The sequence below is a fragment of the Dermacentor variabilis genome, chromosome 9 (genome assembly GCF_050947875.1).
Source record: "Dermacentor variabilis isolate Ectoservices chromosome 9, ASM5094787v1, whole genome shotgun sequence".
NCBI lineage: Eukaryota > Metazoa > Arthropoda > Arachnida > Ixodida > Ixodidae > Dermacentor > Dermacentor variabilis.
In genome coordinates, this window is record NC_134576.1 from 127,352,027 (window position 1) to 127,471,305 (window position 119,279).

Genomic DNA, 119,279 nt, shown 5'->3' on the forward strand with positions numbered 1-119,279 from the left:
GGCCCACTCTACCAGAAATAAGGCTTAAGAGAACTTCTTGCTGGGCAATTTGGTATTGGCTAATTATACATTGTTTTAAAGCGCCAAAAAGAAAAGAATACAGAATTAGCTACGCGCGTACTCGCACATGCAGTCACTTTGGCACGTCAGTCAGGGATCGGTCAGGAATGTGGCGGTGCGAGCGAAGAAAATTCCTGCACCTTCACACAAAGTTCGATCTCACTATTCAAAACGGCGATTACACGAACCTGAAGCCCTACTCGAAGCCCTACTCTCTACTTCCCTGCTGAAGCAGCAGGGAAGTAGATAGCACGAACGTCTTTCGATTTCTCTGTCGAAACCGTAGCGGGCTATAGAAAACGATAGGCATAACTTTAGGAAAGTGGCGGGGTTGATCCGGGTGTGTATGCAGTATACTAGTTGCGAAAGAGAGGAAGTGATGGTGTTGGTACAGACCGTGTAAGGCGTGGAAGCACTAACCGATGGTCTATTAGACTTTCAGAAGGAGTGCTAATAGAAGCACTCGAGGACGGCAGAAAACGATGAGGCGCGACGACATTTATGTAATTTGCAGGCGTAAGGTGGGGTCAACTGGCGCAAGACAGAGGTAACTGAAGATTTCTGGTATAGGCCTTGGTCGTCCTGTGAGCATAATATAGCACGATGATGAAGATGATCATCATCATCGTCATGCTCTAGCAAGCACGCGCGAATAGTGAGCGAGAAATGCTTCCTAATAAAGGGAAAATCAGACATCCACCCGTTCGTAGCATTTGCTACAAAGGAAACCATTGCTACAGGGAAATTGCTACTAACGGGTGGATGTATGATTTTCCCTTCATTAATTGCTTCTCTCCACCTTGCGGGTTTCGGCAGAACTACTACGTCAGAAATGCTTCCTACAGGCACAGGCACTCAAGTTCGTTCAGGAGAAGAGTCAGAAGTCCCGAGCCCAATCACTTACGGCCACGTGGCACAAGCCGGAGTCGTTTTAGTTGCCACAGTGTTTTGCTGCTGCGCACGAGGTTTAGGGTTCAATCCCCAAGCGTGGCGACTGTCGCATTCAAATTGAAGCGTCGTAGAGAAACACGTCTACACGAAGGTCGAGGCGCCCGTCGAAGAACGTTCACGTCCTCCAATCATGGTTATATTGCGCTCAGTTTTACAAACACGATATTAAGGAAGGACAGGACGTGGACGGACGAAGCGCAAACTACCAACTGTTTGATACTGTTAAAGAACGCGCTTATATACAAGGAGATATGGTGCGGGGGGGGGGGGGGGGGCTACATATAAAAAGATATGACAAGGTGACGACATGCGATTATAGTTTGGGTCAGGCATACATCCTTCACATGCACCCGTTCGCCCTGGCAAACTCGACCTCAGCTTTGATAAGCGCGATGGACGGAGTGCTTACGCACGTCTCTTTTTCTTTAGCTATCGCAAGCGCCTCCCATATTTCTCGCTCCGTTTTTGTTTTTGATGTTCCGATGACTGTGGTGCTTTCTATTAGCGGGGAGCATTTGCACTGTTTGCAATGTGCGGCCAAGTTGCTAGGTGCTGTCAGAAGCTGGCACGTGTATTTGTGCTCCCGTAACCTATCGTTTAGACAACGTCCAGTTTGCCCAATGTATACTTTCCCGCAGTCTAGTGAGATACTTTCCCGCAGTCTAGACTGCGGGAAAGTATACATTGGGCAAACTGGACGTTGTCTAAACGATAGGTTACGGGAGCACAAATACACGTGCCAGCTTCTGACAGCACCTAGCAACTTGGCCGCACATTGCAAACAGTGCAAATGCTCCCCGCTAATAGAAAGCACCACAGTCATCGGAACATCAAAAACAAAAACGGAGCGAGAAATATGGGAGGCGCTTGCGATAGCTAAAGAAAAAGAGACGTGCGTAAGCACTCCGTCCATCGCGCTTATCAAAGCTGAGGTCGAGTTTGCCAGGGCGAACGGGTGCATGTGAAGGATGTATGCCTGACCCAAACTATAATCACATGTCGTCACCTTGTCATATCTTTCTATATGTAGCCCCCCCACCCCCCGCACCATATCTCCTTGTATATAAGCGCGTTCTTTAACAGTATCAAACAGTTGGTAGTTTGCGCTTCGTCCGTCCACGTCCTGTCCTTCCTTAATATCGTGTTTGTAAAAGCAATATAACCATGAACGTTCACCAACTAGCCCCCTTCATTGCTTTACTAAACGTCCTCCAAAGCTCACCTGTAAGTCGTCCGGTACTGATGCGCACACAATCGAAATGGCTCTGGGACGGAAGAAAAAGCGAGGAGTATGCCAATAATCGAGTGGTGAATAAAATGTCGTAGCATATCGTTCGCTATGCGGGACGAGCACACTGTACTCGGCTTTACACTGATTTTGCAAGACCATTCGGATGTGTGCGGGCCCGAACTTTGGTTTACAAAGAATTCGTGGGGAATCCACAGTTCAGGCTGATAGAAAGATAGAAAGAGAAAGAGGGAGGTAATGCGAGAAAGGCAAGGACGTTAAACAGGCCGATCTCGGTTGGCTACCCTACGTTGGCGAAGGAGGAGTGAAATACGAGAACAATCAGAACAGTTTAGACCAGGCACAAGCATCCGTTGTTCAGTCTATCACACGCGATGATGTAAGTAAGCGGACCTCAAGAGGTGTCCTCGTAAGAGAGACAGTTGCGGCGTTGCACTTTTGTTTTAATTTTTCCCTACTAGAGTAATATTCCCTGAAGAAACGCAGCAACGATCTTGTGACCTTGAGCCCTTGCAGACGCACTAAGTCACGGCCCCGGGATCTTGTGTTCTATAAAAGTGTCCGTCATTTACTTTTCCTGAATCAGTTCGAAAGACATGCATGCGGGTCTTCATATGATGAGCACTAACGCAATAGGTGCACTAGAGTTGCGCGAGATGAACCCACATTTGAAGTTACGACCCAAAACCGGTATTGCTCGACGTGAAGATATACTTTATACTTGGTCGCCTGAGAATAAATGTTGCTGCTGCGAACGCGTATTCATTCATTGACAATGGGGAAAGGAGGACAGTGGCAATTTTTACACGTGTGGCGTACCAGGTTGGGTAGCCACTTAAGGGAAGAAGGTGATCAGCCATCTGAATCAAAAATATTCAGCAGCTTGCCGCCACCATTGAAACGTGAAGCCTAGCATTACTAAAGCAACGCGGCTGCGTGGGCGGCAGTTGCTGATGGTACCTTAGATGTAGGCCTCTACTGAAATATTGTTAAGCAACAAAATCAGGCAAAGTACGAATTTCAATTGAACTGTTAACACTAAACCAAACTACAGTTTTTGTTGTTGTTGTTGTTATTATTATTATTATTATTATTATTATTATTATTATTATTATTATTATTATTATTATTATTATTATTATTATTATTATTATTATTATTATTATTATTATTATTCATTGCGTGACGTGATTTCGGACGGCTCTTCTAGCAAGCAACAAGCTGCGCTGTACTTAAAAGTGCTTTATTGTTTCGTTGTGTATTCTCAATCATTGCATAATCTCGTCATTACCTGCCTTAGAGCAACCAAAAATAATACACATGTGTCAGTGAATACAAAAAACAAACTGACTTCTCAAGCGTGCGGTAAGAAAAAAGAAAGAACGCGTGATGTCTGCAGACACATTTTAATATCGCGTTATTAATTCAACCAGCTGTCAAGTCTGCCAAAGAGGCAGCGTGATAAACAGCTTTAGACTAATACAATGGCAGTCACACGTCCGCGAAAGTCTCTCTTATACCAAAAGGAAAGAAAATATGGAAAGAAGAGAGCCAGAACAAGCAGACTTGCGGTAACGTTTTCTTTGACGTTTCTTAATTCTTTCCACAAGTTGCATGCAGAAAGCCACGTGTCCACTTTCTTCCTCGATTTCTTTTTAGCTTCCTCTACTCCTCGAATGAATACGAGTTCTCATAACTTTGCTTTCTGTCACAGCGGGGCGCCGCTTCGAAATGCCGTGCTACATTTCTTCCGTCCATTTTCCTTTGTGCACAGTACTAAGCCTAACTCTTACGGAAACCACAATGCAGCCCATGCACTTATGCTCTGTTCTTTTACTTTGCTGCAAAATATTGAGAATACAGGCGGACAGGAAGTCTGAGGAGAAAGCAGCTTTATTCCAACACAGACAAAGCCGGTTCCTTCCATGAACAAAGAGCTTCACGTCACGACAAATATATATATATATATATATATATATATATATATATATATATATATATATATATATATATATATATATATGATAGGCTTCTGCAGAAATGCGTCTGCTTTCTCACCTTGATTTTTTCTTATTGTAACTTTGTAAGCTTTAGACTTTCAGCATCCTTCTGGCGAAGTGCTCACTCTGCATTTTGAATCTGTATACCCCACCTCAACAAATCCATGTAGTACCGCGAACGCTATGGAACGCGTCAGCATTACAAAAAAAGAAAAGAGAGAGAGAGAGAGAAAGAGATCAGAATAGCGGCTCGTCCAATGTTCAATATTGATCGTAATCCGAGCCAACTAAATGGAGAAAGACAAAGAACATCTTGGAAGCTTCGTCAGGGAAAGACTAGTGGCACGCACTAGACGATCCATCCTTCTCGCGCTCCCTCAAACACTAAGCCGGCTTCTCCAATTAGCAGGCACGATCCCCAACGTCCGATACACTGCACCGAATTAGAGAGATTGAGTCTAACGTTCGTGAACATGTGGTAGAGACATTTGCAGTATCTTCCTACTTTGCTCTGGAGTCTCGAACCGTGGGGAAGTTTGGTTTTACGGCTTTACAAGCTTCATTATTGCTTCGTGGCCTCGCGTTTGGTGTTTTTTGGGGCCTCCGGCTAAGTTCTAACTTCCTATTTCATTTTTTTTTTCCTTTTTTTCGCAACTGGCTTTTGTAATGGCAAAGAAGGTTCCTTCGGCGTATGATCGCAGCCTTGCTAGTTCTTGTCTTATACCCAATTTTTGCTGATGTCTGTCGCTGTGAGACAGACAGACAGACAGACACACACACACACACAGACAAGACAGACAGACAAGACAGACACACACACACAAGACAGGCACACAGACAGACAGACAAACACACACAGACAGACAGGCAGATAGACACACACACACACAGACAGACAGACAAGACACACAGACAAGACAGACAGACAGGCACAGACAAGACACACAGACAGAAAGACAGACTAACACACAGACAATCCAGACAAGACAGACAGAAAGACACACACACACACACAGACAAGACAGACAGACAGACAAGAGAGACAGACAGACAGGCACAGACAAGACTGACAGACAGACAAGACAGACAGACTAACAGACAGACAATCCAGACAAGACAAACAAAGACAGACACACACACAAGACAGGCACACAGACAGACAGACAGACACACACACACAGACAAGACAAGACAGACACACAAAAACACAGACAAACAGGCAGATAGACACACACACACACACAGAGAGAGAGAGACAGACAGACAGACAGACAGACAGACAGACAGACAGACAGACAGACAGACAGACGGACAGATAGACAGACAAGACACACAGACAAGACAGACACACAGGCACAGACAAGACACACAGACAAGACAGACAGACAGACTAACAGACAGACAATCCAGACAAGACAAACAGACAAGACAGACAGACAGACAGACAGACAGACAGACAGACAGACAGACAGACAGACAGACGGACAGACGGACAGATAGACAGACAAGACACACAGACAAGACAGACACACAGGCACAGACAAGACACACAGACAAGACAGACAGACAGACAGACAGACAGACAGACAGACAGACAGACAGACAGACAGACTAACAGACAGACAATCCAGACAAGACAAACAGACAAGACAGACACACACACAAGAGAGGCAGACAGACAGACAGACAGACACACACACACACACACACACACACACACAGAGACAAGACAAGACAGACACACACACACACAGACAGACAAGACAAGACAGACAGACACACACAGAGAGACAGACAGACAGACAGACAGACAGACAGACACACAGACAGACAGGAACGCGAGAGACAATGGAGAAATAGATTACTTTAGACACATTCTTCAATGCGCGGTCGTTTGCACTGTATGCGTATTACACTAATTCTAAAAAGTTGCCATGCGGCAAATTAGATGTCTGAATGGAAACGTCCGGGCGCTCATCATAGGAAAAAAAAACAGCAGTGCCGTGTAGAACTTATTATTCATAAGCCAGCGTCTATAACTCACAATTTGATGAATTAACGAAACAACAAGTCGATCAATCAATTATCTTTGTTGATAAAACGGAAAATGTAAAGCAATTTAATGTTATGCTGAGGATTACATTACGAAGTAAGACGATGGAAGGTGGACATCACGGTTCAAGCAAATTTAACGCAAAATTCCATCGCAACAGTTGTTTAAGCAAGACTTTGCATAAAGCATGGGAGTGTCTATAACAAAGAAATGAACTTTGGTTGGAGTTAAATGCTGGAACGGGAGTATGTGTGTCATTGTAAGGCAGTTGTGAACTCTGTAAACTGCCATCTAAAATATTCTCTATATGTTTACTACAATTGACGCGCGGAATACATAGCTTCCATGCTTTCATCACTTCGTTTGATAAAGCACCTGAAATCACACCTTCGGAGCTACTAGGGGCCAATTAGTGCGAATTAAGTACTTTTGCTAGTATTTCTGTAAAATAAAGCAGGGTTATAACATTCAGAGTGCGTTTACTTAACGTTAGCACAACTACTTAAGAACGGAGCTGTCATTCTTACATGCGTTTAGTGTAGCGTTAGCACTACAGCTTTGCATGCAAACATACGAGAGAAAGGGAGAGAGAGAGAGGGAGAAGGGGCACATGTTTTTAAAGTTTCTTTGCGTCATCTTTTGTAAACAACTCAAACGTCTTGATGGTGTACACGTACTTTGAGTGGATGCTACACCTAAGTCAGCGAGGATCAGGGGAGCAATTTACAAAAGCTTTTCCCTCGAAAGGGTTTTTTCGCCAGCTCCTCGCCGCCTTTGCTAATATGTACAGCATCAGGATTGAATGGAATTTTCTGTGACGAACAACTCTAGTGTAAGATGTTTTTCTGCGAATACTGGCCCGAATTCATATACAAAAAAAAAAAAAACGATTGAAAGATCGTTGGGCCGTGAAAGTGACTTTACGGGGCTCCAGTTAACCGTTGCAAGGCAACAACTCTTACAAAGCGCGTGTATTCAGATACAGATGCGCCGTGACAGAGGCAAAAACGAAAGCAAGCAAAGTTTAATACATAACACAACATATTCGCGAATAACATCATTACATCTATGACGCAGCAAATAAAATATAGAAACTAAAAGAAATTTGCAAATAGTACAGCCTGTATCGTCTGTATACAAACTCATGGCCATTTCCTTAGACACAATAGAAGTATAGACGCAACTGTTTAACTTTAACTTCAACCGACTGTATTCTTGTAAGTTTCAAGCGTTACAGTGACGTTGTATGCCAAATTTTGGTATATAGAAGATTTACGCAACGGAGACAACAAACCATATATTAATATTCCTTGCAAGCATAAATTTTCATTATAAATCACCGTGCGCCTTTCAATACAAAACACTGAGAGTTCAACCTTACGTTGTCCCGTCCTTCCTGTCTTATAGATGTGTTTTCTGTGCAACCCATAATCGGAAGTATATAATTTCAATTCAATCGCCGTATATTTAACAACACAGTGGCGGCAGAAACGCGTGTTATGAATGCTGTAGCAGAACTCCGCGCTGTTCGGTGTCTTATGGCGCGCAAATTGCACAAAATGAAGAAACGCATATCCTCTTCGAGTCTCGAATCACATCTCACGCCGAGACTAAGCAGTCTCAAACATTCCACACGTCAAAAAAAAGGTTTCTATAGGCAGGCTAAACATGCTACGCTCTTACGTTCAGGCGCGTAATACCGTTTCTTCTTACGTACCTTACCCCTTTTTGTTTATGAAATTTTGTGCAATATACACATGACCGTGCCTTCAGTGGCTCCTGGGAGGCAGGCTTCCTGAAAGTACAGCTCTGCGGCACTGAAGATTTATGCTCCCTAACCGCCGAAGCATCAATCCCTTTTTACGGCCTTCGTCGGTCGTAGCTTGATGCTTGATGTCTCTACTTCTTGCACCCTTCTTTTTTCTTTCCACCTCCGTGTGGTCTCTTCATTTTTCTTCGGCACTCAGCCCAGTCAGAAATCCTATATAGCTAACGTTCGTGCAGAGAAAGAAACGATAAAAGTAGCGTTCGACTTTTTATTCGCAATGTGATTTCGTAAACTCTACGCTTAAGAGAAAAGAAAGCCTATAGCGAGGCGAAGAAGATTCGCGATATTAAAGTGCAGGCGTAGAAAAAAAAAGAAATCGCGGATACGGTAACTTTCAATACTTCTGTAACAAGTATATACAGCTTTTCTATCGCACTACGTATTCGTTAGTTCCTCGACCATACTGCTTACCGCAGTACAGGGCATTGCCTTGCTGTGACGAAGTACCCCCACCTCTCTCCTTTCATTATCGTATTCTTCTTGTAGCATATTCCTTACACTTCCGTTCACCACCATTTACTCTTCTATAGTTCTTTTTCTTCTAGATCTCTCCTGCTTTTCTTGTACTGTAGTAGTCTTCCTCGTATTTTTCCTCTATGCGCTTCCTCTTCTAAACATCTGATTTCTTCTTCCATGCACCATTCTAGGGTTCTTTCCTTCTTAGTCTTTTTTTCTTCAATAGATTTCGAAACGGCATAAACAGTTGGATACACAAATGCAGGCCGGTTTCGGCAATATACCTTCAGGAGGGCTCGATCGTTGGGCCCATACTGCCAAGAATCGCTGCCCGGTGGTCTCGTGGGATGAAAGCCGACTGCTTGCAGGTGGCCACATCAGACGACGCTATCTTCCACTGCTTGTTTTATTCCACGCTTGAAACCTTGTCTACAACTACAGCTGCAATTACTATTCTTCAAGTCGACTTCTCCTTCTACTCTTCTAGAATACATGATTTTTCAATAAGCTTTTTTTTAGTATTTGTCTTGTATTCTTTCGTTTCGTTGCACCTTCTCTCACTGATGGCGCATATCCACTGTAGGAGATAGACGAAAATTCAGACGATTTTAGGAAAGAATTTATTACCAAGATCCTACTCTTCTATATTAGTAACCTTTCAGCGTTCTTCTGCAACACTTGTAGCCTTAATTTTGTACTATTTTGTAGCCTTCATCATCATCATCATCATCATCATCATATTCTTCTTCTTCTTCTTCTTCTTCTTCTTCTTCTTCTTGGAATTCGAAAACGTTACCCCGTCCCTGGTTTATTCTTTCGATTTTTGTTTTCATTCCGTGCCTCGTACTGTTGCAAAACCCTGGCATTTCGGTCAAGAGACACGGCGGTACCATCTGGTGGAAAGTAGTAACGAAACTGCAATGCTCCTGCTTTAAATTGCTTTCGGCATGGTTTAAGACATCCTCCTCCACGTGACACGGAAACAACATGGCTCAGGCAGCAGCGTCGGTATCCCATTAATTGCAGCCATTTGCCGATTCCTCTTTTCCCCGTTCGCCTCAATTATGAAGAAATGTCCCGTTGCAAGGAACGCGTTAAATGACGCAGCATGCGGTGACATTCCGAGGGGAAAAAAAAGGAAACGACGCCGTCTTAAGTGTAATTGCACTGCATTTACGACAAGCGGCGCCGTTTTTCTTGTGATCGCTTTGTGTTCTGTCTCCGTTGCAATGCTTGGCCGTTTGCGGTAATTTGCAAGGAACGCGTTCTGCAGTGCGTGCGGTGACAATGCGAATCGTCCTCTTGTGATCTCATTACGTTTATAGTACGAATTTCATCATCATCGATGTCTTGGAAGGGCGAGCACAAATTAAGTGGCCCAATTTGCTGAAGGCAACGCCGAAACGAGCCCTCAGTCGCCGACAACAAAAGTAAGAAGCGGGAGCTCAATATATATATATATATATATATATATATATATATATATATATATATATATATATATATATATATATATATATATATATATATATATATATATATACATATATATATATAAAGAACACCAGCACGCGATGTTCTATACTATTTGCAAAACGCAATATTTTCATTTTTCATCGCCGACTTGTTTATCTTTTCATAATAGTCGTGATAGAGGGTCAGGGAATGAAAGTTTAACGACATAGAACAATTCGCCATTCGAAAGACCTAAAGGATTGATGTGCATTACATGAAAGATTATTGCGCACTGGAGCAAAGGCCACAATGAGTAAGAGCGGGCTTCATTGAGCCTGCAGCCAAATATCCGTGGTTTTGTCGTTGTCCTTGCTAAGCAGAGTTGCCTTCTTACTAAATTTGAAGAGAATTCGACTCTCGTACTACATGAAAACTGCAATCAAGACGGGAATAAAAGTTACTCCCTTAACAGAATAAACTATCTAATATTTTTTTTTAAATATCGAAAAGAAATAAGCAGACTATCTTTAAGCAAGTTAACAGGAAAGAGAGAAAGAAACGGCAGTGATGTGTTACGAAAATTGTCATGTAGTTCCTGTGTTTCTTTTTTTTCACCCAAATTTTTGACAGTATGCCGACGCTTTACACTAGCAGATAAATAGCATATCAGCTACTGCAAGGATAATTCTGTCCTCTCTGGCTAAAATCTGCACCACTCGATGGCACCACAAATCGCCACCTGCTCACGTTTATACCCTTGTTAATCCAGCATTACGTGAATGTTAACTACACATAGGTACACCTAACTCTTGTTGATGTGAAAGTCCCAAATCTGGCAATCCTGGCTCCGTAGGCAGCCCACAGAGAGTCGGTTGGTCCCATATGCCATGTTTTAAAGGAACACAAAAGAAAGATATTTTCATCTGCATGAGTAAGTTACCCTTCTACAGTACCTTAAAGAACCAATCTTACCTGGAGAAGAGCCTTGAAAAGTCAGAAAAGAAAGCTAAAACAAGAGACCTGCGGCAAAGCCACCTTGATGTCCCCGCATCAGCATCTCGCCGTGACGGCATCAATTAGGGCGGCGTTGGCTCAGGCCCAGTTATCTATCTTTCTTTCATCACGGACGTTGACCAGCCTGGCACACACTCTCGAGCCCAGGTAAGTACACATGCACTGCGATATAGACTGCGATGGGGTAACAGGGGTAACTGCCACCGAAGTTCAACGGTAAAGAGCATCACGCGCCAGCTTCGGGCTCTCCTCCATTAACCATCAAAAGCCGTAGTGCTACTTCATAATCGCGAGCTGCGTGAGACCATCCTGAATGCGTGTGTCTTCTTTTTAAAGCGAATAACTTTCTTTGCCGCTTTCTCCTGTTTTCGTAATTGGTTGGTGGTCGGAGAATGGCGGTCGCTGGTCGGTGAACGATGGTCGATGGTCGTTGGTCGGACTTGGCGAGGCAAACGTTCGTCTATTTGTTTGCTGGTTCTTTCATTCATTCGTTCGTTCGCTCGCTCGCTGGATGGTTATTTCGTTCGATCGGTCTTTTTTCTTACATTGACAATCATCTTCGATCGTTTCTGTCCAATTACAATTCTTGTATATGCACACTGCGACGTGTTTGCAAAGGTGTCCACAGAGATGTGAAATTTCAACAAAAATTTCGTTGGGCTGGTAAAGACGGTTTGTTTCTTGTCTTCGCTTTATTTCTAAAAAAATATGGGAAATAAACTACGCTTAGCACTGTCCACTACAACTATTTCTAGCAGGGAGATTCTCTACACTATACCGGTAAAAAGTATGAACAGACTCTCAATAAATTGACTGAAGATACAAGATTAAGAAGGTATTCTGCAAGCAACAAGGCAAAAAAACAGATATTTGTCCAGTGAAGCACAATAAGAACAACAGTTTCACTGACTGTCGTATGGGTGCGGTTTATAAAATTCCCCTTAGCTGTGGCCAGTTCTACGTAGGGCAAACGGGGCGGTGTATCAATCAGAGGCTAATGGAACATAAAAGGTCGTTAACCGGTGGGTCGCCTTCTAATCTTTCCCTACATTGCCAAGATTGTAACTGCAGGCCAGGGTTATATGAATGCGCGATATTGTACAGGCACAAGAATGAAGATACGCCTCTTGTAGTAGAGGCGTGACATATCTATAATGGTGGAAGTGCGTGCGCGAGTCAGCCTTCGATTACTTTACACAAGGAAGAGATTAAGTGCCTTAACAGTTATCTCTCACGCAGACCAGCACGTGTACTCAACTGACACGTGATGTCATTCCAGAGCTTGCGCAGCAGAGTTTTGTGTCTTCCTTCTTCTTTCGCCTCAGTGCTTCCTTCAGTTGATAGTTGGAGCTCGTGTTGTCCACTTCTCTACTCTTGTGTCCTGTCTGCACGCCTCACCTCTTTTTTGCATAATGAATCCTTTCCAACTAGCTCAGCTTTCTGTAGTTATTGCGTCGTTCTTTGTATAGGTAGGAAAGCGAAACAAAAGAAATCCACTGCAGGGCAAATTACTGTTGCTTCCGGCGCATTTTCGCCGGTAGATGTCAGAATAATGTCGTTAAAATTACAGTTATGTCTGCTCCAGTTGAAGTCAGTGCCACAAGATGTCGGCACCGCCGGCTCTCTGCGATGAGAGATATCCGTTCAGGCCGAAATGGAGGTAACGTCCACCTTCCAGAAGCACTGGAGTTCAAAGCGTACAGAAGCATTTATTCGTCGACAGCGGAACAAGCGCGAGAGAGTTGATGTCCTGGTGGACCAATAGGAAGGCAGAGATAGAGGCGCTGTTGTCACCAGCACAGGTGACGTTAAAATATATACAGGCAGAACGCCAGACGGAAGAAGACACAGAAAAGCCTAATTAGGGCACGCAGGCTACGTCACTATGCCGTCACTTCGATTCAAGGAGATAGCCATTAGCGATCATCATCGACTTTGTCATCATCATTAACATCATCATCGTCACGCATGTCTCATATTGGTGTCTGGGTACTCCGTAAAATTTACGAGCATTATTTTCGCCTACTGTTGACGAGCCCGAAGACCAACGCACTCGAATCGCACCCATTTATTTCAAACAAACAGATTTGGAAGAAGCGGACTGCAAGCCGTCTCGCGACAACCGCGGCCGTAGGATTCCGCCAGCAGGTGCGCAGGTTCCCTGCGCAATGCAACACATCTCCTTCACCTCGAAGCAGCCGTGTGCGCATCGCTGTGGGGGCAGCCAGGTTGGCAGGCGCCCCGGAACACGCTTCCGCCGCGAGAAACGGGGGCTTTGCTGCAGTGCGCTGTGAACTGGCGGTGCAGTGAGCCACGTGGGGGCGTGGATCGAAAAAGGCTTTAGTGGGACTGAATGCAGGTGCGCAAAGCGGGTTGGAGGCGAGCGAGAACGACATACACTTGCGATTTTCGCGTGGCCTGCGTCCTCTTTTCGGGGGCCGGTTGCTCGTAAATATTCTCGGGAAGAGTTCGGAGGGGAATAAAACGCAAAAAAAATAATAAAAGATGCGGCAGGTGCACTTTTGAGAAAGCCGTAGGCGAAGTGCGGAGGTCAGAGTTTTCGCTTGTTTGTTTGTTTCTTTCTTTGTTTCTTCCTTTGTTTCTTTCTTTCTTTCTTTCTTTTTTTCTTGTTTCCCGTACCTGGCTTGGAATGTGCCGGTTTTCTATTATCTTTTCCAGTTCTCTTGGTGTAATTCTAAATTTGCAGTGCGGAAATCAGACTAGAACAAGCTGAAGGAAGGTTAAGAATAGCACCGCCTTCGATCTAAATTTTATTCTGAAAAGCAACACAAAAGCATACGTGTATACACCGTAGACATGGGTATATAAGGGGAAATAGAGAGAGAAAGAACAGAACAGCCAGGTAAAGCAACGAGGAAATTGATTGTCATTCAGTTTCCATTGGAATGTAAGAAAGAGAGAGATTGTAGTCGACATGACTATAGTACGAAGCTACACAGGAAGTTCGTACGGGTTTGTCGGAAAGAAAGCCACACGGCCAAAGAAAAAATTCATCCTGGTCCAGGGTTCGAGGCCGGAGACCAACGCTTCTTCGGGGCGGTCGCTCTACCATCTGAGCAAAACTTTAGGCTAGCAGATAACATAGTGAGGACGAATTACTCGATGACTCGAAGCACTGAAGCACTCGGGGCACAGAACATTGGAAATCGTTTTTGAGGATGCCCGCAGGCCGGCTTGGTCGATGGGCTTTGAGGCTACAGGAATTTTCATATTCAGTGGTGTACAAGTCTGGCCGCCTGCACCAAGACGCTGACAGTTTGTCGCGTTACCCTGTTGACGACTCTGACTCCTCCAATATTTCCAATGCTTCATGCGTATTCTCTGTATCTCAGCTGCTTCAATTCGCCGACGAGCAACGCCGTGACGCCTACATCAGAGCCCTCATCGACCGTTTGGAACACTCTCCGGCCGATGCTGCTCTACGCCTCTTCGTCCTCCGCGACGGTACTCTGTACCGTCGTAACCTTCATCCGGATGGCTCCGAGTTCCTGCTTGTAGCATCCGTACGACGTTACGTCACCGCTTGTGAACTTTGCCAATGACGCAAGAAGCCTTCCCAGCTCCGCGCTGGTTACCTGCAGCCGCTCGACATCCCTACCGAGCCGTTCCATCGTGTCGGCTTGGACCTTCTCGGCCAATTTCCGGAGTCTACATCAGGAAACAAGTGGGTTGCAGTCGCGGCGGACTGCAACCCAGTGACATTGTGCACGTTGCCCGACTCAAGCCCTACAACTCTCCATGTTCCTTGGATATTTAACAGCACCGTGAGGGTGCTTTTGCCACCGGGGTGTAATATTACGATATCATTGAGCGATGTTCAAGAGACGAGCCGCTGCGGGAACGACGAAGTTGGTCGGTGCCCTTGGCACGAGCGAGTGTCAGCCTGGCTGCCTGGCTCCAGTGTAAATAGCGTGTAAATAGCATCTTTCGTCTGTGTCGTTCCACACGTAACATCTCATATATATATATATATATATATATATATATATATATATATATATATATATATATATATATATATATATATATATTACAAACATACACGTATTTCTTTATGTGCCTATAACGGATGGAATTGTGTTTCTGTGCATAAATTATGCAATATCATGCATGGAAAAAAATTGGAAAAATAGGTGGACGCGTTCAATGCAAGCGGATGCTTATATTTGAGAAATTACGGTGCTCGCTCATTTTCGATTGACAAGAAAGTTCAGCGGACGAAAACGAGCCAGGTGCGCGTGGTTACGACATCTCCTTTAGCACTCAAAGAGAAAAAGCCCTCGCACTCGATCACAACAAGCGCTTGCGTCTAACACTCGCGTGCAGCACAACAAAACTTGCGTTGCTCAATCTCTGCCAATTTCCATCCCCCCCCCCAAAAAAAAAAAAAAAGTTGCGCTTGCGTTTAGACCCGCCTAAGTATGTCCGTGAGGCCCCAGGATCGCGCTACGTATGCTGAGTGGATGTCTGTGTGCTATGTTACGCGGTGGTAAGAGCGAAACAAAACGTGCATGCTATTGATCTTATGGGATTCGTATGAAAGTATACCACAATGAAAGTTTCGCAAACTTTCTTATTTATTTGTCTAGCTCACTTCTTTTTCCTTCTTGCATTTGCTTTTCTTCAGGCACCAGGTTCATTCGAAGAGATTCATTCGAAGAGTTATTGCCCCTCTTTTACAGCTATGCGTAAAAAGAAGAATAAAGTTATAGCTGCATATTGAAACACGCAAGCGCGGGCTTTGGAGCGAGAGTTTGCAAATTATAGGTCCATACTTTTTTTCTTACAAATTTCGGACTTTCAAGTCGCTTGCGAAATCCTCGCACTTCGTTTTCTTGATATAATAAAACAGCTCTTTTCCGCGACGTTCACTTTCTTTTTTTTTTTCTGTCAGCAGGGGCCCATAGGACCTTTAGCTTAGACGCTCTGTGTGAAATAGACTTTTTTAAAGCTTGCTGAAGGGTAAAATTCTTCGCCGAACAAAAAAAAAAATACCAGCTTTAACGTACCTATCAATATGCAAATTAGCTTTGTTTTTTTTTTTTTTCTCGTGCCGGCTTTTGTGCGGCAAGCGTGAATAGTAACGTTTATCCCCATCTCATCTTAAATTGTTGATTCAACCGATTTGTGCATGCCTGCGTGCTTCTTGTCATCGATTTTTTTTTTTGAGGGTGGATAAATATTCACCAGCTTATTCAAAGAGAGAAACATTCAGTGCCTTTTTATCTTTTTCACAGGAATGACCAACATACGCGGACTGATGTGTCAAGAACCTGAAGAATATTTACATTTTGTGTTTGTGTGTGCGTGTGTGCGTGCGTGTTTTAAACGCTCCTCGATATAGCCATTACTGAGAAGTCGCGTTCGTGGTTTGCAGCAGTTTAAAAAGACACTAAAGTGAAAAATGATTTTTTCTGCATCAATAAATTACCGTTCTACAACACCAAAAACACCACTCTTACAGCGATACGACGTTTGGTAAGTCAGAAAAAGCGCAAGAACGAAATACTGGTGGCGACGCCTACTTAGGTTCCCGCACCTGGGTGCTGTGACAACTTGGATTTTTATGGAATCTTCTAGGGCCTACTACTTATATATAGCGGTACAGATTGACTACATTGTGTTCTGAAGGAACACAATAATAAACATGGCAAGTTTCGGGAACATTTATTCAGCCAACGCAGCCCAAATGCGAAAACATACTTTGGAATCCCTAACGTCACGCTGACGTACCGGCGCTGGGGTTTCCGCGCGAAATTCAAATACTGACACTTGGACCTTCATTTTATCGTCTAATAATCAAACTATTTTTTTTAAATGGCTGCCTGCAGGGTTCTCAAACGATGCTTCATTAGTCTAAACTGATTTATTGTTTCGCTTTAGTGTCCCTTTAAGGAACTTTCTTGCTTACATGTCCTCTGCCTGTCGTCAGCGCCACCCCTTTTTATTTTCTAAAAAAAGTATAGTTCTATTCTTCCAAAAAAATTCGCCCATGATTACGATACTCCCTAACCTGAAATGTGAGTGCAGCTCTATACGCAAAAGAAGTATGCGTCCCAACATTTTTTATTGTGATTATGTAGGTACATGGTTTACATGAGGAAGAGAACGCTGCAATTAGGGTGGCTGGCGCGGTCAATCTGTCTCATGCGGCACATTGCAAACGGAGCCAAATGATGTGCTATTGCCTCGCTAAACCGGGTATCGCGAGAGGCAGCGCTTGGGTGACGCGCGGGCACGATTCACAGCAGCCGCGGCAGCCAAACCTCAGCTCATTCAGCGCTTTGTTTCCATATATGGTATCGGTGGACGCGCTCGCCGCATGCCTCATCGATGGCGTCATTGGTGAACAGACGACAGCGTGCCACTCTGGCGCCATCTCGTAGCGGTCGTCGCCGCAGAGCCCGTTTTGCGCGGCACTACGCTTTTCGTATCGCGCTTTGGCCACGCCCTTCTCCTCCGCTTTCCTCCTCGCGCTCTGTTCGCTTATCGCCGTCGCTTATCGCCGTCGTTCAACCCTTGCTACGCTCCGCGTTAGCTCTTTCATCCTTCGCTGTGCCCGTTACGTCGGTTACGTCGTCGGTTACGCCGAGATCAGCGAGGGACGTCGACGCTCAATGCAGGAACGGACGCCTAGGAGCTGCGCTCTAAAAAAATGATTCGATAAATATGCGCATAAATAATGAAATTACGGGGCTTTACGTGCCAAAACCACGATCTGGTTGTTAGGCACGTCGTAGTGGGTCCGGGACTGCGGAAAGGTGGATCACCTGGGGTTCTCTAACGTGCCACTAAAATAACTACACGAGTGTTTTCGGATTTGGCCCCCACCGAAATGGGGCTGCCGTGGCCGCGATTCGATCCCGCGACCGTAGCCGCTAAGAAACCACGGCGGGTAAATGTGTGCTTGCGGCTTCTGCGAAAGAAGGCAAAAGGTTATAAAGGAACAGCAACCGGTTGCGAATCTTATACAACACAGTAATCTTTAGTACTTCAGTATTCTGTAATAAAGCTTGTCGTGCTACGTCCAAATCATACATTTAATTATGTTGCGTTGCAGTGACGAAGTAGACGTTTTTTTACCCTCAGCTTACGACAAAGGCCATCCTACGGGTCATGTGCTCCTATAGAAGCTCAGAAAGATTGCCCCACAATGCGGAAAAGCACTCGGGCAACTGAAAAGCTCCTCAAGAAATGCAAGTAAAGCCAATGTGACTTAATAGCTCCAGCATCTTCACAAAGCTCGAAACTGCGGACCCGGAAGTGAATGCTAATGATTTTACTTGTCACGTTTGCTTGGAACACGTCCTTCAATGTACCCATTGTATGCTAAAAAAATGAAGCTCTTTTTTGAGTCTTTCCTTTCAAGCTGTCTCTTCGTTTTGCAACACCTTCACGGATTCGTGGGCATTAGAGCTGCGCAAGAACAAAGCGACGCACACCGCTTTGTTGTGCAAATTTTCCACGCCCACGCCCTTTCCTCTATAGATGTCCTGTCCGACCGAAATGCAGTCGCCCGGGCCGCTTTGGCGCCGTCAGCTGCCGCACCAACGCGTTGCACCCCTAAACGCGTGCAGTGTTGCGGCATATCATTACAATTTCGCATTGAAATATGCCAGAATGCAAATCTGCTACTCTGTTTGCATGTGCATCTCCTATATAGCACAGAACTTCCTGCAAAACTTATTGGACAGAACTCTGGGTCAGCTATTGTTCCGATATACCGCACAAATTATGGGTCCTATAGATGCGTCTGAGGGGGCACGCTTCTCACTTTAGACAAGGTGAAAAAAAATGGGGTGGGGGGGGATCCTGCACTAGGAAGGCTGCTGCGCTGTCCCATAGCTATAGACACCCTTGCCCTTAAAAAATAGGCGTTCGCTCGGGGAAATTCCGAGTTTACAGTTTCAGTTTGTGTAAAGCAAACAAAAATTATTTTACGAGGCAACCTGTGGGGGAAGGGGGTGGCTGATTTGAGTGAAATTTGTTGCACTTGAGCGAAAACGTTATATTCTAGTAACTGCAGAAAGCCGTATCTTGATTAAGAACGTCGAATGTTCATTTTTTGCAAAATTTTCCGAAAGTTAGACGATCTTTTTAAAAATGAAAGCGCCAAGTTTACAAATCTGCTTCTCTATCAGAAAACAGATGACTCAGTCGTGTAGACTGGTTACTGGTTTGCACCAAATGCACCATCCTGGTTGATTAAAGTGACTCGTGTTTTTTCTTCGGTGACCCAATACACTTCTCGGGCATGAATAAGAACAGAGACCGAGATTAAAATGTCATTTAGCGCTAAATACACGAACAAAAAGTAACAAGTTCAGAAAGAGCATCACCACGATTAGCAACATCGAAACCTCGATCGAATCGTCACATACGCAGGCGTCTGCACAAACCTGCTCCTGTATAAGTATTATGTGGTGTCCAAACTTCCACGCACACTTGCCGGCGAAATTTATTTCACAACCGCAACCTGAATAGATACCCCCCCCCCCCCCCTCCAGAGATATGGATGCCCAGTGGAGCGCCGAGAGAACAGATAATAAGATTACTGCTTGTATCTTAGCCTCGTCGAAGCTCAATTTACATGCGTAGCAAGCTACCTTCGCGGTAACAATCAATTTTATTCACTCTAATTTGTACCATACAACTTCTTTTCGGAACAGTACTAAAAAATGCTTGTTTTACGTGTAAAAATTATTTACAGGGGGTGAGTACTAAACTTACAAAATTTTTTACTATATATTGAGTTAACAAGGGAATTTTTACTGCAATTTATGCAGCCAATAGAACTACTAGCCTTACTTCGTGAAGTACCGTAATACAATATTATCGCTAATAATGCTACGCCTATCGGGCAATACTACAAGTTCTCTTCTTTAAATCTCTAGAGAACTCCGGCATCCCTTTATAAAGAATGCATGTAACCATTGTACTCTGTCCGTACTAAGCTGTGGTGAGAGGTGAATCTGGAAGGTCTAATAAGAATCGTATTCAACATGTGATAGAAAAAAAAAGTTGGCAGTGACTTTAGTATACGCTAGAGAGGATGAAGATGAAAGCGTGTGCGCTCTCAAGACATTCTTTAAATTACTTTAACATCCTCATTCTAATGCGTTGTTACTTCCTGCTACTTGTTTTCTTGTCTTCCTTTTCTCTTTGCATGTCTTTTTCGGTCACCTAATCAATGGCACTCGTTCTGCGTGGTTAATGGCACGTTAGAAGGGTCGTAGCAAGTCTATGAGGAACATCGAAACACAGGTTCAATGAATGATTCCTTTTTTATTTTAAAACTTCGATCGATGAGGGTAGCTACATGGGCTTGTATACAGGGTGTCTCAGCTAACTTTAGCCAGAATTTAAATATATGCAAATGCCACCTAGATGGACAGGACAAAGTAAAGTTGTTTGCCCTCGCTTAGAAATATACAAACAATTTGTTTTCATTCCGCCGAATTAGATAGTTAGTCCTAATTAATTAATCAACTTCTCAAATATTACAATTAGATGGGAAGCGTCAATGTGAAAAGTGTAGGGCGACATGAAAAACTCCCGACACAGCTTTCTATTGCTGAATACGCGCTACATAAAAGTGTTTTTCCGAGCGTGAAAGAAGCCTGCGAATGCACGCAAATTGCCTTGAGCTGCCAGTCGCACGGCAATTTTGCGTGCATTTGCGGGCTTCTTTCAGTTGGTTAATTAATTAAGACTATTTATCTAAAAGCGGAATGAAAAAAAATAGTTTGAGTATCTCCAAGCGACGGCAAACAACATCACCTTTGCTCTGTCCAGCTACGTGACATTTGCCTCCTTTTAAGCTCTGGCTAAACTTACCCCTACTCTTGCCCTAAGGACCCCTACTCTTGCGTCATTATACTCATGATATTGCGAAAAATAAGTCGATTAGTCAAATTATGTTTATTCGCAGATGACCGCTAATTGGTTTGTCGCGCGATAAATGTCGATGACCGTCTCTTACTGAAGGAACATTTGTAGGCAATCAGTGGTATCAAGTGCGATATGCAAATGAATTAGAATAAGTCGGTATGTATGACTATACTACATAAAGAAATTATCCTTGTTTTTTTACAGACAAAAATGAAAGTTCTTGAGGTACCTACAACAACTAATCTAAGTTGGAGGAAGTTGGTCGTGAACATCGGCGGATCGGCTCACTAAACCTCCCCTTGAAAAGGAATTACAGACACACCACTCCTGATGTACGAGTAAGGACCTATACAACTACTGTGCCTCTTACGCTCTTTATGCAAGTAGAGCCTGGCACTCATACCGGCAGTACCTTATCAGCGTTGTACAGCGTGGTGTGCAATGTACAGCGTGGTGTCGTAAGGTTTATCTGTACGAAATCTGTACTAGACTCACATTTTTTGTACCGATCGCACAGAGGAAATCTAGATTTGAATCCTAGCCTGTGTTTGAAGCCCTCTGTCAGAGTTTCTCTAAGGTAGAAATCATCGTCATGTTTTGTACCCCACCTCCACCAGGGTGGACATATTTCAATATTCCTTTCTAATTAAAACAATTGTGGATTAGAACAATCTTAACTAGGATACTCTTAACTCGGAAATCAAGAAGTGCTGCTTGTGTAATCTGTATATTTGTGAAATAATTTTTGTCTAGTGTATAAGTTAATTTCCGTGTTTTGAAATATTTTATATCCTCTGTACCTACATTGTTACGCATTTTACCCCGCCCTGTAAACGCCCGGGAAGGCCTCACAATATCGTGAAATAAATAAATAAAATATATTGCGCAAGCGGTGTAAGACACATGTGTTCTGTTAGACTAGCGAAATGGCTGACAAATGAATGAAGGCGGCATCGAAGGTATTAGGAGGGGCGATCAAATGAAAAATTTTGCATACAATGAGGGTTGCACAAAACAGCGGTAATTGGACGGCTAAGGAGGGGTCCTCGTTCTACGTCTCCACGACAGCGGGCTTACACGATGTAGTGAGGCGGGATTGGTACCGAATCTGCATCGTATCTGTGTAAATAATGCAGCACACGAATATTATTTCACAATCAAACGCGTACATGTTTCATGTGAAAAGCACGCCCGTGTCCACCTGGTCAGGGGTAATACAGATGCTCGGCGACAGGCCTAGCCCGCAGTGGCTTCGTTTGCTTCGACTATAGTCTGAAATTTGTCGTTTTCCCTGCAGTTAGCTCTGCAATTCGCGTGACACCTGTTCATCTTGGCTGGAACGTCCGATAGCACCGAAAAAGCGGAAGTCCGGCTGTTACAAATTGGTTGCTGTGAAGAGATGGAGGTGTACAGGAGGTATCTCGGCTATTTCATTTTTCTGACGACCGCCGATAGCGCGAAGTGACCGCCACCGAGTTAATAGAAGGGTTTAGCTTGTCCGGTATTCCGGTAAAGCACAGGCGGACGGGGCGTTGGGGCGGAGGCGTAAACGTGAGCGGTCTGCATGGGGCAGCCACCTGGTGGCGCAGTGCTCAAACAGACAGAAACAGCTAATATTGCAGTAACCGAGCGTATTCTTCTTCGCTGCTGGTGTAAATTTTCGGCACTGGCGTAATCGTGTTGCTGCCAAAAATTTACACCCGCAACAAAGTAAATTACACTTTTTTACTGCGATATTAGCTGTTTGTGGATAATAACTGTTTGTCCGCCTGCGTTTTACCGGAATACAGGACAAGCTAAACCTCTCTAATACAGTGTTTTAGCGCGCCCTGTATTCCAGTAAACGCTAGCGGACTGGGCGTTTCACCGGATGTGCGGAGGAGCACATGCGAACGGCCAGCACGGTGCGGACAGCTGGTGGCGCATAGCCCAACCAGACAAACACAGTGCGAACATTGCAGTAACCAAGTGTATTCTACCTCACTGATGCTTCTAACTTTCGGCAGCGACGTAATCGTGTTACTGCCTAAAGTTTGCGCCATTAGCTAAGAAGAATACACTTGTTTAGTGCAATATTAGCTCTGTCTTTATATGGTTGGGCTCTGCGCCACCAGGTGTCTGCACCGTTCAGGGCGCTCACGTTTGCCTCACCGCCCATCCGGTGAAACGCCCAGTTCGCTTGCGTTTATTGGAATACCCGATGCGCTGAAGGTCGTCATTTCCACGTATTTCTACTTACGCAAGAACCTCACCGATAGTACGCTTGTATTTCAGCGCGCCTATGTTACTCTTTCATTGGGAGTGTGTCCTCAGGTCAGAAGAGATCACAGCATTGGCTCCCGTTGCAAGTCGCCGCTTCCATAGAGCAACAAAGGAGCGGTTACAGGATGGGTCGGCCACGAACAACCAGCGCTTCCCCGTTCAGAATCAGATCATTTACTAAGTTCATTGAAAAGTTACAAGGTAGCATAACAACATACAGAATTCAGTAGAAGATTTATTTCGCTAGAAGACTGAAGCTCACGCACGCGTGCGTGGGTTTTCGCTTGGAAGTGACTCATGCGCATGACCAAGTGTTCAATGGCTGTCGTCTGTGGGATGTCACCCGGGTCTGTGGCGTCATGCACGGGACGTGTTGAAGGCGGAGTCGAAGGCAGCAAGAGAGAGAGAAGGAGAGAGAGAGATTATTTATGCAAGATTGTGGGCTTTCTTGTCCATGCAGCGAAATAATATTTGGCTCAAATAGTCATGGCAGCATTGTCTGCAGATCGCGAACGCTTTCATTACCGCGTTCAGAAAGTACGCGTTGCAGTGGCCCGTAAACAGCGCTTTCAGATTTAGGAGCTCAGATTCGGCATGTCGTGAAGTTACAAGAACAGGCTAGAAGGGGTGAACAACCCGCTGTTGTGCAGAAGCGGCGTTTCGAATCCGGGCAGCAAGCACCAGGTCAGCCGATGCCTGCTCCAGCTTTCTAGCTTCCACCACGGTGCACCGTTTTAACTTCACGAAAGCCAGAGTCAGCTGGCGCCCTGACTCCAACGCCCGCAGTTGCCCTGCGCGCTTTCGATGAGCCAGGGCACAGGCGTCGGGCCTCCTTGAGATTCAAATGACCTCGTTTCAATGTAGATGGCGATGGAGATGATAATGGGCAGCCGACTGCTCTTACTGGTCGGCCTCTGCTGCGCAAGATTTGTTTCGGGAGCTCCGTGAAATGATTTCCTGATTAGGGGACTCAAGTCCCTGGGTGCTACTTTCTTCACGAACAGTACCGTTATTTTGGTTTTGAAAACTGCCACCCAACGCTGGTGAATAAGAAGGCTTCTTTGGATATTTTTAGGCCTGTCGCTCTGAACCTTCGAGGCGTGCGAGCGTTAATACAGCCGTCGCATAAATTAAGGGGCGGTGGCCTAGATTTAAATTGTCTTGCTTTTTCCCTTCAATATTGCCTACACACAGTTCTTGAGCTGTACAGTTTCTCTCATTTTTCTTTTTTTTTTCTCGTTTGCACTTTTGAAACTTCGCCCTTTGATAGACGCAGCGGCTGGCTCAATTAGCGACAGTGGCGTGCATTTTAAGAGTTTGGACATCTACGTTGCCATCAAGCACCACGAAGTCTCCAGTCATTCTTAATGCATTCATTTTGTTTTGTTGCTTTTTCCTAGACTTTACGCGGGCTTTTTGATTGAACTTCTCTTCCAGAAATTTTAATGTATCGTGACAAGATTGCGCCCATGGCTTTAATTAGGAACAATTAGAAAGCCAGTTTCAGTCCAGCCATCTGGGCAACATATACGAAGTCGGTTCCAATTATCATACCATACTATAACACGGTAATCTGTTTTATAGATGAATCTGTATTGACATAATAAAAAGGAGGTAAAGGTTTGTAATGGGAGGTCCCCTGTACAGTCTGTTGAATGTGGGAGCTCCCTCTGTATGTATGTATAATCCCCATTTGTAACCTTATTATTATGCGCAATAGATAACTCTCAAAGAAAGAAAGAAAGAAAGAAAGAAAGAAAGAAAGAAAGAAAGAAAGAAAGAAAGAAAGAAAGAAAGAAAGAAAGGAGCCTGAACGCGGTGCCGGCTGCTTCTTGTCTAATCACCGTTTAGTAATATGTACATAAAACGTACTACGCATATATGGCATACACATAAAACCTATTCTAGATATATAACATACATAAGAGGCTCATATGTGCGCAAAATGTACCATTTTACATAACAGTATAAGTATTGCAGCATTAGAAAATAGCAACAAAAATTGCGAACAAAAGAACGCGACCACTTAAGGGTGCCAGAAGACAACAAACATATAACTACTACAAAAAAGAAATTTTTAGAAATGGACTATGTGGCAAATGTAAGCCCGGTAAGAACGCTGGACTATACCAATGTCTCCAATAAATTTTTTAACGCTGTTAGACAGCTTTCTTGCATTACATTTGTTGGAAACGGCCTCAGTAATTTATTTAAGCTTAATAGCCTCCGATTCAGTCCCATGAGTGATGATTTCAGTCTATGTCCTGGCGTATCATGAAGAAGGCATTCTAAAATGTAGAAGCACATGCTTTGACCCCGAATTCCGGGAGCTGCGATTTACCTTACCTTTCCTACTCCACAGAAATGTTCATTAAAAGGATTTCATTTATTGCCTTTTTGGTTACTGGCTTTAGGGGCCATGTTGCAAGCGTAGAACTGCAGCCCCCAGTGCTCGAAGCACAACTTTTTGTTAGAAACTACTTGCTTCGCAGCAGTTTTCCAGAAATTAGCGCTCAGTATTTGTGAATAACTGCACTGCTGCTACAGGTAATTCCTAATCCCTGTATTCTTTGTTTTCCCCTTTCCTATTCCCCCGGTTTAGGGTAGCCAATCGGACGTTATTCTGGTTAACCTCCCTGCCTTCTGCTTTTCTCTTCACCGCCCCCCTCCTACTGACCCCGCACTGTGTAAAAACTGGTGCGCGGATAACTTAACTTGGACAACAGTGCAGTTCATAACAATGCATTTCACGGCTGTCCATTCGTTTGTTCGAATTTCCCTTGCTCTCAAATCCCAGATAACGCACTTGCGGACGAACTATGAAGACATCGCCTATCAGCGACACGCTGCGGCATCTGCTACGGCAAGCTACCCCCCCCCCCTCTCTGGAATCCTAATTGAGAGAAGAGTGTGGTGCAGAGGTCCCGGTAAACTGAAACTGATATATAAACCGGCGTTTATTATTCTGACAACTTTCTAAAAAAGTATGATTTTATTCTGACAACACCTTAAAAAATATCGAATATGGTTGTCAGGAGAGTTTTACATATATTATGAAAGAAAAGCTGAGAGGTGCGCCTAAGGTGATGGTCAAAGTAAGCAAATAGCTTCTGTGGACCGCAGAAAGGCACGAGCAAGGTTTCTGGAATATACTTCGGACGTCGATAACGATCTTTGATGATGGTCGCACAAACTATTCCTCACGACGACATGACATCGCAGTGACGACGTTGTGTCGACGACTGAACTTCGATGACATAGACCATGACAGCGCGATGACGACGGCACTAGGACAAAGACGGCATGACAACAGCGGAATCAAGATGGCGTGACGATGGCCGGCATGACATTCTCTTCCGGCCAATTTGCTTTGTAACATCGGGCACATCTCACGCATCGTGCCAGTTGGTCTATGCAGAGCTGTGGTGATCCGGCAAGACGAAACAGCGCATATCGACGAAGGACGCGCGGTGGACGTCTGTGACGAATTAGCGCCGCAACGGTGTCAGCCAAGTCGGCGGGGAAACACAACACAGTGCCACCACCAACCACAGCATCCAAACCTTCGAATGGCTCAAAGTTCTCGCGCAAGAGCACATTTAAGTTTGCGTCTCCGCCCATCCAGCAAAACGCCCAGTCTGCCTGCGTTCAGCGCAATACCGTGCATGCTAAAACTCTCAATAATGCGCGCGATTGAGGCGGAATACTTCTACGACACTGAAAACGGTATAAAGAACCATGGAAAGCAATTCAAGTTGAATTGATTTCTAACTTATGGCTGCTCCGTTTTTGCGCAAATTTCTCATGAAAGTCAATCAGCATCTTTGCTTTTGTTCGTCCGTAAAAAACAACGAGAAGATGAAACAACCATCTTACGTGCAAAAATAACTCGTATGTTTACATTTATGTGCCATTCAAGAAGTTTAAGTCATCGAAGTTAAATGCATTGCCCTCTACTATGTCGTCTCTCGTGTTTTACGGGGCAACATTGGTACGTCGAACCCCGCCTAATATTAGAATGGTTTTACCACAAGTAGTATCAGCGGAGGTGACAATCTTGGCGTGCCTTGTTCATTCGTAAAAACGACAAGTAAGACAACCATCCTATTTGCGAAAATGGTTCGAATGTTTAGATTTATGTGTACATTAAAGAACCAAAAGTGCCCTACATTAATACATCGCCGTCTACTATGTCGTCTCTTATGGCTGAGTAGGTAATTTCGGTACGTAGAACCCCGCCTATTATTATAACGGGGTTAACACAACACGTATCAGCGGAGAAGGTTCGCGTTCCTTCTTTATTCATAAAAAAGAAAAAGCCCACACGAAAGTAAAATAGCCATTTTATTCGCGAAAATTGCTCGCATGTTTAGATTTACGCGCAAGTGAACGAACCATAAGTGATCAACGTTTAATACATTGCCCTCAACTATGTTGACTCTCACGGCTGACCAGGCACCGTTGGCACGTCGAACGCCGCCTGCTATTAGGTCGGGGTTAACACAAGTGCCAGCGGAGGTGGCAGTGAAGTTAACAAGCGGGGTCAACACCACAGGCCCGTCCATTTCATTCGCAAGCTATGGTAAACAAATATCTGCGTTCTCGTTTCTCTTTCTTTTTTTTTCTGCCCACATGCGGCGCTTATAACCTGGACAAAATCTGCTGGTAAGAAGGTAGGTATGGGTCAATGCCCCGGATGATGAAATCCACCAACCCCAGACATAAGGCGAGTCAGGCGATTTTCTCGACCAGGTTGCTGACGAGGCAGCAAAAGAAGCCCGCATGGAAGTACCTAAAGCGAAGATCAGCAACAACAAAAAAGAAAATAAAAATAAAAGAACGTCTGGATGTTACTCGCTATAACCGCCGGTCTTGAGCGGCGGATGAAACTGCTATGTGGCAAAGCTGCCACTACGGGGATAAGAGAACTACTATATTATATAAGTCTCCGCGTAAACATGTTTGCTTTCTGTGGAAACGAACGAGTCAGGAATATTGGACGGCTCATACGGCCACGAGACCCACAGAAAGCAATTAGGAGCGGAGAATGATAGGAGCACAAAGAGCAAGGAGACGCGACGCAAAAGCAACACTCGCAATCAGCGATTCTCTCGCTGCCCTTATGCGAGAAATAAGCAACCGATAAAGCTCGAATAGCGCCTAAATACGCCGAAAGAAGAAATCTCATAAAAGCGCGGCCCTTGGGCAAGCGAGCGTCTGGCCGTACACCACACGGCGCGATGTTCATATGAAATATTGATTCCGTGGAGGGGGCCAGCCGGGCCAAAGTGACCGACTTTCTCGCTCGCCTCTATGTTCTTCTATTCCTACTTTTTTCCCCCTCTTATCCCGTTCTGACATTCTCTCTTTTCTGCCGACCCTAGCAGGAGCAAGACTCTCGACTGATCTGGGTTTTGGCTCGAGCTCAGGCTACGGTCGGAGCCCCATCGTCCCCGAGAAGGCGCAGCCCATCTTCGGGGTGCTGTGGCAGCAGCAGACCGACGCACCCCCCCCCCCTCCTTCCCCCGGAACCCGGCCGCTGATCGAGCGCCCTTGACTGAAGAGGGGAGTCGAAGGCAAGGAAGGGCGTCGGTAGGTGAGAGGAGGGGGAGGATAATGCCGGCCTCTCTCAAATAAATCACCATTCTCCGTAGTCGACTAATAATGCACGCAACGAACGGCGGCTGTATAGCAGCACTGTCCTCTGGTGGCGGCAGCGGCGTACGTGGTCAAGGGAATTAGGAAGCAAAAGACAGAAAAGGCGGCGCGACGATTGGGAAAGAAGGGCGAAACCGTGGTTTCCGTGCGTGAGAGTGGTGCAATCCTTCGGAAAGCGCGCGCATGCTGGTGTCGTGACGTCGAGGGAGAGAGAGGAGGCTGTAAGAACGAGGGAGAGGGGTAGGACGAGAGGGTTTTTTTTGTCGTAACGCGCGTCACGCCATTGGTCGCGTGAATATTGCGTAATTGTCGGCGGTGCATCGCGTCGCGCGTGCGCCGGCTAAAGGGGAAGGGTGAAGATGAGAGAGAGTGGAGTATAAAAAAGGGTGGAATTTTTGTGTATTGGACCAGCTACTAGCCACATTGGCTATTGGTCCATCAATTATTGTACGCCTCATTCCTTGAATTGTTTAAATAAAGCTCACTTTTTGATTGATTGATTGATTGATTGATTGATTGATTGATTGATTGATTGATTGATTGATTGATTGATTGATTGATTGATTGATTGATTGATTGATTGATTGAAGATGAGGGAGGGTGGAGTATATAAAAGTGTAGGAGAGAGAGCAGGATGGTTTGTGGGCCGCACGATTGGTGGTCGCGCGTCAATTGTGCCCTTCTACGAACGACAGTGGCACCGCGGCGGTCGCGCGAGAAGGCCTCCTCGTGGATGCCGTGCCGCTGTCATCTCATTGGTGGTTGCCTATTTCACGGTTAAGCGGTCGCCTACGTTTTCAGGTTCGTGCGGTTACTAAACAAAGTTTGTTCTTGCCAGTCACGGGAGCAACTGCGTGAGGGCTAATTCAAGCACTGAAAACCAGGATCAATCAGGACCGGAATGAAGTAAATAAGTCAATCAATTAGTTAATCAATCAATATTTATTATTACAATGCGAGGTTAGTTACAGTGTAGAAAATATACAGATATTCATCAGCCGTCACCTTTCTGCCACACCATTATTTAATTCGCACGCTCTCCTAGCTTCTACTGAGCAAATCTTGTGATAGCCACGTGGTAGCCTAGTTTCCGCAGCGCTCTGCGTATCCGTCAGTGGCCACAAATGAGGTTGCGGGTTCGATTTCCTGCTGGCTTAACCGCATAGACCAACGAGATCGAAGGCGCTCGCATGACTGAGATTTAAGTGCGACTTAAGGCACCAAGATGTTCAAGTTAGACCATCTACCATGGCGTCTAGTCCATGGCACGCTGCAAGAGATTTGAAACGTGAACACGTTTCATTAAGGCGAAAGCCTTAAGTGACTCGTTGTAATGGCTCAAACCCAAAAAACGCAGCGTCTAGTTGAGTGGCACAAAAAAATATCACCAGCAGCAATGGCTCATACCCCCGTAAGCAGGCAAAGATGCAATGGCGCATACCCTCGTAAACAAGCAAAAAATGCAATGGCTCATACCCCCGTAAGCAAGCAAAAGAAGCAATGGCTCATACCCCCGTAAGCAAGCAAAAAATGCAATGGCTAATACCCCCTTAAGACAGAGGCCACAAGCCCTCACCAAAGTGAAGCAAACAGGGCCGACATTCACTGCAATCACCCGTACAACACACAGAAAAGCACACGCTTCAATAAAGAACAAGCTCAAAACAAGCATCCGTACCGTCAAAAAGGCATTGCGAACCCCCCTCGGAAATAAGCCACGGCCGAGAATGCTCGTCAAGCGAGAAACGAGGTGCGACGTGCGAAGCGGCGGGAGCAAGGCGTTCGACCCCGAGTGCTGCTTTCCCCCTGCTGAGAGGATGGAACGTGAAGTCGCAGAGAAGCGTCGTTGACGCGAGTCTGACCCCTCTATACGAGCGCGCGAAGCACGCAGCTGAGCGTCTGAAACGAGCCCAAGAAGCCGAACAGCGAAAGATGACGCGAGACGGCAACGTGGAAAGGAGGCCGAAGCCCGCAGACAGCGGTTTGCCGCACGTTTACTGCGGCTCCTCACGTCTTGAAAGCCTGGCCCTTCCGAACGTATACCTTAATGCGTTGCCAAGTGTGCAGCAGGCTTTCGCCTTCACGTGTTACAGGAGTGTAACTTGCTGCTGAATTTTTTTGTATTCATTCATTCATTCATTCATTCATTCATTCATTCATTCATTCACTATATCCCCGAGGCCAAAGTCATTAGAGAGGGGAGTGGTTGCACAAGAACCTTATGCGAAAATGTGTCGTGGATGTGAAACAATATGTCGCCACATGTCAATGAGAAGTAAAGGACACATACGCAATGAGAAAAAATATGCAGACGCTTAATAATTATGCAATATTTGACAATGTAGAAATACCAGTTGTACAAGTTACAAGACGAAAACCTTCCCGTATTATAAAACGTTAGTTAATACTTTCCTAGATGCGTCGTGATTTTCAAAAGTCGCTGGCGATCAGGGAAGGTGATACAACTCGTTAGATATACGACGCAGATATTAATATCGTGTTTGTCAAACTGAGCGCAATATAACCATGAACGTTCACCAACTAGCCCCCTTCATTGCTTTACTAAACGCAGATATTAATTTTAAAATTATTGGGTTTTACTCGCCAAAACCACTTTCTGATTATGAGGCACGCCGTAGTGGGGGACTCCGGAAATTCCGACCACCTGGGGTTCTTTAACGCGCACCTAAATCTAAGTACACGGGTGTTTTCGCATTTCGCCCCCATCGAAATGCGGCCGCCGTGGCCGGGATTCGATCCCGCGACCTCGTGCTCAGCGGGCCAGCACCATAGCCACTGAGCAACCAGAGCGGGTAGATATTAATTTCCAGTCGTCCTGCAATGCGGAACACCTGCCCTATGAACGTGATCAAGACTTTGACAGTGGTAGAAGGAGGAATGTAGCTGAAAGCAATCGACGATCGGGGACTTAATTGTCCCGATGAAGACAGGTGTCCCTGTCGAAACGCTGGCTGCTGCTACATTCCTTGACCTAGCACTGTTAATCGCTTCAAGCCTCCATCTTCCTGACGACATTCCTCTGGTATTTTCGATTGGGTCTTTGTCATATGTAATCTGCGGAAAGAATCAGTTGCTTGAGAAAATGATGACGATTGTTTTCTAGACCGGATGGCATTTTACAGACGGGAGGAGACGTGGCTGGCACGTTCTCCAGCGGCAGTTACCAGACAGTCTCTTCCGTGCCCCCACCATCGCATTTGTCCGTTGACGTCTGCATATTTTGCGCGGATATGACGGCCATGCAAAGAAACAAGAACGTGCAATGTACACCCGAGAGCGAAAGTATACGGACCAGGGATTGCGCGATAAAACTCATTTTCTCCCCTGTCTATGAATGCAGCTTGAAATTAGGGACCGCAGTCCAAACTTGCCATCACGAATTTTCTAGCGCACTTGTCAGTTTCCGTTTGCGAGTGTCAATTACGAAGAAATTCTGTTTTTGCACCAACCATGTGGGTCCGTATACTTTTGCTCACGGGTGTACGTCAAACTTTAATGAGTTGTGACTGGCTTACTTCTATTGTCCGTTGATTCTCCGGAAGTCCACTGGTAGTCTTACAACTGACTGCGTGGTACGGTCTCCGCAGGTGGTACTTCGGCCCCCTGTGTAGGGTTTCCAACCAGACGATCTTCTTGCTAAATCGTTCCCTTGCTCCTTATGTTTTCTTTTTCTTTTCGCCCTCTTTCTTCTCAGAGACGCCATCAGAATCTCTGATTTGGCTCCAGGCGCGCAAGCTAAATTATGCGAGCCGTGCACAAGCAAGCGTCGACAAAACAAAACTGCGGAAACAAGACGTGCATCGAGAACCACGCGGGTGAGCTCAAATTCCAAGCGCGACGGATAAACAACCTCGCGACGAGCAAATTGAATGGCGCCCGAAACGCGATCGGGAAGAGGCTGCTCTCGGCTGCCGACGGAGCCAAAATTGTGTCAATTTTCGCGTGTATATCGTGCGCGTGCCATGGAGCAACTCATCCGCGTCCGCCCTCGTGGGTCTCGGCATGGATCGAGTTTTTTGACGCAGCCATACGATCCCGCCGCCAACGGGACGCCGTCTCGCGTTTCTGCCGTCGCGAAGCGTGGCGTTCAGCGCTGCTTATTATCCGGCGCGAACACTATCCTGGAGCTGTAATTGCAATTCTGTACGGCCGTACATAAAACCAAAATCGAAGCGGAAGGGAGAAAAAAAAAGAAGAAACCAATCTGCAGACTTCAGAGCGAGATGGAAAGCAGTTTTAGCGAGAGAAAAGCTAAAACGGTAGACCGGAGGACCTTCGTCTCTGTAGCCCGCCATTCCACGTAAGGGAGACGTAAGGGAGACGTGAAAGAATAGCGAGAGTGTGTGGATGAAGATGGTTGAATACAGCGAACTATAGTCGGTGACGACATAAGAATTGCAAGGTAATGTGCACGCGGTCCAACTCGAGCACAGTTTGCGCAGAAGCGCCAGTCAATTGGATTCGCTCATTTGCCTGACGTCAAGCGGTTTCGCGTGTTTTAAACAAGCGTTTTCTCAGTGCAGTTCGTTCTTTGTGTCACTTGTTCTAGGATGAAATGGCAAATTTTGCCGGCGGCCTACATATCACTGTCCAGCCACAGGTAAAGATTTAGCTTGAAACAGCTAGTTCTTATTTTTCGAATTAGCCTACAGCTTTTATGTTAGCAGATAAAGGTCATTAAGCTGTGAGTGGACTACAGCAGGCTCGGCTCTCTTTCAAAGGGGAATGACTGAGGGCTCACACATTTCCAGGTGTTGTTGCTGATAGCGAGGGCTCCAAAGTACTGCGGCATCGCCTGGTCTTCCCGCTTGCGTAATACTCGTGTAGCGAGGAAGGTTGTACAGTGCAATCAGAGGCACTGGCGACCGATGGTCTCCCAACTGTCTCCCTGCTTCCTGCGCCGGCAAAGCTCATACATGCGCTTCATTAGGACGGGTGTGCTTTGCTAAGCTTCACCTCAATAAAGGTGCGTTTCACGGTGAGATTTTTTTGGCGTGCGAAATATAGCGCTATAGAAAAGAAAAACTGCGATAATATTGTACGCGCAGCGTCGGTTCTCCAGGTTGCACATAACAGGCAGCGGGGAGATCACAGATAGAACCAGAGCCGTCCGTCGGTTGGGACCGCCGAGGCCAGCGCAAGTCGGGAGGGTGTTTGCGTAAAAGATTGGCTGTACGCGACAGCGGAGAGCACATCTTCTACGCTGTCGGCACCAGGAGACCTCGGCAAACACCCAAACCGAGGACCCGTCCGGGTTCGAGCTTTGACCGCGTATAGGGGTACCCCGCGGCCCCTTGGGTGCCCTGGATGCCCCGCCAAAGTTCACTAAATTATAACGCGTCGTTTACGCTGGATACTTGCTCGAATTCGCAATTTCCTTTATCGCCAGTAAAATCTATGCGCTTCTCCGCATTACAAAACTGCTCTGCGGTGAAGCCAGCACAAAACGCACGCAAAAGTCTAGTTTTTGTGCCTGAGCTGCAGAATGGTGGCCTCGCAGCCTGTCGCTAAGAGGAAGTTGTACCATCCGGCGTTTCTCTCTAAATACATGTGAACGGTTGGGTTGTTTTTATCAGCTTCCACTGCACAGAATTACACGAGGCTCTTTCATTTAAGAGAAACGATAAAAACCTGCCCAGTGAATTAGACACGTCTTATTTAGGTCATTATTGCTTTCAACATTGCTTGAAAATGACAAAATTCGGTAAAATTTAAGCTCTGCAGCTCAGTAACTCTAGAAAGCGATATATAAATTCTCTAAACTGTACCTATATCATCAGGACATCTAAAGCGGGGGAAATTATGCATTATACACCGCTCTGATTTCATTTCATCTGCATGGGATTTGGGTACAGCAAGGCATCACGCTCGAATATAGGGACACAAACACGTCCTCGTATGTAAACCTGTATTCACGGCACCCCGCGGAGGTGCTCGGAAACAGGGCACTTATTCCATATACCCCTCGCAAATTATTGCCACTGCGGATGGCGCCTACATTGCAACCTGCTTCTTCACATCTCCGGCCAGTCTTTCAGCACTGTCCAGAAACGTCGAGGAGTTGCTCAAGTGGAACTGCAGAAGTTCTTTTCTCCGCACTTCCTCGAAGTATCGAGGAGTCCATCCCAAGATCACATGACATGATCTAAACGTATAGAGGAGTCGGGGGACCGTAACTGCTGTTCGCAATAAGTGACTCAAGAAACTCAAATAATTATGGAACCCTGACGAATAATATTAGTTTCGCTTTCGCAATACGAGGCAAGGAACCAGCGTACAAGAACAAGCAACCTAGCCACTGAGTGCGCTATAATGCGTGGCTCAAAGCCCTTCTTTATGAAAAGATGAAAGCGACCAAGGACGATATCTTGTGCAACAGCGGTATCGAGAGCGATTCCGAACACTTCTTGAGGTCCAAGGAATGGACAAGGCGTAGTGAGTGTCCTCCTTGAACCCCCCCCCCCAACCCATTTCTCTAGCACCGAGATCAAACGTGTTGGCGAGTGAGCCCCAAGAGATTCAGAATGCAGAAGGTCATATCGCAATGAGCCCGGTGGCGTAACCCAGAATTCTATGTGCCAAGCATCACCGTTTGCGGCTTCTGTACTGCAGACGACGCGAGCAGACAACGCATCTGCGAAGCATAAGTTCTTTTGTTGCCGTTATTTTTTTTATTTTATTTCTCTGGACTCGACGTTCTGACACCTTCGCGGTCTCTGAGCCGCGGGAAGCCTAAAGAGGGGGAAGCGGAATAAATGAAGCAAGGTCGGTGATAAAGCAAGGTGACGTTACCGCCGCTGGAATCTGGCGCTATGAGACAGGGACGAGTACGTGACTCGAATGTCGTGGTATACAACCAGTTCTGCGAGCGCCGTGGTCGTGATGGTGTTAGCCAGGCGCGTGTTTCACGCGCCTCCAGGATGGGGGTCTCGGAAAGGTCATTATTGTTGGTCAGGGTGCGTCATAAAGCTCCCCCGGGATCTCGTGTCCCGGATCCTGGGTTTCGTATTCCCCTTTTGTTACTCGAGGCATTCCCGGTTTGTTACTCCGGAGGCAAAATCCATGTTTCTTTCGTTCTCTTTGTTTTTGTTTTTTTTCTAACGTCTGCATGATGCTGTAGCCTCTGCTTTCTAGCGTCTGCGTGATGTGGTGGCCTCTCCTTAATCTTTCAGTATGGAAAGTCTTTTGGATGCATCCCTTACACGAATCGCTTGTCCCCGGCGGAAAAGAAAGAAAGAAAGAAAGAAAGAAATAAAGAAATGTTGACGGCCCATTAAGGTAAAGTTTTGAAGAAACTGGGCTTCACGTTACGAATGAAGCGTGCAGGATGGCATGATGAAATATCTCTTACATCATTTGCAAAACCTATTTAGCAGAGCTGGAAAGTCTGGATCTCGCTTAGAGTCGCTCAATTCTGTCGACATCAAAACATCGCAGTATACGCGCATTATCGCACTGTGCATTGTTAATATGCCCGCGAATAGTGCCGAAAGGGGCACTGTGCGAGTAATAAAATATAGTTAAACAGTTTATAGAAAGTCTAAAGAAAGGTATTTGTCTTTAAACTGTAGGCCACGGTGGTGCGCGAAATAATGTTCCAATGTTCCGGATAGGAGGTAAAGGTACGTGGATCAGTGTTCCCATTAACAGTCTATGTTGCACGAGAACAGTGTTCCTCATATGTTTTGTTACGTTACTTAGGGATGTGCTAATGTTTGAAATATCGAATAACAAGGAATAAAACAAAACCACAAAAATCCCCCATCCCTGTCCTGCGAACGTGGGTGCCCAGCGAAGCTGTTAAAAACCACCACTACAACTGCTGAGGAGCGAGGGGGGGGGGGGGGGAGTATGCAATGCTTTTTGGCTTTAGAGTAATATTAGTAATGCTATTTTTGAGTAATGGTAGGAATGGGAGTAGTGCTAATTTTGACAGCATGCCACCGCCCATAGCGGGGCTGCAACAACATTGAAATCAGTTGTTAGGCTGGTAATATTACATACAAAAGACTGGGGTCGTCACACACCACGTCACAAGCTGGCGTCATCACGGCAGCTTGCGCAACAGTAATCTTTGCGTGGAAACGCATGCGGGAAGCGCTACGGCCACGCATTGCTATCACGAGCGCCTTATAATCAATTATGTAGTTCGGATGCTTCATTTGAGCTTGTTCTTCCTTGAAACGTGTGCCGTTCTATGTCTTGTATGCGCGGTTCCAAAGAATGTATGCACTGTTCGCATCACTTTGCTGACTGCTTGTAGACTCTGCCTTACGGAGGTATGAGCCATCGCCTTCTTTTACTTGCTTACGGGGGTATGAGCTATTGAGGATGTCAGTTTCTGACATGCTGTTCTGTTTGGTCTACGCATGATTCCAAAGAATGTATGCACTGTTCGTTTCACTTTGCGGACTGCTTGTAGTTTCTGGCTTACGGAGGTATGAGCCATCGCCTTTTTTTTTTTTTTTTGCTTGCTTACGGGGATATCAGCCATTGCTCACGGGGGTATGAGCCATTGAGGATGTCAGTTTTTGACATGCTGTTCTGTATGATGTATGCGCGATTCCTAAGAATAAGCGCTGCTCACTTTGCTGAATGCCGGTAGCCTCTGTCTTACGGGGCTACGAGCCATTTCATTATTGTTTTCTTGCTTACAGGGGTATGAGCCGTTGACGATGATAGTTTCTTGTCGACGGACGCGAAAGAATCCCGAGATCCCAGGCATATATCGATTGGGCGTAATATAATAGAATATTATAGAATGGCACCACATTGCACCGGGAATGCATCTTGCAGGCCGTGTATATACTTAATATAGTGAGCACTGAAATGTTGCTGGATCTTAATCGCAACTATTCGATTCGCTGTTCGAGTCGAATAGTCACTATGCGTAATTACGATTGTATTTCGAATAATTTACGAATATTTTAAAACGTCCATTGTACGCAGTAAAACAGAAAATGAGAGCAATAGTTTAGTTAAACTCAAACCCCCCCCCCCATTGGGCATAGCATAGGCAGCAAGCACTTTAACTTACGTAGTGGAGCAGGCTACGCCCTCAGGGAGCCGGTTGTGCAGTGATTCCTCGCACTCTTCAAATATCCCTTCCTATGAAAAAAAAAAAGAACAGAAAAAAAAGAAAGACAAGGAAAGACTGCTTATTTATTGCTCATGCGTCAACGTAAATACCTTACTAACGTTGTGAATACCAGGATGTGAACGTCGTTTTATATTAATTGTGAAAACATCTGTTCGTCATTCGAAAACTATGGGAAAACTATTTCATATTGGACTCACTCTCGATCCTTTGCTTCTTACACCATCCGATCTCCATTTCATGCGGTCCGAAAAAATTACTGTTCGGAAACCTCTAGCTATGTGTAATTCGAAAGTAAAAAAAAAAATTCGCTACATGGAACGCCGTTCCATACACTCTGCCACCTTATGTGTAACGACGTTCCATGTATGTAGCTGGAAAATATTTCAAAAGTTTTCTACTCTAAACCGAAATGTAAGGAAAACGCGATTGAGATTGCACCAACTCTTTCCTGAGTGTGAAGAGCCGTTAAGAGCGCGAGGAAGTGCACTCATGTCCATAGCCACCCTTCTCAACATCACCACCGATACATGAACGTCGTAATTATTAGCCGTTTTCAGTAGCTATGGTAAGTGAGCTTCTGGGGCACAATTTAACTTACCTCGGGTAAACTAGGATGTCGCGTACAAAGTTGAAATAACGGAAGAACTATTCTTTACGTGCAAAGGCTGCCTCTCCTGTAATGTCCATTAAAATATTACGGAAGTTTTAGGACAATTTATTCGCTTTTCTCTTATTAAAATGTTGTGTATTCCATCAAACCAATTCGGCATATATTTAACCTGACACCGTGACAACAACGGTGGTTTCTCAAGATGGTATGTTACCCCGGCTGCTTACTTTAACTTCGTTTGGCAACGCTCGTTTTTACATTATTTCTGACCTTCGCTGGCTCATCTCTGGTTGAATTTAGCTTCCTTGAAACCTAATTCGTAGCACACGGCAGTGTAGAGTCCCCGCGGCTATATACATATATATATATATATCTATATATAATTCGGACGATGCCAATTCTGCTGTCTCTACAAAGGTTCTGAATCCTACCAGGCTCTTGCAACTTGGTACTGAATGTCACCCCTACTAAATTTAGCGGCCATTTCGACAACGTATCACTCATATGTACTATCACCGACGCTTTTTTCGCCGCTGTTGCATATGTTTCCACAACGGTCATTGGAAGCCTAGGCGCCGCTCTCTGAGCGGTGGTTTCAGGGGCGTGGTGAACACGGATGATCCCCTTCAGCCCGTCGCCTATCGAAAGGTTAAAGTTTTTCCCTTTGGAGTACAAGAAAGACCGATTGACGATTTTCACCAACGCATTTGGAGAAATCGTAGATGCTTTCTGCCCCCAATATCAGCCGGATATCAGCGCAAGAAAATATCCTGGCCTCCGTTTACTTTTATTAGGAAGGAACAGCGCCAACTAAGACAACCACGAGAAGGAGAACGACACAGGACAAGCGCCAAAACTGGCGCTTGTTCTGTGTCGTTGTCCCTCTCGGGGTCGTCTTAGTTGGCGCTGTTCCTTCCTAATTCAAGTAGGCACCATCTAGCCCAAATGAATGTTGTGCTGAACCGTTTACTTTTGCAGCCAAGTTGTTTAAGAGGAAGGTTTACTTCGGGAGGTCCCGTCCAAATACATGGGAAACGGAGAAAATAATTTTTCTCGGCAACCGTGGAACCGATCTAGATTATGTTTGTTGAATTTAAAGGAAGAAGGCAAAATCTAGCAACTGTGGGCAGCAGATTTCATACATGAGGCGTCAGCAGCTTACGAAAATTATTTAAGATAAATAAATTTCATGAAACTCGGCTATAAAGTTTACAACTCTATAAGTCAGTAATGAAAAACGCTACCACAACTCTGTAAACAGCATCTCGTAACACTTTTAAAACGGACAACAGTGACATAACGTACACCCCGTTGAAATATGCCCCTAATTTGTGAGTATGGCTATTGCTAAACCTTCGTAAGCATTGTAACAATGTAACCTAAGGCGTAAAGCGAGACATCAAATTTGTCCGCGTTAGGTACTGTAACGGATGCAGTTTCTGGAACTGCGATATCTTGGTGCTGATTTGCGGATTTTCTAAGCATCGTAGTCGAATTTTCTTTTAAGCTTGCCGATTTTTGCGAACTTTTGTAAAAAATTCTAGGCCCTAAATCGAAATTCTGCTTTCGGTCAAATTTTGGAAAATTTTGACGCCCTCGAGGGCTCTCTAACGTGCTCCCAATGCACGGTACCCAAGCGTTTTCGCATTCCGCTTCCATCGGAATGCGGTGAGAGGATTCGTTTGTACATAGAGCTTAGCTGTCTCTGATATACGAGTTGCCCATTCTGACATACAACTGCATATTCTTTTTTTTTTTTCTGGCAAGGGCAATCACATTTGGTGGGGGCAAGGACTGCGTAAACGCCACCCCACCGTTATTGGTCTAACACCGCGCCCCAGAGCGCTAACAGCCACGAGGAAAGAATTGGAGAAAGTGGCGTGAAATTCGCTTTTACAAGTAACTCGCTAACATGCAACGCGACGCCCGTTCCCAACCAGCTACGCTCATGTAAATACTTTACGGTAACTACAATTTCGTTGATGGAGGCGAAATGCGAAAACACCAGTGTACTTAGGTTTAGGTGCACGTTAAAGAACCCCAAGTGGTCAAAATTTTCCGGAGTCCCTCACTACGGCGTGCTTCATAATCAGAAAGTGGTTTCGGCAAGTAAAACTCGATAATTTAATTTTTGTTTGCAATTTCGTTCGCATTTTTTTCTCTCTCATAAAACCACCCTGTTTCTGACCTATCTGCCACGCCGGGTTTGCGTAATCGCTGGAAACCTGGCATAGCGTACAATGGGTCTCGGGGATGCTTAAGATCTGTTTGTCGACCTTCACCTTGAAGCACTGCAAAGCGACTATCTTTAACCCTCAGTAGCCCTGAAAGAAAAAAAGATCACGTCTTTTTGTTGATCTTCAATCGGTGTGTCGCAACAAACGAAGGGCGGTAACCGGTTCTTACCGGAGGCGACGCGTTATCATTTTCTCATCATCATTTACGACGTCGGCGTTGAAGCGCCCCGTCGAAGACGAGCCATCAGCGATAATAAACGAGCCTCTGTCACGCTGCTATTTCATCTAATCGCGGCGGTGCTCTGGACCTCGCTAAGTCGTTTAATGGAGATTTCACACACAGAGAGAGAAAAAGAAAGGAGCATCCTCAGCAATAAGAAATGAATGCTTCAAACTCGGACAGTTTCTTCCTCCAAGAGAAGCAACGTTCGACAAGGAGGCTCGTGTATCGATATACTGGCGGTGTTGCCGTGGGCGTTTTCCTTCGAGATCTTGTCGGCAAATGGTATGTGCACAGAACTGATTGATAACCCTTAAAAACTGCGTCGTACCGTCGTTCCTAAAGCACTTCCAAAATCGGAATTTGCGTTCACGGGATCCATCTCTTTTCTTGAAGAGGAAGGCTCGGACCGTACCTTAAAAAAAAAAAGTAAAAACGCGCTACGCGGAAATTTTCCGCTTAGGCAACCACTTCACCGATTTCAATGAAATTCGGTACAGTTAAGAGAGGGCAGGATATTCCAATCACCATAGGCATTTTTTTATTATTATTTACATGTTCCTGAGAGAGCAACGGAGCGTGGAACAAGGATTGTGAAGTGGGGAGGCACGTGACAGGAGGAGCGGTGGTGGTTGCGCACGTGTCCGTCAGATGCATAAAACAATTGTAAAAAAAGCATTCGGCAGAGGCACTTAGAATTGCTTACGCGTGGGAATGCGAAAGCATTCCATCGGAGAGTCGTGAAGGCGCTCATTTTATACCCTCGTGACGTGGCTCCACCTCCTCCCCATTGGCTGCGCCGTTAAGTGCCCGATGACGCACGCTCCAAGCAACACGTTTAGCCAGCCAGAACCTTTCCGCCGCCGCACTGCGTATGCAATGGGTGCGAGGGAAAACGTGCGAGGGTGAGCTGAGAAGGATGGTTGCTTGATGCGCGTCGCCTTTGTGCGCGCCAAATGCATGCGATCACATGATGAAGCGCGCGCTAAGGGAGGGGGGACGTGAGTGCGCAGTAATGTGATCAAGCCTGCTCTAGTGTGTGCGTGTGTGTAAGAACTGGAGCAGACGGGGCTCACGTCTCCTCCTAGATAAAGCCCGTTAAACTTCGTAAAATAGCGACACTCTCCTCCTCCACCGTCACTCCTCCTCGTTTCTCCTCTCTTTCACGCTCCCTCCTCGACCGTGGCGCCGACTACACTGCTCGAGCGTAGCAACGGCGCCAACATGCGCTCTTCGCCACTCCGTAGACGCTTCTCGAGCAAAAATGGCGCTGTTGCACGGCGCGAGAGCCCACGTGATGCTATTAGGCCAATAGCGACGCGGCGTCGGCCTGGGCCAGAGCGCGCGAGGAGGAGGCATTCTTCAAAGCCTGGCGCTACTTTACGAAGTTTAAGGGGCTTTAACTCCTGAAACGTCGCACACGCGGCCCGCGCGCCCTATATTGGCGGTAATCTGCGGTAGGTGCAAGGGTCGGGCGAGCAGAGATGTCTTGGCCGCGCGATTTTGTAGCGATGCCCTTTCCCGAACGCGAAACGCTTGCGAGTTGTCAAAGCGATGTTCGCTTTGGTTACGCTGGCGTGAGCGTGTCATCGCGCCAGCGTTTTGACGTGGAGTGTTGGTGGTCATCGAATGATACCCGTCCACGTTTACCTGCGCGCGCGTGACACTTGGTAATTTAAGCAGTAAGCGAATGTTTTCTTTATCTTTTTTTTTTTGCAACTTATATGGCTGATAGAACTGCGACCATTACTTTGTACGCTTGTTTGACACTTTTCTACCGGTATCAATGCTTCGCCTTTCGGGCGAAATCGCAACTTTGTTTTTTCGACTGTTCCCTGTTCTCGGCGCTTCGGGGACCACATGTGCATGCATTTTGTCAAAAGATTAAGCCAGTGTCATCGACTTTCGTTCTTTTTTTACAAGGTTGCCAGGTCGCGGCTCAAACGCCTCATTCTAAGCGAAAAGTCACTAAGTGATGACTGTGATTATGACTTTCTCGCAATTTTCTGTTTTTTTTTTCTACAGCGAAGCTGTCTATGTTTGGGACCCCGGGATTCCTTCATGGCGTAACGTTGGCAGAAAACTATCATCATCAATGGCTCACACCCTCAAATTGCAATGCCTCGTGCCCCTGTACGGCAGAGACTACAACCCTTCAGCAAAGTGAAGCGAGCAGCGCATACATTTTCTTTAAATCATGCACACAACATACAGAACAACGTACGTTTCAATAAAGAACACGCTCAAAACAAGCATCAGAACCACATCATTGACGATAAGGCGCTCCTGCGCTATTACTACTATCACTCTAAAGCCATAAAGCACTGCGTACCCCACCTCAACTGTTTTGGTGCTGGTTTTCAACAGCTTCGCTGCTCATCCACTTTCATGGAGCCGGGATGACGAGTCAGTTTATTTTTATCGTTTTTAGACGTCATTTTTACAGCTTTAAATTACTTCCTGTTGCGGCGAGTACATAAACGATCAAAATGTGAAAAGGGAAACCCCCTAATATTCCAAAACAACATCCCATCCCAACATTCTTGTTTGCTCAGAAAAGCAGCTTATTTTGCTCCCAGGCGTGACACTTATGGACGTTTTGGTTTGCCTTGAAACAGCTACAAACGAAAGGACATATACGGCCCTTTGGGTAAAAGTTTAAAAATAAGGCGCAGTTTCGCCCAAAAAAGCGAAGCATCGATTACGATAGCAAATTAGTGGACGGCTATACGAAGTAAGGATAGTAGATTTATCGGCAGTATAAACTTATAAACAGAGCCATACCAACTAAATTAACAAGCATGCCACGCGCGCACAGGCAAACATGAACGCATCTCACTCAATGACCTCGGACACTCGCTGTCAAAACGCTGCAGTGAGGAAACGCGGCAGCAGCAGCGAGCGAATTGACCTTCGCACTGCCGATAGCACCCCACGCGAACTAAACCGCGAAAACACAGCGCAGCGCAGACTCTGTACCCGTCGCAGATGGCTTTCGAGATACAGCGGCCCGGCCACGCGTGCTCAGCCGGGCCGCTGTATGTCGAAAGCCATCTGCGAGATTGAGCCGCGATAGCTGCGATGGCCGCGACAGCCACGATAGCCACGATAGCCCTCGCTCGCTTTCACTCGTGCGTAGAGCATACGCCGCGCGGCGACGATGTTATTGACCTTGGACTTTATGCGGAACCTCACGGCGACGCCGACGCCGACGTCAGAAACGCGCCTGGAGTGTCCATATGATTGCTATGGCAATACCATGGGGCCGATGTACGGAATTTAGCCAGCCCTTTAAGAAATTTTAACAGGGCAGTTTGCTGCTTATTTACGTCTCGAAAGAAAACAAAAATAAAGAGATGCCACTAAAAATGTCGCAAAGACTCCAAATAGGTAAAGTTGTCGTTACTATGACCGAAAACTCGCTAAATTAAGCAATTTCCTCGCTAAGTTACCGCCACTGGTTTAGGTGCGCCTCGACCCCAGACACCGTACGTCGGTCTTACGTGAACAAAGACCCTCTCCAAGAAGAGTTCGACGCGCGATAATCCTGACGAGCGAAGGGTGTAACCAAGGAGGTTTAAAACCTCCCCGAGAGCAACCCACCCTGTCACCGATATGGAGCAGCGGAGACATCGCAAAATGTCGGAAGGTAATGCCAAATTTACCACGTCCCGTTTTGCGCGTGTGCATCGGTGAATAGGCCAAGAGACCCCCAACGTCGCCACCTACTCGTACATATTTGATCAAGGAGTGAAAGACCAACGCCTCGGAGGACCATTAGGCGTTGGCAAACTGTCGACCCTATTTTGTGAAGGGTGCCGATAACCCGTAATTTTATTTTTCGAGCGATTTATTTTCTCTGGACAGTTCTAAAGCAAGCGCCCCGTAAACGAAGGCAAAATCGATCGTTATTGCTACAAGCGATTCTGATTATTTTTTAAAGCTCGCGCGCAGTCATGTCGACGTGTAGAAACGCCATGGGTGGGGTGCCTGACCTCGTAATAAAATGCGTTTTTTTTTTTGTCTTTCCACTGAAACACGCCTCCGGCCACGTCGAAGACTTGTCGTGTCATACCTGGCATGGCAGGCAATGTTCGAAGTAATGGACGGACCGTGAAAAATGAACCAGCTCGGCGGAGCGGACGAAGTCTCCCCGGGGTGTTGACGTAAGTATGAACGACGTGATCAAATTATGGTGGCCAACGCCGAGCCAAGAAAAGTCAACGATCAAAAAAAAAAGAAAGAAAGAAAGTCTGCTGAACAATTTTGCCGGCAACGATGTTTTCACTGCGTCAACAATGCGAACCAATACGAACCATTCTGTCAATAATGTGAACGTGCGTGCATTATGTCAACATAACCGAAGAGCGACGAGGTCTGGAACAATTGCGCGAGAGCGTATAATTAAACCGCGAGTTTTCTGTCTTTATTTATTTATTTTTTTTTTTTTTTGTTTGCTCCCCAAGTTGTACTTATTCGCAAACACTTGCAACCGTATGAGAATCGGACTAACCGACGCACTGGGAAAGAATAACTTCCATGCTGGCAAAAAACACCATCTAGCAATTTGGCTTTCATTTAAGTGCCTATGCCAATCATTTGGATGGTTTTCTCGTACATTTCTTCATCGCAATGCTCGTCGGGATCTTCTGTAAAAATTATGTAAATTTCACGTCTACTTCGTGAATTATGAAGAAAACTAGCGTTTTTCCCGCTGGAGCGGCGTCGCCCACGATCTAGTATTGCGTACTGCGTGATGGTTACACGCCGATATTGCACTCGCCCACGACTGCCACTCTACTATAATCAAAAAGGCTATACCATCCCATCGAGCTTTTCACCAGACCAATTTGTTTGCATGTTACTGCCTGGTCACACTTCTTGGTACACAGTAATGAAAAAAAAAAAACACGTACCTCCTTTCGTTTTCCTCGCTGAGCTTTGCTGCAGGCCAGCGTCAGCAAATGCATTTCGATCGCAGAATGCAACTCGAAGCCCCGGGGCGCCGTTACTGAATGAATACGCAGAGTTTGCGCAATCGGCTCCAAGCAACATGACCATTGCGTGACTGCTGCTTCTTGTTTGTTTCGTCTTCTTGTTTTGTTTCGTTCCTTTTTTTTTATCAAGCCGCTAGGTACACAGTCTCACTCATGGGGAAAGTTCGCCACTCGCTTCCCTTCTTTCTCATCTTGCCTTTTAGCAACACGGCGGCGTGAATGCAGCCACGAGATGCCCGGGCCTGTTTTCTTTTTTTTTCTTTCTCCGCGCCGATCGGCAGCAAACGCAGGCCGAAAACGATGACGCGCCGCTGTCAGAAGTAGCTTGACGAGTGCTCGAAGCGCCAAGCAAGGCACTCCGCTAAGTGGACGCGCGTCATTGCTCGCACAGAGCCCGCACAGCTTGGCGTTCCTGCTGCTCCGGCTCCGGCCCGTTTCTCGCCATTACCGCGTCGTGCTCTTCACCCTATCGCTCCGGTGCAGGGCGTGCAAGCCCCCCTCCTCAGCCGGCTGCATGCGCTTGTGACAGCACGCCTTTGATTTCTTACAGGAGTGCCGACAAGTCAGCACAACCGCGCTAACGCGCCCTCTATATGTCGCGCATCGCCCGGGTGCGACAGGCATTGTCGGAGACCTGACATGCCTTGCAGGAGCCGGCCGGCGTCATTTGGAGTGGCCTTGCCCCGGCTGCACGCTGACGTCACGCCTGCATCACGAAAGTCCACCGCACGCACCTTTAGAAAGTGTCAACGCCGACATGCGGGCCATACGGAGTATTTCTATGACGTACCGTGCTCCATATTGTTGTGTCGTTCATCACTTCCGCTGTGCTGTTAGAGATAAGCGAACCGAAACAACGTGTAAGGCTTCACCGCGCTGGCTTCGCGCACAACAATATGGTGGCATTGACGACGTCAGTGCGTACCAAGGAAGTTAAAAAAAAAAGCTCTTTAACCTCCTTGGTGCATATCCTCTATGCAGTGCGTCCGTTCGTGATGCGTTATGAGGACAGCGCAAAAATGCATATCATGCCTTTTTGCATATACATGCATATGCATATGCAAAATGCATATCATGGGGGGGGGGGGGCGGAAAAACACGATCGCTGAAAAGAATCAGCAGTTATGTTCCTTTGCTGTTTCCTTGTTCATCCATTCCGTCTGTGTACACGTGAGCCTTATGATGCGTTATGAACATTAGCACTTGTGCCGCGCCTGCGCATTGTTGGAGACAGTCGGAGCTCGGTAAACACGCGCTGTCTTTTAAGGGCAATTAACCTAGTTTCAGAGAGGCAAGTTGTTCGCTGTTTATTATTATCATTATTATTAGATATGGAAACATACAAACACACAAAGGAAACATGGAGGGAGCAAGCTGACAAATGCCACCGAGAGGGGCACAACGCCTGCCTACTTTGTCGGGAGGAGGGAATGAAAAGAGGAGAAGAAAATAGGAAACAAAGAAATAGGAAAGAAAATAGGAAATAAACAAATGACAGGGACACGGACAAAAGAAATCGCTGTTTAAGGAAGAACTAAGGATACAATGCACAAAATTAAAAATTCGCAAATGCGCCCTCTGCAATACAACAGCGTCTTCCTTCCAGCTTGCCAAACGTATGGTGTGTTCCATTAAATACTTCATGAACCTGAAATAACCAACATAACGTACCGATAGAAGTATGTACACATGGTTTTGACATGTTTTGGCACAATCAAAAGAGCCACATGGCACTCTTCCGTTTGCTTGTCCTCACTGTTGCAGACGACACGGACTCATATGCATAATATAGTGCGCAAGTTGGCGAGCTTGGGTGACCGTGAAATTGCCCTTTCTCTGCCTTCGTGCTCGTATCATTTGCTTTTGTATCATTCACGTTCTTTAATTGTTCTTCCTTCTGCATCGCCACCCATCGATGCGTCCATCTGTCGTAGCTATAGGCACTATTTCAGAAGAAATGCTTGTGTAAGAATATAATACTAATGACACGTAATCCAGTAGAATTAAAGAAATCTTCGGATAATTTTCTGATGTATGATAGTTTCTAATACCACACAAAACTTTCCCAGAGCACTTAAACTACTCTTGCTGGCTTAATACTTCTGGTCCACCGATACAGGACTCAGGATGGAAATAGCGCCTAATAGTTGGTCAATCTGACGTTGGTCAGGCATGAATATGCCGGTGCAAAACTATCCAGAAAAACTATTGTATCAGAAAAAGAACATGTGAAAGTCCGCGCAGTACATCTATTAGACTCAAGCCGGAGATCAAATAGGAGCTAATCAAATGTAGATTGGAAAGACATTTCATTTGCCGTGTACAGATATGTCAGATATGTCGGGATAGTAGGGTATTCCGTGGCTATATGCGAAGGGATTGGTTGGCTATGTATAAACAGCGGGGAGGAGGGGGGGGACAATTAGCCAGACGAAATCTTCTAATATTCTCACACCTCAGCATCCTATACCACTTTTTTTCACCCTGTGAAATGTTTTGCATGACTTGTTCATTCTAACTATGGTGAAATGATGAGTGGGCACATTTGGTCGGGCACGTTACTGCCTGTCGACGCCAGGCACGACTCCACTTCTAAAGATTCCCGGCAAGAGCAAAAACAATACGACTCGGTTGGCTTTGGAAGCATTTTGTTTATGAAAGCGAAGGCCTCTATCTGTATCAACCGCGCATCCACAGGCCTCCACACTTCCTTGTACGGTTTCACGAATGCCGCCCTTTTGACATGCCCGATTTCTATGTCGTAATTATGGCTCAGCGACGCAACAATGTCATGCTGCGCACGTGCATCAAATAGCAGATCCGACCACAAAAGCTTACGCACTATGGGATCTGAGAAAAAAATTTCGTACCTCTATAGCCTCGCGACGCAGCCTGGTAGTCGCCTTTCTATCTTCTACTAGCATGCGCTAACAACATTGGGATCTAGTACGGATTTACCGACTACTGTTACAGACTGCTAGCAAATTCAACGTTTTCGGAGACCTCATGGTCTCTAAAATTTTGCGGAGGACTGTATGTATACTGGTGCGTGGTCTCCTGTTAATGAACAGTTGATGATAGTGCTCGTCCACAGTCTGTTTCTGTCTGTCCAATACTTAGCGCTAAGCTGGCATAATTAGACTTCCTAAGTGTGCCCGAAGATTCTGGGCTGCATAATTTGTAACCTCGTGTAACATGCCAACTATTTTCTCGTTGTAGACGTTGTTCGTGTGTTCTTATGCTTTCTTGGCATATTTAAATCATGTGTATGTATTTGACAGCTGAACGCGCTCTGAATGAGAGGTGAACCGTTCCTTCGGATTCGCAATCGCATTGCGCATCAAGTTCCCCAACGTAGCTTTCAATTTTTCATGTTGAATATGACGTTGTGCCACAAAGCTGACAACCTGATACCTTGTAGTATATCTTTTCACATGTTTTCAACATTTAACAAACAAGAACAACACCAACAATGAACGTCGCTGTAACAGGATTTTGTATGTGATCCCGCAGTCGTTTTCATTTGATTGAATGCAGACAGCTGGGTTAGTTGGAATATCGATATTTGATGCATTTCCGGCGCTTTGAAGAAATAGGAAAAATTGAGAGAAGAAGAAAGACGAAAGAATAGGTAGGACACGCCTGAACCGACGAGACAGCAAGAAATGGTCCAGTGTCCGACCAGTTCTTTCCTCTTCTCTGAATTTTTCCTATTTCTTTGAAGCGCTGGAAACGCATGAAATGTTTTGACGTGGGCTACGAGTACTGCGGAGCAAGCCAAACTTTTCTCAACAACGTTCGCACAGTGTATAGTGTGACGTTGTGACAAAGCTTAAAACCTGATACCTTGTAGCCTATCTTTCTTTTATGTTTCCACTACCAAGCAAATAACACCAATGTCCACCGCGGTAACCGCCTTTGTGAGCGATTCGGCAAGCGCTTTCGTTGAAACGACGAATACTGCTTCGCTGGTCCAACTCGTCACGGCTTGTCAGGTTTGCGTCAAAGAGCGTTTCTTTGCCTCCTAGCAACAGCATCACAAAACAGTGGCAGTGATGGGTTGTGAGACAGACGCCTTCCGTGTCTTTTTTTTTTCTCTAGCAACTCAGCGCTTTCAGTTCATGCGGTGCTCACTGAGTGAATAGTGGCGCCAGTGGACGCAGTACAGACCCGGGCTGCCGGGACACGGCTAACTCAATGCTTAAGATCAAAGGTCAGTCATAGCGATGCCTGGTCCGAGCATACGAAACATTCCAGAAGGAGGAATAGGCGCTTCCAAGCGAAACACTTCTCGAAACGCACTTGCTATTTCTTCGCCAGCTTTCTCAACAACTACGCCTAATGCGTGACGACGAAGAAGCGGTAATCTATCAAAGCCATTAGCAAAGTGGAAGCGACTATGGTACAGTGAATGAAAGCGTGCTTAGCACACACATAATGTAGTTGACTCCAGCATAACATTATCTTTTCTGAGAGCGTCCCCAAGTCATTTAGCTGAGAAGGTATCCTCGTTATACATATAACGTGAGGCAATGGCGCAGCACAACTTCGCGTCACAAGCAAAACTTTTTTTTTTACTCTGGGGAATTCGAAAGGCGAGAGCTATATGGGTTTGCAAAAATTAGAAACTTCGAACATTAATCGAGTAATCCTTGTTATTCGGTTCGTATTCGGTTCGCATTCGGTTCGTATTCGGTTCGCATTCGGTTCGTATTCGGTTCGTATTCGGTTCGTATTCGGTTCGTATTAGATTGGAAAAATCTCGCTTCTGAATTGCCGAACCTTTGTTTCTGTTCGAATATCTCCTTCAGTCACGAATTACGATCGACTGTTGATAGATACATGTGTGAAACACAGGCGGTGTTTGACGCTGCATTGAAAGCAAATCAAGGTGGTAGAATGACTCTTCGAGCATTTTGTGATGAGTTATTATAATTACGGAGTAACTAAACATTTGAATATTGTAAAGTCGGTCGTGCTACATTTCTTCGTGAAAAGGATTAAATCCCCTACTCGAATTACACGCACAAGTTATTCATTGGCCTCAAACAGTTCAAGAAAGAAAAAAATATATACTTCAAGGTTGGAAACGACAAGCCCCACGGCAAGAATCACGTAAAACATGGTAGTCAATACATATAATTCAGAAGCAAAATGGAAGTAATTTGTTATCAATTTCTTATGGAAGTAATTAGCTTATCAGAATGTTCAGTTTGCTCTATTTCTTGCTTTGTTTGTGCTCTATTTCTTGCTACCATTGCCCATAAATGGCAAAAGTAGGTCGCGTCCACAAATGTGGACGCCGTGACTGAAGGGGATATGAGAGATAACACTTTTCCGAGTGCTGTGGAAAAAAGACCGCGTGCCAGTGGAGACTGTTGCGAGTCGTTCTGCTCCAGGATAGAGCTACAGTTGTTGCGCAAGAACACCAGTTCCTAAGGGAAATCACTGCGCATGTAATTTCAGCTCAATAATTTCCACTCATGCAATCAAAAATGCGATGTTTTTTTTTTTTTGGCAAACTACGAATCGGTAGCCTATAGATTTAGGTCTCACAGTAATTATCCCCAGTCTTAGCACGATTGCGTCCCATTAATGATTGTGCGTTGCTGTAGTATTACGCTTAGCTCTTTCATTTCGTTATTTCCATTTATTACGCTAAAAGGTAACCGAGGGGCATCACGGGAAGGGCAAGCATACATGCTTATACATTAGTTGGGAATCGCGAATTATAAGTGAACTCATGACGAACCCTTTCAATGAGCCCACCAACCTATGTGCATCTGGGTACGTTCTGTTCCCGTGCTTCATACCTCGCTGGTGCATCCTATAAGTGAAAGCAGCTGTTCATCACATACAAGCTCCCCATTTCACCGGGCGTCCCGATGGGAAGGGCGTTAAAGGCGTGTGTAAAAATAATGTAGCCTTTACTTCACCAAACGGAATCCATGCGCTGCTTCATATTTCGCTTTGCCTAGAAATGGGAAAGCATCGGGTATTTCATTCGATATGCGAAGGGTCGTTTCTCTCGAATATTCTGGCTCGATTCGATTCGTGAAATTTCAGTATTCGATCACCCCCTAGCGAAAACGCACCAAAATACACTCACAACGCACTTTTTCGCCATCAGACATGAAGCTTTATCGGCAATACACACCTGCGCTTTAAATTCTGGAGTTCTGTACGCCAAATCGCGATTTGATTATGCGGCAGCTGTGGCTCTCTTAAGGTAAACCTAAAACTAAGTACACGACCATTTATTGCACTTCGTGCCCATCGAAATGCATTTGCCGCAAATGGGATCGAACCCGCTACCTCGAACTCAGCAGAGCAGCGCCGTAACTACACGGGCTACCGCCGAGGCCAAGACAGCTGCGCTATGCCCCTGCAGGTGCCTGCAATCCTCTACGTGCAAAAAAAAAAAAATTATGGGGTTTCACGTGCCAAAACCCCTTTCTGATTATGAGGCACGCTGTAGCGGAGGACTCCGGAAATTCCGACCACCTGGGCTTCTTTAACGTGCACCTAAATCTAAGAACACGGGTGTTTTCGCATTTCGCCCCCATCGAAATGCGGCCGCCGTGGCCGGGATTCGATCCCGCGACCTCGTGCTCAGCAGCCCGACACCATAGCCACCGAGCAACCACGGCGGGTCCTCCACGTGCAATTCTGCGCTCAGAAGTCGCAGCTAAAAATAGCGGCCAAGGATCGGAGTCCAGAAAGCGCCCCGCTGTGACCGCGTGGCAAAGAATTAACAGGGAAACCAACGTTCGCGTACGTGTTAGCGCATCTACAACGAACGCCTCAACAACGAAATGACGCGTATAACGAAGGGGTGATTTGGTCCCGATTCTATCGCGAACCTGCGCGGTGCGCGACCTTTACAGCGAACTTTCCTGTATAACGAATGATTTCGGAGATGCCGAGCAGTTCGCTATAAAAGCGTCCGACTTATACCGGTCCTTTCCTACGCACAGATGCTGCAACACGCCGCACTTCCGAGCATCCACACAGTATGTCTGGGCCACTCGACCTAGATTTTTGCGCTGAATCTATGCTCTAAAGTAAGCGAAATCGAAAGTGCAGGCTCGTCCTAACATTCAAAGGCGTTCGCTTTCTGTTTAATCCCAGGAAACTTTTCTACCTCTTCACTCCCGGCAGCCCAAGGTGGGCCCTAAATTTAATGGCCTCTTTCGGCGCGTTCTTTACTGCCATTCCAATTTTCCACGGTATGCGTGCTTCTCTCTTCGAACTGTCTTGAACGCTAACTTTCTTCTCTGTATATATTCGGTGGATAACGGCTTCCGTTTTATGGAACGGGGAGGCGAAGTCGCGCTACGAGCTTGATTTACGTTCCGACCCTGTGCTACGCGCTAGAACTCAGAAATCGAAGCCTCCTTAATTTTCTTTTTTTTTTTCATATTGCTGACTCTATCGTCTTGCTCTTGCTCCTTTTTTGTTTTTGTGGTTTATGGTCTGCAATAGATGCTACAATTAGAGAAGGTTTCGCTTCCTTCCTCACCAGAGCCGTGATCGCGCGAGCACGTTCGACTTGGCGATGGTATGTGCTACGCAGCACAGGTGAGGTAGTGCAGCCCAGGTTGTCCCTGGGGCAGGGTCAGGGTTGCAACCGGTGCGCTGGGACGGACCTTTGGAACGGGGATGGTCAGGTGCAAGGCGCAGGGAAAGGGGCCCCGTAGCGAGCCGACTTATACGGTGGGCTACGGCGCGGCGACGGGAAAATAAGGGCGCTTGCCGGTTAGGCACTTCCTCATGTCTGGTTGACTAATAAAATTAGGTTTTAAACGTTGAGCAACCAGTGCGATGCGGACTCACGCTAGAACTTTTGACACAGCCGATCGTGCACGCTACCGGCGCGATGCGGCAGTTACTTAGCAGCAGCCCCTCACGTTGGAAGTTCGAAAGTGAAGCGGAGATATTCGTAAGTTGGATATTTCTGCGTGCTCAAAGAACGAGAAAGTGCAAAAAGAAATCTCATCGTAGCGTGTGCGAGCCGCGCCTTTGACTGGGTTTTGACGACTTGGCGGGCTTGCATAGACGGATGTGAGCACTTCTGCCGAGCGGCGGCGTGGCCATCAACTTTGTTTTCTTTTGCTTTTCTTTTTGAAATGGTTATTTATTTGCATATATAGCATCGGCCACTGCACTGTGTTTCTCATATCATCATCATCTTCTTCATTATTGAGTTGTAGTGAAGTTTTGTGGGGAGCAACGCTCTAGAACAGGAAGGTGGGCGGCTGGATCCTCGAGCAGAGTTTCAAGGCCCGTCCAACTTTCCAGGGCCGATTCCGAGACCCCCCACTGGCGTACCCACTACGATAGAGTTTTCCTAACGAAGTCGCGTAAAGACACGTCACCATCAGTGAGACCAGAGTTGGGACCAGAGTCACCATCATTGGGACCAGAGTTCGGCGTCAGCGCTTGTTCTCGCCTTTCCTGTCCTCGTCTCGGTGTGCCGTGTAATTCGCAGTAACATGGAACGCCACCTAGCCCGCACGGTCTCAAACCGTGTACCGACAAAGCCACGTCCGGAAGCTTCCGCAATTATTGCTAGAAACTTTGCCACACGAAGAACCGAGCAACGTACGTAACAAGCCCTGGCTCAATAAAAGTGTTCGCTCATTCTGTACTCTATCTTCTTGTGGCGTTTCTGTATGCGTGTGCATTTGGCACGAAAGAAGAGGACAAAGAAGATGAGCAGTCTGGGTGGCCGCGCCGACAACGCGCGCGGTTGGGCTACGTAGGCCCGCCAGTGGCCGCCGAGCTGGGCCTAAATTTCCATCCCAGTTCGCTGCCACTGGGGCGCCCAAATCAAGCCGCCCCCCCTTAAGATCAACCCGACGCAGGTACCAACGGAAGCGCCGCGATCAGCTCCACCGCGCACGTGCACTACGAAGCACCGCGGTTGCCGAGTTTCACGTGCGAACGGAAAAAGGTACGTCGTTCACCTCTCAAACCCGACGAGTGTCCCCTTGTCTAGGAGAGAAGGGGGCAAAGCGTGCTCAAGTCGAGCGTCCTCCGCCTGCCCGCACCGGAGGTGACTTGACTCCTGCGAACACTCGATTCGACAGAGTAGTGTGTGCTCGTTGCATGAACTGTGTCCCGGTGCAAGGTGTCGCAACAGCAGGGGAACCGTGGCTGAGCATTCCCGCACTCCTATCGTAGGCCCAGCGGTTTTGAGCGCTCAAACTGTTGTTTCGGTTCGCTTTGAGGTGATCCACAGGCAAGACCGAGCGTCGTCCTAGCGAGATTGTACCGAGCCGCCGTGTTCGCGCACAAACAGTGTCCCGCCATTGCATAGGCAAGTTCTCGAGCCGCGATATGTTCGTAGCGACCTTGCTGTCGACGCTGGTGATCGTGGCCGTCGTCAACTACTTCTGCCGCAAGCTGCAGAGCAAGCAGGAAGGCGCCGAGTACCGCGACGACGGGCAGCAAGGTGCGTGGGCGACCGTCGCGCGCAGCCATTCGTCGCCGCTGAAGCCCACGACGACGACGTACACCGTAACCTCGGCGCTCTGTTCTGTTCCCGAGGAGGTCAAGGCCTGGATGGCGGCACCTAGGATGGCGACGGGCGACGTGGCTCCCTTCGAGCCGGCGCAGCCGCCGCCCCGGGTGCCGGACCGCGCCGCCGGCCCGGGCTTTGACAAGGACGAGGACAAGCGGGACCCGGAGGTGCTGAGCCAGGGAGAAGGACTCCAGCAACAGCCGCCGCACCGAGGTTAGTGTAAGGGCGTACGCGCTGACGTCGTAGACGTCGCCATGCTTGCTTTTATAATTTAGAAAAACCTCACAGGCCTACGAAGAGGCATAGGGTGAGGGTTATCAAAGGGTGATCATTGTAGTATCGCCAGCATGGGGAGACGCTGCGCGTTATATCACGAGATCCGCCTACGTCCAGCAGATCTGTGGAAGCTGCGAATGGGACTACAGAATTGTGTACGTGACCTCATGAGATTTCTGCCTTTCTTCTTTTGCTTTGTTTTTTTTTAACTGCGTTTCGAAGGATAATTTTGCTTTGCCTGTTCCTAGGTGTTTGGATGTCGTCGTTGCTTCCTCACTGGATATATTTGTGGACGTATATAGACAGTGCGTGCTACTGGGTACGCGCCGATTCCTGCGCTACCCAGTAGACAACTTGTGCCACTATGTACGTGCGCAAGCAGACGGCCTCGACACTGATTATGTGCCCACTCCGGGTCGATGCCCCCAGAATGCGTGTGCCATGAACACACAAGGAGAATAGGAGCCTTAGATGTACTTAGATCTGTGTTGCACTTTTCTGTGCCCCACACACCCCTCTCATCAACATTCTTCCCTCGAAAAAATGTCATAAATGGCATTCGTTCCCGGCACGCGGGCAGCTACCAGTTACAGGCTGCGATGCTGTGCACTTGTCAGTGTTGCCGACTCGCTAAGTCAAACAAGCTTTACATCATTTAGATTCCAAGCTCGTGTTTTCTTTTTTTTCTTTCTTTCTTTTTTCTGCGAGAACAGCTAAATTGTGACAGAAGAGGAATAGGTGGGTCCTCGGATGCGATATGTGAGAAAGCAATAGGGGATGTTTATTGGCGGGTACTAGTCCAGGCAACGAAGAGGAGTCTATGGCGGAAAGGGTAGCTGGCGTCCTTGCCCCATTGGTATACGACATTTTATTCCTTCTATCTCGGCTGTTATTAAACGCTTCTCATAAATTCTTGCGGTAGAACTCTTCCGGCTGGGCGGCGATTTGCAAATTCTGGTGTATAAGCGTAACTTAAGATGCGCAGATGCACCATGGTGAAAGATTATTTAATAGCAAACCGCAACTGAATATCACAGAGGCTAAATTGATTATGAATGAGTAGTATGTATTACAGTAAATCTCGTTAATGCGATTTTTCATAATACGTGATCTCGGATAATACGTATTTTTGTTTCTTTTGCCTGCCAACGTCCTTTGAAGTAACGTATTTTCATACGTTATTGCGGTCGCGTTTTCACTTGAAATGAATTATACGACTGCAGAAGTGGACATGTGCTGGTACTTCTAGAATGCATAGCTTTATATTCTAGTGTACTACCTCCAACAAAATTCCAACAACCCATGAACAACATCTTAAGCCCCAGTCACGCTGGAGGAAAAACTCAAGCGGCACGCCGCCGCATGGAAAACGCTGCGGCGACAGTGCGGTTACACTGACTGGCGACGCCCCGCTGCTGAGTTGAGTGAGGAAATCGCAGCCTCTTTTTTTTTACTTCCAGTAGAACATCTTCTTTTACGGATATAAAAAAAACTAAAGTTCAGCGGAAACTAGCGAGCTATTTGAACGTTTCTGAATAAAGTGCGTTTACTGCAATGTGTGGGGTGTCTAGTGATGCTGCTCCGCACAATGTGTTATGTGGAGCAGTATCGCTCCGCGCCACACGAACCTTCGCTATTGAGTTGGTCACCGAGTATACCTATATTCATATTTTGTTAGCTTTCTTTGAATAACACGATTTTTGGATGATACGTTTTAGTTTCGCGGTTCCCGCGAAGATCGTATCAGTGAGATTGCATGGTATGTAATCTATCTGGCACAGCTGCAGGTCTGGTACTTTTGTAATTTTCGTCTGTTTTTTTTTTTTTTTTTTTATCAGCACGTAAGCAGATGACGCGCGAAATTTGGGGTCAGTGAATAAGTCGTACGCACCGGCTCATCGCCTTTGATATTCCTTCAGCTTGCTGAGGACGCTGCCTGATATATGACCGACCTTTCGTCAGCTGGCGCGCAATTCTCCACGCAAACTCGAGTGCCTGTGTCTTTAAACGCGTCATTTACCCCTTCTCTCTACCCTTCCTCGGCCTGCCGCTTCTGCTCAGCGGCCAAGGCCAATCTCAACCACATTAGGTGGGCATGCCCACAGCACAATTGACCCGCTCCCTTTAATAATTTATTAGCTCGTGCGGAGCGGAGGGGGGGGGGGGGGTAGGGGGTGCCTTTCGCAGCTCCAAGCCCGACGTTCAGGAGGCCATCCTGGGGTGATGGGTTGAGAGGGTGGCGAAGGTCTACCTCGAGTATAGACCTGCCCTCCCCCCTCTATCCCGCTGCCTTTCTTCTTTGAAAAGATAAAGTTCTTGCTGGTGCTGCTGCTGCTGCTGCTACTACTAACAACTACTACTACTAACTACTACTACTACTACTACTACTACTACTAACTACTACTACTAACTACTACTACTACTACTACTACTACTACTACTACTACTACTACCACCACCACCACCACGAGGTAATGCGAGGGAGCTGCGCGTTCTGGGTTGTGCGTCACTTCCGGTGTTCGGTAGTGGCGATAGCCTCTCTCTCTTTAGATTCAGTATCGAAAACGCTCGTTCTTTTTTTTTTTTGCTAGCTTTTAGTCACGCGGGCACTCATATTTCAAACGTAATTATTTTGTTTTTTTCTCGGAGGCTCCTTAACATCTGCGCCATCTGAAACTAAGCCTTGTACGTGGTCCAAAATCTGGTTGCGATTTTCTTCAAAGACGAACCGGGTTTCTCTGTTGAGACCGTTTTCTGTGATCTGGCGGAGCAAGTTGGGAGGGAGAGGGGGGGGGGGGGTGTGGAGCAAAGGATATCCTGCGGGGAAGATGTGGGGGTTGTCGATTAATTTGCCCTGAATGAGTTACGTTGTTCCCAACAGGCCTGCCACCCACTCCGGCTGGGGCCTCCCTGCAGAAATTCGCCTTCGATTCGCACGTGGCGTCTCTGGACACCGGGACGCACAAGTGAGCCCCTGTTTCGCATTATTTTGGGTTCAAAATTGCCTTCCTTTTCAGTCGGGCGCCGGTCGTTCCCAAGCAAAAAAAAGATGACGTGCAGCGGTATTCCCGGTAGAATCACTTTCGGGGTCTACGATCACTTTTCGGGAGATTTCGTGTGACTCGGCAGCGGAAACAACCACGCCAGTCGGCCAGTGGTGTAGTGTCGAGCATGCTGTCTTGGCCCAGTGCCAGAAATCCGGGGCCAAGTTAGGGTGAAATTTCGCGAAAGCTATCGTAATCCACGAAAGCGGTTCGGCCGGGAATGCTTTCGCCGATGTGTGCCCGTTCCAAAGTATGGACCAATTCTGTGACACGAAACGTTATATGCCGTGAAGTGTGAGCTACGGTGTTAGGAGTACGACTGCGCGACGTTGGGCCAGGTGGTGTAAGGCCTCTGAAGCGCAAGCCATCGCTGTAAAAGGAGAACAAAGAGGGAGACAACACACAGTGCTTGTGTTGTCTCCACATCTGCCCTTGTATAGCTGCGTTGTCTCTCCAGGAACTACACTATGCTTACCATGCCATACCCTATTTTGTACGTGGTTCGGTTCTTGCCGTGATTTGCTGCCCTGCGTTGTATTACGCTGTACCGTGTTATGCTACGCTGCGCTATGTTGTGCGGGACGTGCTACTGATATTTCTGTCCTGCCGGATAACGCATGTGATGTTATCAACAGACTGACAAGCACGTGCAACAGTTGGAGCGGTTGCAAAGAAATACGACCTAAGGTTAACTTAAGTTTGCGTAACGGGCCAAATCGCTGCTTCGAAGCCGCAATGGCGCGTCACATAGGTTGACATCAGCGATTAGCTACAACCTGTTGACGTCGGTGACTACGACAGACAGGCCAGAATTGTGAGCCTTTTTCATATTGAAGTCCTGGCCGCTCACAAACACGCATTTGTTGCAAACAACCGCGTCAGGCAGTACGGGAACGAACGTCACTGTTTCACTTCCAGAGGCCCATAGCGCTACTCATGAAGGCGTTTTTTTTTTCCGATCTATACTTGGCCAATGTAGTCCGTGTATTCGAGACACAGCGCCAAGGTGTTCAAGCTAGAGAATGCTGACGGCTCGCGATTAGGTGAGAGCGGATTTCAATAAGGGTCATGCACTGTGAGAGACATTGATGCTTATTAAGGAATGGCGGCAGATGAAGTTAATCGCACCGTCCGTGGCTATCACGTGGCTCGTATGACCAGCGCAACTTTGCTATGCCGGATCCGCCAACCTGTGGCGGCATGCAATTGGAAAGTCAGTAGAGCCGCCTATATACAAGGACGGTCACGGCTGTGTCGGTGAATATAGTACGTAGCGGCGTGAGCATTGGGACACGTGGTCAACTCACCCTGCTGCTCTGGATGCTACGTCGTCATGACTTCAAGATGTCGATGCACCGTGGCCGCTGCAGGGACTACTCTTCCACCTATATATATTCGAACGCGTCCTATAGACCAGAACCGGTTGCCTCTCGCACACCCGCGAGACCCGCCTAGAGCAAGCACCTTTAATCTCGACCCATGCCGTTAGCTGTCAGCGCAGCCAGCGCTGCCGGCTTCCTGTTTGAAGACGGTGCAACTGACGACAATGATACGGCCAGCTTACTCTGGCCGTAAGCACGGAATAAGAACAGGCTGAGCGTTATCACGTATTTCTTTTTCTTTCCGCCAGTTCTCGCAGTCCCCAGCAAAAGATGACTGCCCGTCGAAAAATCTGCATATCCTGGTCTATACTGTTTTTTTTTTTTAATAATACTCTGGATCTGCTGCTGAAACAGCTGGCTGCGCTTTGGTGCTCGATACCGCGCTCGAGTCTGATCGGCCGGCACTCTTGAGATCAGGGAGCCTGTGGGGCAAGGCCACGTTCTTTCACAGGATCGCACTATGCTGTGTGCAAATGACTAGCTTCAGCTTCTGGTAATGTGCTAACGTGTTGCGAAAGAGCTTACAGGCTGCCTTCATGTCACGAACGCCATGACGAAGTTTGACGGTGCCATTTCTAGTGCAAAGTCTTTCAGGTAGCATGTGTGTTTGTGTGTGCGTGTGCGTGCGTGCGTGTGTGTGTGTTTGTGTGTGTGTGTGAGAGAGAGAGAGAGAGAGAATCCACAGAAAATACACTTCTAGGCCACACAATGGCCATATAAATGTCATTACTATTACTTTGGGCAGTAGATCCCGAAAGTTGGTTGGTTGTAGATAATCCCTTGTCTCATGAAAATAATTCAAGTACTTCCTCTAGAAGAGTAAGAAAAAAATTTTAGACCTTCTGTTCGGGGCTCTCATAATATAACAGCCATTTTTAACAAGTGGACACTACTTGGCAAACTTGGTAGTGGTTTACGACAGCATTGTTTGGCATTACACTACCTAGTGCACTCATTTACAAGATTGTCCTTTGCTGAAAAAAAAAAGAGGGGGGGGGGGCGGTACCTACATACAGTGTCATATTCGCATTCTTTTCCTTGTCCCGACCCGCAACAAGCGAAAATACGTTACTCACCATGAATACAAGAGACTTATTGGCTGCCCCCCTTTCCGTCACAAGCAGAAGTTGAAGTCATGTGAACTGTGCTGCCTGGCCCGCCACAGTGGCGCAGTGCAAATGACACTTTGTCTCCGATCACGCTGTCCCAGTTTCCATTCTCGACAGCGGCAATTCGTCGCATTCTAACTGTGTGCAGAATGCAGAATCGCTTGCGTGCCGCGTTTTAGCGCTCACGTTAAGAAAATTACTTCGAAGTTTTCCACTACGGCATCTCTCATACCCCTATGTTCTTCTGGTACGTTAAATCCTATCAATCTATTAAATCGTCAATCAATGAATCAATGCTACTTCTAAGCAGGCTGCCTCCACAAGCCATTCTGATCTCCGCGACAAACGAATGAAACGGCGCTTGTTTTGCGCAGTAAAACCTTCATTTAGGCTTGCTTGGTTCATTCCGAAACTATAGACAGGGCTGCACATAAAAACGCGAACGAAGGAGGGACACGTCAAACAAGGACGATCTTTGTTGTACAGTACAGTCTGCTCTTAAATGGAACACCTAGCCGGCAATTAAGCCCATGTAGCTTAAACGGTTCTACTTCACCGAGAGAAACAAATGGCTGACAGGGTGCACCCGCTTGGTGTCCATGCGTTGAAAATTAGTCTGCATACGTTCACATTGTATTTCATGTGTGGTTAGTCGGTAAAAAACTAAATGTGGGTTCACTTTAACACTAGACTTTACTGTAATTGTCCCTCTTGATCCTGTTTTTTACGCGCAACCCAGTCTATACATGCTTGCACTGACGTCATCGTAGTCGCAATGCTTGGAACCCCAGCGAGGTGAGAAACATTGTCCGTGACGTCATGTGAAAGCCATGAAAGCATCCCGCATGAGGTTCCCGCCGTTATTCTGGCACATACTCCAACATCGTTGGGCCCGCGTGTTTATGACGTTGAAGCGAGTTACCCGCAGGTGCGAATATTCTGCGTCGACGTCGTCGTAGCCACCACGTTGGAGCACGTGCCCCGGTGAGAAGCTGCCGGCCGACACGTCACGCGAGAGTTCTGTCCAAAAATCGAAGGACACTTTGTAAATTCCAAAGTGTCTTCGGCGAAAGCTTCTCCGAACCGCTTGCCGTGGAATCATCGACTGTCCGCTTGGGAGCCATCCGACTAACTCGACTGCCGCAACGAGACGTCTGACGAAGGAGCGTTGCCGCGCGCGCCGCTGTGCCATCACGTGATTGCTGAGAGAGTGTGAGGGGTAGAGGCCACAGCCGGCACCGTTGCAGGGCACGAACGGACGGACGGTCGGACGTCGCGAGTAAAGGCTTTCGCCTTTAACAATGTCCTTCCTCCGCGCAAACGTCGCGCAGGTGGCTCGTGCAGAAGGTGGTGGGCCTGCAGGCGATGGCCAAGGGAATGCTGCTCCGACGCTCGCTGTCCGAGGCGACGCGGCGACGTCACGCGGCCGCCGCGCGCATACAGGCCTGGTGGCGCCACCTGCAGTCCCGCCGCGTGGACGCCACGGGAGACTCGTTCTTCAGCAAGTACGAGTCGATGTTGGACGCGCCCATCTACCGCGTCTACCAGTCCGAGGAGAGCGAGGTCACGTGGTCCGCCGACGAGACTGACATGCTGCTAGAACACGTGCGTCGCCTATGTATATCCATATACCACGTGTTACGTCAATCCCGTCGTACTGTACACTCTTAGGCAAAGGTACACCCTTTGGGTTGTATATCTGCCACACAACGACAATCGTCATCTGCCTTGCTTGCGTTTCCTTTCTTGAAAACGCCGCGCCCACTACTTTCCGGTCGGGAATGCTATGTCATGCTGATAACGCGCATGCTGTTTCTTACTGGGAAGCACCGTGCTCGCAGCGTTAAAGAAAGGAAATGCGGACAAGACTGATGTCGTTTATTGTTGTGTGGCAAGATACGACCCAAAGGGTGTAATTTTGTTTTAGAGTGTAGACAGAACCCGCCGCGTTTGTGAATGAACCGCATGACGAAAACATAACTGCAGGAAAGAAAGGGCAGAGAAATGTACCGTTGGCGCTTCATTGGTCTTGGCAGCTTTGGAAAGATAAATCTTTGCCAAACAACTCTGGAAGCCTCTGACAAACATTGAATGTTGCGTAAGGGCGAGCCCAATATTTAATCGCCTCCTCCTGGTAAAAGCATCCAGCTGATTTCCGCTGAAATTTCTCGCAGAGGAACCATTTTACTGTGGCTGTTGGTCAATAACATAACCCGTTTTACATGTTTCAAGTAATACATGTTTTACAAGTTTTTAAAGTATTACATTGTTACGGTTTACAAGTATTACATGTTTCGTTCACATAAAGGCAAAGTGGGCGCAGAATATATGCGTGGACGCCACTCAGAGCATGTCGATTTCTCTGCAACGGAGCCGTGGCGCCACCTGTCGCCGTTGCAGCGAATGGTGCGAGCCACCACATCAATCACATATGGCGACACGGTTCCGTCAGAGCGAAGTTGTTATTCGTATATTTTGAGTGGTGTAGCCGCAAACGACACGCAATTTGATTTTATTGTGAACAAAACACACGCGTTTCCAAACGTGTTCGCAAATACCCTAGCCCTAGAGTCCATTGGGGAAGTCATATTTAGAACAGTCCTGTTCACAGCTGTGCGCATGAATTGACCGAGCAGAATTATTATCGAATTCTCGGTCTCTGGACGCTCCGCCTTATCTCTAGGGGGCACGACGACTGCGCCACCTCTTGAATGAAGCGTGCAATGGGACTTTTGTACCGCACTGAAATTTCGTAAACTCTGCATTCTCAGCAACCTCTCGATGGCGCCGACGTAGAGTCGTGCCTCTCCAAAAGCCCTTAGTCGCACGAACAGCCTACCAGTTTTATTGAAGCCCAACGACAACCCCCCCCCCCCCCCCCCACCTCGCCCGCCTCCTAACCAACACCGAGCCGGTGCGTCAGCCGCCGGGGGTCATGTGACACGCTGACGAAGAAGATGTTTTAATCATCGTCGGAAGAAGACGATGTTCTGCGCTTCGCGAGCTGTCTACCATCTTGTCAGCTGATACAGTTATTGTAAATATTCTGTAAATACACGTCTGACTGTTTTTAACCCCGTAACAATATATTAAACCAGCAAGGGTTGTAGGGAACGTCCACCTTCTAAAAGCGCTGTAATTAAAAGCTATTTGGAGCACTAACTTGTCAGCCGTCGAGAGAGGCACGAGACCTTTAGAAACAATTTTTTTTTAAATCCCTGGGTTCAGCTTGCCACAACCCCGACCCGATTATGAGTCACGCTGGATGGGGGACTGCGGATTAATTTTCACAGCCTGGGGTTCATTAAAGTGCACCAAATGCACGGTGCACGATCGTCTTTGCACCTCGCTCCATGATGTTTAGAGTATCGGGGGGGGGGAGGGGGGGGAGTAGAAGGTCCGAAGGAGTGGAGCCGGGGTCGTTACAGAAATAGGCAACTTTACAGTGTAGCGATCCATGTCTCGATTTACAAAATTAAATTAAATTACTGGGTTCTACGCATCCGAACCACGATCTGACTATGATTCACGCCGCAGTAGGCTACTCTGGAATAAACTGTACCACCTGGGGTTCTTTGACATGCACCTATATCTAAGTACACAAGCGTTATTTGCATTTCATCTTCATCGAAATGTGGATGCCGCGGCCGGCATTCGAACCCGCGACCTAGAGCGCAGCAGCGCAACGCTATAAAGGTTTCAATGAAGAGAGAAAATTTTTAAAAAATGTATGCGACATGCTAGACTGCAATATATATAGTAAAACCTGGTGGGCTCAAGCAGGGTTGTGAGATTATTTGTCAGCGTTGCGCTTGAAGTGCGATCAAAATAGAAAGCATCACCATCGTAATCATCACAATCATGATCATCATGTACGTCTGTCTCTCCTATATTCCAGTATTCCGTAAACTGCGAGAACTTTATCGCCGACTGTACTACGTTTACGAGTAGGCTGAGACTTGCTGGAAACGAGGAAGGGTGTCCGAGTCGGGTTGTTTGTAGATAATGCGGTGCACTCGGGTGCGCAGAGCGACGACTCCGGCGCCGAGAGCGAGATGACGCTCCACCCGTCGCCGGAGCAACGGACGGAGGAGAGTCGCCTCATGTTCGGCGACCTGATGACCGTCACGGGCCAGAGCTCGCCGCTCAAGTTCGCCGACCTCATGGAGACGATGTGAGCGCCCTCTGCCCGCACCCAAGGCCTCGCGCCGCACTTTAACACCTTTATGGGAGTATAAAAGGGTGTTTGCTTTGTCCCACGGCTAACTCCTCCAATCTTTAAGGTGTCAGCTCGAGTCGTTGATACGGGAACATGAAATTCTGATTTTTAACTACTTTTTTGTGGAAGTAAAAATTATGATAGCTGCGGCAGACGACACATAAACACTCGCAGATTTCGCTGTCACATTCGTTTGTGATATTCCCAGCTTATTCGTACTCACCGATGCTTCCGTGCGTGAGCATAAACTCTCAAAAATGTCTGCACCCTTCGAGGGTTATCTTGTCCCACAACAATGATCGTCATCTACCTCCCTTGCGCTTCCTTTCTTGAAAGCTTTGTGCTCGCTACTTTGCTGTCGAGAATGCTGCGACGCTGATGACCTAAAAGTGCCGGGCGCCCAGCGTCAAAGGAAGGAAATGCAGGCAAGATGGCGGTTATTGTTGCGGGACAAGATAAGCCTCAAAGGGTTCAAACGTTAAGGGTGCATATTCTGCCAATAACCGTTTTGCACGTCACTGCTGCGTCACATGTTGTTACTGCCACTGAGCACGTTCTTCGTGTTTCAGGTCGGCTTTATTTCTTAATACACTCTTTGCTGTGTACGAATTCCTTTACACGATATCCTAAATAAACGGCCCACTGAACGGGGGAACACAGCCACAAAAGAAAATTTCCTTTCTTCAGAACGCTCGAAAAAAACACAAAATGCTCTTTACGGCCCACAACGCCCGTAGCTGATGCTAGGAGCACGACTCCTTGCTGAGTTATTACACAAATTAAAGAACAAGGGCACCGACAAACTAAACGACTAAAGATTAGGAAGCTAGAGAAAGAAAGCCGTGACAGGCTAAAGAACAGCGTAGTGATCTAACTAGCACAGCGAAAACTTTTATCTCATTACCGTATTGCGAAATAATGGAAGCGGTAATGAAGCGCTCTAGGTAAATTTTGGGCACCAAAGGTTCTTCATTGTGTACCCAAAGCATATCCCGCCAGCGTTTCAGCATTATGCCGCCATAGGAATGCGGCTGCCGAGGCCGAGATTTGAACCCGCAGTCTCGTACTTGGCAGCGCAACGTTATGAACACTGGGCCACCGCAGCTGGTGACGTCACTTCCGACGAAGCCTGTTCGGAGCAGTGCCTCTAACGTTTGCATGCCTGCCAACTTTTACGGTTTCATAGTAAAATGGCCTATCATTGAGAGGTGGCTTACGATTGCCGTGTCGGTTCCAATAATTTTACGATTTTTAATTCGCGTTCTGTTAAATGCAAAAAAAAAATAACTGATCTCAACAGAATGCAAATATGCTTGTCGAACAATATTCAGGGGCCGACTTGTCAAACGCACTCAGTTATTGTGACCTATTGGCAACAGTGCCGCAAGCAAAATTCACGTGAAATTTTGGCCGACGTTACCGGACATTTCTCTCTTTTTTTCTGTAACGCAGATTATTGCTGCGAATTTAGATCAACGTGCGCTTTCACAGCGTCTGTACAGGAAAAGTCAGCCATTTTTTTATATAAACAAGGCATGTTTTGCGTTGAAATAATATTCAGTATATTTCACCATATGTTTGTATTTCTTTCGCTTCGACGGTAATATTTTATTGTGTATTAAAGTTGGCAGGTCTGCATATGGGGCACCACTCCTCCTGTATACCTGCCGTTTCTCACTCAGAAACTCCGCATTTTGTGCCACGCCGGCCAATGTCATGTCAGAAAGAAACCTTAGCAACCGTTGCTCATTGCCCAACAATAAATAACGGGCGTAAACGGCACGTGACTTCTGCAGATATTTTTTTTACGTTGCATCAGGGATTGCTTTGCCACTTTTCCAATCGGAGTTGAGCTTTTCATCATGCTTTTATGGTTCACGCTATAGCGAGCGGCTTTCACTAGGGCACGTGGCCCCAGTGTTTGCGTGCAAACATTGGTCAGTGACTGCTACGACAATGTGTAATGCGTGGCTTCCTGACTACTGTAACCGTTATTAACATGAAGGCAGTAGAGTAAAATTCCTTTAACTCGAACCCGACAGAAACCGAGAAATTCCATTTTTTTTTTTTTATGTAAGCGGAGTTACGAAGTAAGCGAAATCACAATGTAAACTGCAGTGGTTCGCCGCGCATGGACCACATAGAGCATTTCCGAAATGGCTCCAGTAACCGCTAGCTTCTTCCGGAAAGTTCAATATTCCTTCAAGAGAGCTGCTTCTTGGCCTAGGTGGCATTTGTTGAAAGACATGTATTTGTCGCAAAGAGGACGCTCGAAATGGAAGACACCTTGACGACGCACTTGCGTTTTTTTTCTTTTGCGGCAAATAAGTCTTTTAGCTCAATACACCTGGAGCAGTAATTGAGCACCTGCCTTCGTCAGGACAAAGGGAAGTCTCCTCGTTGAAAAGAAGTTGCCTCCAGGCTGAGATGTTGGGCCACACAGCTTAACTCTCACAGTCGATCACGATTTCATGTCTCCATCTCCGAGTGATCGCTTTGACTTCCTTTGTATTTATACGATCGGCTCTGGTGTGACGTTGGACGTCGCTTGCAGGAAGGAGCCCCAAGGTTTCGTCAAGATCGCCGAAGGGACCCACTGCGACCTGTTTCGCGTGCACTCGCGGGAGGGCACGAGCGTGCTCAAGGTGGTCAACCTCGAGTTCATCGTCAAGTACTGGGACACCCTGTATGCGGAGGCGGTCATCAGCTTGTGAGTGCATGCCATCGTTTCTAGCATGCGCAGCATGACCGTCAGTGGGCACACAGGAAGGAAGAACTCTCTAGAGGTTTAGTTATGCATCGGAAACATTCAGAAAACGTGTTTATTGACACGGTATTAAAACCCCTTTTCAAACGGTACTCTCAAGTCATCGTCATCGTCACAATGAAGGCGCACTACATTCGTAAGTTGGTTTACGGCATAACTTTCGTTCTTTTTTTTTTATTGAGCATTGGTTTGCTACTATGAACTTCTGATTCGAACGCTGAAGAGAATATGAATGCGCACATATTCTAGAAGTCGGGGGGCCATATTAGACTGAAGTTTTACAAAGAAAGAAGCCCCACGCAGGCAGTGATTTAATCTCGATGTATCTGCCAGCTGCCATCACTCCATTTCAATGGGAACCCTCATATCATCTATCGTTGAGTCCATCCTCAAGAACTTACGAAGATCTCCCGATTCGTCCTTGTTTCAGGGAACTGGCAAAGTTGCGAAAGTCGGGTGACTACCATGCGGCAGGCTTCTCCGACACGAAACGGTAAGAAGGAGATAATTCACAATTTTGTTGAACAACTAATCGGGTGCCTTCAGGCTTCGAAAGAGCCCTGCCATTAGATACGGTTCTTTCTCGGGAAGAGTGCGCTGAGGGCAGGACAGGGAGTGAGCCAGCTCCGGATGGCATGCGGGGCAAAGGCGGCGAGGTTATTCCGGACAGGGTATAAGCCCTGAGCGTTGCCTCCGAGATCAAACGGCACGCGTTTGTCGACACTAAGCTCTGCCTGATTTCGGAAGCCACGCTACGAGGGACGTTTGTGAGTGAAGGCCCGTCCATAAGATATGGGTGTTATCGGGTTAATCGGCTCAGTGTCTGCCGTGTGTGTTTATCTCGCAGCATGCCCTCAATATAATAGACGAGTTGAAGAGAGAAGAGGGAAGACTGTGCCGCCTGCAAGAGCGTTCTGACTTATCGAGTTTTCGAGCTCCTGCAGGCTGACTGTAGTGTTAGACTCTTAAATATGACTTCTCGAATCAAATATCAAATCAAAAGCAAAAGCATTTGCACAACAGTTTCAAACGCTCCCTCTAGACACAAGAATTCAGATAGGAAGTTGTCACATTTCACAAATTTCACAAATTTAGCTAGGGGTACCTACTTTCTAAAAAAAATATTGCACCTTCTAGGTTACCCTGCCAGTAACCGTCACCAACATTGAGAGGACTTCCTTTAACTCTATACTTGCTCCTATCCTTTCAGGAACTGTATGCCATGCTGATACGCGCATACCTGGACACAGCGTTGAAGAAAGGAAATATGCTTGAAAAATCAACGAAGATTCATGTTGCTGGGCAAGACAAGCCCCGATGTGCGCAGAGTTTTTTAATGAAAGTGTATGTAGAGTCGGATCACGAAGGTTCACAGCTCATAGGTTTCACGATAAACGCGAACTTCTGTCCTGTTAAACGCATGTCACTTCAACTTGATGGGTCACCGATTGTAGGTCATAACAGCCACTACACGACCAAATGTTCAATCCGAGCTGGTGCGCCCGCACTTTGGCGAAAATTAACCTTTCTTTTTTTTTTCGCAAATCCCGTGTCAAGGAAATCTTTTCGATCGACTTCACGCAAGACTTCCTCAAAAATATCGACCCCTTAAATTGGCAATCTCAGTGATATCGATCCATAGCTTCCGCGGCTACACGCACCACGAATTTTGCGGTTTGTTCTTGAGTAACCCGCTATTTCGTTACATTCCTCACTTCCCGCACCGTCTTCACTTGTTGTCACAACCAGGATATTCTGCGTCCTGGATCGGTATCCTCGAGAGCTGATCCAGGCCTGGAAGGACTACACGTCCTGGAAGCGGACCGACCATCAGCATGGACCCGGTAAGAAGTCGAGTCGATGCGCGCTGGCGCTTGCGTCAGTGCAGCGCACGCGTGTAGATCTTCTTATCTGCTTATCGATCTTCTTATCGAGCATATTGCTGGAAGCTCATCATGAGTACCACGATTTAAAACAGTACTGACGTGACAAGTGAATGGGCAGCGCTCTTTAGATTCGAGGCATTCTCTAAACAAAGGAATTCGTGGCATACACATCACGGCTGCGGAGTGCCGAAGACGCTTTTGTTACCGGGCGATCGTCTACAAGGGGAAAAGAAAAATACGTTAATGAGAGCTGGGGAGCTTGGCATGGATGGCATATGCTAGTCGGTGTCCTATGGCGAAATATTAGTAAGTTATACTCCAATAAGATTTGTTTACTTTTATTTCCTTATTTTTTTTTTCTAGCGTGAGTGACAGTTTCGGATCTCGAAAATGAAGGGAACATTGACGCAAGCCTTGGAGCACTCACTTGTAACAGCTGTTCTACGAGCCAGCTTTGGTTTCAGTTCTCAGAAGGCGCACGTGTCGTGACGTCACACCGCTTGTGGTCACGTGGTAGCAAGACATCGCGACGTTTTAGAACTCGCTCCAACTCGCTCGATGGTCCCTTATGCTGCTATACATCGGGCAGCATCGGGCTACATCAAAACGTCATTGATGTACATACCGATTGGCTTCAATTCCGCATGTGAGGCATAAGTGCCTTAAGCTGATTTATCCGTAATTGCCTGAAGAGTTGGGGAAGGCGGAGGAGGGGGACGACCAATTCTGTCAGTGCCAGCAGCCGCCAGTCAGTGCGTAATATTTTAGTTCTACCATGTCAGGCGATTTACAAGAAGATGGGTGAAGTTGTTGCCTTGCTAACATATATGGTACCCATACAAATAGAGGCCCTGTGAACGGGTAGTGCCGGCAACAAAACTAGAACCACCACAAAAACGGAACCTCTTTTAATAATAATATTTGGAGTTTTACGTGCCAAAACCACTTTCTGATTATGAGGCACGCCGTAGTGGAGGACTCCGGAAATTTTGACCACCTGGGGTTCTTTAACGCGCACCTAAATCTAAGCACACGGGTGTTTTCGCATTTCGCCCCCATGGAAATGCGGCCGCCGTGGCCGGGATTCGATCCCGCGACCTCGTGCGCAGCAGCCCAACACCATTGCCACTGAGCAACCACGGCGGGTAGGAACCTCCTTTGTATTTATGACAATGCAACGAGAGTACAAATAACAATAATGTGCCGATCTAGCTGCCGGGTATTAGAAAATGAAATTTGGTTTATTGATTGTTATTCATTTAAAGAAAAGGGGGGGGGGGCTACAGTTTTGGAGATTTGACCGCATACAGACTGGGCCAGGTCGGTAATCGGGACCTTCACTAAACATTCGAGACTGTCCCGCTAAATTCAGGATGGCTGACAACGCTAGGTCTGACAAGGGGTGCCCAGGGAACTCTCTATAGGGTCCTAGGTGCGAACCCCCGCATATAACCAAGCACCAGGCCGGGGGTCATCTCCACCCATTAGAAAAACTGGTTGGTCCACGGCGACATGGAGCTTAATACCCAGCGCTTCCCGTATTCGAGGCGCATGCTCTACCAGTGCATTAGCGCTTTGGCCACAAGGCCAGGAGGTCGTTGGATCGATTGCCTACCGCGGCTGCCGCGCTCTGACGGGTACGGAATGCAAGAACCCTCGTGTAGCATGCTTTGAGCGCACTTAAAGAGCCCCAGGTGGCCCAAATTAATCTATAGTCCTCTACGACGTCCCTTACAGCCCCCTCCACTCCCGTGTGTAGTTCCAGTATGTTAATCCTCACAATTCATGAAGTCTGGCTGACCCCATATATTGGTCCATTACACGACCTTCTTGTAACGTCAGGTAACAGCCTATACGAATAGAGCTTTCCCTCTTAATCGCAGACCTCGTACACCAACTTTCATTATCGATACCCACCACAATACCCTCGGCGCACCAACTAATGAGCTTTTTTTTTTTCCCAAGGTGCGCACCTGGCAGCGTATTGAAGGCGAACGCCAAGGCGCTCGCTATCTCGACGAGCAGCGAAACACAGCTCACGTCGGCGATTTACGTTTGCGTATATTAATTGTTTTTTGTTGTCGTTGCTATTATTTAACGACCCAGTTTCGAGCTTCCTGTTCCGCGACTCCCGCGCGTTCCTCGTAACCTCCATCGTTAATTACTTCACTGCTTTTACGCCTCATTAAACTCGCTTCGTTAGAGATTCCCCGCGTTTCACAAATTTATGCTTCGCATTCATACCGAAGTTTTTTTTTTCTCTCCCTGTTTCCGCGTTCTTACAGGTACGAGGCCGACGCACGATAGCACGTTCAGACAAATTTTCTGGAAAAAAAAGAAAAACAATTTCTTAGCCCCAGGTGGTCTGCGCTAAACCGCACCTTAATTGCTGGTCATCAATATTTAGTCATTACGCGTGATGAAGGTTCTACGGAAAAATTGCCCGGTAATAATTCCACGAACACGGCGACTGCGCGGTTGAGCTCGGGGTCGTTACGTGCGGGCGTTCAGTAATTATAATTTTTAAGTAACTGTGATTGCGTAAATCACGGTTACTTGTCTGTGAACGTGTCTCGATTTCACTGCCTCTCTTCGCGCACTTTCCATGGTGTTTTAATATGCTAAATAAATCACATCAGCTACCTCTCTCGCGCGCGCACAGTACTCATAGTTAAACAAAAAGTCATTTGAGGCACTTGCCACTTGTACCCGCCGCAGGACCGCAATGGTTATGTAACTCGGCTGTCGAGCGCATGGTCGTGGGTTGGATTGCCGGCGACCGCATTCCGAAGTGGAATAAATTCAGAAATTCGGAGCCATCTGCGCTACCCGCTACGACTGCCTCTGCTATTGCTCTTTGAGCCGCGAAACCCATTCATTCATTCATTCATTCATTCATTCATTCATTCATTCATTCATTCAACCAATCAATATAATTCATCATGTGTCAACCGTGTCCTATATTCAAAATATCCTTACTTGGAAGCAGTGCTGCGCAGTATCGAAGATACATGCATCTTAGATACTGTCTTAGATACTCTTTGAGTATCTTGTACCTACGTCTGGCAAGACGTGTGTCAGTATCTGTAAATGAAAGAATGCATCGTGTATTTTAAGATACAAGATACTACTATCGCAACGTCACCGTGCGAAACTATAAACTTTTGCTGAAGTCCACTTTTCAATCTGACACGGCTGTCACTAAGCCACCTGCATTTCCACGGGTACTGAATTTTCTATTGTCTGACCTTAACAAGTTGACAATACTTCATGCTTAAATATCATAGCTAGTAGTGGTGTCGCCTGCATCGTGTTTCTACATATTCGCTTATTCATTGTGATTGTGTAATATATATGGAACCACCTTTCTATTTTACTTATACTTTTACCCGCCGTGGTTGCTCAGTGGCTATGGTGTTGGGCTGCTGAGCACGAGGTCGCGGGATCGAATCCCGGCCACGGCGGCCGCATTTCGATGGGAGCGAAATGCGAAAACACTCGTGTGTTTAGATTTAGGTGCACGTTAAAGAACCCCAGGTGGTCAAAATTTCCGGAGTCCTCCACTACGGCGTGCCTCATAATCAGAAAGTGGTTTTGGCACGTAAAACCCCAAATATTATTATATATTACTTTTCCTTTTTTTTTTTTTAGCTCGCCCTAAAATTTCTTACTGTTACAAATCGCCAGGTAATTGGAGCTATAAGTGGCAGTAGTGTCAATAGCGGCGGCATCCTGTCACGCTTCGTGCCACTACCATGCGTATGAAACGTTTCTGAGCTGCGCAAGTTTTCTCGGGGGAGAAGAATCGTACAAGAATTGTACGTTAATGATTAGGTCGCTCGCGAAAGCTTTACGCCATCCGATAAGTAGAATATAAAAGGTAATTGGAGCTTTAGGTGCTCTCTGTATACACGATGCGTCACAAAAAAATGGCCGCTACCAGTGTTGTCGCTGCTGCACACCTGCGCAGTGATGCGGTATTGCTCAAATGGGTAATACACCTACGGACAAGGTAGAACTCCACAGTGGTATCTCGCCATCGTGCAGAGGTTTCTTAACGTTCTTGTAAATAAATGGAGACCCGCTATCTGGCCGGCAAGCAGAGCAGCGACTCTCATTAATTACAAACGCGACAAGCAAGAACTACGCACAACGCAGCGTACAAAGAGCTTTCATGTTAAGTAGCCAAAGCAACCCGAATAAATTGTTTCTGAATGAAAACATCATACTTTGAGCAAGAAAGACAAAAATTTTGAGATATTAATGGACACTTCATTCAAATAAAGCGAGGCTGGTCGGAGATAAAAAATTTCCAAGCAAACATGTAACATGTATGTGCACACAAGTTTGTAGCTACATTTCATGTATCTATAATAAGAAATTTGCGAATTTATCGAAGTATCTTAAGATACAAATGGACAGTATCGTATCCGATACAATAATTACGGTAATGTCTTGCATCTGTATCTCAATTACTCGTGGCCCGAGTATCTTGTATCGTATCATGATACAAATGCAAAGTATCTTTGCCCAGCCCTGCCTGGAAACATAACTAGGCACAATCATGATGTTTTTCAGGCACACTGATACCCTAATAAATCCCATAGCCCAATCAATCAATCAATCAATCAATCAATCAATCAATCAATCAATCAATCAATCAATCAATCAATCAATCAATCAATCAATCAATCGTCATTAGGGTGTGCGAAAGCGTCCGTACAGCGAAACATAACCATACACAATCATGCTTTTTTCATATATTTTTTCAGACACCCTGGACACTGCACAACCATACCTGGTCTTCCGCTTCGCTTACGCTGGCGTCCCTCTGACTCAAGCTAAGGTAAGGACCATCAGTAAGGCTGATACGTGATTCACTTGAAGCGATAACGAGAGAAGAAAAGGTGGTCCCCATCTTCAATTTATGTTTTGACGAAAATTAAATCGCACAGTTGTCCAGGAAATTCGCGCAGAGTCAGACAGCAAATGCTTGACGAAGCGTGAAAGCCATCTGTATCGACGACACAACACGAAATCGCGGCCGAAATAGAATAAAGACAAATAAAAGGCATGGCGCGTCACACAATACAGCACGCTGACGCAAGTATTGTGAATCTGTTCCAGACCCGCATATTCTAAATTGATAGTCGTATTCAGTAAATACGAGAGCGGAACCTACAGGCAATACCGGTCGTACGTTCAACTTAACACATTTATATTAGCATTATACTATAAAGAATAACTCACTGTAGCAAGAATGGATCGTACTCTACGCTCAATTTCATTTTTTTCACATCGATGACATTTAGAGAAGTTCAGGCGCTATAAGGAAGCAGTCATAATAAGAACGTTCAGATGACGGTTATGACAACATTAGCCATACATTACAGTATTATATCGCGCGGCTAAACAAATATTCAACCTAGTTGTAGCGTGCTCTATTGGAAGGGCGTCCGCATTTCTTCGCCCTCTGCCGCTGACGTCAGAGGTACGGCAACCACCTCGAGGCAGAAAAGCGTGACGATTTCTATCAGGTCATATTCTAATAAATGATCATTTAGACAGTGCATGTATTCAGAAATTGGGCATACATTTGTCTATAAGCTCAATACAATCGCTACATAGATGGCGGAAGGAAAAATAAAACTGAGGAGAGGTCCTACCCCCTCCGCGCGCTATAGGAGAAAAGCGTGGAGGAAGTCACATGCTATTTTTAGCTGTAACATCCATGTTGTCGGAGCACAATGGCGCGTTTGTTGTGGGGCTGCGTGCTCATGCGCGTGCTGTGTGTGTGTAGGGACTTTAAAGGAGGAGAAGAGATAAGTGCTGGCGCCGTAGCTGTCTCAGGTCATGCGCGTGCTGCCCCGTAGGTCTCGTACAGTGGTAAAGGCGTCGCGTGGGCAGGATTGCGTTGTAGTGTCCATGTTTTATTCCGCTCTGTTATCTATAACGCGCTCTTCCGGCTGTTCCTGTGGCCAGGTGGGGCAAGGAAGAAGGAAAAAAAAGCGTGAAACGAGCGCGCGTGCAGCACCTTATACACCACGTACCGCACCACGAATGATCTGGGAATGTATTTGCCGTCTTCGATGGATTCATGCTAACGTGCCATTCACAGACTGAAGCCGCGTGTGCTTCGGGATATGTAGTACGATGAGCGCCTTGTGCAGGTCAGTGACAGCTGTGCAGTGTGTCCTGCTTTTGACAGCGGGCGATGCACTTGTGGCACGTAAAAAGAGCCACGTGGAAGGATGGGAAAGAAGCGGCTGCTGTGAGCAAATAAGGGACGAACCCTCCCTCCTTACCGCCGATGTATGTGTGTGCTCGAGGGGCGCAGGGAAGTGAAGGTTAGTGGATGCGGTGCGAGAACGAACGAGGCTCGAAAAAGAGGAACGTGCGCCGACGCGCACATCAAACGGCTGACGGTCAGCACGTATAAGGCCGGTCAACGTGCTATAGCCGCACGGATACGCGCGTGCTGTTCGGCACCGCGCGAAGGATGCCACAGAACGTTGTTTCCGTAAAACTTCACTTTCCGTGAGGACAATGTAACTCAGGCGCCGCAGTCGGTGCATTTTATACGCGTAAACGAGGTTCTCCTCTGCTGGTCGCGTCTTCGGCGCGCTGTGGTTCGTCAGGTCTCGGCTATGCGCAGGCCGTCCGAAACCTGTTCAATAAAGCAAAACGATTCCTATAACGCCACGACCAGCATACGTGGCTGTTCTCGTACAATGCAGATGGACTAGCCATAGGTCGTGATGTTCGTAAAGTGCTGCTGCCGGTCGTCGCCTGTGCATTCTTGCAGCGCAGTTAAAATGCACAGACTTATGTTCAGAAACGCCGGCAAAAGTTTCGAGAGACGGGCCTTAATTCTTAAGTCTTAATTTGAAGAGTTGATTACGAACTCCTTTCAAAGCTAGAGCACAATACTCGGACGAAATGACTTGCGGGGAGGGGGGGGGTCGGGGGGGGGGCCGATGGTATCGCGATGGCATACACTGCGATCGGATCCGTTAATCAGATCACTTACAGCGCCGGCACGTCCGTGCAGCGCGGTGTGGTTGCGCGCCGAAGGCGACAGAAACAAGCGAGAGAGAGAGAGAGAGAGAGAGAGAGAGAGTCTTCCCCGACAAGATGGCGGAGTAACGCCAACTTCTGGCGTCACCGAGCTTCGCAAGGAGTGACGTCATGGCCTCTCCGTAGTTATTCCTTCTTCCATGGTTACGAACAATTTCCTGAGACTTGTCTATACATGGTCCATACATTTACGGCCTCACACTTTTTCTCGACTGCCGTCAGTAGGCTTCCATAAACAACTTTTGTAGACAGTTGACGGCAAATCGTGTAACCTTGCCTTTACAAATCCTGAACACTTAAGAGTTAGCCTTTTTTGTTGTTGTTGGCTGCTGTGTACATACATATGCACGCACAGCGTAAACTGAACTCTGTGAACGATTCCACTTGACATGATCTGAAAAGTAAGTGAAATAAGTTGAATATACGTATCTACCAATCTGCAAAAGCCTACTTGTAATGTTTCCCTCCGTAAACCTCCCATCTTGCTGCTTTTTTTAACATCAAGCACTGCACCGAGCAGGCCCTGCCCCCTGTCGTGTACGCTGATCCCTTCTCTACGCTGTCTGCGCAGCTGTGGACGAGAGCGCGGCTTGCAGTCACCGCGGCGGCGAGGAGACCATAGAACATGTACTTTGCCACTGTCCTCGATACCGCGCGCACTGGTTGTCACTAGCGATCGCATTGGCACGCCTTGACGACAGGCCACTTTCAGAACAGGCAGTCTTGGTATGCCGACATGAACTGTCGTCGCACCGAAAGTCGGTCAAGGCTTTGTTGACCTTTTTACGTGGCAGTGGCCTATTAGAGAAAGACTATAATGATCCCCATTCCCTCCCTTTTCATTTTTTTCACGCTTTTATCTTTGTCACGCTCTTTCCGTCTTTACTTCCCCTTTCCCTTCCCCTAGTGCAGGATAGCAAACCGGAGGTGTTAACTCTGGTCAACCTCCCTGCCTTTCTCTCATTCGCATCTCTCTCTCTCTCTCTCTCTCTCTCTCTCTCTCTCTCTCTCTCTCTCTCTCTCTCTGCGCAGCTGGACAACGCGTTGCAGCTGCGCAGCATCCTGCAGCAGGTGGCACTGTCGCTGGCCGTGGCCGAAGGCGCGCTGCAGTTCGAACACCGCGACCTGGGTCTGAACCACGTGCTCGTGGACGAGACCAGCTTCCAGCTGTACCAGTTCTGCATGGGCGGCAAGAGCGTCTTCATCAACAGTTGGGGCGTGCGGGCGACCATCATCGACTTCGCCGCCGCGCGCATCAGGAATGCAAACAGTGAGCGTCGCTCATTTCGTTGCCCGGATGTCAGATAGACGCCGAAGGGCAACTCGGTTTACGCTAAACTGAGTTCCCTGGCTCATTTGAGGTGCAAAGTTTAGCGGCTGTTTGTGAACAGAAAAACAAACTTGAGTTTAGGGGAACAAAGGACTACGTGAGTTTTTACGGTGAACTGAGTTTAGTATCATTCAGTTGAGGGGCAAAGTTTGGCGGACAGTTTAGCGACAGAAAAAAAAAAATTAGCTACGGGACTTTAAACAGCAAATCCTTTTACGCTAAATAGCGTTTGGTCTTAGTCAGTTTAGGGATAAACTTTAGGCACAAAAAAACTCAATTTATGGGCACTGTAATAACGGTAAACTACCGTAAACTGAGTTTAGCAACAAAGCTTAAGGACAATTTGTCGTCAGAAAATTCAGGTTAGGGTCACTGTACAGTAAATTACTTTAAGGTAAACTGAGTGCAGTAACACTTAGTTTAGCTAGGAACAGTTTATGGATAGGAACATTCAGTTTAAGGGGACAATAAAGAGCAATTTAGTTTACCGTAAACTTAATTTTGTCTCAGTCACTTACAGAGTTTAGGAACAGTTTGGAGAGAAAAGCTCAGTTTAGAGAAACTAAGGAACAAATCAGCCTAAACCGAGAAATTTTTCTATGAAAATCATATTTGATCACTTCACATTAGAGATTTATTACTAGCATTGTTGACCCGAAACTGTGTTCGCTCCCGTTTCCGCTATAATTCAGCGGAACCTTTTCAGTTCCTATACAGCGCCGTAGCAAAAAAGAAAAAAATGTATATATACTGACTGAAACTGGCTTGAAACTATCTTTGTTCGTTTGCATGTCTTCAGAGTGTAACTGCACGTAAACAGCACAAATTAGTTTTCTCCAAAAGCTCGACTCAAAAAAATATACACGGGCTGCTCAAACGCCAAGCAGGGGCGCTGAAACGTAAAGCAATTCCAAACTGTTTTTATTTCATTTCTGCCGCCAGCCCACCACGACCGCTCAAAGATTATTTTTTCGAGACACCCCCATTACGCCCGTGGGTCACGCGACGTCACGAAAACCTCGAAAACTCTCCATCTGATATGACACGTACACACGAATTACCCACGACTCGTCCGAACAAACGAAAATAATTATTTACGAGTCTTCTTTTTTTTTTTTTTGCACCATTAGCCTTCCGCTACTGGTCAAAAGATTTAGGGCTTCGCCCACTTCTCCTGTCTGTCCCGGGACGTCAAAAAAACTGCGAAGACTATCAATGTTAAGGTGACGTGTACGCACCAAAGATGCGTTATTACGCCGAACACAAGTGAATACTCTTTTGGAATAGCCGGCGACTGCGCCGTTCCAAAAGAAATCGGTGCCCACCGATCGCTCTGGCACCGATGATCATCCGATTATCTACTTTGTCTGCCCTAGCTCGTACCCAAACAAAGCATGCTCACTTTTGCGGGCTCCTCCACTTTTTTCAGCCAATTAGATAAAAAAACCAGTCAAGGTAGGTTCCTTGCTATTCCCTTTAAAACCAAAAAAAAAAAAAAAGTGGCCTCCTATAAGCGGGGACAACTTTTGATTGGCCGTTGAAACGCTCGATGCTTGCGTCGGCGGTTACGTAAATCTGACGTCAGAACATTCGAATAACAACAAATTGGAATGGTTTCATGTTATTGTGGGGCCCCAGTATCTTTAACGCTTTAACTAGTAGCTCAACCATATTGTTGACCTAACGAAACGTCTGGAAAAACGAAACAAACCTAAATATTAGTCTGTGCCTCTCAATTTACATATGTTTATGTTCCTGCTCAACAGTGGCAGTCACAAAAATGTCAATCGTGTTTTGATGACAAAACTGGAGGTCTTCAGTAAAACACGTTGTGGGGCGAGTTCGTGCAAAGCTTTCAATAGATGAAGCGCCAATAGTGACGGCACACAGGAAGGAATACAGACAGGACAAGGCGCTTCCTGTCTGTATTCCTTCTTGTGTGCCGTCATTATTGGCGCTTCATCTATTGGAGGTCTTCGTCATCCTCTTCTTAGCGCACATGATGGTTATATTATCACCAATGCGATTTTTTTCTTTTGTTTAAGCAAGCTGTTATTTTTTTATTCCTATAGAGGTGCATCTCAAGAACACATATTGACCTTGCGAAAGCAAGTGTCAAACACCAGTTTTCGACCATACATTGACCTTCAACCAGCTGGTCAGCAATATTTTTGACCTATTGTATCTCGCTCACTTTTTAGACAAGCTTTTCAATATTTCAGTTGGTGTGTATTTGAGCAATATAATGAATAAATAAAGCAATAAAAATGTTATAGGCGGAGTCTTTCTTATCTTGCCAGTTAAAGGGTTTAAAGAAGTACATTTTAGAAGTACACCTCCGAAGCAATGCATCCCCGGAAGCAACAAGTCATATGTAATGCACTTCAATTTAAATACCACTGCGATAAAAGCGAAGCACAGCGCTCACAGAAATAATTAATAATGTTAAATTTCATCTCAACACACATTTTATTGAAGTCTTCCGAAGGTCAACAGAAACGTAACAGTATATCTGTAACTATTTTTGTAAGGGTTAATTAAGAGATGCTTCTTTACTTCAGCGATTATTCATAATGCCACGATAGGTGTTACATCTATCTTCGCCTTTGACGACAATAGGTCCACCTATCTAAAGGTAGGCCAGTCTTTCTGATGCGCATCACCCCTGCTTGTAACTTGTATATCACAATGTGTTGCTCCATCGGTCGGGCCCCTTCTTGATTTGGTATATACCCGGACTAACTCCGACATCGCTATTTAAATTCATGCAAAATGTAAAAACGCTCTTGCGAGACAACCGCCCAACTGATGTGCATGAACCTTTCCTTTCCTTTTTTTTTTTTTTTTTTTTTTGCAAATGAGAGCGAAAATTAAATTCTAGTGTCTCTAATAAGCAGAGCTTTGATTTAGAGTCTCAAATGTTTTAGGTAAATTTCCTAAAAATGGTAAGCTTGTTTTTATATTATATTTTTAAATTGGAGCACAATGTTTACACATCCGTAACTCTATCAATACCAAGTGTTTCAGTTCTATTTAGACTATTTAACAGTTCAGACTATTTTAACTGGATGAATTTAACATATGAATTTACATCTTACGTAAAACCTTTGCATTGTTTAGGAGCGTTTTGCCAAAGTCGTACTCTCAAATTCCGCGGTGTACTTCGGAGCGGCGTACATTACATCAATTTTGACAGCTTTCGATGATTTGTAAGGTGTAGTTTACAGAATTGCGACATCGTTTTGCACTGCTGAGTTACGAGTTATAAACTTGATAGTTGAATGTTCTTTTTCTTTCTTCTTTCTTTTTTTTTTTTGGAGTATTGCAGTTCTCAATAATTTTTTTAGTTTGGAAGGGCTAAATAAAAAAATAATGCGCTTGCTACCATCACTAAATTTTGATTTTCTTTTAAATACAACAAACCTCATCAAACCTCGGTGCCGTAGTTCTTGAATAAGGAGTGCAATTTGCCTTTTTAGTTTGCATATATTTACACCGTGACGTCGTAGGCGCCACTGTCGGGTTCGTGTTCAGCTCGGCGCATAATGAGACATCACGATGCACTCGTACCCGATGCGTATGCATATATTTACCGTTCAATAAACTTCAATTTGTCGTTCGCGCTGGCTTTCGTGTCTCCGCAGCCGGCCACATCGTGTTCTCAAACCTTAACCACGCTCACCCATGCGAGTCCAGGCATTCGAACGTGTACTCTATCTACAAGGAGATTGGAACCATCACAAAGTAAGCCATACGGGGCGTTTTTTTTTTTTTTTTTAAGTGAACACGAGACTGGGCGCTTCCGTCGTCTAGCATTTTTGGTCCCCTGCCGCTTTTGTTTTTTGAGCTGTTTGCTTTCAAATCATCCGGGCCCGTATTCGCAAAACGTTCTTACGCTAAAAGCGTTCCTACCAGCCAATAGTAATGTAGGACATATTATCAGCGAAGTCGATCAGCCAATGAAATAACAGCACTTGCGTACGAAACAGCTCTGTGAATTCGGCTCCTCCCAACCAACTTACCTAGTCACCTTATTTCCCTGCGGCCCTCTCTGTGCTTCGACGCCGGTCGACTGTTTTCAATTATACTCGCCTCATAGGCACGCGACCCAAGCTCCAGGACCGACAATGTCGTGCCAGTGAGAGTCCCCTTGTCCTGCATAATCAAACTATAATTCACGAATAACGTCCTGCATATACTTTGTCAGCTAGGTATCTCCGTAGTAGACGGGCCACTTAGGGAATTAGTGCATGATAATGAACGGCTACTCTGGGCCTTCATAATTTTCTTGTATTAGTGCTGGCCGTTTTGAGCTATTGGGCACGGAGCCATTCTTCGGCAAACCTTTCAGACGGCCATGTGCACTCTCAAAAGAAAAAGAAAAAAGGTATAGAAGTTTTAAATGTATTTAGATATATACCGTAGGTCTCTCTCTGCGTACATCTTTTATATCGCCATCCTTCCTTCGACAAGCATCATGCACAGTCTTGGTCTTCGGGACTTTACTGCGTATACAACTCACACTGTGCATCCATCTGATTTGGGTGTTCGCATTTCGGCATGGCCCGTGAATGGCTTACAGCATTAACAAAAAATATTACGTTACATTAGACGTTGCACAACATGACAATAAACATTATTGTACGTCTCGCACATGTTCAATTATACTCAGTTAAACTAAAGTATCGCTTTACATAGATGCCAACATGTGCCTTGGACCTCAATAATTTTCGCACAAAATCTTAAAAGTTATAGCAAGGTAATTTTTGTGAACTTACGTTATCCAAACAGCACAGGGCTTGGAAAGCTGCAGACGGCAGCTTTATAATTCTGAAGTCTAAAACACCACCAAAACAAAACAAAAAAAAGTCGATGCAGCATTCACAGGCATTCGGTGTCCTCATCGCCAGAAGATAGCAATAATAAACACGGAAATTGCGTCATACCATGGGTCGTCAAGAGTGGTATTTGCGTATTGCTTCGGCAACGTTTGAGCCTGCCGGACTTTTCGATGTCCCACTGGGCTTTCTCGCTGCGTCCAGGGGCAACTGGGCCGGCTACTACCCGAGGACGAACGTGGCCTGTCTGGCGCACCTCACGAACCAGTTGTACCAGGCGTACCAGGGCAAGTTCGCGCGCCTTGGCGACCGCAAGGAAGCCGAGGCCTGGAACGAGATTCACACTTGGCGACTCGCGCTGCCCGAGTACCGATCAGTGTCCGACTTCGTCTCTGCTAAGTTTTGAAATTGAGAAGCGAGACGAGCTTCTCCTTTTTGCTTTAACAGTGTCTTCTTCTTTTTTTCCCCCTGCTTATTTCTCTCAAATAAATCTTTCTTTGCCTCGGGGCCCTCCAATTCCTTCTCTTCGGATAAGTGTGTGTCCAGCAGTATAGTGCAGACGCTGCTGAACCTAAAGCATTGCCAATGTTGTTCAACACTAAGGTAGCTTGCATATTCCTGCTTCCGCACTATAGTAATGTGTAAAAGGCGGCCCGTTAAGTTCCATCGTACTATGCTTAAGGCATTCCACCCCACGTTGACCGCTTGCGAAGCTTCTATACGACTGGCATATTTCAGGCATTGCAGTATTTCCATTGCAACCTTGTTGTGCGCAAGGTAGTACTTTTGTTGACTGCTTTGGTGCTGTAATATTGGCACATTCTAACCATTCCTAGGAAAATTGCATATTTGCGTCTGCCAGCTTCGTGTGATGCAGCACCTGCGAGCAGTTAAAAGGAACAGCGACTTTCAACTTGTCATTCTATAGCGTTTGATTAAGCCCATGCGTTCTATACCCTTGTACAGAATACTAGAATGCGCCAGCGTCCTACACAATTTACGGCAGTAGTCTTGGCGATATAGTTTCTGTTTCGGTCCACTGGAGACTGGGGCGTCGTGACGTCATGATACGCTGCCTCCGTCCGTTGCTGCAATCGCTGCGGCCGTCACAGTCGAGCGCGGTCAGAGGACACGCTTGCAGAGTTCGTGTACATATTTTTTTTTCAATTAGCAACATCATCATAGCTTGCTTTGTTGCTATATAAACATGACTAAATTTTAATAATAATATTTGGGGTTTTACGTGCCAAAACCACTTTCTGATTATGAGGCACGCCGTAGTGGAGGACTCCGGAAATTTTGACCACCTGGGGTTCTTTAACGTGCACCTAAATCTAAGCACACGGGTGTTTTCGCATTTCGCCCCCATCGAAATGCGGCCGCCGTGGCCGGGATTCGATCCCGCGACCTCGTGCTCGACTAAATTTTGCACTGCGTCATCACGTCACGACAATGTCGATGGCAACACTTTGAGATTAACATGAAACTAGGATTTTTTGTAAGCGTTTCCCCGCCTTCACACTTCGCAAGCGCTTCTGGCGTTTCACGTGCACTCTAAAAACAGCATACACAGTTTGAGGCGTATCTTGGCCCCACGACAATAATAGTCATCTGTCTTGCTTGCGTCTACTTCCTTGAAAAAAAAAACCTCTCCGCTCGTTAATCTCTTATAAGAAATGTTATGCCGCAGTGATAATGGGCTTGCCATTCGTGATCTGAAACTGCCGGACGCGCAGCGTTACCCATTTACAGACGTGTGTTGCCTGCAGGCAACATACCAGAAACAATTTATCTTCCTTGCCGAGTGAGCCTCTGCAACCGTGATATCGTACACGCTGTTTACCGGGGATTATAATCGAGGTACACTTCGAGGTTTATTATCCCAGGTATCCGTTGGTAACATAATAAGAAGCACAGTCGGCGTCAAGAGTTTACGAGGCGCGCGACATCGCAAGAATTTGCATATGTCCTCAACCAGGCCACGGGCAGCTTGGAACTTAGAACTGCCCGCCGCGGAAGCTTAGAGGCTATGGCGTTGCGCTGCTGACCTCGAGGTCGTGGGTGCGATTGCGACCGCTGCGGTGAAACGAATGGGTGGCGAAAAACGCTAGCGCACTTACATTTAGGTGCACGTTAAAGAATACCAGGTGGTTAGAATTAATCTGCACAGTGTCCTCCACTACGGCGTGCCCCATAATCAGATCGCGGTTCTGTCACGCTTTTTTTTTTTTTTTTTTTTTTTTTTTTTTGAGGTCAAAAGCTGGCACGGTATTTGTGACTAGCACGGGGCTGGGTTATTTTAGCGGCTATACACTCAAAAAATATGAGCGCGAATGCTTTATCGTGAGACAAGCGTCCGGCAAAGCTTGGGCGCCGATTTTACGCATACTACGCAGGACGTTTAAGTTCGCCGCTAAAGTGAATTTCTCGTACGGTGATAACTTTTGTCGTCTGCTAAGCAAGTCGGCCGGAGAGGAGCGCCGTCTGTCCTTCCGGGTTAATACTCTATTGAACGTGTGCCATTTAAACCAATAGATGGCGCTTGCATCCTATCGCTGACATCCACTTCCCCCATGCTGAAATCACTTAACCCAAGGCTGCCTATTACACTGCGCAGCGTTTTGAATTCCGAGCTCCGGTGCCTGTAAATTCATTCTCCGAGCGGCCGTAATCTATCGTATTGGCGCCCCCTCCCCAATCACCTTAGGTAAGGGGGGGAGGAAGCGACCGGGCGTTGCGATTCAATTAGGCACGTGAAATACCTAGAGTTTGCTATGAAAACTGCTAGAGGGCTAAGCGGGTAGTGTACGGATTTCCCCGATTTTCGTGCCTGTTGACGTCAGAAATTCTCGGGGCGTTATTCATTATTGGTTTATCTCTCGGAAATTGCGAGAAATCTTATTGTTCTAAACGAATGGATGTCGTGAGTTTCTGCACGCATGTGGGATCGTTGTGCATTGTTGCATATGTAATGTAATGTAATACGTTACGGAACAGTTAAACATGGCGTCGAATGCACAATTCATCGTCAAAAACAAAAAAAAAAAGAACACAACTTAGCGGAAACAGCCTGCAAATGGTTTCGGCGACCATCCTGTTTGTGTACCGATTGTAAATAAACTGTAAGTACGCCTTCTTGCATAATCGCTAATTATTTCCGACACTTCACAATATCGTTGAAAATCATTCGTCTGCAAGATCACGAAATCGAACCCAGAATGCCGACGGTTTAGGCCAACGTTTAGTGTAATAAACGTTTTAACACTAAAGATGAAGGACTTCATCCATGATTTCAACTTTTCAATTCTCGCTGACGTACGAACCACCGGATCTCGTAGGTCCCGTAGACGCTATCGCCGCCGTTCCCTCTACTAACTATAGTATAAAACTCCATAGGGGGATCCCATTTTCTGCTTCTCTCGCACGTCGGCAGATGTCGCCTCAAACGCCGATTCTCGGGGCGCTTGACCCGCACATACACACACACACGCCTACGGAGTTGGAGGGGCGGGTACTTTCAAAAGACTACTTATCTGATAGCAGTAAAACAATCCCCCTCTTATCGGACAAACGCTACTTGCGCGCGCACGCGGCCCTGAAAGACGCCGGCGTCACCCGCGCCCGCGAGACCTCTCTTGTCTCCTTTCGCGCCTCAAGAATCGCCAGCAAACACATTTTTTTGTGTTTCGAGAGCACGAGGAAACTCTCGCGGCGGAAACGCCTTCACATCGCAGGAGCTCTCGGATCCTATGGCAGCGCTGAGGATTCCCGATGTCTACTGACGAGTGAGTATAGAGAAACGAGGAAGGTGTCACGTTACTGCACCGGCGGTGTCGTGCGCTGCGAATGATGCACGTTATTATTATTATGCATATATTATTATGGATGCACCCGCCGCGGTTGCTTAGTGGCTGTGGTGTTGGGCTCCCGAGAACGAGGTCGGCGGGATCGAATCCCGGCCATGGCAGCCGCATTTCGATGGGGGCGAAATGCGAAAACACCCGTGTACTTAGATTTAGATGCACGTTGAGGAGACCCAGGTGGTCCAAATATCCGGAGTCCCCCGCTACGGCGTGCCTCATATTCAGAAAGTGGTTCTTGTAATTTAATTTTTTATTATTATTATTATGGCGCGACTCAGGGCCACTTGTTACTATATGGCACCGTTGAGTTTGAAAACTTCGATCATAGATCGTAGCCATGCATGCATGCATGCATGCATGCATGCGCGTATGTATATGCGTACGAATGTATGCGCGCGAGCGTGATGCGATAGCACGCTCGAACGAACGGGTGCAACGTTTTTGAAGCGAAAAGCTTCACTACGCTAGTCAACACCGCGCTTCGCGCGAGCCGGCGTATGTCGGAATTGGCTCCGTAAGCGTGTTCGGAGTCGGAATTGGCTCCGTAAGCGTGTTCGGAGTCGGAATCGGCTCCGTAAGCGTGTTCGGAGTCGGAATCGGCTCCGTAAGCGTGTTCGGAGTCGGAATCGGCTCCGTAAGCGTGTTCGGAGTCGACGCAGGTGGCCACTGTCGCGCGCTATGCGTCGTCGTTTGACGTTCGCCGCAAGCGCGTGTTTATCGCGGAGGCCGACTATATAACCGCTTGCCAGAGAATAGGCGTGCGCATTCAACATGGAAGGAGAAGAGAGTGATACTACCGACACAGAGAGCTGTGTTTATGGCTGTACAGAAATCGCAAGACAATGTGCCCAACAATGATGAATAAGGAAGTTTAATAATCCTGCATAACTTATGGTATATATAATCGATAAACAATTTGCATAAGTACACAAGGCACACGTATAGCATAACCATAAGCTAACCAAAGCATATCCATAAGTTAAACCGTAAGCATAACCATAGGCTAAATCATAATGCATAACTATAAGCTAAACCGTAAGCATATCCATAACTTAAACCATAAGCATATCCATAATTTAAACCGTAAGCATATCCATAGGCTAAATCACAAAGCATAATCATAAGCTAAACCGTAAGCATAACCATAGGCTAAATCATAAAGCATAACCATCACCGAACCTTTTCGCTTCGAGATATCCAGGCTTAACCTTAGCTAAGCCCCCCAGCCAATCTTATTTTACCACTGCTGAATCAAAGCTCAAGCCCGACTTGACAAGATCCAAGAACTTGGTGCGTTAGCAGCAATGGCGGCTTTGATATTTCTCGACTCTACTTTCGCGCTATGAAAAAACAGGAAACGAGGACTCGGCCTATTGTGTTGACACGTTACGTGCGCCAGCATTCAATTTTAGTGCGTCGCATATTATTCATACGGGGGCGAATAACGGTTTCAGTGAGATCGGATTAACGCAGTGGTTTGCAGCTTCGAATGATTCGGGACAGTGCATGACGCTGAGAAAATCGATCTCATCGAAAAAAAAAAAAAGGTGCACTTGATGCTCGATAAGCATACGCCTAAGTTCAAACGGCAAGAATTGATGGCCATAGGTATTTGTGGCATATTATACATTCCTGGCGGGGGTGAAATATTCCATGTTGAACTTGTAACATTATTAACCGGAAAGTGTCACTATGTAGTAGCATTTTAGGTTTTTTTTCTTGTTTTGTTTTGTTTTTCATGCGTACGTGCTTTAAACAAGTAATCTCGGTGCAAGCATTCGCAGAAGCAAAAAAAAAAAAAAATGAAGAAGCTTCAATTTTGAACAGGGCGTGAATAATGCGCCATTAGAATCTGCCGCAGGTCGACGTACTCAAATTGTATTGAGCCGACTACTTAGAATTGTATTATTCTATATTGCTGCCACCACCATTGTAATTCTACTTTTTCCAGTATGTTCTCAGTGTTTGCAGTGTATATTTTAGTATGTCTTATCAAGTTATGTTCTCAGCAAATGGAGCTCATTCTGTTTCTATATTTTCATTATTTTATTCACAGTGATGTGTTACGTAATGTTATGTAACCCGCTATGTAATGCCTGTAAAAGGGCCTTTAGGGTACGTGAATAAAAAAAAATTGAATGCTGGCGCACGTAACCCATCAACACAAAGGCGGAGTCCTCGTAGCCTGTTTTTCATAGCGACAAAGTAGAGTAGAGAAATATCGAAGCCGCCATTGTTGCTAACGCACCAAAGTTCTTGGATCTTGTCAACTTGGGCTTGAACTTTGATTCAGCAGTGACAAAAAAACATTGTACCCGTTCCTCCGAGCACGCTATCGCATCGCGCACGAGCGCATACATTCGCGAGCATATACATATGCGCATGCATACATGCACGGCTATGATCTATGAGCAATGTTTTCAAATTCAGCGGTGCCGCATAGTAACAAGTCGCCGTCATTCACGCCATCAAGCCCGCATGCAGATTGATGCCACCAAATATGGGCACATTCTAAACCCGGTCATATTAGTAAACGCGCGAATTTTCGCAGTTCGTGGGCTATTAAGCGGTGCTCATTACCATACGCAGACAACGCACTAGGACGCTTCGGTGTATTGCATTTACATAATGGATGCCAAGGGAAGGTAAACGCAGCCTAATATGGCGAGGGCTATAGGCGATGTGCCGAAATGTGGGAATTGACAGGCATAGGATACAGTCGTCCAACAGCATCGACACAGAACCTCGTCAAGCTGCAAGAAAGCAGCTTTTTTTCTTGTCCCAGTGTTTTTTGTAAATGAATGAATGGGAAATAAAGATTGATTGATTGATCTATTGGGTAATTGGAGATTGCTGGAAGAGGCCTTCGTACTTCAGAGGACATAGGTTCGTCGTCGTGGTGGTAGGGGTGGGGGTATGGTAATGATGATGATGGTGATGGTAATGATGACAGCATCGATGTTAAGGCCTTTTTAATGATAATATGCAGGTGACATTAGCGTCCCGCATTTCGATATACACGCACGCCGTAACGTGGCCTACCGCACCGCAAATTACATTGTTGTACACTGCACGTGTTATGTGTAATGGTGCAAAGCTTAGCCCTTAGATTACGTAAGGCTTCACATTGACATTATTTAGCGCAGGTCGAAATTATTTTTTTCAAACAGTGATGGCTACCGACAAAAAGAAATGCGAAAATGTACACCCTTCATAAAAGTTATGAAAGTTATCTGTGGAGCATAGGAATGCTTGTTAATTTTTCGGGCTTGTTTGGGGGGAAGTCTTTTGTTGAGTGCGGCACAGTTGGTGGCAATGACTCAGAACGATAAAGCAGAGATACCGAAGCGCTTCTAAAGAATGTCAGCAGCTGGTAGAGAAACAAGGGGGGATGTTAAATAAAAAGAAACAAAAAATTGATCTTCGTTTAACCGTCTCTTACTTTTCATTGTCCTGCGAAGGTTACAATGTCGCCAGCCGGTCAGCTTCATCGAGTCTAATGATGTCGAAAGCAATAGAAGACTACATAGCTTGCGTTTTCTTAGCAGGCACCAAGGTATTTCGAACTGGCGCATATCATCTCTGCTGAGCACGAAATGTTACATGTGGGTATGTGAATATTCGAAACTTTATAATAACGAATCGGATCTTGTTCAATTCGACTCGGTCTGTGAATCGAATAGTCGCTATCAGTAAATTCGAATATTTCGCGAACAGTTTTTATATATACATATTTTACTTCATCTACTGTGCGCGATAAGAAAAATATAATATTTGGAGCAAAAAGTACGACAAATTTAATCCCCGCGGTCACGGTAGACATGAAATACGAGTAGTTACGAGCACTCCATACGTTGCTCGGTTAACCCGGCGTCTCCGGCTAAACACCTCTCATCCGCACTCGTCAAACAGCCCTGAGTACGAGAACAAACTGCGCATTTGTTCCTGATGTTCCATTTCTGCGTTTCGCAAACAACACTTCCCTATCTGCAATGCAATGACAGAGGCTTTCAAACGCTGTTACTGTACTAGGGTGTGAACATAGTTTTATATTATTGGTGAGAACCGCTGCTCAATCATTGGAAAACTACTTAAAAAGCTACTAAAAAATTCGCGACACGATTTTTCGCCTCTTTAACATCGGGCTATATGCTTCGTCAGTATTGGATTGCTTCTAAGGAATCACTATTCGCGCACACCTAATGTTACGGTTTGTATTCCACATATCGCATTGCTATGACGCAGCACAAAAAGCCCAGCTGGCCGAAATAAAGCCCAGAGCGCTCCATTCTAGGCATCCTGCCACGCAGGTGCAGAATTTGGACACAAGTCCCAGTAATAACAGTGTGCCTTACAAGTCGATACCCAATTATCACTTGCGGTGTTTGCTGCACGCAATGATGTTACCATGGCTGTAACTTATACCAAACAGCAGTCGAGGTTGAAATGCTGATTGATTGATTGATTGATTGATTGATTGATTGATTGATTGATTGATTGATTGATTGATTGATTGATTGATTGATTGATTGATTGATTGATTGTATCGTCCAACGACCCAAAGCATCAATACTGTTATAAGACACGCCATACACTCCTAAACTTATTACATGTATGTCCCAGCTATAAGTGGAAGATTCCTAGAAATATTTGTCCGCTTTCATAACTGAACGACATTCCACATAAAACCGGAAAGTATATAGAATGGCGTTATATTATATTACACATATATATATATATATATATATATATATATATATATATATATATATATATATATATATATATATATATATATATATATGTGTGTGTGTGTGTGTGTGTGTGTGTGTGTGTGTGTGTGTGTGTGTGTGTGTGTGTGTTTTAACCGAAATAGTGTTCTGCGTACCCACATGTCCCTGGTACTTAAACGTAGTTGCAGTGGCAGGTGGAAACGAATGAAGGTTGCAGATAAGAGGCACAGGTATGTAAACCACGTCTGTAAACCTCGTTCCGGCGTCCTTCTGTCTACTTACGCGCATGCTTAGTTTGCATCTTTATATTTTTTTAATTCGAAATTCTTATAATGCACTTAGCGCAGAACCAACTAGCCCAACATTCAGCTCTAAATGTAGACCACTGCTCCGGACAACAGTGAGTATTTCACCCGAACCTAGTTCGACATAATTGTTGTTATGTGAATGTAAAAAAACTAATTAATTTAAATGCACTTGGAACGCCGCTCCATTTAGGTAAGTTGAAAATATTTAAGAAAAGAAATTATACTCATAGGCAGAAGCTAAGTGAACAAATATCGGGTCCGTGGCACTCTCAGTAATACGGCGTCTAAATTCTTAGGTCACAACGCATTCTTAAAGACATAATTAATGCTTCGCGAAGGCACCATTCCGAAGAAAGACAAGTGTAAGCCCACGCCTATCTTTTTTTTTTCTTCGTCGTATTTTTCGCGCTGTGTTAGCTGCGTCCTCAAGCAGGCGCCAGCCACCCCAATAACATATCCTCCCGAAGCATTATTCTTCTCTGCCGATCAAAAGGTGATCGCCCTCTTTGATTACGAGAATCTGCCGTTTAAGCGACACTGAAGGGGGCGTGCGGAAAGCCGGGTGGTCTGCGCCGTGAAACGCGATTAGATGTCGTGGATGTATGGGACAAAAGCGGCGAAATCGATTTGTTCGCGACCCTTTCGCTGCCCGTCTATAGCGACGGTTACCTATCTTGCAAGCCTGTTCCTGCTGCATACCTTTTCGTACGTTTCTGCTTCTATAGAATTCGAATGCGCAGAAGAAGAAAAAAACGAGAAAAGAAAACGAATATGCGATATTGACAAAAAAATTTAATCTGTGCAAGGCTGTGGGCCTCATTAATCGTTGTTATGGCCGTGGACTGCTCCCCTATATATACTTCTCATCTCTCCAAACTTGAACCCGTAACTCGATATATATTCGTAGCCACGTAGCATCCCTTAAGAAAATTTCAAATTGCACCACAGCTACACCGCCACCACACCACGACCGTCAGAGCTACGTCCACTAGACACCAGCATACATTGAATACATCTATGTCATCCGCGCCGTGAAACGTACAAACACTGTTTTTTTTTATTTTTACGCTCTATGCGACAGTAGAATGTTTTGCCTTCTTTGCACGGCCGATGTTCATCTCCTCCCGAGTTCGTCTCACATATAATGAGCAGCTGATTTTGCATTCTATCTTGTAATCCCATATCGTGTTACAACCCTTCGGGGCTGCAGTATGTTCAAATAGACAATAATAGTAAGTAAGTAAAAAAAGAAAGTAAACATGCTGCCTTTTCTTCTTCGTTTCCATGGCAACCATGAAGATCGCAACTGACGGGCAGCCACAAAGTGACCTACGCGAAAGAAAAAAAAAAATTGTCATGCACCCGACTCAAGCGCAATCCAAGCTACATTAAACGAAACCCGATACGGATTTCTCGGAGTAGAAAATTCGCAATTAAAGGGACACTAAAGGTTAATATTAAGTCAACGTGGACTGTTGAAATACCATCCCAGAAACCTCGAAACGCTTGTTTCATGCGAAGAGACTTATTTTAAGAGAAAATGCGTTCTGAAGTGTCCGCGTACCTCTAGCGCAGTTGAAATCGCACGCCCTCCGGTCGAGGAGTGTTGACATCATGGTCTCGTTGTGACGTTGCGACGCCGGTGAGAAAAACGGTTCCCGCAGACGGCGCTATGGCTTCTCTGCGCAAAACGCAAACGCGCGGCTAGGAACAGAGCCAAGACAGAGCCGAAAGCAGCGCGAAAGCGGAACTATGGCGGCTAGCGGAAGGGAAAGTGCGCTACGATAAGCTGATTCTTTATTTTATAACGCCAGCTTTGACGCTCGTTGCAATGGACGACTCTGAAAACGACACAATTGGCTCGCGATGCTGGGCTCGACTTCAGCGATTTAAGCCCTGATGAACGTGACCTGCTGCTGCGGGCTCGCGCTGCCGGCGTCGTTGCGTACTACTACGACGGCAACTGTATGTCATGCCTGTACATATTCGCACATTTGTACCTTTTCCTTCGCGAAAACCAAATGCCACACTCACCGCCCCGTCTTCGACCTGCAGTTGTTCTTGCGCTTCCGAGAATGAAGGCAAGACCGACGGAACAGCGCTGCGGGAAAGCATTGCTTGCAAAGGCACTACACACGACTTCAGTAAGTCGGCGTTGAACTGGTAATCCTCTGGACGAAAATGCAGCGAGCAAACTATGCGATTTTTCGGCCCTTTGCCAACGCGCTGTGGCAGAGGCACGGCACTTAGCCACTTCGAACGGAGAGGTTCACTCGTTGGCACACAGTGATAAGTAACGTTGGATTCGCCGCTGCAACTACCCTTGGCCAAGTTCCGCGGACCGTTCGAGCATCCCACGACATCACATGGACGTGGCATTCTCGCTGCCTGTTCCAAACGCAAGTTTCGCGAGCCAGCAGAACCAGCGCAGCACGACGCGATAAGGAAACAACTGAAAGCGCGCGCGGCGCAGAGTCGAGCGCGCAGAGTCGAGCGAAAACGAAACCTTTCGACCACCCATACTACTGAAGGGTAACGTCAAAATGTTATTTTTTCTTAGAATGGAACAGAAGCAGACAAGTATATCTATAGCATTTTCTTCCGTCTTATAACCTAATGAAATGATCTTTTTAATACGAGTAGTTGAGTACTAGTGACATAAATTATGATGAGGAGTGCCTTCGTCATTAGGCTAGTATACGGGTAGGTCGCTGGGGGTTCTCAAATCGTGTCATGCATTTACCTCAATTTCTCGGTTACTAAAGCTCTGTTCGCGATTACATTGACGTCTTAGACGTTCTAGAGCAGTGCTTTATCACTTTAACTTGACTTCATAGTAACGTTTAGTGTCCCTTTAAAGAAAAACTTTTCTTCGTCCGATTAACGAACTCATGACCAACGTCTTTCCGGGGTTTGTCGCGATCCAATCTGAACAATACAAGAGGCTGTAGCCGAATTATATCACGAGAGGCTGCAGCCGAATTATATCGACAACCCGAAGCACAGACACGCAAGTGAGTTCCGCGAAAGCCCGCAAGCTGCAGGAAGGTTAGTGAAATGGAGAGCTATCATCCCTCCGACTGTAGCACAAAGCCAGAAAGGAAATCCGATACAAATTTTAGCAGAAAGAGAGCCACGCAATGGAAGAAAAAAATTTGTCCTGATTCGGGGTATGCATGATTATACGCAGGCTACGCACTCCGCTGTTGAAGCAAAGACGCAGTTATTCACTTGCCATTCATTATCGCTCAAGTACGACGCAAATGCTCAAGAGGCCAATATTGTTCGGAGTTAAAGCTAATCAAACTCCAACCGACATGTTCCAACGACTCGTGCTTTTAAGGATTTTGTCCTTGCTCCTGGCGGTCACATATAATATATAATATTTGGGGTTTTACGTGCCAAAACCACTTTCTGATTATGAGGCACGCCGTAGTGGAGGACTCCGGAAATTTTGACCACCTGGGGTTCTTTAACGTGCACCTAAATCTAAGCACACGGGTGTTTTCGCATTTCGCCCCCATCGAAATGCGGCCGCCGTGGCCGGGATTCGATCCCGCGACCTCGTGCTCAGCAGCCGAACACCATAGCCACTGAGCAACCACGGCGGGTAGCGGTCACATACGTGCAGCGACATTGCACAAACGCTGCAAGTAGATTCTGGGGAGAGTCCTCGAAGGACCGTTAATGTCCTGGCTCTTCCTTTCTCTCTTTCTTTTATGTGCCATAACTCTAAAAGGTGCCACCTGCGGTAATTCTTTTCTCTCTTTCCAAGACGGTGCCGTCGTCAGTGTGCGACGTTCGATAGATGATTTCGAAGAAGTTAAATAAGTATTCAAACTGCAATCGGCTTTATTGGCGCATGTTTCTTTTAGCCAATACATACCGCACTGCACGATCATTACACCCGTCTCAACAACGGTCACCGAAGCCGCGCACGCTAGTGGTTAGGTCGCCAGCCTCGGTATCCGGAAGTCGCTGGCTTATTAACGCCGGCACCAGCGGAAACGCACCAGGCAAAACGGGCATACAAATGGTCTCTCCTTCCATCGAGCACGGCTCCTGCTAGAGGGATGTGCAGTTGGGTAGGTGCCAACAAGCTCCGATGCGTCACCCTTCGAGCCGCCTTCAAGGTGGCCCGAAGCAGAACGCTCCGTGTTTGTATAAACGTCACTCCATCGCTTGCAAGTGACCAGAGTGGCGCGTCCGGGCAAGCCACGACCCTGAATTAAAACTCGACTACGCCATCAACTACACCACTACCATCAGCATCACTACATCATCGCTACATCGACGCGTGACCGCAGGGTAGGTGCGCGCGCTTCGTGGACGTCTATGAAAGGCGACCAGCAGCAGCAGCAGCAGTCCGAGGTCACCGTCGACTTCTACAAGAAGCTGGTGATCGTGGGTGATGGCGGTTGCGGCAAGACGTCCCTGCTCAGCGCTTACGTCACCGGGGTCTTTCCCGAGCGCCTTCGCGCCACCGTGTTCGACACCGTGATCACAGAGGTCAATGTCGGCAAGAAGAAGGTAAGTTGCGCAAGTCTGTTTGTCCTTTGTTTTATTTGTTTTATTTAGAAAATACTGCAGGCCCTGTAGTGGCCCTTGCAGGAGTGGCAGAAGTAAAGGAAAAAGAACAACAAGGAAATGCAAGAGTACGTGAGTATCAAAACAGTAATAACGAGAATTATTTACATTGGAATGATTGCAGGAAAATAAAGAATAAGAATTTCAGAAACACAAGATAAAAAAGAAGCAAACAACATTTTTCACCTGTCGCATGTTCAGGTGTCAACGCATTCAATGCTTTCAGTATTAATAAGAAGCGATATGAGCAAGTTACCCCATTCGGTTATTGTGCGAGGGAACAAGGAATACTTAAAGGTGTTGGTCCTGGCAAAATACTGGCAAATACTATATATATATATATTTCTTTGCAAGAATAAGTATTATGTATATTCGTGTAGTGGACAACACAATGCCGAACTATAAAATCAATATTTTTTTTAAATCTTCAGCGGGAACATTTAAGGACTAGCGATGGCACCGACGCGGTCTAGCTGGTGCGCACTGCATCACGCGACAAACAGCGCAAGCATGCAAGACACGGAAACGACGAAGGCCACGGGGCGAGCGATGACTATCAACTGTGGCTTCTAAAGAATACATTGTTGCGCCAAAAAAGGAAAATAAAGACTTGGGAAGGAAGAGTACGAAAAGACAGATTGAGCGCTGAACCGACACACTGATTGCACAGTAAGACTCAAATGGTTGATGTAACTTGAAGTAGACATGGTAGAAAAGGGGCCCACTGTACTAGAAATGTAGTTCTAGTCAACTCCATTTGGAAGACAACTACATTTTGCACCACGCGGGTGGTGGTGCTTTTGCACCACCACCCGCGCTCTCACGTGGTTCCCCGCTCACATGGGATCCATCGTGGAAGGCCCCACAAACCTCAACGAGCTGGCCCACTCCAAGGCGCGAGGTCTTGCTTTCCGCGACCATGGAGAACTCCAACGCCGGCCCGCGGTAGTGGAGAACAGAGATAAACTGACCGCATACAACGAAATTACGCAGCACTTTTATCTCGGCAGGAGAGACTTTCCCCTTCCTCACAAGAAGTTAAATAGAGCGCAGGCACTGACCCTCAGATTATTGCAAACAGGCTCGTATCCCAGCCCGGCTTTATTCCACAAGCTTTATCCCGACAGTTATGCCAGTAGTTCTTGCAGGCACTGCAATGACTTCGCCAGCCTAGACCATATGCTCTGGCGTTTCCCTCGTTGCGAGGCATAGAACAAATCAGTGAGGACAACTGGCTCTCCGCTATCAAGAGCCCAGATGCCGGGCCGCAACTTTGGGCTGTCCAGAGGGCCCACGATGCGGCGGTCGGGCATGGCCTGACTGTCCCAACGTGGGAGCGGCCCGCAGCGCGCTGAGTCGCGTACCTCAGGACTTTTATTAAGGTTTCCCATCTATCCATCCATCCATCCGTCCATCCATCCATCCATCCATCCATCCGCCCGTCCATCCATCCACCCGTCCGTCCATCCATCCATCCATCCATCCATCCATCCATCCATCCATCCAGCCATCCATCCATCCATCCGTCCGTCCGTCCGTCCGTCCGTCCGTCCACGTGTAAAGAATGCCGGAATGAAGGAAGGAAATCAACTTTATTCGAGGTCCTGCAGGCCACGAGAGCGTTGGGCTCTCATGGAGTGGGCGTCTCCCACGACGGAATCGGGAGGTTGAGTTTCCTGGCGGCGTCGTGGACCTGCTGGACGGCCCAGAGTTGGGGAGCTAGTTCTTCGCTCCGGATTGCTTCCTCAAGCTTGCGCTTGTCATGTTCGCAGTTTATGTGAGCTTGCGAGCACGGCCAGAGTAAATGATAGACGTTAAGGGATGTATCGCAATTGGTGCAATAAGACTTGTCGTAGAAGAATGCCGGGTACGGACCCTTTTGACGTCACTTCCGTTCTCGGGTGGGCAGGTTCGTCTCAGCCTGTGCGACACGGCCGGCCAGGAGACGTACGACGTATTGCGCACCCGCAGCTACGCCGACGCCGACGTGGTCGTCGTCCTGTTCTCCATCGACGCCCCCGAGAGCCTGGACAACGTCGAGGCCCGCTGGAGCCCCGAGGTGAAGCACTTCAGCCCCGACGTGCCCTTCCTGCTCGTCGGTAACAAGAAGGTGAGAAACCCGGGGCCCAGCATGGCGAAGCCGGGCCGACACACAAACAGATGTCTCAGCAGAACTTTTTGTTGGGCTGGCTGGTGCATGTTAGTGACGTACTAAAGCTCTCGTCCGTGTCTCTTCTTGTGTCGTCTGTTTGGCGCTTTGGCGATAACTACACGTGACGTGTCGAAAACAAAACGGTCCATCCACAATAGATGCAAAGCTACCTGCTATCGGCAAACTGACTAGCAATTAATATCGATAGATTTTTTGTGTGGAAGAGACTCTCTATATAGTATCGCTATCGATAGCACACTCGATACTATTCTAATATAGTATAGAAGGATCGACATTTGGGGGGGGGGGGGTCGAGTTGGTACTGGTTGAACATCTTGAAGGGGCCGCGCAACATTACGAAGACAGAAGGCAGGAACAGCGCCGTCCTGTGAGTTCCTGCCTTCTGTCTTCATCATATTGCGCTGCCCCTTCAAGATGTTCAAGTATTCCGATAGTCCGCTATGAAATGGTGGATGGTGCAACAAAAGTGATCGCTAGTACTATCGATAGTATTAACAATAGTATTGCGATAGTTTGCTATTGGCGATGCTATCTATAGGTCTGCAAACCTATAGGCTAAGTGGTGTAACCGGGATTTCTGCGATAACTTACCATCAGTCCATGTAATTGTGTAATCAAGTTTACGTTGTCGTGTTCGCGTGTGCAAGGACTGACTGCCGGGCTAATCGCTTCGTTAGCGCAGAAAAAAACAGCGCTTCAAGACGCGACACAAGGGAAGAGCCCGACACACTTTGCGCTGACTGAGAACTGCGTGTTTAATATATTGCCGAGCCTTTTCTGCAGGAAACTAAGGCAGTACCAACAAGGTGATACAAATAAAACGCACAAAGGACGAAAGGATAATAAGGCAAGAAAAAAACTTTGCGCCCAACTCAACCCTGTCACAATGCAGTAGCTAGAAAAACGATTTCTTTCTTGAACAGCTTTTGAGACAGGATGATGACACAATCAGCACTTAAGCGGTTAATCTAAAAAAAAAGTCTCTAAAATTTCCCTGGTTCATTTATCAGGGCATTACATTGTCGGTGAACGTACGCCCATGTTTGCGCAATGTGAAACAGTGCCTAGACAACCTGATAAATGCACCGGAGAAATTTTAGGGACTTTTGCGATTAACCGCTTAAGTGATGATTGCGTCAGCATCCCGTCTCTATAAAGCTGTGCAAGAAAGAAATCGATTTTCTAGCTACTGCAGTGTAACAAGAATTGGCTGGGCGCAAAGTTTTTGTTCCTTATTTTCCTTTCATCCCTTGTGCATCTTGTTTTGATGGTCTTATGGGTACTGACTTAGTTCCCTGTATAAAAGGCTCACCAAGATAATAAACACGCAGCTGCTGCTAAGCGCAGTGTTTGTGGGGTTCTTCCCTTGCGTCCCGTCTTGAAACGCTGCTGCTTAAATGCGTAAGCATTTCTCTGACTACCCAACGAGAAATTTGAGTGAGTGAGTGAATAAACTTTATTGTAGGTCCGGCGAGGACGCGAACTCGTCGCGCACCCGGCTAGTCCCACGTCGGGACCGGCAGGTCTAGCCCACCGGCCCGGTCGCGGGCACGCTGGACGGCCAGGATTTGCTTTTCTAGAGCGGGGCTACGCAAAAGCGAGTCCCACTCCTCCTTGATGAACTTGGGGTATGTCGACCCACACTCCCACAGCATGTGCGCTAGAGTGGAGGTCTGGCCGCAGGAGGGGCAGGCGTCGTCGCGATACACGTCCGGGTAAGCCTCGTGGAGAACGGACAGACACGGATACGTACTGGTCTGCAGAAACCTAAGCGAAACGGCTTGCGCCCTATTCAACTTGGGGTGAGGGGGTGGAAAGACCCTTCTAGACATGTAGAAGAATTTAATAAGCTCGTTGTGAGTAGCGGGAGCGTCCCTGTGGCCGTAGGGAGGAGGGGAGTCGATGCTACTTGTAGAGGAAGCGCGGTCGGTGAGGTCACGCGCAGCCTCGTGAGCAGACTCATTGAGGTTCGGGGGAGCACCCTCGACCGACCCTACGTGAGCTGGAAACCAGTGGATTGAATGATGCGTGAGAGCATCTCGACTCGAGCTGCTAAGCAGACGAGCAGCTTGCTTGGCGATGCAACCCTTCTGAAAGGCCCTAACTGCTGTTTTGGAATCGCTATATATCTCGGATCCACGACCGTCTAGCAGGGCGAGGGCGATGGCGGCTTGCTCGGCGACACCGGGGTCTGAAGTGCGAATGGAGGCGCAGTTGGAAATCTTGCCGCTGGAGTCGACCACAACGATGGCAAAGGTCTTCCCATCGCTGTACTCCGCGGCGTCGACGAAGCCTGCTCTAATGTCTCGTTGCTTGATCTGTTTGAGGATGGCTGCTGCTCTGGCCTTGCGTCTGCCCTCGTTATGGACGGGATGGACTTTTCGGGGCACAGGGGCCACTTCGAACTTGTCTCGAATGCACCTGGGGATCGGGGTACTGACCTTCGGGAATCCCGCAGGTTGGTAACCCAGCTCTTCGAGGATGTGTCTACCTGCCGCTGTGGTGCTCAAGCGAGTGAGTTGCGCGCGTTCTTGGGCTTCGGCAATCTCCTCGGCAGTGTTATGCACCCCCAGCCTAAGGAGATCCTCGGTATGGGTCCTGATGGGTAGCCCGAGAGCCCTCTTGACCACTTTGCGGATGAGAGCGTTGAGTTTGTCTCGCTCCGCTCTGAGCCAGTTATGCATAGAAATTGTGTACGTAAAGTGACATAGAACGAATGCATTGATAAGCCTGAGGAGATTGTTTTCCTTCATTCCTCGGTGCCGGTTTGCTATTCTGCGAACGAGGCGGAAAGCGTTGTCCGTCTTTGCGATGATCTTGCGGAGAGCCGTTCCGTTCCCGCCGTTGAATTCGACAAACATGCCCAGGACCCGAATAACGTCAACCCTGGGTATCACCCCCCCGTCACAAGTGCGAAGACTGATGCTGCTTTCGGAGACTGGCTTCCAATCTTTGGGTCTGCCTCCCTTCTCTTTTCTGTAAAGCAGAAGCTCCGACTTGGCGGGGGAGCATCGAAGTCCGGTGGGGCGGAGATACTCCTCGATCACGTCTATCGCCTCCTGCATGGATTCTTCGACTCTGCCCTCGCAGCCGCTGGAGCACCATAAGGTGATGTCGTCGGCGTATATGGTGTGCTTGACGCCCTCTACGCGTGCCAACCTCTCGGAAAGACCAATCATACAGATGTTGAACAGGGTGGGTGAGATGACGGCGCCCTGAGGAGTGCCCCGCCCTCCGAGGGGCACATCGTTGGAGCGGAAGTCCTCAATGCGAAGCTTGGCCTTCCTGTCCGTTAGGAAAGAGCTGACGTAGCTATGGAATCTGGAGCCGAGACCCAGATCTGAAATGGTCTTTACGATGAAGCTATGGAGCACGTTGTCGAAAGCTTTCTCGAGGTCCAGACCGAGCAAAGCCTTGACGTCTCTGGAACGGCCATCCACAATCTGATGCTTTATTAGGCGCATTGCATCCTGCGTCGAGAGTCCGGCGCGGAAGCCGATCATGTTGTACGTGTAAATCTCGTTGTCTTCGAGGTACCCGTTGACCCTGTTGAGGACGACGCGCTCCATGACCTTGCCGACGCAGGAGGTTAGAGAAATCGGCCTGAGGTTCTCGATGTTCGGGGCCTTGCCGGGCTTGGGAATGAGCACCGTGCAGGCCATCTTCCATTCTGCAGGAACAACGCCGCTATTCCAGGACTCGTTGATTTTGTCGGTCAGGAAGACGATCGACGTGTCCTCGAGGTTTCTCAACATTCTGTTGGTGACTCCGTCTGGACCCGGCGCAGACTTGCGGTTGAGCGCGAAGATGGCCTGTCTAACCTCGGCAATGGAGAAGTCTTCGTCGAGCTCGGGGCGTGGAGGGCCTCGGTAGTCTGGGAGTTGGGTCACTGGATCTCCGTCGTGACGGACGGGCAAGTACTTCTGTACCAGTTTTGCGACGAGCTCATCAACCGTGTGAGACCTGGTGGCCTCGTGAAGGGCCCTGGCCAACGTATGCCTCTGATTTGACTTTGAGCCGCTTTCGTCGAGAAGGTGCTTCAGCATACCCCAGGATTTGCCGTTGCGCATCTGTCCGTCGATGGATTCGCAGAGCTCGTCCCACTGCTGCTGGCATAGCGCCTTGCAGTGGTCATCGATGACCTTGTTGAGCTCCGAGATCTTTTTTCGGAGTCTGCGATTGAGCCTTTGACCCTTCCATCGGCGGAGCAGGGCGTTTTTGGCCTCGATCAGGTGGGCAAGTCTGCTGTCCATCCGCTCGATGTCGAGATCGGTTTCCACTTTCTTGGTAGCCGCGGAAGCGTCGTTCCGGACGCCTTCGCACCATTCTTCGAGGGTGGCGGGTGCCCTGGCTCTGCTGGGTTCTTCGCGAATCTTGCGAAAGTGGTCCCAATCGATGAACGTGAATTCCTTGATCCTGCTCCGAGACACCTTGAAGTTGGTCTCGAGAATGTAGTGGTCGCTGCCGAACTCCATGGCGGTGTTCTCCCAGCCTACGTCCTCAACGTTCCTGACGAACGCTAGGTCAGGTGTCGAGTCCCGGGTGACGGAGTTGCCGATGCGAGTAGGAAAATTCTTGTCAGTGACCAGAGTGAGGTCCATCTCGTTGGCGTCTTGCCACAGGTTGCGCCCCTTGGTAGTGTCGTAGACGTAACGCCAGATGCCGTACGGTGCGTTGAAGTCACCGACGACGACCAAGGGTCGAGGGCCGGCCAAGTCGGTCGCTTTCTTTAGGATGGTCTTGAACTGCTGGCGCGAGTCCCTGGGGTTGCTATAGATATTGAGGACGAACACGCTGTTTCTGCGCTGATTCTGGTGTGGTACGTCGAGCAGGATCTCAACCATGACATATTCAATTCTACCACACCCCAGCTTGAGGTCGTGGGTGAGATGAGTCAGCCTTTTATCAATCAAGGTGCAAATCCCTCGCCCCCCGGGCAGGCCCGACACGGCCCTGTAGCCCTGGAGCGAGGCGGCGGAGACTGATGTTTCCTGGAGAGCAATGACTTGAGGTTTGACAGCGAAGGACCTGAAGAACTGCTGCAGAGGGGCTTTTTTGTTAGAATATCCCCTGCAGTTCCATTGCCAAATGCGAAAACTCTCTTTGAACCTATCCATTATGGCGGACCGGATGGACTACCACCTAACGGGGCAGTTAGGGCTGTGCAAAGACTGGGACCTCCTGACGCCGCCCTGGTTGGATATTGAAGTCTAGCTTCCTTTAGTATGGCGGGAACGGTGAGCGGTTGTACGACGGAGGCGGGTGTAGCCATTCGCGCCTCAATGGCGTCTATGCGATCAGCGAGAGCCGAGCGTGGTTCGCTCGGCTCCCGCTTTTTGCCAACGAGAAATTTGTCCGTCGCGAAGACAATGAATGGCTCATACCCCCTTAAGCAATGGCTCATACCCCCGTAGGCAAGCGAAAATTGCGATGACTCATACCCAAGTAAGATAGAAGCTATACGCAAGCGGTCAGCAAAATGAAGCCATCAGTGCGTACATTAATTGAAATCACCCATGCAACACACAGAACAGCATACGTTTCAGTAAAGAAACCCGCCGTGGTTGCTCAGTGGCTATGGTGTTGGGCTGCTGAGCACGAGGTCGCGGGATCGAATCCCGGCCACGGCGGCCGCATTTCGATGGGGGCGAAATGCGAAAACACCCGTGTACTTATAGATTTAGGTGCACGTTAAAGAACCCCAGGTGGTCAAAATTTCCGGAGGCCTTCACTACGGCGTGCCTCGTAATCAGAAAGTGGTTTCGGCACGTAAAACCCCACAATTTATTATTATTATTCAATAAAGAACAAGCCTAAAACAAGAATCCGAACCATCAATGAAGAATTGCATACGCCCCCTCAGCAAATGTAGTGGTGGTTTTGCAACAGCTTCGCTAAATTAACCCTAATTCACTTTATCACCAAAGGTCGCGGGTTTGACATCCACTAAAGGTCGAGTGTCTTAATTAACGGCATCCTATTTAACTGTGGCTAATTAACTTAACAATAATTAACGCCAATGGTCGTGAGTTCGAGTGTCGTAATGAACTCAATCTTAATTAAACCTGCCTTATCATGTTCGCTATCGAATATGATAGGCGAACGACCGATGAGGGTTGATATTGGTTTATACTGGTGGGATCAAGTTCCATAACATTGATAATGACACCGCAATGCGTGGAAATTAGCAAGTGGCGCATTGCTTACGCATACTTGGACGAATATGAAGAGACGTTCCTGCGTGAATTTCTTTGTGCTCACGCGCGGCATGTCGCGTGATTTTACGTTATTAATGGTACACTATCGTTAGTATTGTACTTTCGATAGTTCTGTACTATCAGTGGCTCAATAATGATTCTGTTAGCGATGGTATCAATAGTAATATCGGTAGTATTCGATCCCTACTATCCGATCACCTCCTACCCGGGAAAAAGGATAAATATGAAAGACAACAATCGAAAATGATTCACATTCGTCAAACCACGCATTTCTACATGTTTTCAATAATGTTGCTTTTAAAATGCAGCGCACTTCGCGTCAGCATTTGCCGTACCACACTGCGATAAACAAGAATCATTTAGGTTATCTTGTGCAACATCGTCAACAACGGCTGAACCCCACGCTATCCGGTGTGCGATAAAATTAATACCTTCCGTAAGAGAGGCGCTAAAGTGGATAGTTTTCAGCGGCTCCCAGGCGCTGGTCACATCGCTTTGCGGCAACGAAATCACGTAATGCTATTATGGTTTATGGGGCTCTCAAACAGCTCGCAAGGGCAAACCAAGCGCAGCAAGAAATATTATTTCAACAAATACCGAGACACTGTAATATTCCAGGCAACACAGCAGCCGGTACACCAGCACGACAAGCCCATTACAAATGTCATACGATTTCTCTCCCAATCTCGGGAGGCTGTTGACTACGCTACGCCACTCTTACGAGTATCAGCAGCACCTTCTTTAAGAGTCGGAGCTTCAGTGAGTGTGATTTTGTGCGATAAGGCATAATGAATCTCGATGCGATGTTTCTTTTTTGCTTTTTTCTCCTGCCCTCCCCCTCCGCTCCCTTTGAAGAAACGATGTTGCGACGTGGACAACCGAGAGTGCGCAGGCACGATATGGATATGGATATGGATATGGAGCACCGGCCTATGCGAGATATCGATATGACAAGATAACGGCTGTTCCGGAGCTTTCCTGCACTCGGAAAATCTTGGCACTGACTACGAAACGAAGAGCCCAAGTGCGGTCCGATATTTACTGATAAGATCACAATGGGTGACAAAACGTCGCCCCGCTTTCTATTCCACACTGCATGGCGCATGCGTCGACAAAACAAAACAATGTAAGATTCGCTTACACCAATAGAAAGGACGAAAGATTTTTTTTTTTTTTGCTTAAATTAGTCAGCAAAATTAAAGAGATTTCGGTGGTTGAAACTGAAAACCCCGTCGACCTCGCGTACCCAGCGTTCAATATTCGTGTGGCAGTAGTAAGTTAGAGGACAAAATGAAAGGAAACAAAGTGGGGGAAAAAAACGATTGCTACTATCACACGCCGTTGCTTCGCCGCTATGGCGTTGCTCTGCTGAGCTTGAGGTTGAGGTTGCGGGTTCAATCACAGCCGCTGCGGCCGCATTCTGATGAACCCGGAACGAAAAAAAAAAGCCCACTCGGATACTTGGATTTAGGTTCACGTTAGACAACGCCAGGGGGTCAAAAATTAATCCGGATTTACCCCACTACGACGTGCCTCATAATGGGATCGTAGTTCTGACGCGTAAAATCCAGTAATTTAGCTTAACCGACTACGACTATTTCCTTCCTTTCTGCTGTAGTTTTGTATACCAAAGGAAGCCTGTCCTTGTACCTTGGGTAGTGGACTATCTTCTTCAAGAGATATGTTCTCTGAAGAAGATAGAATAAAGAATTATTTAATTCTCTGAAGAATTAAATAAAATTAATTTACACATTGTGTTAGTTTAAGAGGGCACTAGAGAATAACATCATTTTAGCTGTATCGGCCGGTAAATTACATTTATGCAATATCAACAAAAACAGTTTTACCGCGGTAAGAGGCCTGGTAAGTCAGAAAAGATGCAAAAGAAGAAGGACAGGTGGCGCCACCGCCTTGAAGTTCCCGCACCAGCTCGCTGTGACGTCATGAATTTTTGACGTCGTCTGCTCGGGCACAGTTTGAGTTTGAGTTTATTGATGATGAAGTTGTAGGATTACGGATGGAGTAGAATATAGATGGAATAAAATAAAGATGGAGCAGAATATAGATGGAAACATATTAGATGGAGTAGAATGGAGATGGAGTAGAATACAGATGGAGTAGAATATAGATGGAAAGATAACAGACGTAGTAGAATAGAGATGGAGTAGAATACAGATGGAGTAGAATATAGATGGAAAGATAATAGATGGAGTAGAATATAGATGAAGTTGATTAAAGACGGAGTAGAAGTCTAATGCAGTGTAAACACTGAATGGGACCTCTTGTTATGTTAAACATAAGAAAAAATAAGAAATATAAAACGGAAGCGATTGCTAAACGTAGAAAAATATGGCTGTCGCTTTGTGGCAGTACAATAGAACATGCGAGGATAACAACAAAAAAGAAATAAAAATAATCAGTGCGCAAAAAGGTACCTCTATTATACACGTAAAAAAAGAAAAACCGGTTGAGGCTATTTCCGTACAAGACCAGCTGCTATTTAAAAAATCATTGGTACAAAATGACGCGTGTGACAGGTACACTTCACATATAACTAAAAAATACACAACAAATGACCATACGCAAGAGAGAGAGAAGGTAAAGCGATGTCATCGATAAGTAACAATGAAACAACAGAACTTAAGAAACAGAAGATACTAAATAGAAGCTAAAATAGTTTTAAAGGTTAGTAGCAAGTGACATGGAGTCAAAGAATCAGTCAAATATTTGTCGGTAGATATAGACTACCTTGTATTCTCAAGGAGCCAAAGATTGAACTTAGAGGCGTTTGAGAACTGATACTGGCATCACAACGGCCCGAATGCAAGAAGTTACTGTGGAATCTATGACGTTACGCTGGCTTACCAATGCTGGAGTTTTAACATGAATTTTGTGTTCTTTTTTTTTAAGTTCGGGGGTGGGGGACTTAAGTTTATCTTTTATAGTAATCAATCTCTTACCCTTAAGTTAACGAAAATAGAGTTTCGATAGAATACTTTATTACTGTATATAGATTTTCCGTTTCTCTATTACTGATCCCTTCAAATACGTACCATCATGTCTTGCTCGCTTACGATAAAGTTCCCAAGCTTACGGTCGCGCGACGAATGCAGCATATAACACGAACAACACCTTTATAAACATCAAAACTCAACGTCCCAACGACTAGCAAATGAAATAATCGATCGGTTCACTTGTTAGTAATATAGCTCCGTGTATCGTACCATGGTTCTGTAGTGTGGTTCAGTCGCTTCTCAGTTCCTTCTTTTACTACCTGGCCACCAAAAGAGACGGATTTATGGAAATCTTAGCTAAGAAAAACAACAAAAAAAAGGATGCCAATGAAATTACAAATCACCGTTGCAACAAGTTTATTGCGACATAACAAAACGCTAACAAAGCAAGCCTGTAGTTGGCGTAAAAAGGTGGAGGAAATGAAGGTTACAAGAGTATACGAACACAAGCATGAATAGGTCGTAGCGCACGAAGAAAAAAAAATTTAAAAATTAGCTAGTCCTGTAATGCTCAAAGTATCAGATGTGTTACGCAGTGTTTTACACCTCTAATTCTGATTGAAGGCTAACACTTGCCTGTAACAACGTTTTTTACACGCTGGAGAGAGTTTTCATTAGTGGATAGTCCAACAGACCAATTGCTAATAAAGCGTTATGTATTATACTAAATAGATGTTAACCAAGAAACATTGTCATTTCTTTTTTTGTACAGATATGCCCTGCATAGTGAGAAATAAAGGCGAACATCTTCTAATTTTCCTCCATGTTTATCTGTTTTGGGGGAGGGCGTTGAGGGAGAGGAAGCTTTTACAGCGCTAATCAGCAGTTCGTTTCGTGTGTTCTTTCTACCACCCACGTTGGCGTTGCACATTTCGTTGTACCACGAATCATTGGCTATCTCGTAGGCGAAACATTCTTAGATCGCGCTATTGCAACAGAGCTTGCCTGTTAGCCTGAGGTTTAGTGAGATCTGCTAGTCTGCACTTGTCTCCAGCTTGTATATCCCTTCCGTCACGTTGTGCATATTTGTCTATGCGGGTTGTACTTGCTAGTTCTGGGCAGTATAGTCGGCAACGAAGAAACCACGTACATTGCGCTGCGCGTCCGTTGAATCCTGTCCTCCCCCAATGTGAGTCCAGTATGCATTTTAGACTGCAGAGTATCGCTTCACGTTTCTGCAAATAATCCTGCATTAAGCTGGCGATGGTGAAGAACTTATTTAACTTATTTAACTTATTATTATTACTATTACTTATTAATAACTTATTAACTTATTACCTTTTTTTTCGAACTCGCATATTGCCTGCAGCCAATAATTAACTTGCGAATGTGGTTTGAGCCGATGATTGTTATTATTTTATGAGAAACCCCGACACGACTGACTGAAACGGTAAACTGAAATTTAGTTACTCTGCAATTACGATCAGTCACTAGAAAATGTACGATGGATTATCCTACCATATTGCATTTTCATCAATGGAGTCGGCAACACCTTGATAGAAATTTAAATAACTGTGACGAAATAATTAACCCTGTACTACCCACGGTTCCACATCAAGCAAGCTTGAAACAAGTCGTTCCTTCTGGTCATGAAAGCACACTCGTACCAAAACCAGAAAGAAACTTTGATTCTGTTCAAACTTATTTAGTATCATCATCATCAATATGTATGTCCACTGCAGGACAAAGGCCTCTCCCAGCGATTTCCAACTACCCTGTCTTGTGCCAACTGACCCCAACCTACGTCTGTGAATTTAGTAATTTCATCGCACCACCTAATTTTCTGTCGTCCTCTATAGCACTTCCCTTCTCTTTGCACCAACTCTGTTACTCGAACAGACAACTGACTTCACGCCTTACGCATTACATGGCCTGCCCAGCTTCGTTTATTATAATATAATATAGTATCGTAATTAATTAGCCTTGTATATGTTGAACTACTAACAGCTAATAACTTGCTGCAGCGTTTCAAGACGCTACTGTAGGCTATAAGTAAGGTTTCCCGAGCTGAAACAGATGCCGAGGCATCAAACTCAGTGCAGCATATATTTTATATCAATACAGTACGTTCGGCATAAGTGGTCACCAAATATGGCGTCTGTGACCTTTTTCATGTTCCGCGATCACTTCCCGCGCGTACAGTTAGGAAAAGTATAGCCTTCGAGATCCGTTTCTGCTATTGAGAGGCAACCATCGCGGGGGCGTAGATTCGGACGCCACGTATTACAGGGTTAACAGCGCGTCGCAGTCGGTGACTGACTGAGGTGTATTTGGCGCTCAGGATCTCAGGAACGACCCGGACACCATCGAGGTGCTCCGCGAGCGGCGGCAGAGCCCGGTCTCGTACCAGGAAGGACTCGCTGTCGCCAAGAAGATCAAGGCCAGGGGTTACCTCGAGTGCTCCGCGAAGGATGGAACCGGCGTTACCGAGGTGATCCAGAAGGCCTGCCGTCTAGCTATCGGGGTGAGTGAGACATGTCGTCTCTTTCTTCGCTATTGATCGCTAGTTGTGGCACATTCGACCTTATCTAAAGGTTATTATCGCTATTATTTAGACCTTATCTAAAGGTTATCTCATTGAACGAGATAACCTTTATATATATAAGGTTATTATCGCTATTATTTAGACCTTATCTAAAGGTTGTCTCATTAAACGAGATAACCTTTATATATATAAGGTTATTATCGCTATTATTTAGACCTTATCTCAAGGTTATCTCATTGAACGAAATAGCCTTTATAAATTATGCCCCCCCCCAACCCCAACTTTCGTAAACTGCGCATCCCACCCTCAACTTTTATAAACCGAGCCCCCCCCCCCAACATTTAGAAACCGAGCACCCCCCCCCCTCCCGCATCCCACCCTGACTTTTAAATAACCGAGCCCTCCACCTCGAACATTTAGAAACCGAGCTCCCCACCACCAACTTCTATAAACCGAGCGCCCCGCCCCCAACTTCTGTAAACTGTGCACCCCATCCTGAATTTGTAAACCGAGTCCCTCACCCGCAACTTTTACAAATCCCGCACCCGACCCTCAACTTTTGTAAACTGTGCGTCCCACCCTAAATTTTAAAAACCTAGCCCTCAACCCTGAACTTTCAGAAACCGAGCACCCCACCCCCATCACCTTCGGTTCTTCAGACTCTAACCTGTATAAGGTGCCACGTTTTCTCATTTTATGTGTACTGGCAAGGATAAAAATAGCGCTCTACAAAGCATGCAGAGCTAGAAGAAACAACACGAGCGCTACCTTAGAACTAAACATACAAAGGGAAACCGTCGCTTCGTCAAATGGTGACGCATGAGTACAGCAGGTCTTTTTGCACTCAATTCTTTTGTTGTTGTTGTTGTTGTTGTTGTTGTTGTTGTTGTTGTTGTTGTTGTTGTTGTTGTTGTTGTTGTTGTTGTTGTTGTTGTTGTTGTTGTTGTTGTTGTTGTTGTTGTTGTTGTTGTTGTTGTCTCATAGTAAAGGTCACTGTGTAGCGATATCATCCATTGTGTTCAGTTACACACTTCGACCTACGGGTTAACGAGAGGAAATGGATGCGAGCTACAAATAAACCGCGAGCATGAACTTTCTTTCTTTTCTCTCGATTTGTCGCTCACACATACGTACATTAAACATTTTCACGCACATTTTTTTATTGTTGTTTCTGCTGTAAATGTCACTATTGTAGCTCTAGCATCGCATTATGTTCTATTACCCGTTTGAACCGACGGCTGAATGGCAGAAAATTGCGTACAAGATGCAAATAAACCAAGAGCACGATGTGTGTGTTTTTTTTTTGTCACTGAAATAATGACATTAGGTGCACATTACTTGCCTCCAAAGTAATTGTAATGTGCACAAACCCATGCGAATGAATGCCTTTTAAGTAATGTGAGGCCTTATGTTTTCATGAAACGCAGTAAAATCTGCAGGAGCCTACAATATGCAACTGTAGCACAACGTGTCGCATCACAGAATGCCAAACAAGGCGCCTAAGGCAGAATGTAAGTGTGTATTGGGCGCTGCATAGTTTAATAACATCGAAGCTAGCTTTCTGACCTCACGAAAGATGACTGAAGTAATCAAGCCCGTGCAGCCTTTGACGATTTACAAGGTAACAAACAGCGCCTACTCAAAAAGTATAAGTGAACCCTCCACCCGATACGGAGGAATGCCACTAAATGTGGAGGAGCCCGTACAGAAGCAGCCAGTGGTATTGTTCAGTCTGTACTGTAGCCACGGATAATCTTATCAGGCTTATTTTCACCCGCTCAGACTGAAGCAGTGACTCTACATCGAGGTCATTAATCGGGACACAATGAGATCAGTTACCGCTCTCCCCCTCATCACCTCTTCTTTCACTCTTCAAGAACACGCCCAGCCGAACACCATAGCGGTACCGCCAGCCCAACACGAACGAGTGCGCTAACTAATAAGTAACACGTTCCAGTTGCTGTTTAACTCTACGTCTGTTTCCGTAGCACATCGCTATCGGGACTTCAAGTAGATGAACAACCCTCTTCATAAGTAAGCTTATACATGACAAACAACAAATCAATCGGCTCTAATAAGAAACCCAAGCCCAAGGTATCGCTGCGAATACGGTCCCTTGGAACAATGCGTTTTGTGCACAGACGTAACGGTGGACTCACGGAATGGATCGGTCCTACGCATCTGTCATTTGCCTCTTCAAGAAGATAAGGAATATACGATGGACGTCTCCGACCCGACTCTACTTGAAGTGCATGTCACGCATGACGTTACCGAGGCAATCTCACCTTTCTCAAACATCATTTAAGTGCAAGTATGCACGGGCAATCCTTGAGTGCCATCAAGCAGCTAGGGCCAGTCTGTAAAGCTCCAATACTCTCAAACAGTATAAATACTTTACAATGACTCACTTTTTCAATGTGCGCCTGCAGTGGTTTAGAAGGGCACAGCTCTGGACATTTATGACAAGGCAGATAAAGCACGGGACAACACAAAGAACAATAACCCAGGACTCTTTTTTTTTTACATTCGCCTAGTATTCAAAATATTTTCCTCCAACGTGACACACGTGGTTGACACACGGGCGATAATAAGGAGTCTTCCGCGTGCCCGTTCCCTCACCCAAACTTCACAAGAGAGGACGAAGTTTCCCTGATGAGGATCCGCGCCGGCACAGCCCTCACCGCGACTGTTGCAAATGGAAGGAATTCAACGAGGGCGACATCACGTGACCAAACTGCACGGCCCTGGCACAAGACGTCGATGTGCGCCACCTAATGCGGACTTGCCGAGGCACATATCCGAATGCCCTTGCTGGGACAGCCTGGACTCCGCAGAGTCAGGCATGCTGGCTTTAGCACCTTGATTGAAGATTACTCATTACAGAACCTTATTCGACTTCCTGCGTGATGCAGGCATGCATACGTTTATATAAGTACTTATTACTGTCTTTTAAGGCAGTCCACCATACCTGCCGCGACAGCCCAATGTTTATGGGATTGCACTGCAGAACTCGGGAGCCCGGTCACAGCGGCAGCATTTCGATGGGGGCTAAATGCAAACACGGCCGGGTGCTTACGTTTAGGTGCGCGTTAAAGAATGGTCACAAATGGTCAAAAATAATCTGGAGTCCCCCACTACGGCATGCTTCATAATGAGATAGATGCTTCGGCACGTAAAAACATAAATTTATTTAATTTTGAGGCAGTGCGCCTCGGATACAAAAACAAAAACAAAAATGCGTGCCTTTAATAAATTACCGGCGTCTCAATAGTATACGTTCGCTGCCGTCGAATACAGGAGACCTGGAGATCACCTTTACGCTAACGCCCTTTTTCAAAAGACTGCTGGCCACATCAAGTGTTAACATAATTATAAAACAGCACCAACGACGCAGACAGCGAAAAGAAACAACAGGAATGTGCGCTGACGGTGTCAACGTCCCCGGCGTTGCTTTATATTTACGTCACCACACCAACTGGCTCAGCTGTTCTTACTTTCACATCAGGTGTTACAGCGGCAATTTACGGGTCACGTATGTAATGCCCGATATTGTATAATTGAGCGTCGCAATCTTTTGCACGGTGAAAGGAGGTGCCGTCCTCTCCACACATAGATTAGCAGTGCTAAGACTGCTCAATAGGTGCCGCTATGAGCCCTGGCCACATAAGCAGGACGAAGTGTCGGGTCCACCACGCGACCCAGCAACGGGTTCTGATCATACGCACGTTGTACCGTATTCTTTTGAAGTAGTCTGTACTTTCGAAGAAGTTGAACTGCGGAAAAAGCCAGGGGAAGATATTCGATAACAGTCAGGTCTCAACATGTAGGAGGACAGCAGCGTGGGTCGCAGGTCAAAGTCTATGGTTGGCGTCCGGACATGCCCGGGAGAATGCCGTTTCGGGGTCTATCGCGAAGCTTGACTGACAAGGCGCCTCGGTATCAGCGTAACTGGGGTGTTATCCCGGCTACGCGCAAGGTCATCGTTCAGTGCCGTACACGTCTGCGCCCCCCCCCCCCCACACGGAGTGCCAGGAACAAATGATAACTGCTCGTCCATTGTTTAGTAAAACCACGGTGCTCGCGTTTACGACCGCGACTGCAAGTGATAACGGACACTAAGCAACGTCCCGCTGCTGCGAAGCTGTTTACGCACCCAATTCATAGAAGAAAGAGCTTTAGCCTCGTAAACGCAACACGCAATGAACTTTACGGAATCCCGCAACACGTACCGGATGCGTCCACGGAGGCAGTAGCGCTTGTAGCGCAATTTCGCGGCTCTTTAGTACCGCGATGTATGCCTCTTTATTATATGCCTAGCGCTTTCCGGGACCCGTATGCTTGGCGTGTTTATAATCCATGCTTGATACCTCAACGCGAGAGACGGGCGAAAGCATAAAGCATCGTGACCAATATGCCCGGTGTAATGAGGTGTTTACGACATTCCTCTCTGTTGCGGAACATGCTACATCGACCACACTGAACAACCGTCCGAGGAAACACTGGGCTTCCTTGAAGAGCCAACCATCACCTGATTTCTCCTTGCATTGTAAAGAATGCGGTTGAGTTTCGCGTCTTCCGGACACCAAGGCAATAGAATGTTGTCGGAATACTGTACCCAAGCCGCACCCAAGCGTGTGGGGACGCGAACTCCATTGTGGAACCCTTCGCGCTCTTTTGTGCTCGCCGTGCGTTCTTCTTGCTCGTCATGCAGTATGTGTACCTCCCAAAACGCTAGGGTACCCTAATTGATAACTATCTAGTAGCTAAACACAGAGATAAGGCGGCACGTGAGATATCGGAGGCAATACTACATTCAGAAGGCAGGTGAGACAATGCGTCGTGAGGCCACCAGTCACGCTTATACACAGGTTGCAAATAAGAGTGTACGTTGCAGCTAATCTTAAGCAATAAGCGCGGCGTTATTCCAGTCCTTGTGCTCTCAATAGAAACATGTGTTCACAGTTCGGCGCATTGTCCTACGTGTTTTCTTTTGGCCCGGCGTATAGTTCTCGCGCTGAACTTTTTGAGTACTGACACTTTATAATCACACCTCAAACTGACGGGTCATGTTTGTGTATGCACTACATCGCGCTCACAACGTCATGATGATCGAGCGTCGACAACGGGAAGCGCATGCGCTTGCGTACACCAAAGCGATCGTTCTACACTTCCGCTTCGCCATGGCAACTGCGCCGCGCCTCCGAACCTCAGCAAATCACGTGACCTCCTCCTGCACTGCAGGCGAGCAGTACGGCGGTGTGCAGTATACGTCAGCGCGCATCAAGCCACCAGCCTTATTGCGAAACAACAGCGGACACAAGGTGAAGGAAACGCGGACACAAGGATGCGAGCTCTTTTTTCGCAATAAGCCGTGTACCAACCACAATCTCCCACCAGTCTTCTACCACAGCAGCTCACGTGACCTCCAACACGAGGCCCGCGGGCCGCGTATGCGATTGGCCGCACGGGCCGCGCATGCGCTGTTGTACTCGTGTGACCGCACGGCGATTGCAACGGCGGTGCCGATGGCGCGAATGCGTCTCACATGACTATAAATGCTATGGCAATAAAACCGCCACACACCTATGGATTTTCGGGGAGGCCTACGCAAATGCTTCTTTTTTTTTTTTCGAGTGTGAAATCGTTGTTCTGACAAAGCCAAAAAAAATGCCTTTCTGCAATACTTCTGGGTGTATGTAGCGTACGATTATTAAAATATTAAAAGTGTGGTTTTTAAGCCTTATTTATTTAACATCGCGGCAGAGCAGAGTAGTGCGATTATAAAATAACAAAAGCGTTTGCTATTCATGTATTTCCAGTCCGCCTATGTATCCTTTTCTGTGGTGCATTCAGATTAGAGACCCATATAATCTGCAAGATATACTTATTTTTTTTACACCCTTCGTGGCCCATCTTGTCACCCAACAATATTCGTCATCACTCTTGCGCGAGCCTCCCTTATTTAACACTCTACGCTTGTCCACCCTCACGTGACTACATAGCACGGGATCGAATCCCGGCCACGGCGGCCGCATTTCGATGGGGGCGAAATGCGAAAACACCCGTGTGCTTAGATTTAGGTGCACGTTAAAGAACCCCAGGTGGTCGAAATTTCCGGAGCCCTCCACTACGGCGTGCCTCATAATCAGAGAGTGGTTTTGGCACGTAAAACCCCATAATTTAATTAATTTTTTTTTACATAGCACAAGTCACGTGCACTCCGATCCATGACGTCAAGCTACCTTTCCCGACTGCCACAGAATCTAATAGCAATGCTCCCGAGTTAGCCCAACGCCATCTAGATATCACAAGGCCTGTGCATACTGCTTCATGACGTCACAATAGTGGGGCTGGAATTTCCATTGCCAAGCCCGGCGTGACGAAAGGGGCGACGTCAACGTCACCGCGGCTTACTCGACAGCATTCCCAATAGATGCTATGGCAGTCGGCCCCTGGTAGCATGACGTCATAATGCGCAACGCACAGGGCTTGCGCTATTTAGGTGACTTTGGTGAGCGACCGCGATTTCGACGTCACCGATTTCGTCACACCGGGCGTTGCAGTGAAAATTTCTGGCCTAGTGGCAAGACGTCATAACGCAGTGTACAGGCCCTGCGCTATTTTAACGCGTTAGCTTTATTTTAACGCTTATTTTAACGGTTAACGCGTTAGTGATTGTGGAATGCCAGATAGGCGTAAGACCACAACGCTGGGAGCGACGTCTTGTGACGCAGAGTTTAACCAGAAAGCCCACAAAGCCAATACTGCAGTGAGCTACCACATCCTACTTACCTGCTGGTGTAAAGCGCCGATAGCGACACGATAGTCAACGTACGGTCCTTTTTGCGATTTTTTTCGACGAGAACACCCACTCGACAAAAAAAAAAATTTGCATACGCATTGTAGCTGGACAAAGCGTTACAATGGGTCGCTACCAGCTTTGCTACTGCAGTCTACGGCTCCGGTTATCCTCAGGAAGTTTGCGGACAAGCTGCAACCCCCTACTAAAGAAAGCGCAGGCTTACGGTAAATGGCGATTGTTGTTGGGAGCAACCTAAACCCCAGACGGCGGCTATTTTCTTTTTTTTTTTAGTACGCATTACTTTGTGTACAAGCGCTGTGTAGTGTTTTATTACTATTTTGTCGTTTGGTTGCGTTCTGCCTCACGCACTACTTTCTATTCAACGCTCTCGTTTTCAGCCAAGGAAGTCGAACTTCTTCATCAAGCTCTGCCGCTCCTGCACCTGAGACTGCAACCACCACGGAGGATACCATTCGCACATCCCAGGCGAAAATCACGCACCTCCTCTGCGAGTCATCGACTACGCAATCGATCATGCCGCGAGAGGTTTGCAGAAAAGAAAAATAGGACGCACGCAACTCTTACGCATGAGCAACCGATGGACGGCCATTTACAAAAAAAAACTATCGCACCGAAGTTCAGAACAGCCAGTTGGGGACTATCGATCGTGACCAAGCCAGATCGGCATCGAGAGGGCCCCTGTGAAAGCAGGATAACAGACGTGGATCAATAGAGTTGAAGTATTATGCGCTATATGCATGTCTGGTCCTTCCAGTCTGTTGCCCACGTCTGTTAAGGGCATCTATAACGCATTCTTAATAGAGAAGACGCTGGCATGAAACTAACAGGCTGTCAAGTTGAGGCGCACATCCACGGCACATGCATGCTAAAGCGATGGCGCATTCCACGTTCTCTTTTAAAACCTTCCGCGGACCGTGCACAATATTCTGGCAGTTTTTTTTCTCTGAAGGCCGTATGTTCTGAGGTTAAGAACTTCGGATCGGAGAACGAATCGGTAAGGTGATCCGAGCACATGTTTGAGATGATCGCATGAACATAGAATTTGTACATGACGGCAGCATTGCGAAGTCTAGTACTTCGAACAGTCTGCGGACCTCGCTGTAGGAAGTCTGCAAACTTTGCACACAGTTTTGAAGATGAGTATGTTGCTTTCGCCATTTTTTACCTAGCTGTTTGGCGCAATAACGTTTTTACCGTTTTTACGACGCAGAGTTATGGAATGTATATATTGGATCATTTTACTTTAGTAGCGAGTAATAAACCTTTTGTTTTGACATGTTTCATATCGTCAATGCTGTAGTGCTAGTTTGCATTGCCATGAACCAACATAAACACTGCGTTTTAACACGATATTGCGTATTACCGCTTTTACAGCAGATGGCCACAGTCAGCTCCCGAGCAACATATCGGAGAGGGGGAGGGGGATGAGGTCCTTTTTCTTTTTCTTTTTTACTTTCCCAGTTGCAACATGGAGATGAGAACTTGCTTTGTAGTAACTTCTGGGAATTTTGCACTCTCCACTCAACGGCTTCGCCTTG

The 119,279-nt window shown here is 46.6% G+C and overlaps 2 protein-coding genes across 2 annotated transcripts; both read left to right on the top strand.

Moving 5' to 3' along the window:
* Positions 1-54,821: 54,821 nt before the first annotated feature.
* LOC142557442 (uncharacterized) lies at positions 54,822-84,003 on the top strand. The gene is made up of 11 exons (XM_075669293.1): positions 54,822-55,822; positions 58,767-58,851; positions 62,752-63,025; positions 65,449-65,594; positions 68,194-68,349; positions 68,837-68,899; positions 70,156-70,250; positions 75,065-75,138; positions 78,402-78,639; positions 82,344-82,443; positions 83,742-84,003. The coding sequence occupies exons 1-11, from the start codon at positions 55,426-55,428 to the stop codon at positions 83,941-83,943; spliced, it is 1,830 nt and encodes a 609-aa protein (XP_075525408.1). The 5' UTR covers positions 54,822-55,425; the 3' UTR covers positions 83,944-84,003.
* Positions 84,004-87,121: 3,118 nt separating this feature from the next.
* LOC142557447 (ras-like GTP-binding protein Rho1) lies at positions 87,122-119,015 on the top strand. Its single transcript, XM_075669297.1, has 5 exons — positions 87,122-87,322; positions 96,749-96,971; positions 98,938-99,138; positions 110,715-110,897; positions 118,119-119,015. Exons 1-5 carry the CDS (start codon positions 87,309-87,311, stop codon positions 118,164-118,166), a joined length of 669 nt encoding a protein of 222 aa, XP_075525412.1. The 5' UTR covers positions 87,122-87,308; the 3' UTR covers positions 118,167-119,015.
* Positions 119,016-119,279: the final 264 nt, after the last annotated feature.

What these genes read in the sequence shown, in the direction of transcription:
- LOC142557447 (XM_075669297.1), top strand. An exon ending in TCAATGTCGGCAAGAAGAAG is followed by an intron (nt 96,972 to 98,937) that starts GTAAGTTGCGCA and finishes TCGGGTGGGCAG; the next exon opens with GTTCGTCTCAGCCTGTGCGA. An exon ending in CCTGCCGTCTAGCTATCGGG is followed by an intron (nt 110,898 to 118,118) that starts GTGAGTGAGACA and finishes TCTCGTTTTCAG; the next exon opens with CCAAGGAAGTCGAACTTCTT.
- LOC142557442 (XM_075669293.1), top strand. Translation starts at nt 55,426, where the DNA reads ATGTTCGTAGCGACCTTGCTGTCGACGCTGGTGATCGTGGCCGTCGTC. An exon ending in GCAACAGCCGCCGCACCGAG is followed by an intron (nt 55,823 to 58,766) that starts GTTAGTGTAAGG and finishes TGTTCCCAACAG; the next exon opens with GCCTGCCACCCACTCCGGCT. An exon ending in GAGATTGGAACCATCACAAA is followed by an intron (nt 82,444 to 83,741) that starts GTAAGCCATACG and finishes CGCTGCGTCCAG; the next exon opens with GGGCAACTGGGCCGGCTACT.